Here is a 132428-nt window from a genome sequence, read left to right as displayed (position 1 = left end):
AGCTTTAGTCATTCCTTTTTGAGGTTTTAAAAAATACTTCAAATGAGACCATGTTGTGGTCTGAGTTTGCTAATGGCTCTGTGACATCTGTTTTAGTTATTCTGTCTTCATTATTTGAAAAGACTAAATCAAGGCATCCCTCCTCTCTAGTCGGTGCCTTGACAAATTGCGTTAGGAAACAGTCAGTCATTTGTCATTTCCACCGTTTCAATTTCGTCCGTCGTTCTCCCATTTTATACGGGGAAGTTGAAATCCCCCATTAGTATGGCTTCTCCTTTTTCTACACGCATTACGAATGTCATTGTAATAACAGATTATTTTGCTCAGCGTCTGAATTTGGCGGTCTATAGTATGCTCCTATTATGCTCTGAATTGTGTCCATTATTCTGACATTGATTCTGCATTGTTTTCTTTGTCCAGATTTAACACCTGGGCTTCAAGACTTTCTTATGAATAGCGCTACCCCTCCGCCTCTTCTGTCTTTCCTATACAGTGTGTACCCACTAATATTATATTCGTCTCCATCACTCTCAGACAACCAAGTTTCTGTAACACCCATCACATCGTAGTTACTTGTTAGTGCAGTAGCTTCAAGTTCTAACATTTTGTTTCTGAGACTTCTAGCATTAAGAAATACATTTAATAGTTGTCTTACCTGAGTTGTTGCCCTTGTTTTGATGTGGTCGCCTTTCAGTTTTTTTTTGTTTTCTCCCCCCCTTCCTTTCTAGTTTTAAATGTTCTGGACCTCCTCAAGGATCCTTTCTCAGAGTAGATTGGTTCCCTTTCTGTAAGTGCAGTCGTCCCACCTATATAGATAGTCCTTGTTGTAGAACGTGCTCCAATGTTCAAGAAAGGTGAAACCTTCCTGTGTGCACCACAATCTGTTTGTACCGATGTGGACGACGACTACTACCGGGTCATCTCCTGTTCGTTCTAGGAGCCTGTCCACATGCTCTTTGTGATGTGCTTGACTGAGGCTCCTGGAAGGCAGCACACTGTTGTAGTAAGGGGGTCCAAACTGCGAACTGAACTTGCTGTGTTTCTCAATATGGAGTCCCCAACAATCATGACCTCCCTTCTTTTTGCTGCCTGGCCAGCACTGTTTATAGGGTCCTGGATGTTTCTTTCATTCTCTTGATGTTGGTTTTGGTCATCTAAATGTTGAAGTGGCTCAAATTTGTTGGATGTCTGGATTTCTGGTGGTTGTGTTTGACGAAGTTTCTTTTTTTCCCTGCTTCTGCCTATCTGAACCCAGCTGTTACGGGAGATTGTGTTCCCGGTGCACTTCTTATACAAAACAAAAGCCCGGTCCAAAACATGAACAGCCACAGGCCACTTGTGAGAACCACCTTTGACAGAATACAGCTGTGCCATTTGATCCAGCATATCCACACCATACTTCATTACGTTGTAAAATGCAACAGTCTCTGGCTTTCGTTTAGCATCAGTCCTGATGGTCACTGATCTGTGTAGAAAGCTTATAAATAATAATAATAATAATAATAATTAATAATATTTGATGTGTAGAATGACTTTCATCCGTGTTTCAAGCACTCAACAGGATTATAATACGTTCTTTCACAATCACTGTGATTGTATTACATTGATTTCAATATGCGGCTAAAGAAGCTGCTCTGGTGTTTAAGGAGTAAGTGTTTACAACCTCTTTTCTGCAGCTGAAACACCGTATGAGTATTTAATTACAATATTTAGTAACACTTAAGAACGGGCATGTGCGAGAAATTCACAAACAGAAATTGCTAAAATGGTTCAAAAGACTGATTTGCGGTTCTAGCGTTAACGGATTTGGATCCTTTAGATTATCTAACCCCTTTGGTTGTATGTTACTCCATGTCTCCTGTGCTATTCGACTGTACTCTGAGTCCAGGAATACTTTTGACACTTTTGTATAGCTTATGATCCATACAGATTTCCACCTCCTTGCATGCTGTGGTGCTTGTGTGCAAGAGTCTTGAACTGGATGCGAGCGGTGATCGGGAGCCAGTGGAGTGAGTGGAGCAGTAGAGTTGCGTGGTAGAAGCAAGGCACAGAGAACAGCAGGCGAGCAGCAGAGTTCTGGATGAGCTGGAGCGGACGGGTGGCGAATGCAGGGAGGCTAGTCAGGAGGGAGTTGCAGTAGTGTAAGCGGGAGAGTACCAGGAGCTAGGTGGCGTAGTTGGTGAGGAAAGGTCGGATTCTTTTGTACATTGCTCAGGAAGAAAATCGGCAAGTGCGTGCCAGAGTGGAAATGTGCTGGGAATAAGAGGCAGGGTTCCAGGGTGATTGTGAGTCTTAGCTGAGGAGGAAGGAGAGAGTGTGGTAGATTCCAGAGGAATGGAGATAGAGATCAGAGGAGGGAAAGAAAAGGAGGGGAGGGGGGGAGAAAAAAAAACTTAACCGCAAATTCTAAAACGGCAAGTCTTAAGAGCGTACAGCGTACCAAAAAAAAACACATGTAAATCGACATCTTTTTAAACCCCCCGGCTACAAAACACAGGAGGAAAAATATCAGCCTTACCTATGGTAAGCAGACAGGGCCAAAAAACAAGGAAAGCGCAGCAGTAATTAGTACTAAATTCCAGCAAGGCAATACCAGAGACACAGAACTGCTACCAAACGATTAGATTAGAAAAATAAGCTAAATGAACATAGTATTAGTTTATTACAAAGTATCCATTGTATACAATATTCACTGTTGAAAAATAAAGGGAGTATGCATATAGTACAATATCAGCAACTAGAATATAAGATAAGACATAACCTAGCCAGGTCTTCTGCAATTCATTTAAGAATTAAGCAGGTGTTGCGCTTTTGGCAACACATGTGGCAGTCGCCACAACTGTTCCTATGTATTTTGTTTAGTTTCTCTCCTTACTCTCCCGTTCCTCCTCCGAACACCCACACCCTGAAGTGCAGAGAGCTGCAGGTTTATATGCAGGTGACAATCTCCCGATTTTTAGCAACAAATTTATCACAAATTTATCAGATAAAGTGGTGGATAATGCGGTCCACCACTTTTTTGGTGGTCCTGTCTAGGGGAAAAGATTTTTCCTACATAAGATAGGATGGGGAACAGTATAGACTTGGTTATTAATACTCTACCCGTCATTGTTAAGGATCTTGTGCTCCATCAGCCAATCTTTTTATGGACCTGGTTAATGGCCGTCGTCCAGCTCTGGGCCCCTGAGCTATTCTCGAAGATGAGGCCCAGAATCTTGATTTTGTCCTTTTTGGCAGGGTACGTGTCCGACAGTTCCCTATCTACCTGCCAATTTTTAGACACGTAGACTTCGCTCTTGGACTTATTAATCACTGCCCCGGTCGCCGTACAGTACTTCTCAAGGCTATTGCTAATCCGAGGTACCGACAATGTGTTGGTGCAAATTAGTGACACATCGTCCATATATGTTGTTTTGACCTGGACCCCATTGGATCCAGGCAGCTGGAAACCAGTTATATTGGTATCCCTACGGACTGCCTGCAGGAGGGGTTCAATGCACACGCCATATAGTAGTGGGGATAGTGAGCAACACTGTCTGACACCTGACTGGATAGATATTTTACCAGTCAGGTGTCTGTTCACCAAGACTCGGGTACTAATGTTTATATGTAAATATATTTGGCCCTCCCTTTCTTTTGCTTTCCTCTTGCCTGCTGCTATGAAATAACCCTTAGTTCTCATTTTGACCATCTCTCACCACTCTATAGGGGAGTTGAATAGGTCACACAAAGTGGTCCACTCGACAAGCCTGCTGTTATAGCCTGCAGCTATGGAGGGGTCGTAGAGTAAGGAAGTGTTTCATTTCCGAACCCTTGACCCCATCTGGGAGGCCTGAGGGACCTGCAGTGTTACCTGCAGGAGCCTATGGTCAGAGAAGAAGATGGCCTGGGTGTCTACTGCCGTCTTCGTAAGAGAGCTGGTATGCAGGACGAGATTTATGCGGGAGAAGGAGGTCCAAGATGAGCTCATCCAGGTAAAGGGAGGAACCAGGTCCTTGCCTGCATCACACAGGGAGAAATCGGATATTACGGAGGACAAAACTCTACTAGAGCGGTCGTTGCGTGGCTTGCTCCGGTCTACGTCCCTTGGAGTACAATTGAAGTCGCCTGACATGATGACGGGTACGTTCCCCAGCAGGAGTGGACGCAGCTGTGGAAAAAAATTGAACTCTTTCTCATTTTGGTTAGTGGGTGCGTAGACATTGACCAGTCTGAGGGGAGTGTTATTGTATGTCGCTTCCACGCTCAGGATTCTACCAGGTTCTACCTCCCTGCTGCTGCAGGAGGTAATAAATGGGTTTTAAAGAGGATACCTACTCCGTCGGCTCTGGCTATGTTGGAGCCCGACCAGAAGGAGTCCCCCAGGGTCCAACTCTCCTTCAGGTCCCTATAATCTGGGCTCGACGAAATGCCACACTCCTGCAGAAAGATATCTGCTTTCAAGTTAGTTAGATAGTTTAGTACGTCAAATCTTTGTGTCTCCCTGATGCTCCTGACATTAACAGACACACATGTCGGGGCCATCAGGGTAGTTAACAAGAAAAGGAGTCGCTGCGTCCACCCCATAGCGACTATGATTGGGAGGTCGGGACATTCTTCCTACTCTTAGCTCTGCGCTTGCTTAGAGGGGGCTTGCGCTTATTTGCAACTCCCATCACCCCTGAGAAGATACTCGCTGCTGCCTCGTCCAAGAAGGCACCGTCTTTGTATTCACAGTAAGTTGAGTTGTTTGGGCTATTCAACTCCCCACAAGGTACGTCTGGTGGAACCGCATTGTGTCTCCTGGGTTGGCCGGAATGCCATCCTTCAGCTGGCTCCTCAGATTTGGGTGGGAGAAGCCTCTGGACGTCCAGTTTGTGTGTGTGTCTCTCTCTCTCTCTCTCTCTCTGCGAAAAATATACAACGTAAGCAGCAAATCTGGGCAGTTGAAGGAACTATTACTTTAGTCCCTGAGGAGATGGTTGCCTCGCAAGAGGGACCCCCTCCCCAGGTGAACGGTGTCCTTCCCTGGCGGAGTAGGGGGCACTGCTTGGCACCGAGACCACGCAGGAAGAATAGTGGCTGTGACGCCTCCTCGGGGTCCGGGGCCGCCCTCTGCTCCTCCCAGATGGCGCCCCCTGCTGGGCGCCGGCTGCTCTCTTGGTCTGGATCTCGATAACGATCAAGGGCTGGGGATGAGGTCGTCTAGGTCATCGACAGTCATCAAAAGCTGTTTGGGTGGTAGGTCCCGAGCGTGGCTTTTCTGGTGGCCTAGACCTTCCGGCCGGCCAAAAGGCCTTTTCTACCCGGCGGCAAGGCCAAACAAAACAATCCAAAACAAAACTGTGAACTCTTCCTAAAAAGCAAGTGCCGTTCGGTCCCTGCTGCTGCCGCCTTGAAAGCGAGGACTCCTTGCCCCACTAAACAGCTCAGTTTCTGCTTTACTGCTGCGCTCATCCTCCTCCCATGAGCGCAGGGCCTTCTGGGTACACTGGCCTGCTGAGCAGAGCAGACTGTCCCTCATCGTCTAGTTAGGCCTGCCTGCCTGCCTTATGAAAAAAAGTGGAGGGGAATACCATCTCTCTCTCTCTCTCGACCTTTTTTGTGCACCATTCCTGGAGGTACTGCAATACCGGGTCGATGCGTGAAAAGAAAGAAATAAAAAAACTCACGCAAAAGAATTTCAATACATATCCAAAAACAATACATATAATACATATCCAATTCAATAAATACACTCAATACATAAAATATGCATAAAATCAATATTTTCAGTTCATGAAGCAATAAAAATACATATCAAGTGAATAAAAACAATACCTGTACAAAGACGTATTGCCTCCACTGCAGTTCCTTAAAATCAATTCAATTAATACAATAAAATACATTTAAATAAATTCAAATCCCGCGGCGTTCTGGTACGGGGGGGGGGGGGGGGGGGAGGGGCGGAGCCCGCAACACAAACAAAGGCAGCCAGGCTTCCCAGCGACTGCTAATCCCAAAATTCAACGCAGCAGTACCCTTCTCTGTTTCCATTTCAGCTTCCTCTCTTCTCCCCTCTTCCTCACTCGTAACGCTTTCGCTCTGACCTGTTCCAGCGTATTGATTGACTGCTTTCTCCTCAAGAAACTTGCTTCTCACAGGATCTCTATCTTTACCACAAAGATTTTGCCTGCCCACCTGGGATATCCACAGAAAAGCTTTCTGCTTCTGACAGGCTCATTTTCAGATTCTGATTCATTCATTTTCCTTTTTCCAGACCCCTGTCCTAAGTTGCTGGATGGCTGAGGACTGGAAACTCTGCCTGTCTCACAGCTATTCTTCTCATCCTCCGTTACCTTCATCTTAGGGTCAGTATGACGATCTCCTTTTTTCTGGCGAGACTCTGCTTCAGACTGGGCACCTCCTTCTCCTCTGCTTGCCCTGCTGCTGCTTGTGCATAGGACTTTTGTTGGGTTCTTTCTAAACAAGTGCTCTATGCTTCCGGACAGATTGCATGCTCTAGGCTTTCTGCAGTCCTTCATTTCATGCCCATGATCCTCCACAATTCCTACATCTTGTCTCCTTGCATTCCTCTGCTTGGTGACCAAACAGCCCACATTTCTGACAAAAGGGCGGCTGCCCAAGGTAATACAAATATCCTTTATTTACTCCTATTGAAAAAGTTCCTGGAAGATGGATTGTTTCCTGGCATACTCAGGTCTATCTCAGTACCACCATATCTCCTCTTCCCATTCCAGACACCATAGTCGTTTGTTAACTTTCCAATAGATTTTACCGAGGAGCAATATTTGTTAAATAATTCAATGTAAATTTCTGAAGCAAAAGGATTATACCTATGCATGATTGAGGGTCTTACCTCCTGCCCGAAAAGCGGTTTGATTTTCACCCCTGCTAGTATTTCCATATCCTTTTTTTTTTTTCTTTACATTTTTCACCGCAAATTGTAACAAAGCCATTCCGTGGTAAAAGTGATGTCGTAAGCCTTTTTCCAAAAATCCTGGAGACAGTACAGCTGCCCCGCCACGATTCTGAAAACTTCAGAAAGATCCTTAACAATGAATTCCAGGTTGTTGTTCTTTGCTACTTCCTCTCCAATAGTAACTCTAACTGTTCTTCTTAATCGTACCTCCTGCACTGAAATGTTGCTGGTAGTATTCTCCATCGTCTTGTTCTTTCTCTTTTAATCCAGTACTGCAGTCATGCCACAAATACTTGATCGAGCCAAGAGGCCGAGAAGCAATACCCACAATGGTTTTGCGCAAACGCCCCGTGTGCAGCTGCCCGCCAGAGCTGCCGGGGTATTTGCTTCTTGGACGGAGAGGGGGTGGAGGGGGGGAGAAAAAAAGGGTGCCAGGCTCCAATGAACATGACTGCCATTGTTGTGCTCGTTCTGCTTTTAAACCCATGTCGAGCCCCACCCCGAGGGGCAGAGCTAGCCAAAAATTGCATTGAACTCATAAATGCTCCTCTCCACGGAAATCTTTAGTAAACTACTCTTTTATTAAGATTTTACATTTTTTACATTTACACCCATTCTTTTTTCATTCATTTTACATTTCTTTAAGATGACATACATGCACTCAGACATTCATTTTGTTTTAAAAGCATTTAAAAACACCAAGACAATTGTGCTATGTACAAGGTTAAAACAGACCCAGATTAAAATCAACATGATAAAACCTGTGCTGCTTTAAAAGCAGCCAATACAGGTCAGGCTGGGCAAATGCCTTCACTGATCCTGTACGCTTTGTTTTTTTAATTTTCGTTCCCGCTCTCGTTCCTCCTCCGAACATCCAACAACCCTCTGAGCCGAGAGTGGGTTTCTAATGCAGTTAAAAGCAGAAAGGAGGAATTACATCTTTAAATCTGGAGTTGTTTTAATCAGAAAACATTGCAGCTTTAAGCGTGTATTTTTCTGATAAGATGAAACTCGGTGCAGCTGATTCAAATCCCGTGGTGTTCTGGGACACGGGAGGGGCGGAGCCCACAGCACAAACACAAACAAAGGCAGCCAGGCTTCCCAGCGATAGGGTGTGGAAGCGACATCGTGGGTGAAGTACGAGTGGACAAGTACAACGCAGTTAGAAGCAGTTGAAAGCAGGTTGACAGCCGCAGAAGCTACACTAAACTGAAAAAAAAAAGTCTTCAAGCCAGTAATCTGTGACAACTGCATGATGTGGGAAATCCGAGAAAACCCAACAGAGCTCAACCAAGTTTGTGTAAAGTGCCGCACGATCCAGGACTTGCTTCGGCAAGTAAGCCTGCTAGAAAAGGAGCTGGAGGAAAGGAGACAGCAACAGGAGCTTGAGGAGCTGACACACCCACAATTCATGGAAGTCTGCACCCCTAGCAGACTGAAAGCCACCAGGGAGATGGAAGAGATTCGAAACAGCTGGGTTCAGATAGGCAGAAGCAGGGAAAAAAAAGAAACTTCGTCAAACACAACCACCAGAAATCCAGACATCCAACAAATTTGAGCCACTTCAACATTTAGATGACCAAAACCAACATCAAGAGAATGAAAGGAACAACATCCAGGACCCTATAAACGGTGCTGGCCAAGCAGCAAAAAGGGAGGTTATGATTGTTGGGGACTCCATATTGAGAAACACAGCAAGTTCAGTTTGCAGTTTGGACCCCCTTACTACAACAGTGTGCTGCCTTCCAGGAGCCTCTGTCAAGCACATCACTGAGAACATGGACAGGCTCCTAGAACGAACAGGAGACGACCCGGTAGTAGTCGTCCACATCGGTACAAACAACATTGGAAGAGACAGACCAAGATCCCTGCAAAACAAATTCAGAGAGCTAGGAAGGAAATTAAAAGACAAGACCAAAACTGTTATTTTCTGGGATGCTGCCGGCACCTTGCAAAGGACCATATGGACAGCTGGAAATACAAAATCAAAATGCATGCCTAAAATCATGGTGCACACAGGAAGGCTTCACCTTTCTTGAACATTGGAGCACATTCTACAACAAGGACTATCTATACAGGTGGGACGGACTGCACTTGCAGAAAGGGAACCAATCTTCTCGGAGAAAGGATCCTTGAGGAGGTCCAGAAGCATTTAAAACTAGAAAGGAAGAGGGGAGAAAACAAAAAAACAGAAGGGAGACCACATCAAAACAAGGGCAACAACTCCGGTAAGACCACTATTAAATGTATTTATCTTGAATGCTAGAAGTCTTAGAAACAAAATGTTAGAACTTGAAGCTACTGCACTAACAAGTAACTACGATGTGATAGGTGTTACAGAAGCTTGGTTGTCTGAGAGTGGTGGAGACGAATGTAATATTAGTGGGTACACACTGTATAGGAAAGACAGGCAGGACAGAAGAGGCGGAGGAGTAGCGCTATACATAAGAAATAGTCTTGAAGCCCAGGTGTTAAATCAGGACAAAGAAAACAATGCAGAATCAATATGGGTCAGAATAATGGACACAAATTCAAAGGGCATAATAGGAGCATGCTATAGACCGCCAAATTCAGACGCTGAGCAAAACAATCTGTTGTACAATGACATTCGAAATGCGTGTAGAAAAGGAGAAGCCATACTAATGGGGGATTTCAACTTCCCCTGTACAAAATGGGAAAACCCGATGGGGGGCACGACGGATGAAATTGAAATGGTGGAAATGACAAATGACTGCTTCCTAACGCAATTTGTCAAGGCACTGACTAGAGGGGAGGTGTGCCTTGACTTGGTCTTTTCAAATAATGAAGACAGAATAACTAAAACAGAGGTCAGAGAGCCATTGGTAAACTCAGACCACAACATGGTCTCATTTGAAATATTTAAAACCCCAAAAAGTAATGACTAAAGCTAAGGTTTACAATTTTAGAAAAGCAAACTATGAAGGTATGAAACGGAGTAACAGAAGTAGATTGGAGTAAAATAGAGAAAACATCCACAGAAAAAGGATGGCTGTTTTTTAAAAATGTAGTACTAGAGGCACAAAACAATTACATCCCAAAAGTAGACAAATCTAAATCTAAAACAAAATGGCCAAAATGGTTTAATAGATAAATTTAAAAAAAAAAATATTCAGCGAAAAAAGGCACTTTACAGAGCGTTTAAAAGGGACCAAAAACAAAGTACACAGAAAGAGTACTTGGAACTGCAAACACAAGTCAAAAAGGAAGTTAGAAAGTGGCAAATCATAGATGAAGAAAAAAAAAAAATAGCAAATATATTAAATGATTACTTTTCACAGGTTTTTACAAAGGAGGACACGGACAACATGCCCGACATGTCGACCTGTTCCTATCCAATTTGAAATAATTTTAGCATAACAGAGGCAGAAGTGTTAAAGGGACTAGGAGCTCTTTTAAATAAACAAATCCCCTGGGCCAGATGAGATCCTCCCAATAGTACTCAAAGAAATGAAAAGTTATTTACAAACCGCTAACCAAGATTGACACAGGGGTTGTACCGACAGACTGGAAAAAAGCAAACTTAATACCGATCCACAAAAAGGGAGACAAAACCGAACCAGAACTACAGACCAATAAGCCTGACTTCTATTATATGTAAACTTATGGAAACTATATTACGATCCAAAATGGAAAATTAACTATGGTAACAATATCCTGGGAGACAGCTAGCATGGTTTTAGGAAAGGGAGATTGTGTCTAACTAATCTACCTAACTTTTTTGAAGATGCAACATTGAAAATGGATAACTGCAAAGCATATGACATGGTCCATTTAGATTTCCAGAAAGCTTTTGACAAAGTCCCGCATAAAAGATGAATTCTCAAACTGAACGCAGTAGGGATTCAAGGAAATGCATGCACATGGATTAGGGAGTGGTTAACAGTTAGAAAACAGAAAGTACTGATTAGAGGAGAAACCTCAAAATGGAGTGAGGTAACCAGTGGTGTACCACAGGGATCAGTATTAGGTCCTCTGCTATTCCTACATTAATGATTTAGATTCTGGTATAGTAAGCAAACTCGTTACATTTGCAGACGACACAAAAATAGGAGTGGCAAACACTGTTGCAGCAGCAAAGGTCATTCAAAATGATGTAGACACATGGTAAATGACATTTAATAGAGAAAAGTGTATTGCATTCGAGCAATAAAAATGTGCATTATAAATATCATATGGGAGATAATGAAATTGAAGAAGGGAACTATGAAAAAGACCTAGGAGTTTATGTTGACTCAAATGTCTTCATCTAGACAATGTGGGGAAGCTATAAACAAAAGGCCAACAAGATGCTTGGATATATTGTGAGAAGTGTTGAATTTAAATCAAGGGAAGTAATGTTAAAACTCTACAATGCATTAGTAAGACCTCACCTAGAATATTGTGTTCAGTTCTGGTCACCTCGTTACAAAAAGGATATTGCTGCTCTAGAAAGAGTGCAAAGAAGAGCAACCAGAATTATCCCGGGTTTAAAAGGCATGTCGTATGCAGACAGGCTAAAAGAATTGAATCTATTCAGTCTTGAACAAAGAAGACTACGCGGCGATCTGATTCAAACATTCAAAATCCTAAAAGGTACAGACAATGTCAACCCAGGGGACGACTTTGACCTGAAAAAAGAAACAAGGACCAGGGGTCACAAATGGAGATTAGATAAAGGGGCATTCAGAACAGAAAATAGGAGGCACTTTTTTACACAGAGAATTGAGGGTCTGGAACCAACTCCCCAGTAATGTTGTTGAAGCTGACACCCTGGGATCCTTCAAGAAGCTGCTTGATGAGATTCTGGGATTAATAAGCTACTAACAACCAAACGAGCTAGATGGGCTGAATGGCCTCCTCTCGTTTGTAAACTTTCTTATGTTCTTATTCATGGCTGGAGCCTTAATTACCTTAAGGCTCCAGCCCCATTTTCACAAGTTATAGGGAAGGGGTTTTAACCCCATACCCACCTACTACACATTACAAGACCGACTCTCTCGCCGGTCTCAAACAGCAAATAATAAAAAGACGGACGGTGCTTGACCCCCCCCCCCCCATAAACACAATAATGATTAGACTGGATGGCTTCGTCCGCCCGCCTATAAATACAATAATAATAATACAAAACATACATGTATACAAATAATACAGGGGCGGGTGTACTCCATCATAGACTGAAAAAAAGAACCATCTATAAAAAAAACTAGTGTACGTGAGGGCTGGGGAGTGCTCTCTTAAAAGGTTCAAAAGGTGACCATATCAGTACTAAACAATAAACTTAAACTATACAACTAAACTAAAAGGGACCGTACAGAACTGTGTTAGGGTTGGGGTTAGGTTTTAGCAAGGAGACAGGGAAGGAAACATCTTAAATTCCTGCCATATCTATTAATGCACTGGCAACGCATCTTTTAGTTTGTTATATTGGTCTGGGTTTTGTCAAGGCTTTGTTTTTAAAATAAATAAATAAAACTAAGATTGATTAACATTGGGTTCAGAGAATTAGTTTGAAATATATGAAGATCAAAAAATATAGAATCAGGGCTAGATTTCAGCAAATAAACTGAAAAGGGAATATCTAAAAAAAATATTAAGGGAATGAAATAATTGTCATCTGTTAGTACACTGGCAATTCATTTCTTAGTTTATTGTTTTGGTCAGTTTTTTGTCAAGGTTTTTTTTTCGGGAAGAGAGTTATATATAACCAAGATATTAATTGACATTGGCGCTATAAAATTAATTCTAAATATGTGATCAAAAATAATTAAATTAAATGAAAAACATATGGTAGGATTTGGGGTTAGGGTTAGAGTTAATGTTAGGGCCAGGGTTGGGGTTAGAGTTATGGTTAGGAATATCTGAAGGAATTCCTTTTATGTCACTTATTATTTTAAACCTTTTTTTTCCCAATTTTAAAAAATGAAAACAAAGAAATAAATTAAGTCAATCAATACCGGATCCAGAAAATTAATTCTAAATACGTGATAAAATAAAAAATAATGTAAAAAAAGAGTATATATATAATATATATATATATATATATATATATATATATATATATATATATATATTATATCTCCAAAATGAATAGTGACACAAGTGGAAGTATACAAATAGACCCTAATTAACCACTCTTCAAATTTAATCAGTTTCGATCTTTCCTTTCAACTTTTAAATTACTCCATATTTATATGTAGCATTATATATTTTAATTCAAAAAATGAAATCTATATTTAGTATCAATGTTTTAAATAGCCAAGACAGGGTTCAAACAGAGAGTTGGGAAAAATTAAACGGTGACAAAATAATAAAAAAAAAAAAATTCACACCAAAAAAAGTGTGTGTGTATATATATAATTTATACTAAATTCAAAATATCAAATATAATCAAAGTGATAAAGTGAGAAAAAAAGAAAGGGGATAAAGGAAATGTGAAGGGAATTAACTGACAGAATCCATATAATCCATCTCCTCAGGAACTCTATTTTTCATTTAAACCTACAGGGAAATGTTGAATTTTACTTATTAATCCAAATACTTTTAGTAATTTTCCTTTGTCCTATAGCCCATAGAGTATTTGTTTGTAAACCTATGCATATTAAATTAATATTTTATGTACTAAAAAATGTTGTACCACATAAGTATTGGCTTTCTTTTTCCTAATATTGTATAAGTGTTTTAATCTAATCTGAATACTATTACCCATTTCTCCTACATATATAAATTTACATTTATTGCATTGAATGGCATAGATTACATTATCTGTGTCTAGGGTTAGAAATTGATCGATTTAGTTATAGTGATATTACATTTAGGATTAGAGATTTTGTGTTTTTGAAAAATAAGGATTAGTTTTAGCTGATTTTTTTATATTTCCAATGTTAGTATGCACTAGAATATCTAAGATTTATTTCTTTTATATGCTGACACTATTTTTAAAAGTCTTCATTCTGGGATCAAATCTTGCGTTTTTTAATTACTTTTAACAATATTTACATTAATACTAGATTGTGAGAAGGTTGTAATTAAAGGGATAAGTGATGTATTATCCGGAATGCTATTATGATTAACATTTTTCAAGAAACTAGATTTAATTGTTAAAACTAGTTTAGAATATTCTTTTCCGCAATGCTGAAAATAATATTTGAGTAGCTGTTGGAAAATCTGAAATCTATGCAAATTCTATGATATCTGTTAAACTGTGATTTGATAAGACCCTTGAAAGTATATTCAGGATGGTTGCTGGTATTATAAAGAAGAGCACGTGTGTCAGTGTCGTTAAATACCTTGGTTTTTAATGTTGTTTTTTACCATCAGTTGGATCTGTAAAAAAAAAAAAAAAAAACTCTGGTATCCAGGAAATTAATGTGTAATGTATGAGTCGTGACTTTTAATTTTATAGATGGGTGACTGAGAATTAAGGGTATGCAAAGTTCTGGAAGCTACCGAGATCCTGTTCCCAAATACTTCAAATATCATACAAGTACCTAAAGAATTTCTTAGGAAAGTGTGTACAATTTAAAAAGGCTGTTTGTTCCCACTGGGCCATATATATGTTTGCATAGGCCGGGGCAAACTTTTTACCCATAGCTGTGCCTTTTAATTTGGAGGTAGATAGAATCATTAAATTGAAAGTCATTTTTGGTGAAGGAGATGTCTAAACGTTTCAAGATGTATTCATCTGGCCTAGACGAGTCTGGATACATATTAAAAAATGTTTTAACAGTTTCCAATCCTAAGGGTGTTTTGATATTTGTATATAAACTTTCTACATCAAAAGTAAAAAAGAAGGCATCTGTATTTACTGTTAGGCTTTTAATTGGTTACAAAATCATGTGTCTTTTATATAACTCATAACTCATGTTTTTGAGAGATCGGATTAGATAAAAATCTAGATATTCAGCAATGAAATATGATTCACTGCCACAATCTGAGATAATTGGTCTACCAGGAGGGATCTCGGCAGGAACAGTCCATGTAGATGATTATTTATTAATTTTTAGTAGCAAGTAAAAACAACGTGGTCTAGGAATTTGATTGCCAATTAAATATTGTTTTTGTTTGTTGGTAATTTTATTTTTATACATTTGTTGTACTGTAAGTTTGAGCTCTTCATATGTTTGAATATATAAGTTCCGGTAAACTTTTATAATTTAATTACTGTAATTGTCTATTTGCTTCAAAAAGATATTGTTCATCCAGAATTACTATTGATTAGCCTTTGTCAGCAGATTTAATCACTAGATCAATATTTTTGGTTAATTCCATTAAAGCTTGTCTTTCTAAAGGATTCAAATTGTCTTTTAGGAATATGATCTATATCCAATTGTGAGATTAACAGATTGTCGTCTTCAATTCTATAATTAAATTTATTATTTTCAGGTTCCCAATTAGATTGAGGTGTAAATGGCAATTGTTTGTCATTATTGTAATCAAAGTGATCCAACAGTTTTAGTTTTCTATGATTATTTATATATATATATATATCCCTTTTATTAGTTCATGTGAAAGACTGAGGTGTAGGAATAAATGAAGCCCTTCTCTAATAAAGAATATTGTGCTTTTGTTAAATATGTTTGAGACAGGTTAATTTTATATTGGAGTTTCGAAGGTTAATGACCGTTGATTTCTCCAGAATCACTTAAAGTCTACACCATCATTTGAAGATTTTTTTTCTGCAGTTTGTGTGGTCCAGTGGATGTGGTCTGAAAGAAATTCTGAATTAGTTAATGCTTCTAAACCATGATAATTAGTTTGAATGTATTTATTTGTCATTTTGTTGAGATGTAAGAGAAAGTGTATTGGAAAAGTTTTTTAGGGATACAAATTGTTGCATTAGGAAAGACGAGAGATGCACTTTTCATTAATTTATTTAGTTTGTTTTAGTGCAATCGATTTGCAATGTTGATCCTTTTTACCTAATGACAGAACCACTTTGAGTACCGGTTAGGATACATTTTATCAAGTACACTAGCCATATGTAAAAAAATTAGCTCCAGGGTAGATATCAATTTGAATTTCAGGATTGGTGTAAGGAGGGATTTTACTTAAATTAGAATCTCCAATAAAGATTTGGTTTAAAAGCTTTAACATGCCACACAATTTTTTCTAGATGTTTTTAAATGTCTTTCTATTCTATTATCGGGTTTGAATTGAACGCATTCAAGGGTTGTCCATGTTCAGCGTTCCTGGAATTGTTATTGGAATTTGGAGAGGATTCAGAACTTCTTTCCCCATTGTGTTCAGGTAACATCATGTGTTTGGGACTGTTCATCCTTAAGCTCTCTATTTGTTTCTGTAAGATCGAAATTGTCCTTGTGAATGACATGGGCAACCCTTGAAATAGATGTTGATGTAACTTCCGTAAGTTCCACTGGTATAGAAGATAAAATATCAATGGTATCTGTAGGAAGAGATAACAAATGAGTATTAAATTGCAATTTAGAGAATTGGTGAATCATTTATAACAGGTTACTGAAGGTATACAAGCGATTTCAGTCTGAACTGAGATTACTTTGTTGATGGGGAGTGTTTTTTGTAAGGTTTCAATACTCTGTCTAGATAACCTAGAAGTGTCATAAGGTATACTAGGTCTTGTAGGACTAGTTGTATTTACAGAAGTCTGTCTATAAACTAGAGGATGAAAATCAGTTGGTATTGAAAAGTGAGTTGAGTTGTGAAATCTCTAGATATTTGGATGTTTATTTCTGTTTGTGATTTGGGTGTATCTAAGTTTATATTTTGTAAAGTTTCAGTGCTCTGTCTAACTTAGGAGTGCCAGAAGGTATGATGGGTATTATGGGACTAGTATCTGAAATGGGTGTAATTGATAGATAAGGTAGAACCAATTGTGATGAGGGTAGAGAAGGAAAATCGGTAGTATTGAAAAGTGAGTTGGATTCTGGAATCTCTAATAGTTGAATGTTTGTTTCTATTTGTTGTCTCGGGGGGGGGGGGGGGGGGGGGAGTAAATTCTCAATTGGGTGTACCTTCGTTTGTAGGACAGATTTAAAGTGTAAGCAGTTTGTATTGAAGCATCTTTTTAAAATATTTTCTTGCCCATTGGCTGGCTTTATTAAAGGCCTCCCCACTGTTGGTCTCTTCTTGCAATTACTTCATCGTAATGCTGACTTAGTATTGATAAGTTGTTCATGACCCAATCAATTGCATTTGTTTCAATTAGTTTTCTTATTTTCTTTTGGAGGCTGGTTTAATAAAATCAGTTAATTTGCCTTTTGGAGCCTCTTGTGTAGATATAGCCGTATTAATGATATCAGTATGATGTATTGCTTGTATTCATTTATAAAAGATTTTAGCTTGTTTAGCAAAAGAAACTTTAGATATACTAAAGTTGTCTCATTTAGATGCAGCATTATTAAAAAGCTATGAAAGTTAACAACAGCAAATCAAGATTCAAATTGTCAACAATAAATCAACAGTAAACTCCCCTCAGATCCAGGTTTTTTAGATGGTTTCAGGAGTGTTCTGGTATGCAGTTTTTACATCCAGTTTATGAGGGATCCTCTCAGGTCCAGGTTTTTTAGATGGCTTTGAGTCTCTTGATATACAGCTTTTGATATACAGTTTTTATCTCCAGTTTATGAAGGATCCTCCTTTTGTTATACGTTTCCATCAAGGTGTATTCCAAAATAGTTGTTGAAAAGAAAAAAGGAGATAAACCTTTTTCCCCCCAAGCAGATTAGAACAAAATAGTTTCGAAAAATATATATCTATTTGTTTGGGGCCCCGGCCTTAACCATTTTTAAATTTGCCGTGATTTAAGTTTCAATTAAGTTATTCTTTTATTTTAATGTTTAAAAGAAACTTAAATAAATAAAATAAAAGGTCCCAACATTTTGCTCGATTTTTGGAGCTTCTTCATGGGTAAAAAAAAAAGAAACTGCATTTCCTGTCCCTTTTTAAATAGACTACTTAAATAAAATAAATTACAGCTGTTCCCTAATATATTGTTCATTGTGTTATTATTGAACATTAATTAAATATAGCTCTATAGGTCAATTTAAAAATTGTATTTAAATTCTTTTCATTTAATCTAATATTGATTTAAACATTTCAAATGGAAATTCCATTATTTAATTGTGGACTCCATCCTTTTTAAATTTACCAGATTTTTAATTGGTGCATTCAAATAAAGGAACCGTTATTCATTAAGGGGCTCATTTAGGATTAGTAAAATACTCTTTTTATTGAGAATTTTTTACAGTTCTGCAAACTCGCACATTCCACAAAACCAGTTTTTTAAATATTTGAAAAGTTCCCATTCGTTAATACAATTTAAAAGAAAAACCATATAAACCCATTCAAACTATACGTTCCAAAAAGTTAATTCAAAGCGCTGTACATTATCAATTACCCACAATCCCTCCCCTGACAAAACTTGCACAAATTTTACATTCCCAAATCCAAAATTAAAAACAACAATCTTCCCGTTAAACCAGTGATCCCTAAAAATACAAAACTCATCATAACCACATTAAAAATATCTATAAAAGCATTTTAAATATCTATAAAAGGAACATTTTCATCAAAGGGAGTATACAATGCATTATGGACCTAACATTATTCAGAGTCCACGGGGTTTAACATTTTTCCCTTCTTCCCTTTAGGCCCTTACACCCATTGCTATTTCTAGATCAAAAACTGCTTTTTTTATAAAGAATATAGCTTCCTCATTCTTTTAGTTAAATATTCTTTTTTATTGATTTTACATATTTTACATTTACACCCATTCTTTTTTAATTCATTTTACATTTCTTGTAAAGATGACATTCACGCATAGACATACATTTTGTTTTAAAAGCATTTGAAATACATTTAAAAACACCAAGACAATTGTGCTTTGCACAAGGTTAAAACAGACACAGATTAAAATCAACATGATAAAACCTGTGCTGCTTTAAAAGTGACTGGGGGGGGAAAGAACCATTTATAAAAAAGTGTTTGTGAGGGCCGGGGAGTGCTCTCAAAGTTCAAAAGGTGAACATAAAACAGAACTAAACTATAAAACTAAAATAAACTAAAGGGACAGTGTATAAAACTGTGTTAATTCTAAAATTAAGACACTTTAAAATGTAACTTTTAATAGTTTGCATTAAATCTTTTAAAGATACATAAAAACAAAATCAAATAAAACATTCAAAATAAATCAAAAACAAGAGTCCATAAAACCAGGGCACCGTTCAAAAACGGTCATGCCAGCTAAAAAGGGTGGAATGCTGGCATGACAAAATAAATAAAAGGCTTAGCGGTGCCCCGTAGTCCCGCTCCTAGGAGCTAGCGGTTCCAGTCTTTGGTGCTGTTCCATCTTCACGTCCTGGAGTCCGACGATCCTCCACTCCGCGCAGGCCTTGTCCTTCCCGAGGGTCCGGATGTCCAGAATTACAAAGTCCTTGATAAGAGTTTGTGCCCTTCTGGTCGTGGTGATGGTGTCTAGCTCCTGCTTGTGATACACAGACGTTACGGCCCTCCCACAGGATCTTGTATCGGATACAGTATTAAATATCACTTGTTTTAAAAGGCATATTTATTCGAGCTGCAGAGAAGCCAGAGTGTGGCTTTGTTGGCGGCCCAGGCCTTCCGGCAGGCCCAAAGGCCTTCTCTACCTGACGGCAAGGCCAAACAAAACAATTAAAAACAAAATCGGGAACTCTTCCCAAAACGCAAGTGCCGTTCGGTCTGCTGCTGCCACCTTGAAAGCGAGGGCTCCTTGCCCCACTAAACAGCTCAGTTTCTGCTTTACCGCTGTGCTCATCCTCCTCCTCCCATGAGTGCAAGGCCTTCTGGGTACACTGGCGTGAGCAGAGCAGGCTGTCCATCAGGCTGTACTGCAATACCGGGTCGATGTGTGGCGTGGACGGAGCAAGCCCCGGTTCCATCTCCCGCTTCCAAAAATCAATTTTAATATAGACTGGTCCCCCTATGGGGGATGTATCAGATATTAAACTGATAAGAACAGATTTTTTGTTTTTCAGTAATTATTTTCAAATACAGACAAATCCATACAATTCTCCAAACAAATACATTACAAACCATAAATTCAATTCAAAATAATACACAATGTCCTATATCACATATGCATAAAATCAATAAAATACAATAAAACAGAATAAAAATCAATTAAATACATAATACATGACCAGTCAAATACAGTTCATAAAATGTCTTAAACAATAAAATTCACTCGCTGCAGTTCCTTAATCAATTCCAACAGTACAGTAAAATACAATCAAATCAATTCAATTAATGCAATAAAATACAATCAAATCATTTAAAGTAAAATTCATTAAGAGCCTGTAAAATTACTAAAAACAAACCATGTACAATGTTATTTGCTCATCCTAAAACACCTCTACAGAAACGCTTCATCCCCTAAGTATAAGGCTCATGAACCACCATAACACTGGAGAACACCTTCCATCGATGACGGGCACGATGTACACCTTCAACAAGCCGGTCCCTGACGTAGTAATCCTGCAGCAGGTGTAGGGCAAGCCGGATGGTCTCGGCACAGGACAGCAGCTCCCCCTTGAGGATGTAACGATTCCTCCCTTTCCAGATGGCATCTATGATGCAATTTATGAAGATCCATTGAACAATCCATTCATTTTTTGGATCTCTTTCATTATGTATTTCATACATAATCGGTTCGTAATCCAGGGAGCAACAAATAAAAAGCAGGGGCGAGAGCGGACAGCCTTGTCTTACTCCACTTAAAACCTGCACTGACTCAGATAGATCACTGTTAATCAAAATCCTACTGCCAATTTCCCTATACAAAATTTGGATCCAATTAATCACATTTTTAGGAAAACCCATCTGAGCCAGTACAGCTAACATGTATTTGTGCGCAATCCTGTCGTACGCTTTCTCCAAATTCAAAATACACAATTTATTCTTCCTCTCCAGTGCAAACTGGATGGAATCTCTAATCAACATAAGATTGTCCGCTATCCTCCTCCCTGGCACTGCACACACTTGATCAGGGTGGATCACTGACCCAATGACCCCCCTGATCCTTATCATTAATCTTAGCAAGCAACTTATCTGTGCATAATTAATGGGTCTCCCAGTTTTTTAAATCATTTCTTTCCTGTTGAATAAGTGTGATGATCCCCTGCCTATATTTTAAAAAGTTTTAAAATCCCCCAAAACTTCCAATAAAACTCTGCTGGCAATCCATCATTCCCTGTTTTTTTAATTTTTATTTGCTTTAAAATCCTTCATTGCTAAATGTATCTCATCCATTGATATCTCCCCTCCCCATACCCTCCTTCTCCTCCGATAAAACCTTTTCCACGCCCCTTTTAAAATACTTTCATCAATTTCATTATACAATTCCTCATAAATTTAGCAACTTTACACATTTCTTGTTTTTATTCTTTTAAAACACCAGCCTTATCTTTTAAACCATAAATTATTTTATTGTTCTCCACCACCTTTTAAAAAAAAAAAAAAAAAAAAAGAACTGGGAACACTTCATTTTTTTCAATGTGCACCACTCTACTCAAATAACCGACTTAGTTTTTATTTCAAATATCTCATTTTCTGTTTGACGGCTTTGATGTCATCATTGAAATCAAATCCGTCCCTTTAAAAAGGTTTACAACTTCTGAAGCCTGCACTGTAACCCTGCATACCTCTTCCTTTCTTTTAAAAACCTTTTTCCTAGCTGCTACTATAAAAAATTCCCTAGTCTTTGCTTCCACCGCCTCCCACCATTCAGACACAGACTCGCACATCTCTGAATGATTGCCACCCTTCATAACTCTCTCAACCTCTCACACACTTTCTCATCTTCAAGCAGTTTCACATTCAACTTCCATACACCCCTTCCAACAGTCACAGGCACTCCACAATCAAACTTGGCACACAATAAAACATGATCTGAATAGAACACTGGCTCTAAAATGAATTGACTACATTTAAAATCTTTTGATAAAAACATAATCAATTCGTGACATCCTATTCCCCTCTGTATTAAACCACGTATGCCCACTTTCACCCGGGTGCAAACTCTTTAAAAGCATCAGTCAAATTTAATATCTTTGACAATACTTTGCAATAAATGTGTTTTATCTAATTTCACCTCTGCTCACATCCCCCTTATCCTGTGTTGATAAAATCGTATTGATCTCCTCCCAACACCAAGGACTTGGTTGACAGCAGAGCAATCCCGATCCTCTCAAACAACTCAAACCTTTCATTTTTGTCCAGCGAGGCATATACATTTATCAAGTTTCTCTTTATTACCATATCCAATTTAAACCAGCATTGCTCTGCCGTCAACCAAAACATTCATTCCCTTAAAAACAATATTTTTGTTGTTTTTAAAAAGAATACCCACACCACCATTCTCATTGTCATTCGTACCCGACCAAAACGATTTTCCATACACCCATTTCTTTTCTAGTTTCAGATATTCTTTATTAAAAGGGATGCCGCACTCTTGTAAAAAAAATGATGTCCGCATTCACACTCTCTAAGCTTTTAAAAATGGAGGTACACCTAACAGGATTACAAATGCTTCTTACATTAATGGACGCTACTGTTAAAAACATTGTCAATAAAAAGATTGTACACCTTTAAAAACCCTCCATTTAAAATTCCTTTTGAATGTTTTCACGTTGCCCTTTCCCCTTCATTTTTGTCACCTCTTAAATTATTTTCTGCCCCTTCCACTAAACTCCTTCCTTCACACACAAAAGATGGTGGCACATAACTATCCCCACTTTCAGAGCTTAGAGACATGCTCTGCTCCACCACCTCCGGGTCAATCGGGTAATTACACACATCCACTCTTTTTGCTTTTATTTTTACTCTTTTTTTTTTGGAGACTCCTCCATTTTCCTTTTTTCTTTCTTTTGTAACCTCTACAAAATCCATTCCACTCGACTCCTCACTAATTTCAGAAAAACCTCTCAACACAGGCACTTCCTCCCCTTCTGATGAGGCAGAAACCTCAATGTCTGCACTCCAATCCACTTTCTTTTTCCATCACACCACCAGGGGTCACTATCCCATCCTCCCTTTCTCCTTACATTGGGAAGACAGATGCCCCTGCTTCCCACAGTTCCTGCACCAAACCTCTTTACAGGTCTCAGCCAAGTGCCCCAATTTCCCACAGTTTAGGCTGTCCCTGATAGTGAACATAACCCCGGTCCCCACTGAAAAAAACACCAATCCAAAGCACTTCCATCCTGACACCAGATCTGCAATTGAAAAACAAATTACTTCCAAACACGCCAACCTCCAACACGCCTACCTCCTACGCTCCTTCCCAACATTCCAATCCCTCCCAAACTCGAAAGATTTATTTGAGATAAAGAAGCCAGAGCGTGGCTTTGCTGGCGACCCAGCCCTTCCAGCCAGCCCAAAGTTCGATGCGTGGAGTAGACGGAGCAAGCCCCGCTTCCAATAATCAATTTAATATAGACGGTCCCCCTATGGGGGACATATCAAATATTAACCCTTTGCGGTCCTATGTCGGACCTGGTCAGACATTGCAATTATTCCTATCCGGTTCAATGTCGGACCCTGTCCGACATCAAAAAAACGCAAAAAAACGGGTTTCTACTCGTTTTTTCACCGGAAAATGGCAGAGTTGGAGCGACAGGAGCAGAGACTAGTCGAAAAAAAAAAAAAAAGGGCGTATCTCATGAATAGTAGTCATACTTGCCACTGGCATCAGATAGGGGCGGTCATAAGGAAACAAGCTGGCTGTTACTGAATCAGCGCACAGAGAATATCACGGACATTTGCAGAGCTTTTTTGAGATGCTATAGTAATACAATAATGACTTGGATCGCATTATTGAGGAGTTTGGTGATAAAACGAGTGATCAGGAGATGATTGATCGGTATGTACGACTTATTATTATTGTTATTGTTGTTATTATTATTATTAATTTCTTAGCATAGGTGAAAGCTATAGCGAACAAAAGGGTGGGGCGGGGCTGGAGATGCCTAGTGAGCGCTTTGTTGATATGCAGGGCCCTTTAAACCCGTTTGACTGTGGGGGGGAAAAAAACACTTAAACTGCACGTCTAAAATTAACTGTGCGTGTGAAAATAAATTGGACCTGACACGCACTTAATAAATGGACTGCAAAGGGTTAAACTGATAACAGATTTTTTTTTTTTTATTTTTTTTTTTTAGGAAATTACAGAAAAGTCATAAACCATACAGAAATAAACTTTCAAACAATACAAATTATACCTTTTATCATACATTTCCTATCATAATTACATTAACACAATACATACATCACAGTAACTTGGTACAATAATCAAATAAAGATTTCCATTTCTCTTTACATTTCTTTCCCCATTATCTGTAAATCAATTTTAATTTTTGTTTCTTTATTTTTCCCCAACAGGAGAAATTCAGCTTCTTTTACATCAGAAATATATTTTATCTTTTTAACACATATATTCCTTGTGTCCCATAAAATCAGTTTTGTCCACAAAACCAGAAGCCATGCAATTTTAAATACCTCCTTTGGAAAAATCAATCAATTCACATCCATATATCACCATATCATAGTTCAAATTATAATTTGGGGCAACCATTCTAATCCATTAATCTGTAAATTTGCTGGGGAGTTGTGGGCCTGCACATTCCCACAGTAAATGTCTGATAGTCTCATCCTTCCCACACCCTCTTGGACACTTAGGAGTTCTTGAACAGTTATGTCTATAGAGGGTCTCCCTCACTGGAAGTCTATTAAGAGCACATTTCCAGTTCAAATCTTTTAGATTATTATCCAAATCCTTGTATTGTATTCTCTTCCAATTAACATCTACAAATACATTTTCAGGTTTCACTTCTCTTTTACACATTAACATACTGTACATCTGCCTATGCTTGAACAAAATCTCCTTGGTTTTGTATTGTTTATTCATTTTCAGGAACAGCACAGCAAATACGTAATGCCAGGGCAATTCCTCCGCTTTTGGAAGCAGATTATCAAATCGGGACCAGATCCCTCAAGGCAAAGGCCAAGAAAAAACATTTATGCTCCACAGAGTTAAACATTTTACACATGTGACACAAACAGAACATCCCATTTTAATGGAATGCATGGCACCCCCCTCCCTCCAGCATCCACCCGCATATACATTAGCTCCCTTTTCACACTCATATTTCCCTCCCCACAGGAAAGAAAACACCTTGTTGTTTTTAGTTTCCCTCTTTTGGTACTGGAAACACGTATGCCAGGTAAATCAATGTAGGCAGAATATCTGCTTTTAAAACTAGCACTTTACCAGACAAAGATAATCTTCGTGGTCGCCACATTTAATTTTTTCTTTAACTTTTCCAATTTGATCTCCCAATTTCTTTTTGCACAATCATTCTTAAATACACTCCCAATATCTTGATGCCATCCTCACATAAATGTATCCCACCTCTTGCATCTTTTCTGTTTGCCCAACTCCCATAGTACATGATCGAGGACTTGGTTACATTAATCTTTGACCCCGTGCCTTTGCTATATATGTTCATCAGTTGTAATACTCTATCTACAGACCCATCAACTGTTAGACAGATTGTAGTATCATCTGCGTATTGGGCTATCTTTAAGAACTGACCCCAGCTACCAGGTAAGTGCACTCCATGAATTCTATTATCACTTCTAATTCATCTCTGCAAAAGGTTCAATAAATAAAACATATAATAATGGGGACATGGGGCAACCCTGTCTCACACCCCCTCCCTGTATCACTGGCTCAGTCATATACCCGTTAACATTTACCAAGCTATACACATCATTATACAATATATAAATCCACCTGATAAAGCCAGGCCCAAAATTCATCTTCTGTAAAACCAGAAAAAGAAAAGCTTGGCTAACAGTCAAAAGTCTTCTCCTGGTCTATATTGATCATACGTGAAGACCGATCTCTCTCTCTTTAACCCAAGTGATGGCGTCTCTTATTAATTGAAGATTTAAGCTACTCGTACGCTCTCTGACCCCACAAGTTTGATCCTCAGGTACCACACATGACATAACTACTTTCAATCTATTGACCATTACTTTACTTAATTTTATTATCAACCGTAAGCAAAGTAATTGGTCTCCAATTTAAGTGCCTCTTTTTCCCCTTTTTTAAAGATCAAATTTATGATTCCCTTTTTCATACTGTTAGATACACTCCCTGTTTCCAAAATGTCATTGTATACCTCCATTAAATCATTTCCAATAATACTCCAGAAGGTTACATAGAATTCCTTAGGAATGCCATCACACCCCAGGGTTTTAGCACCACTCGGGGGAATCCAAGGCCTCCTCCACCTCTTTCTTACTCAGATCTTTCTCCAGCTGATCTCTCTCTACATTATTTAGCTTCCTTTTCTTATTAAGTAATAAGATGTTACTTTTATCTATTACCTTTATCTATTGAATCCAATACCTCCAGACTCCTCTCCATATCCTGGCAGAAGATGTCCTTTACCTACAGATTAAAAACACAGAACAGCATCTCCCCGACCAAATCTTTTCCTGGTCCATTTCTTTTCCACACTCTTTAACTGGAATCTTCGGGTGTTCTTCCCACTCAAGTTCTCCTTACTCTGCATCACAGCGTCATTGTCAAAACAGTCCATCTCTTTCTCACCACCAAACCACAGATCTGAGCCAAGAGGCCAAGAAGCGATGCACACAATGGTTTTGCCCAAATGCCCCGGGTGCGGCCGTCCCCGCCGTGCGGGGGTACTTGCTTCTTGGACTGAGGGGAAACATGGAAAAAAAGGTGCCAGGCTCCGATGAACACGACCGCCGTTGTTGTGCTCGTTCTGCTTTTAAAGGGGGCAGAGCTAGCCAATTGCATTGAACCCGTAAATGCTCCGGTCCACGGAAATCTTTAGTAAAGTACTCTTATTGAGATTTTACATACATTTTACATTATACCCATTCTTTTTCATTAATTTACATTTCTTTTAAAGATGACATACATGCATGCATACAGCCATACATTTTGTTTTAAAAGCATTTAAAATACATTTAAAAACACCACCAAGACAATTGGGCTTTCTACAAGTTTAAAACGGACACAGATTAAAATCAACATGATAAAACCTGTGCTGCTTTAAAAAAAAAAAAGAACCATCTTTAAAAAAAAAAAAAAAGAAAAACAGTGCTTGTGAGGGCCGGGGAGTGCTCTTAAAGTTCAAAAGGTGTACATAAAACAGAACATTAAACTATAAAACTAAAAGGGACAGGGGCAAAGGGACAGTGTAAAACCTGTGTTAAAATTCTAAAATTGTAGAATTAACAGAACTTAATGTGACTTTTAATAGTTTACATTAAAAATCTTAATACGTCAAAACAAGACAAAACCAAATAAAACATTCAAAATAAATCAAAAACAAAAGTCCATAAAACTGAAACAAAAAGACTACATAAAACCAGGGCACCGTTCAAAAACGGTCATGCCAGCTAAAAAGGGCGGAATGCTGGCATGACAAAATAAATAAAAGGCTTAGCGGTGCCCCGTAGTCCCGCTCCTAGGAGCTAGCGGTTCCAGTTTTTTCCTTTATTCCATCTTCACGTCCTGAAGTCCGGCGATCCTCCACTCCGCGCAGGCCTTGTCCTTCCCGAGGGTCCGGATGTCCAGAATTACAAAGTCCTTGATAAGAGTTTGTGCCCTTCTGGTCGTGGTGATAGTGTCTAGCTCCTGCTTGTGATAGACACAGACGTTAGGGCCCTCCCACAGGATCTGCTTGACAACATTGATGACACGCCAAACGCACTTAGCTGTGCTGGTAGCGATTCCTCCCGCAGGCCCATAGAGCACAGTCTCAGCGGTCATCTTGGCCGTGTCAGCAAACCTGTTTAGGAAGACAGAGACAGAGAGCCGGACACTGCCAGCCACATCACACTCCCAGAAGATATGGGCTGGTGTTTCTCTCTTGCGGCACTTTGCATAGGGGCATGTTTCTACTTGGGCTAGTCCCCTCCTGAACATGAACGCTCGAGTGGGGAGTGAACTGTGGACGGTGTTCCATGCTATATCCTTCTGGACATTACTGAGGCAGCTGTGAGACACATTCTCCCTGATTTTTTGGCTTTGGGTGAGGGAGAAAGTAGCTACTTTTTCAATTTCCTGGGAACCGGCAAGATATTTAGTTACAAACTTGTATTCCCAGGAGGCCAATTTTGCTTTATCTAAGCCCAATTTATATATAGTGTCCCTTAAGGTTCTATAATACAATGGGGGGTCCCAGGAGTACGGCACGGTGTTATCAATAGTGCAGAGGCCCAAGGCCCTGAGACAGGTGGCAAAATAGAAACGATTCATGTAACATACCTTCCTGTCCAGGGCCTGGATGTTCTTGATAGTTTGCGTGAGCCCCTGCACTCGGGTGAGCTGCACAACGTCCGGGACCCCCTTGCCTCCCTTCTTGTCGGCTTTACTCAAGGTGGCTCGCTTTACCCTCTCCATCTTGCTGCCCCAGATAAAGCGGTGGATAATGCGGTCCACCACTTTTTTGGTGGTCCTGTCTGGGGGAAAGATTTTTCCTACATAAGAGAGGATGGGGAACAGTATAGACTTGGTTATTAATACTCTTTAGTAAAAGGCGAAAGATATATTCGAACTGAAGAGAAGCCAGAGTGTGGTTTTACTGGTAGCCCAGCCCTTCCGGCCGGCCCAAAGGCCTTCTCCTCTACCCGGCGGCAAGGCCAAACAAAACAAAACAAAACAGGGAACTCTTCCCAAAACGCAAGTGCCGTTCGGTCCCGGCAAAGGGGCGCTTTGCTGCTGCTGCCGCCTTGAAAGCGAGGGCTCCTTGCCGCCCCACTAAACAGCTCCGTTTCTGCTTTACCGCTGCGCTCGTCCTCCTCCTCCCACGAGCGCAAGGCCTTCTGGGTACACTGGCCTGCTGCGTGAGCAGAGCAGACTGTCCATCACTTAGGCAGGCCTGCCTGCCTGCCTTATTTGGAACAAACAAAAAACAAAAAACAAAACAAAAAAAAACAAAAAACACAACAAAATGAGCGGGAAAAAATACAACCCAGAAAAAGGGAGAGGGAGAGGCTGGCTCTCGCTCTCTCTCGCTCTCTCTCTCTCTCTTTTTTGACCTTTCTTGTGCACCGTTCCCGGAGGTACTGCAATACCGGGTCGATGCGTGGAGTGGACGGAGCAAGCCCCGGTTCCATCTCCTGCTTCCAAAAATCAATTTAATATAGACGGGTCCCCCTATGGGGGACGTATCAGATTTTAAACTGATAAGAACAGATTTGATTTTTAATATAAATTTTATTCAGTGGTTTACATTACATTTATCATCACCAATCCCCATGTTTCTTTACATTTCTTTTCCCCATGCACAAACCCATACATTTTAATCATACCTTTAATTTGTGCCACAAATGCATAATACATGTCTTTAACTGTCAAAACATCCTTGATCTTCCTGATTTGTTTACATCTTGTATTCCATACACATTCTTTCCCCATACTAACTATGGTCCACACCACCTCATATTCTCTGTTTCAATTCATTCAAACCTCCCCCATACAAAATACAATCAGATGACAAGACATTGTCCCCAATGACTCCTTTCATAATCCCCATCCTCACCCGCCTCCAGAACTTAGTTACAACCCGGCAGCTCCATAACGCGTGTCCCACCGTTTCTCCCACCCCACATTTCCTTGGACACAATGAATCCCTCGCACACCCATGTCCTATATAAATTATCTTTTACAGGTAGCCTATTCACTGCCGCCAACCAATTTAAATCCTTTGTCGAGTTATCCAAATACTTTGGTTGTAACTGTTTCCAATTGATTTCACTATTTACCTGTACCCCTGCCTGTTTTATTTATCATTTTATCTCTAAGACATGTGTACATCCCCTTATGATTTAACACCACTTCCTTTTTCAGGATTTCTGGATGTGCTTTTAAAAACAGAGCAGCTCTTTCATAATGCCACGGCCTCTTATCTGCCTTGGGTACAACATTCCTGATGTTTACCATAGACCTTAACACAAAGGAAAACCAAAACTTTACAAAAAAACAAGCTTTATGATCTTTTTCTTCAATAATCATTTTGCAAATATTATGGACGTACAAGACCTCTAACTTTTAATGGGATACATGGAACATCTCTGCCCCCTTGTGGTACTGGCATATACATCTGTTCTCTTTTTACTGACTCATACCGACCCCCCCATATAAAAGAGAACACCAACTTTGTCAGTAATAATTTAGTTTGTCGGCATAGGAAAAATGTAGGCCATATAATTCAAACCTGGCAGTAGATCTGCTTTAATAACTACCACCTTCCCCGTTATAGTTAATCTCCTGGCCCTCCATATATCCAATTGTGTTTTGACTCTCTCAATTTTCCCCACCCAGTTTCTTTTAGCACATTCTTCTTTGTAAAAATTGAGACCCAAAATTTTCATCCCATCTTTGCACCAGGTGAAACCATGTCTTACATCATTCCTATCAGCCCACCTTCCACAGTACATTATCGAAGACTTCCCCATATTGATCTTTGATCCTGTCGCACGACTAAACCCCTGCAACAGTTCCACTATCCTGTCCAGTCCTTTATCTGTTGACAGAAACAACGTCATGTCATCTGCATACTGGGTGACTTTAACTGTATCCCCCGCCCCTCCTGGTATATGGACCCCTTTAATGTCTTTATCCTTTCTGACTAGTTCCGCCAAAGGTTCGATAAAAATTACATAGAGCAAAGGAGACAGAGGGCACCCCTGGCCTCACCCCCCCAGACTGTTTAACTGGTTCAGAGAAAAATCCATTTATATTTACACAACTAAACACCTCTCTGTACAATATCTGTATCCACTTTAAGAAAACTGGCCCAAAATTAAATTTCTTCAATACATTCAACAGAAATGCATGATTCACTCTGTCGAATGCTTTCTCCTGGTCTAAATTTAATAAGCACAGCGGCAAGTCTCGTTCTTTTACCCAACTGAGAATGTCTCTTATTAGAATTAAATTTAGACAACTAGACCTTCCCTTCACTCCACATGTCTGGTCTATATTCACTATTGATGGCATTACTCCTTTTAGCCTATTTGTTAATATTTTACTTAATATTTTCTAGTCCACTGAAAGCAATGTTATTGGCCTCCAGTTCTCTAGCTCAGTTTTGTCCCCTTTCTTGAATATAAGGCTTATTACCCCTTTCCTCATTGACTCAGGCATTATTCCCCCTTTAAAAATCTCCCTATACACCTCCACCAAATCCTTCTTTATCAAACCCCAAAAACACAAAAAGAATTCTTTGGGTAACCCATCACACCCTGGTGTTTTATTTCCTTTCATTGAATCTAGTGCTACTTTTGCCTCAGCCTCCGTTACCTCCCCCTCCAATTGATCCTGCTCTTCACTAGTTAATTTGTTCTCAATATTGTTTAGCACCACTTCTACCTCCTGTTGAGACACTTCCCTTTCTGCAAAGAGATCCCGATAAAACCGTCTGGCATGCATTAACATTTCCTCCTTCCCGCCAACCACCCCTTTTTCTGTTTTAAGCCCAATTACTACACTTTGTTTGTTTTTGCTTTACTGATTGAAAAAAAAACTTGGTTACTTTTTCATCATTTTCTTTCTCATTTATTTTAGCCAGAAAAGCAAACTCCTGGGCTTTCTGCTCAAAATAATCCCCCAGTGCTCCTTTTAACCTCTTAACCTCTCCCCAATCTATCTCTTCCCCATTATTCATTTTAGAGAGCAGTCCTTGTAGTTTATAATTGTAACCTCTTATTTTATCTCTTTCCCTCCTCCTCTGCCACCTACAATATTCCTGACAAAACATAGTAACTTTCTTTTTTACATCTTCCCACCACCCCACCAGAGAGTCATAGCCCCTTTTTAAATTCTGCCACCCTTTATACATTCCCTGGAACCTAGCCTGAAATTCCTCCTCCTCCAGAACTCATGTTAAGTTTCCAGAACCCCGTCCCTCTCTCTGGTACTTCCACCTTTATGCTGACTACCGCCATTTCGTGGTCTGAGCCCCAACATGGACAAATTTTAAAATCTTGGATTTTAACCCCCACTGGTAGAAAAAAATAATCAATCCTTGATTGATCCCCTCTTGAGTTCCTCCACGTAAATCCCCCATCCTGTTTATTAATTTTTCTATAAGTGTCATAAAAAGAAAAATCTGTACACATTTTTTTTACCCACATAGCCGAAAAATCCCTAGCACCTTGATCCCCCCTCTCCAATTTATCTAAGGACACATTAAAGTCTCCACCCATCACCACCACCCTACTAGTATTTAAAAGCGAGGGCAAACACTTAAAAAAACTCCAGTCTAGCCCCCCTCTTACTAGGTGCATACACATTTATACAACGAAACCTCGCCCCCCTCCAATTTACATCCACACATAACACTCTGCCAGGATTGACAGAGCATGAGCTTTCAATGACAAAACCTCTTCCCTTAAATAGTATCCCCACCCCATCAGCGTGTACATGCCCAATGCTCCAACATGAAGGTCCTTCTTTCCACTCTTTTGAGAATGTTTTTATATCTCCAATATCCTTTAAGTGGCATTCTTGGAGGAATGCTACACCAAAGTTCACAGTCCCCAATGAAAACAAAAAGGCTTTTCTTTTCCCAGCATCCCTCAAACCCCTTGCATTAATTGTCAGTACTTTTAACTCCATTAGGTAGTTTTAAAGCAGAGATTCTCTCACTCACCCGTCTCCTCACATTGTTCTTTGTTACCCTCTGCTCTCAGCAACATTCCTGTTGTGTGAGCGAATGTCTTGACCCCTCCGGGACTCAGATATCCTTCCTCCCTAGATGTGCTAGCATCGCACTCCGAGCAGTCTTCTCCTTCTTGCAGCTCCTTCATACTGCTTACCAATGGATCAAATCTATTGTGTGTGCTTATTGTTGTGACCACTCCTTTTAACCCTTTCTTCTCCTTGGGCTCTTCCTCTTTTTCCTCACCCGAAGCCTTTCTCTTTTTCCTTGCTTCCATCCATTCCATCCCTTCCGAATTCTCGATGGCCTCCTCCATCTCATGCTCATCCTCGCCCCACCCCTTTACTGAAGAAGGCTCAGCCAAAGACTCTCCCTCACTATCAGTGATATCTGAAACGTCCAATCCCATCAGTTTTACGTACTCCTCTTTTGATACTTCCTTTAAGCTCTTACTTGGGCCTTCCCCACTCTCCTGGTCTTGCATGCTTGTCTCATTTTCCTCTGCCCCCTTCTCTACTGTCTCTGGCTGCTCCTCTGCTTCCTGCTCTTCTGTTGGCGGTGGTCCAGCCACTGTTGCCTCTGCATAAGTTCTTCTTTGCTTGGGGCAAGATCGATACATATGCCCAGGATCTCCACACAAGTTGCAGCTCTTAGTTTGCGTGCAGTCTTTGGCTGTATGGCTGCTTCCATTACAATTACTGCAATGGTCCTCCACACAGTCCGCCATAACATGGCCAAACTGGCCACATTTTCTACAATACCGTGGCTGTCCTGGGTAAAAGAGAGAGCCCTTATTAGGCCCAATTGAGAAGTTGCCTGGGGGGTGTCTGACCCCTCCTATTCCTTCCGGATCTTTTTTAAAAGTCACCGTATATTTCCTTTTTCCATTCCAGATGTTATATTCATTTTTTATTTTCTCACCATTTTGTACCTGGTCACAGTAGCGCAACAGAAAGATCCTTATTTAGTTCTCTTGCACAAAGGGGTTGAACATGAGCACTGTTAACGTTCTCACCTCTCTGGTGTACAGCATCTCCATTTTAATTCCAAAAAAGCAAGGAAGGTTTCTCTTCTTTTTGTAAATTTCCCATATCTGGTAGCAGAGTGCTTCCGAAGCCAAGGTGATGTCGTACGTCCTGGTCTTTAAAAATTCTTGAAGACAAAATATCTGCTGTGGATATATGCCCAGCTCTCCCATCAAGATCTTCTCCACAAGAAATTTCAGGTCCACTGTGCTCGTTCTGCTTTTAAACCCATGTCGAGCCCCACCCCGAGGGGCAGGGCTAGCCAAAAATTGCATTGAACTCATAAATGCTCCTCTCCACGGAAATCTTTAGTAAAATACTCTTTTATTGAGATTTTACATTTTTTTTTTTTTTTTTTACATTTACACCCATTCGTTTTTTCATTCATTTTACATTTCTTTTAAAGATGACATTCATGCATACAGACATACATTTTGTTTTAAAAGCATTTAAAACACATTTAAAAACACCAAGACAATTGTGCTTTGTACATGGTTAAAACAGACACAGATTAAAATCAACATGAAAAAAACCTGTGCTGTTTTAAAAGTGACTGGAAAAAAAGAACCATCTATAAAAAACCAGTGCTTGTGAGGGCCGGGGAGTGCTCTCTAAAAAGGTTCAAAAGTGAACATAAAACTAGATCTAAAACAGGGACAGGGGAAAAGGGACAGTGTATAAAACAGTGAGTTAAAATTCTAAAATTTTAAAAAACTTAAAATGTAACTTTTAATAGTTTACATTAAAAATCTTAAAGATACATAAAACAAAACAAAACAAAATCAAATAAAACATTCAACGTAGATCAAATAAAAGTCCGTAAAACTGAAACAAAAAGACTACATAAAACCAGGGCACCGTTGAAAAAACGGTCATGCCAGCTAAAAAGGGCGGAATGCTGGCATGACAAAATAAATAAAAGGCTTAGCGGTGCCCCGTAGTCCCGCTCCTAGGAGCTAGCGGTTCCAGTTTTTTCCCTTATTCCATCTTCACGTCCTGAAGTCCGGCGATCCTCCACTCCGCGCAGGCCTTGTCCTTCCCGAGGGTCCGGATGTCCAGAATTACAAAGTCCTTGATAAGAGTTTGTGCCCTTCTGGTCGTGGTGATAGTGTCTAGCTCCTGCTTGTGATAGACACAGACGTTACGGCCTTCCCACAGGATCTGCTTGACAACATTGATGACACGCCAAACGCACTTAGCTGTGCTGGTAGTGATTCCTCCCGCAGGCCCATAGAGCACAGTCTCAGCGGTCATCTTGGCCGTGTCAGCAAACCTGTTTAGGAAGACAGAGACAGAGAGCCAGACACTGCCAGCCACATCACACTCCCAGAAGATATGGGCTGGTGTTTCTCTCTTGCGGCACTTTGCATAGGGGCATGTTTCTACTTGGGCTAGTCCCCTCCTGAACATGAACGCTCGAGTGGGGAGTGCACTGTGGACGGTGTTCCATGCTATATCCTTCTGGACATTACTGAGGCAGCTGTGAGACACATTCTCCCAGATTTTTTGGCTTTGGGTGAGGGAGAAAGTAGCTACTTTTTCAATTTCCTGGGAACCGGCAAGATATTTAGTTACAGCCTTGTATTCCCAGGAGGCCAATTTTGCTTTATCTAAGCCCAATTTATATATAGTGTCCCTTAAGGTTCTATAATACAATGGGGGGTCCCAGGAGTACGGCACGGTGTTATCAATAGTGCAGAGGCCCAAGGCCCTGAGACAGGTGGCAAAATAGAAACGATTCATGTAACATACCTTCCTGTCCAGGGCCTGGATGTTCTTGATAGTTTGCGTGAGCCCCTGCACTCGGGTGAGCTGCACAACGTCCGGGACCCCCTTACCTCCCTTCTTGTCGGCTTTACTCAGGGTGGCTCGCTTTACCCTCTCCATCTTGCTGCCCCAGATAAAGCGGTGGATAATGCGGTCCACCACTTTTTTGGTGGTCCTGTCTGGGGGAAAGATTTTTCCTACATAAGAGAGGATGGGGAACAGTATAGACTTGGTTATTAATACTCTACCCGTCATTGTTAAGGATCTTGTGCTCCATCCGCCAATCTTTTTACGGACCTGGTTAATGGCCGCCGTCCAGCTCTGGGCCCCCGAGCTATTGTTCTCGAAAATGAGGCCCAGAATCTTGATTTTGTCCTTTTTGACAGGGTACATGTCCGACAGTTCCCTATCTACCTGCCAATTTTTAGACACGTAGACTTCGCTCTTGGACTTATTAATCACTGCCCCGGTCGCCGTGCAGTACTTCTCCAGGATATTACTAATCCGAGGTACCGACGATGTGTTGGTGCAAATGAGTGACACATCGTCCATATATGCTGTTGTTTTGACCTGGACCCCGTTGGATCCAGGCAGCTGGAAACCAGTTATATTGGTATCCCTACGAATTGCCTGCAGGAGGGGTTCAATGCACACGACATATAGCAGTGGGGATAGTGGGCAACCCTGTCTGACCCCTGACTGGATAGATATTTTACCAGTCAGGTGCCTGTTCACCAAGACTCGGGTACTAATGTTTGTATATATGGTTTTAACCCACTCCCTAAGTCCAGGAGCGAATTTCATCTGGTCCATCACTTTGTACATATATTCATGGCTTACCCTATCGAACGCCTTCTCCTGGTCAAGGTTGAACAGGCAGAGGGGATGGTTCCGTTCTCTAGAATAAGCCAGAATGTCCCTTGTTAACATTAAAATATCCGTGATGGACCTCCCTGGGACGCCACAAGCCTGGTCAGGGCCAATGACCAAAGGGAGGTGTACTTGTAGCCGGAGCATCAGAGCTTTGGCTAGTATCTTGTAATCCACGCAAAGGAGGCTGATTGGGCGCCAATTCCGTAGATCTTTAACTTCCCCTTTCTTATGAAGGAGAGTAATTACACTCTCCCGCATAGAAGGGCCCAACCGCTTCTCCCTGTAGACCGCTCTGTAGACCTCCGCTAAATGGACTTTTAGCGTGTCCCAAAAAAGATGGTAATACTCACCCGGGATGCCATCTGGACCTGGCGTCTTACCGGTGTTCATGGTCTTAACCGCCTGGGTGAGCTCCTCCAGCGTGAGTTCTGGGTCCTTCTCCTCCTCCTCGTCGTCCCGCACTGAGTCAGGCTCCAACTGGCTCAGGAACCACTCTATCAGGGTGTCATCTGTAGCTTTGATGTTATACAGGTCCCTATAGAAGTTCTCTACCACTTTTTTCACTCCCTCACTATCCTCTACTATCCTCCCCCTGCTGTCGAGCATGGAGGACATCAAGTGCCGCTTCTCCCTCGTTTTCTGGAAGAAGAAGCGAGTACACTTTTCGTCTTCCTCCATTTTTTGCACTTTTGCATTGTGCATGACCTTTCGTTGTTCCTCCCTACAAAGCACTGAAAGATCTAGCTTGGTCTGGGCTATCTCGTCGCTTACAGGGAACCCCCGAAGCTGAAGCAGGCTCAGACGCTGGAGGGCAGCATTCAGGTATTTATATTTGGCCCTCCTTTCTTTTGCTTTCCTCTTGCCTGCTGCTATGAAATAACCCTTAGTTCTCATTTTGACCATCTCCCACCACTCTATAGGGGAGTTGAATAGGTCACGCAAAGTGGTCCACTCAACAAGCCTGCTCTTATAGGCTGCAGCTATGGAGGGGTCATCGAGTAAGGAGGTGTTTAATTTCCAGACCCCTGACCCCATCTGGGAGGTCTGAGGGACCTGCAATGTTACCTGCAGGAGCCTATGGTCAGAGAAGAAGACGGCCTGGGTGTCTACTGCCGTCTTCGTAAGGGAGCTGGTATGCAGGACGAGATCTATACGGGAGAAGGAGGTCCCAGATGAGCTCACCCAGGTAAAGGGAGGCACCAGGTCCTTACCTGCATCACACAGGGAAAAATCAGATATTACGGAGGACAAAACTCTACTAGAGCGGTCGTTGCGTGGCCTGCTCCGGTCTACGTCCCTCAGAGCACAATTGAAGTCACCTGACACGATGACGGGTACGTTCCCCAGCAGGAGTGGACGCAGCTGTGGAAAAAATTGAACTCTTTCGTTTTGGTTAGTGGGTGCGTAGACATTGACCAGTCTGAGGGGAGTGTTGTTGTATGTCACATCCACGCTCAGAATTCTACCAGGTTCTACCTCCCTGCTGCTGCGGGAGGTAATAAATGGGTTTTTAAACAGGATACCTACTCCGTCGGCTCTGGCTATGTTGGAGCCCGACCAGAAGGAGTCCCCCAGGGTCCAACTCTCCTTCAGGTCCCTATAATCAGGGCTCGACGAAATACCACACTCCTGCAGAAAGATGAGATCTGCTTTCAAGTTAGCTAGATAGTTTAGTACATCAAATCTTTTTTGTGTCTCCCTGATGCTCCTGACATTAACAGACACACATATCAGGGCCATCAGGGTAGCTAACAAGAAAAGGAGTCGCTGCGTCCACCCCATAGCGACTATGATTGGGAGGTCGGGACACTCTTCCTACTCTTAGCTCTACGCTTGCTTCGAGGGGGCTTGGGCTTATTTGCAACTCCCATCACCCCTGAGAAGGTACTCACTGCTGCCTCGTCCAAGAAGGCACCGTCTTTATATGCACAGTACTTGGAGTTGTTGGGGCTATTCAACTCCCCACAAGGTAAGTCTGGTGGAACTTGCTCAGGGCCCCTCGGAACGTGTGGGTCAGCTTTGTCCTGGGGGGGGGTTATGACAGACAGCATTCTTTGGCTGTTACCGTCTGTTGAATTGGAGCTGTTAGCAGACTTCTGGCTTACCGCGTCCAGGGGTATTCCCATGTCCTCCAGTGCTGTATCTAGGAGGACCTCTAGGGGGCCCCTGGTTTTGCCCATACAAGGGAGGGGGTCAAGGATGCTTTGAAGGGAGGCCCTTCGCTTGAAGAGGGTCATTGCTACCGAGGTACTGCTGGTCAGGGAAGGTGTTGACCCCGACCTCTCCCTCGGTGCATTAGTGAACACCTCTTCTGCGAGGTGTGCTAGGGTTTGTGCCAACGACTGGGAAGGCTGGCTGGGGATGCCCTGGCTGGCTGCTACCTGCCCACTAGGCGGCAGTGTAGCCGTCCCACTCGCCTCCGTCTCTGCCTGCGAGGGCAAGACTGGGGACTTTGTGTGGACATTAGCTGGTTTTGGAACTATGGGGGGCACCTGCAACTTGCTGTCTTTGATCCTGATCTTCTTTCTTTTCCCCCCCTCGTCTCTACCCTTTCTTTTCCCCACCCTCTGCTGGTTCTTCACTCCCTTCCCCTCCTTCTCACTCTCACTTTCACTGTCGCTTTCGCTTTCCTCCCCCACGGACTCAATCCTTATGGCGTCATAACGAGAGCCGAGGGGGAGTGCTGGCGCTGAGAGGGCCCTACTCAGGGGGGGGCTGCTGCTGGGTCCGGGCTCCCTCCCTGCCTCGTGTTCTGCATCAGAGGAGCTACTGGAGGAGCTAGTGGAGTAGCTGTTGTACTCTCTCTCTGGGCTGGGGGAAGGGGTCCTCGTAAAACGGGACATGTCTCGGGGGCGGGGGGGTGAGGGGGGTGCTGGTGATGATGGTGGTGCTGGAGTCTGGGTCTTGGATACTGTTGGTGGTGATGTGGACTGATCTTTGTTACTTGCTCCCTCTTCCTGCTCAGGCCTAGGCTTGTTGGTATTTGCCTTGCTGGCTCTGGCCATGTTGGCATAGGAAGAGGGGCAGTCCTTAAACAGGTGCCCCTTCTTTCCACACAAATTGCACTGCCTCTCTTCTCTGCAGTGGCTGGTCTCGTGGGGGGCGCCGCAGTTCCTGCACTTGACTACAGTACATGCGGCCGCCAGATGTCCTAATTCCCCACATTTCCTGCAGAGTTTTGGCATCCCATTATAGAATACCAGCCCTCTGTTGGGCCCTAACACTATGGAGTTTGGAATGTGGCGGACGCCTCCAATGCCCGATGGATCAACATTAAGGCGTACCAGCCACTTTCTGGCTCCTGTCCAAACCCCATCTTCATCTGTAATTTTCCTCCCTTCTGATGACACCCTCCCATAGCGGTTAAGCCATGTTGTAATATCATAGTCGCTAACAGCCTCATTGAAAAATTGGACAGTAACAACTTTCATTTCTCTGTCTGTCAGTGCATCCACACAAAATTCTTTGTATGGAGCGAGATATTTATTCTCCCCCCAAAAGGACCACATTTCTTGTAACTTTTGGGGGTTCCTAAAACTGACCTCAAACACTTCCTTAAGCCCTGGCAATTTCACCAAACAATTCAAGTCAGAAGGGGAAAAACCCATACCCCTCTGAAGAATGGTCCGGCTGAACTCCAGTCTCGTCAGTCCTGGTTCCGTTTCCTCTTGCTGGGTCCTTGTGAAGCGCACCGCATTGTGCCTCCTAGTCTCCTGGGTTGGCCGGAACGCCATCCTTCAGCTGGCTCCTCCGATTGGGGTGGGAGAAGCCTCTGGACGTCCGGGTTGTCTCTCTCTACGGAAAAGAAACAACGTAAGCAGCAAATCTGGGCAGTTGAAGGAACTATTACTTTAGTCCCTGAGGAGATGGTCGCCTCGCAAGAGGGACCCCCTCCCCAGGTGAACGGTGTCCTTCCCTGGCGGAGTAGGGGGCGCTGCTTGGCACCGAGACCACGTAGGAAGAATCGTGGCTGTGACGCCTCCTCGGGGTCCGGGGCCGCCCTCTGCTCCTCCCAGATGGCGCCCTCTGCTGGGCGCCTGCTGCTCTCTCGGTCTGGATCTCGATTACAATCAAGGGCTGGGGATGAGGTCGTCTAGGTCATCAAAGGGTCCTCAAAGGTCGTCTGGATGGTAGGTCCTCCTTCTCTCTAACTCCAGGAACGTCTGGAAAAGCCTGAAAAAGAAAAAAACTGGAACCGCCTGAAAAAGAAAAAACTGCTCTCAACAGTCAACAAAATCTTGAAAGACCCTCGGCCTGGATTGGGCAAGCCAAAACCAGACTGAGCATTAGTCTTCCAAAAAGTTGCCGAGCTGAAGAAAGCCAGTCAAAAATAAAAAAAAAATTCTGTTCCTCCTCACCCGAACAAACCTCTCACAGACCCTCGGAGGGAGCGGGCAATGCCACTACCCTCTAAGCCTTAGTCTTAGAAAGATTTATTCGAACTGAAGAGAAGCCAGAGTGTGGTTTTACTGGTAGCCCAGCCCTTCCGGCCGGCCCAAAGGCCTTCTCCTCTACCCGGCGGCAAGGCCAAACAAAACAAAACAAAACAGGGAACTCTTCCCAAAACGCAAGTGCCGTTCGGTCCCGGCAAAGGGGCGCTTTGCTGCTGCTGCCGCCTTGAAAGCGAGGGCTCCTTGCCGCCCCACTAAACAGCTCTGTTTCTGCTTTACCGCTGCGCTCGTCCTCCTCCTCCCACGAGCGCAAGGCCTTCTGGGTACACTGGCCTGCTGCGTGAGCAGAGCAGACTGTCCATCACTTAGGCAGGCCTGTCTGCCTGCCTGCCTGCCTTATTTGGAACAAACAAACAAAAAACAAAAAAAAAACAACAAAAAGAGCGGGAAAAAATACAACCCAGAAAAAGGGAGAGGGAGAGGCTGGTTCTCTCTCTCTCTCTCTCTCTCTCTCTCTCACTCTTTTTTGACCTTTCTTGTGCACCGTTCCCGGAAGTACTGCAATACCGGGTCGATGCGTGGAGTGGATGGAGCAAGCCCCGGTTCCATCTCCTGCTTCCAAAAATCAATTTAATATAGACGGGTCCCCCTATGGGGGACGTATCAGATATTAAACTGATAAGAACAGATTTTTTTTTTTTTTTTGAAAAATTTTATTCAATCAATAAAATTCAAAATAACATCAATCCATACTTGGTTACAACAGAACAATCACATCACACGTAAATTATTTTCAAGAATTACAAATCAATTAAATTTTTCCATTTCTTTTGCTGCATGAAAACCCCATCTATCCACCTCTAGCTGTCTTTTTATCTTAAATCTTATACCCCTAATTAAACTGTCAGGGCACATGCTGTTTTTATTTTTCACTAAAACTGTTTCTGTTTCCCCAAATTTCAAATTTAATTAAACTGATCAAAAACCATAATAAAAAACACATCTTCTTTGGATACTTCCCTACCCCAAGCCCATACATAACAATATCATAATTACATACAAAGCTCGGCACCAGTAAATTAAACAAAACACCCGCCCTCTCCCACACTTTTTCTGAAAGAACATTCCCATACCATGTGTTTCTGCGTTTCTTCAGTCATACAGCTGCTTCTTGGACAAAAAGGGTTCCTGGTTAGGGAATGCCTGTGCAGAACCTCTCTTACTGGGACCCTCCTATGTGCACACAACCAATTAAAATCACACAGTTTATTATCCAAGCCCTTAGGTTGGATCTGTACCCAGGCTTTCTGAGGTGCCACTGAAAAGAAACTATCATAAAAACCTGAAAGAGACTGACCATAAAGCATCCTATGCGACAGACAGGGATCTTTCTCCTTACAGGCTGGGTTAGCCTTTTGACCATACCACAACATGCTCATACCAGGCGGGCCTGGTCTCTGCCTTAGGAACACTGTTTGATATGGGGATCAAATGACGCATAGGAAAAGACAACCAGAATTTTACAAAAAACTGAAATTTGTGGGAAACATCACCCACCAAAGCAGTACACAAATTTGTAAAAAAAAGACTAACTAAAGTCTAACTTCAAAGGTATGTGCGGTACATCTCTACCTCCCTCGTTTATAGGCCTGTACATTATGTCCCTTCGGATATATTCATACTTGCCTCCCCACAAAAACTGAAACACCATCCTCGTAACTCCCCTTCTCATCCTGCGAGGCAAAGGAAATATATAAGCTAAATACACCAGCACAGGCAGAACTAAGGCTTTTATTACCAGCACTTTACCTTTTAAAAGTAAGCTTCCTGCTTTTCCAAAGCGCTAGCTGCCTCCCCACCTTCTCTAGCCTCTCCTCCCAGTTCTTGACTTCTGTGCCAGTGCGATAAAAAGTGACCCCAAGTATTTTAATCCCCTCTATACATAACTTGAGATTAAATTTTACATCTTCCCTGTTGCGCCATGTTCCAAAATACATAAGAGAAGTTTTGCTTACATTTAAACAGGACCCTGATGCTAACCCAAACCGCTTAACTAACTCAAGAGCATGCTCTAAACTGTAATCAGACTCCAAAAATAGAGTGGAATCATCAGCATACTGTGAAATTTTTAGTACCGCCCCCTTACTACCTGGTATCACCACACCCCCCACCCTCTTGTCTCTCCGCAGAGCCGCCGCAAAGGGCTCCACGAACAAAACATAAAGAAGAGGGGAGAGAGGACAACCCTGCCTTACTCCTGATTCCTGCCTAACTTCCCTCCCCAAATGCCCGTTCACATTTACCCTACTAAAAACTCCACTGTACATAATACCCAACCATCGCATAAAATGTTCCTGTGAGGCGTGTGAGTAATAATGGAATTTCCAGACAGTTCTTTACGTGTAAAAATTTCTTTATTAATATTTACATGGAAAAAAAAACAAACAAAAGAAGGATGTGAGGGAGGGAGTGCTGGAGAAACAAAACTAAAGGATCGGAACAACGTGAGTAAAGCTTCCGACCGTGAAAATAAAAACGACAAGAACCCGGCACTGCTTCTCTCCCTCCAGCCTTTCCTCCGCCTACACTTGGTGGGACCAACCCCGGACACAGTAGCACGTTCCCTTTAGTATGCAAAGCCCCGCCCCGGTAGTCAGTGGAACACCAATTCCAACTGACAGGTGTCCTTGAACCTCACGTGACTCCAGTGGCTGGAATTTACATACTCGTACTTCCGCCCCTCACCAAGGTGCCGCCCCTCATAAAGATGACTTTCGTCATGGTCACGAGATCTTGGTAAGGGAAGTCCCGAGTTGGTTTGATACCTTCTACTGTCGGGAGGCTGAATTACAGACCGAAACCCCTTTGACTCATCACAGTTCCCCAAACCCAAATGTTTTCAATACCTTAAACATAAATCCATGATGTACCCTGTCGAACGCCTTTTCTTGGTCTAGACTGACTAGCATAAGAGGCAACCCCCTATCCTCCACCCAACCGATAACATCACGGATCAGCTGTAGATTCCACTGGGCAGACCTACCCGGGATCCCACAAGTCTGATCCATGTGCACAATATGGGGCATAGCTCGTCCAAGTCTACTAGTAAGCACTTTTGCTATTAATTTATAATCAGTATTCAACAGGGTGATGGGCCTCCAGTTACGAAGGTCACACTTCTCTCCTTTTTTACATAAGAGTAATAATACCTTCCTTCTAGACCTCCCTAACTTGCCTTGTTTAAAAATAGCCCGTGCCACCTCTAAAACATCCTTTCCCAATACATTCCAAAAAGCCAAATAAAAATCTTTCCCCAGCCCATCTGAGCCAGGCACTTTCCTGCTCTTCATCCCCTTCAGGGCTGCTGTCAGCTCTTCCAACTCAATTGGCTGCTCTATCTCCTCCACTACTTCCTCCGGCACCCTGGAATGTAAATGAGCCAAAAAGAGGCTCCCCTCCCCCTCGCTCACATCCCGGACCGAAAAGAGATCCTCATAAAAAGAGCTGGCACAATCCAGCACCTCATTCGGCTCTGAAATCTCTCTACCATGCTTGTCCAACAAGCAAGTGATTACCTGCCTTCCTTGCCTATCTCTGATCTACCTAAAGAAAGAATACGTGCAAGCCTCAGTGTTGAAAAACACTTCCCCTTGCCTGCGAAACCAAAAACTGTGTGGCCTTCAAAGTAAAGATTTCTTTTAACTGATTTTTTACTTCTCTGTAGTAGTCCCGGTTTACATTGTGTCCCCTATTGCCTATTACGTGCAACCCCTCTAAAATCCTCTGCAATCTAGGTCTAGTGGATAAAGAAAAGGGCTTGTAACCAGAAGGTCCCTGGTTCAAATCCCACCTCAGCCACTGACTCATTGTGTGACCCTGAGCAAGTTACTTAACCTCCTTGTGCTCCGTCTTTCGGGTGAGACGTAATTGTAAGTGACTCTGCACCTGATGTGTAGTTCACACACCCTAGCCTCTGTAAGTCGCCTTGGATAAAGGCGTCTGCTAAATACACTTATTATTATTATTATTATTATTATTATTATTATTATTATTATTATTATTATTATTATTATTATTATCTAAAGATCTCTTTCCTTCCCTCCCTTGCCTTTACCTTACAATACCCTTGAGAAAACACCCTCATCCTCCTCTTCACCTCCTCCCACCATTCTACTACTGAACTAAAATATGGTTTTAGCCCCACCCAAAACTGATAATGCCCCAAGAACATCTCTTTAAACTCTTTCTCCTCTAATACCTTATTATTAAATTTCCAGAATCTTTTCCCAAACAAAGGAAATTTAATTAAAACAGTCAGAGAAATTAAATCATGGTCCGAAAACCACATAGGAAAAATAGACCCAGACTGTAACTTAAGAGTCTTGCTTACAAAAAAATAATCTATCCTGCTACTGGACCCTCTGGAATTCCTCCAGGTGGCCCCCCTCACTTTCAATTTTGAAAAAGAATCAACTAAATCAAAAGTAACCAAGAGAGACTTTAGATTAAAACTAAAATCTGTGTCCTGAACTGCATCTACATTAATATTAAAATCCCCACCCAACACAACAACCCTATTTGTAACTAATAAATCCCCCAACCCAGCAAATAGTTCTCCCCTTTCTGACCCAAGAGGACTTGCATAAATATTAATAAATCTAAATTGTACCCCCCCACAATCAGCATCCACCATTAAGACCCTCCCTGGTACTGGTGAAAAGTATTTCACACTTTTATATCTTGACCCTTAAACAGAATCCCAACCCCAGATGAATGGACCCCTCCCACACTCCACCTAGACACACCAGCCAGCCATCCCGCACTAAAAGCGTCCGCATCCCTCTCATCCCTAAGGTGGACCTCTTGAAAAAAACAAACAGAAAAAACCAAATGTTGAAATGAAGCAAAAACAGCTGTCCTCTTCACTTTATCTCTTAACCCCCTAACATTCACCGACATTAGGTTAAGAGCAGACATTTCTTAAAAAAAAAAAAAAAAAAAAAAGAAAAAGAAAAAACAGAACATATTAACACAGTTGAATTCAAGGTCCCTTCTTTTTTCCTCCTTGAGCAGGCGCAAGCCCCCCTTCTCCTTCCACTGGACAGTCCTGACCAGGGCTGCTTTGCTCTTCACTGATATGTCCTTTACTAAGGGCAAGGCATTCCGCCTTAATTATTTCCAGACTATCTCCAATGTCTGAGCTGTCCGTAACACATTCACCCCAGTCCTTTTTAGTCTTTTCCTCCGGCCGTTCCTCCAATGCCTCCCCCTCCTCCCTGGCTGACAAAGCGTCATAAGTATTAGTAGAAAGTGGGATTCCCCCTACCTTTTTTCCAGTAGTTCTAGGCTGAGCCTCTGATGGTTCCTAGGGGCTTTTTCTTTTGCCCTTCACTTTTTTCCAGTGCTCCTGGTTCCCTGGAATAGATCCACTGCAGCTCACCGCGGATGCTGAGGTTTCCTGGCTGGATCCGGCTTCTGCCTCCTGCTCAGCTTCCATTTCCTGTGTGGTTGCCAGGACAGACTGCGACTGGTCTTTCTCCGCATCCTGGCCCGCCGGTTCTTCCTCTGTCGACTCCTCTTCCCGAACAGCATCTGCATAAGTTGTTTGCCTCATAGGACACTGTTTAAACAAATGTTCCTCTGAGTTGCAGATGCTGCATTTTTTTGCCACTGAACAGTCGACAGATAACATCCTCACAAGAGGCAGCTAGGTGCCCAAATCTACCACACATCTGGCAATACTGAGGCTGCCCGCTGTAGAACAGGTAACCTCTGTTCGGCCCGATGGAAAAGTTGGCCGGTGGGTGCTTAAAAGCATCATAACCTTCTTTTATCAGGTTTTAAGTTCACACGGAATTGTCTCTTGCCTGTCCAGATCCCATTCTTATCTCTGATTAGTACTCTACCAGAAACAGAATAACAATATTGGGATAAAAAGAGTTCAATATCATAATCACTGACATGGGGATTAAACATGTGAACAGTCATTATTCGATGGTCTTGATGCCACAAAGACTCCATAGTGTAAAAAGACAAAGGTTCCACTGCTGACTTTTCTTCAGAGATTTTTAAAGGTTTCAAACACCCACTTTGTCTCAAATGTTACATCCAGAAATTTCTGATTGTTGTTTACCTGCAGACAGAAAATCTGAACAGGCAAAAGTCTCAGCTGCTCCATAAGTACCTTCTCCACGAACTGGTCCCGATCCAAGAATTCTTCTTTATTCTCCTTCCATTTAAAACACACAGTGTTCTATAGTCCAGCCCCATGGTCCGACCTGGTTGAAGATTTCGCCGCCATCTTCCTATCACCTTCTCCAGAGATCGAGCTGCGGTCAAGCCACACACTGTATCTGAGCCAAAAGGCAGAGAAGCGATGCCCACAATGGTTTTGACCAAACGCCACAGGTGCGGCCGCCCGCCGGAGCTGCCGGGGTACTCGCTTCTTGGACTGAGGGGAAAAATGGGAAAGAAAAAAAAAGGTGCTAGGCTCCAATTATAAACACGGCCGCCGCTGCTGTGCTCGTTCTGCTTTTAAACCCATGTCGAGCCCCACCCCGAGGGGCAGGGCTAGCCAAAAATTGCATTGAACTCATAAATGCTCCTCTCCACGGAAATCTTTAGTAAAATACTCTTATTGAGATTTTACCATTTTTTTTTCCATTTACACCCATTCATTTAATTCATTTTACATTTCTTTTAAAGATGACATTCATGCATACAAACATACATTTTGTTTTAAAAGCATTTAAAATACATTTAAAAACACCAAGACAATCGTGCTTTGTACATGGTTAAAACAGACACAGATTAAAATCAACATGAAAAAAATCTGTGCTGCTTTAAAAGTGACTGGGGGAAAAAAGAACCATCTATAAAAAACCAGTCCTTGTGAGGGCCGGGGAGTGCTCTCTAAAAAAGTTCAAAAGTGAACATAAAACAGAACAATAAAACTATAGAACTAAAACAGGGACAGGGGAAAAGGGACAGTGTATAAAACGGAGTTAAAATTCTAAAATTTTAAAACACTTAAAATGTAACTTTTAATAGTTAACATTAAAAGTCTTTTAGATACATAAACAAAACAAAACCAAAATCAAATAAACCATTCAAAATAAATCAAATAAAAATCCATAAAACTGAAACAAAAAGACTACATAAAACCAGGGCACCGTTCAAAAATGGTCATGCCAGCTAAAAAGGGCGGAATGCTGGCATGACAAAATAAATAAAAGGCTTAGCGGTGCCCCGTAGTCCCGCTCCTAGGAGCTAGCGGTTCCAGTTTTTTCCTTTATTCCATCTTCACGTCCTGAAGTCCGGCGATCCTCCACTCCGTGCAGGCCTTGTCCTTCCCGAGGGTCCGGATGTCCAGAATTACAAAGTCCTTGATAAGAGTTTGCCCTTCTGGTCGTGGTGATAGTGTCTAGCTCCTGCTTGTGATAGACACAGACGTTACGGCCCTCCCACAGGATCTGCTTGACAACATTGATGACACGCCAAACGCACTTAGCTGTGCTGGTAGCGATTCCTCCCGCAGGCCCATAGAGTACAGTCTCAGCGGTCATCTTGCCGTGTCAGCAAACCTGTTTAGGAAGACAGAGACAGAGAGCCAGACCCTGCCAGCCACATCACACTCCCAGAAGATATGGGCTGGTGTTTCTCTCTTGCGGCACTTTGCATAGGGGCATGTTTCTACTTGGGCTAGTCCCCTCCTGAACATGAACGCTCGAGTGGGGAGTGAACTGTGGACGGTGTTCCATGCTATATCCTTCTGGACATTACTGAGGCAGTTGTGAGACACCATTCTCCCAGATTTTTTGGCTTTGGGTGAGGGAGAAAGTAGCTACTTTTTCAATTTCCTGGGAACCGGCAAGATGTTTTGTTACAGCCTTGTATTCCCAGGAGGCCAATTTTGCTTTATCTAAGCCCAATTTATATATAGTGTCCCTTAAGGTTCTATAATACAATGGGGGGTCCCAGGAGTACGGCACGGTGTTATCAATAGTGCAGAGGCCCAAGGCCCTGAGACAGGTGGCAAAATAGAAACGATTCATGTAAGAACATAAGAAAGTTTACAAACGAGAGGAGGCCATTCAGCCCATCTTGCTCGTTTGGTTGTTAGTAGCTTATCGATCCCAGAATCTCATCAAGCAGCTTCTTGAAGGATCCCAGGGTGTCAGCTTCAACAACATTACTGGGGAGTTGGTTCCAGACCCTCACAATTCTCTGTGTAAAAAAGTGCCTCCTATTTTCTGTTCTGAATGCCCCTTTATCTAATCTCCATTTATGACCCCTGGTCCTTTTTTCTTTTTTCAAGTCAAAGAAGTCCCCCGGGTTGACATTCTCTATACCTTTTAGGATTTTGAATGTTTGAATCAGATCGCCGCGTAGTCTTCTTTGTTCAAGACTGAATAGATTCAATTCTTTTAGCCTGTCTGCATACGACATGCCTTTTAAACCCGGGATAATTCTGGTTGCTCTTCTTTGCACTCTTTCTAGAGCAGCAATATCCTTTTTGTAACGAGGTGACCAGAACTGAACACAATATTCTAGGTGAGGTCTTACTAATGCATTGTAGAGTTTTAACATTACTTCCCTTGATTTAAATTCAACACTTCTCACAATATATCCGAGCATCTTGTTAGCCTTTTTTATAGCTTCCCCACATTGTCTAGATGAAGACATTTCTGAGTCAACATAAACTCCTAGGTCTTTTTCATAGTTCCCTTCTTCAATTTCACTATCTCCCATATGATATTTATAATGCACATTTTTATTGCCCGCATGCAATACTTTACACTTTTCTCTATTAAATTTCATTTGCCATGTGTCTGCCCAATCTTGAATGCTGTCTAGATCATTTTGAATGACCTTTGCTGCTTCAACAGTGTCTGCCACTCCTCCTATTTTTGTGTCGTCTGCAAATTTAACGAGTTTGCTTACTATATCAGAGTCTAAATCATTAATGTAGATTAGGAATAGCAGAGGACCTAATACTGATCCCTGTGGTACACCACTGGTTACCTCACTCCATTTAGAGGTTTCTCCTCTAATCAGTACTTTCTGTTTACTACATGTTAACCACTCCCTAATCCATGTGCATGCATTTCCTTGAATCCCTACTGCGTTCAGTTTGAGAATTAATCTTTTATGCGGGACTTTGTCAAAAGCTTTCTGGAAATCTAAATAAACCATGTCGTATGCTTTGCAGTTATCCATTTTCAATGTTGCATCCTCAAAAAAGTCAAGTAGGTTAGTTAGACATGATCTCCCTTTCCTAAAACCATGCTAAAACAACAAAACATACCTTCCTGTCCAGGGCCTGAATGTTCTTGATAGTTTGCGTGAGCCCCTGCACTCGGGTGAGCTGCACAACGTCCTGGGACCCCCTTACCTCCCTTCTTGTCGGCTTTACTCAAGGTGGCTCGCTTTACCCTCTCCATCTTGCTGCCCCAGATAGAGCGGTGGATAATGTGGTCCACCACTTTTTTGGTGGTCCTGTCTGGGGGGAAAGATTTTTCCTACATGAGAGGATGGGGAACAGTATAGACTTGGTTATTAATACTCTACCCATCATTGTTAAGGATCTTGTGCTCCATCCGCCAATCTTTTTACGGACCTGGTTAATGGCCGCCGTCCAGCTCTGGGCCCCCGAGCTATTGTTCTCGAAAATGAGGCCCAGAATCTTGATTTTGTCCTTTTTGACAGGGTACATGTCCGACAGTTCCCTATCTACCTGCCAATTTTTAGACACGTAGACTTCGCTCTTGGACTTATTAATCACTGCCCCGGTCGCCGTGCAGTACTTCTCAAGGATATTACTAATCCGAGGTACCGACGATGTGTTGGTGCAAATGAGTGACACATCGTCCATATATGCTGTTGTTTTGACCTGGACCCCGTTGGATCCAGGCAGCTGGAAACCAGTTATATTGGTATCCCTACGAATTGCCTGCAGGAGGGGTTCAATGCACACGACATATAGCAGTGGGGATAGTGGGCAACCCTGTCTGACCCCTGACTGGATAGATATTTTACCAGTCAGGTGTCTGTTCACCAAGACTCGGGTACTAATGTTTGTATAGATAATTTTAACCCACTCCCTAAGTCCAGGAGCGAATTTCATCTGGTCCATCACTTTGTACATATATTCATGGCTTACCCTATCGAACGCCTTCTCCTGGTCAAGGTTGAACAGGCAGAGGGGATGGTTCCGTTCTCTAGAATAAGCAAGAATGTCCCTTGTTAACATTAAAATATCGGTGATGGACCTCCCTGGGACACCACAAGCCTGGTCGGGGCCAATGACCAAAGGGAGGTGTACTTGTAGCCGGAGCATCAGAGCTTTGGCTAGTATCTTGTAATCCACGCAAAGGAGGCTGATTGGGCGCCAATTCCGTAGATCTTTAACTTCCCCTTTCTTATGAAGGAGAGTAATTACACTCTCCCGCATAGAAGGGCCCAACCGCTTCTCCCTGTAGACCGCTCTGTAGACCTCCGCTAAATGGACTTTTAGCGTGTCCCAAAAAAGATGGTAATACTCACCCGGGATGCCATCTGGACCTGGCGTCTTTCCGGTGTTCATGGTCTTAACTGCCTGGGTGAGCTCCTCCAGCGTGAGTTCTGGGTCTTTCTCCTCCTCCTCCTCCTCCTCCTCGTCCCGTACCGAGTCAGGCTCCAACTGGCTCAGGAACCACTCTATCAGGGTGTCATCTGTAGCTTTGATGTTATATAGGTCCCTATAGAAGTTCTCTACCACTTTTTTCACTCCCTCACTATCCTCTACTATCCTCCCACTGCTGTTGAGCATGGAGGACATCAAGTGCCTCGTTTTCTGGAAGAAGCGAGTACACTTTTCGTCTTCCTCCATTTTTTGCACTTTTGCTTTGTGCATGACCTTTTGTTGTTCCTCCCTACAAAGCACTGAAAGATCTAGCTTGGTCTGGGCTATCTCGTCGCTTACAGGGAACCCCCGAAGCTGAAGCAGGCTCAGACGCTGGAGGGCAGCATTCAGGTGTTTATATTTGGCCCTCCTTTCTTTTGCTTTCCTCTTGCCTGCTGCTATGAAATAACCCTTAGTTCTCATTTTGACCATCTCCCACCACTCTATAGGGGAGTTGAATAGGTCACGCAAAGTGGTCCACTCAACAAGCCTGCTCTTATAGGCTGCAGCTACGGAGGGGTCGTCGAGTAAGGAGGTGTTTGATTTCCAGACCCCTGACCCCATCTGGGAGGTCTGAGGGACCTGCAATGTTACCTGCAGGAACCTATGGTCAGAAAAGAAGACGGCCTGGGTGTCTACTGCCGTCTTCGTAAGGGAGCTGGTATGCAGGACGAGATCTATACGGGAGAAGGAGGTCCCAGATGAGCTCACCCAGGTAAAGGGAGGCACCAGGTCCTTACCTGCATCACACAGGGAGAAATCAGATATTACGGAGGACAAAACTCTACTAGAGCGGTCGTTGCGTGGCCTGCTCCGGTCTACGTCCCTTAGAGCACAATTGAAGTCACCTGACACGATGACGGGTACGTTCCCCAGCAGGAGTGGACGCAGCTGTGGAAAAAATTGAACTCTTTCGTTTTGGTTAGTGGGTGCGTAGACATTGACCAGTCTGAGGGGAGTGTTGTTGTATGTCACATCCACGCTCAGAATTCTTCCAGGTTCTACCTCCCTGCTGCTGCGGGAGGTAATAAATGGGTTTTTAAACAGGATACCTACTCCGTCGGCTCTGGCTATGTTGGAGCCCGACCAGAAGGAGTCCCCCAGGGTCCAACTCTCCTTCAGGTCCCTATAATCAGGGCTCAACGAAATACCACACTCCTGCAGAAAGATGATATCTGCTTTCAAGTTAGTTAGATAGTTTAGTACATCAAATCTTTTTTGTGTTGCTCCTGATGCTCCTGACATTTAACAGACACACATATCGGGGTAGCTAACAAAAAAAGGAGACGCTGCGTCCACCCCATAGCGACTATGATTGGGAGGTCGGGAAACTCTTCCTACTCTTAGCTCTACGCTTGCTTCGAGGGGGCTTGGGCTTATTTGCAACTCCCATCACCCCTGAGAAGGTACTCACTGCTGCCTCGTCCAAGAAGGCACCATCTTTGTATGCACAGTACGTGGAGTTGTTTGGGCTATTCAACTCCCCACAAGGTAAGTCTGGTGGAACTTGCTCAGGGCCCCTCGGAACGTGTGGGTCAGCTTTGTCCTGGGGGGGGGGGCGGGGTTTATGACAGACAGCCTTCTTTGGCTGTTACCGTCTGTTGAATTGGAGCTGTTAGCCGACTTCTGGCTTACCGCGTCCAGGGGTATTCCCATGTCCTCCAGTGCTGTATCTAGGAGGACCTCTAGGGGGCCCCTGGTTTTGCCCATACAAGGGAGGGGGTCAAGGATGCTTTGAAGGGAGGCCCTTCGCTTGAAGAGGGTCATTGCTACCGAGGTACTGCTGGTCAGGGAAGGTGTTGACCCCGACCTCTCCCTCGGTGCATTAGTGAACACCTCTTCTGCGAGGTGTGCTAGGGTTTGTGTTAATGACTGGGAAGGCTGGCTGGGGATGCCCTGGCTGGCTGCTACCTGCCCACTAGGCGGCAGTGTAGCCGTCCCACTCGCCTCCGTCTCTGCCTGCGAGGGCAAGACTGGGGACTTTGTGTGGACATTAGCTGGTTTTGGATCTATGGGGGCCACCTGCAACTTGCTGTCTTTGATCTTTATCTTCTTTCTTCCCCCCCCCCCCTCGTCTCTACCCTTTCTTTTCCCCACCCTCGGCTGGTTCTTCACTCCCTTCCCCTCCTTCTCACTCTCATTTTCACTGTCGCTTTCGCTTTCCTCCCCCACGGACTCAATCCTTATGGTGTCATAACGAGAGCCGAAGGGGAGTGCTGGCGCTGAGAGGGCCCTACTCAGGAGTGGGGGCGCTGCTGGGTCCGGGCTCCCTCCCTGCTTCGTGTTCTGTATCAGAGGAGCTACTGGAGGAGCTAGTGGAGTAGCTGTTGAACTCTCTCTCTGGGCTGGGGGAAGGGGTCTTTGTAAAACGGGACATGTCTCGGGTGAGGGGGGTGCTGGTGATGATGATGGTGGTGATGTGGACTGATCTTTGTTACTTGCTCCCTCTTCCTGCTCAGGCTTGCTCTGGCCATGTTGGCATAGGAAGAGGGGCAGTCCTTAAACAGGTGCCCCTTCTTTCCACACAAATTGCACTGCCTCTCTTCTCTGCAGTGGCTGGTCTCGTGCGGGGCGCAGCAGTTCCTGCACTTGACTACAGTACATGCGGCCGCCAGGTGTCCTAATTTCCCCACATTTCCTGCAGAGTTTTGGCATCCCATTATAGAATACCAGCCCTCTGTTGGGCCCTAACACTATGGAGTTTGGAATGTGGCGAACGCCTCCAATGCCCGATGGATCAACATTGAGGCGTACCAGCCACTTTCTGGCTCCTGTCCAAACCCCATCTTCGTCAGTAATTTTCCTCCCTTCTGATGACACCCTCCCATAGCGGTTAAGCCATGTTGTAATGTCATAGTCGCTAACAGCCTCATTGAAAAATTGGACAGTAACAACTTTCATTTCTCTGTCTGTCAGTGCATCCACACAAAATTCTTTGTATGGAGCGAGATATTTATTCTCCCCCCCAAAAGGACCACATTTCTTGTAACTTTTGGGGGTTCCTAAAACTGACCTCAAACACTTCCTTAAGCCCTGGCAATTTCACCAAACAATTCACGTCAGAAGGGGAAAAACCCATACCCCTCTGAAGAATGGTCCGGCTGAACTCCAGTCTCGTCAGTCCTGGTTCCGTTTCCTCTTGCTGGGTCCTTGTGAAGCGCACCGCATTGTGCCTCCTGGTCTCCTGGGTTGGCCGGAACGCCATCCTTCAGCTGGCTCTTCCGATTGGGGTGGGAGAAGCCTCTGGACGTCCGGGTTGTCTCTCTCTGCGGAAAAGAGACAACGTAAGCAGCAAATCTGGGCAGTTGAAGGAACTATTACTTTAGTCCCTGAGGAGATGGTCGCCTCGCAAGAGGGACCCCCTCCCCTGGTGAACGGTGTCCTTTCCTGGCGGAGTAGGGGGCGCTGCTTGGCACCGAGACCACGCAGGAAGTATCGTGGCTGTGACGCCTCCTCGGGGTCCGGGGCCGCCCTCTGCTCCTCCCAGATGGCGCCCTCTGCTGGGCGCCGGCTGCTCTCTCGGTCTGGATCTCGATCACGATCAAGGGCTGGGGATGAGGTCGTCTAGGTCATCAAAGGGTCCTCAAAGGTCGTCTGGATGGTAGGTCCTCCTTCTCTCGAACTCCAGGCACGTCTGCAAAAGCCGGAACCGCCTGAAAAAGGAAAACTGCTCTCAACAGTCAACAAAATCTTGAAAGACCCTCGGCCTGGATTGGGCAAGCCAAAACCAGACTGAGCATTAGTCTTCCAAAACGTTGCCGAGCTGAAGAAAAGCCAGTCAAAAATAAAAAAAAGTCTGTTCCTCTTCCCTCGAACAAACCTCTCACAGACCCTCAGAGGGAGCGGGCAATGCCACTACCCTCTAAGCCTTAGTCCTTAGAAAGATTTATTCGAACTGAAGAGAAGCCAGAGTGTGGCTTTACTGGCAGCCCAGCCCTTCCGGCCGGCCCAAAGGCCTTCTCCTCTACCCGGCGGCAAGGCCAAACAAAACAAAACAGGGAACTCTTCCCAAAACGCAAGTTCCGTTCGGTCCCGGCAAAGGGGCGATTTGCTGCTGCTGCCGCCTTGAAAGCGAGGGCTCCTTGCCCCACTAAACAGCTCCGTTTCTGCTTTACCGCTGCGCTCGTCCTCCTCCTCCCACGAGCGCAAGGCCTTCTGGGTACACTGGCCTGCTGCGTGAGCAGAGCAGACTGTCCATCACTTAGGCAGACCTGCCTGCCTTATTTGGAACAAACAAAAAAAAAACCAACAAAAAGAGCGGGAAAAAATACAACCCAGAAAAAGGGAGAGGCTGGCACTCCTCTCTCTCTCTCTCTCTCACTCTTTTTTGACCTTTCTTGTGCACCGTTCCCGGAGGTACTGCAATACCGGGTCGATGCGTGGAGTGGACGGAGCAAGCCCCGGTTCCATCTCCTGCTTCCAAAAATCAATTTAATATAGACGGGTCCCCCTATGGGGGACGTATCAGATATTAAACTGATAAGAACAGATTTTTTTTTAATAATGTAAAAAAAATACACACAACTCACAAAACACACTTAAACATCACACATTAAAATTAAAAAAAAAAAAAACTATAACCACAAAAGAACCACACTTGTATACAACAAAATCATGAACAGAACCAACACATTACAATTCTTATACAATAAAAACACATTACATATCACATTACATATTCCCCTATATATATATGCACCAGAAACATAATCCCACATATAATCCCATCCATAAAACCTTTCTACAGGATAACATGTGCCCCTAACAATATGCCTATCCTACTTCTAATAAACAAGCAGCAAGATCTCATCCCACGCCAGTAGCCCACAGATCTCCACGTCTCCATTCCTCAAGCCTCCATCTTCTCTTCATCTCTTGTCAGCCAAGTCGCAAAGCGTCTTTTAGGACATAGCTCTCCATCTGACTTAGTCCCATTTCAAGAATAGCCTGGGCAGGCAGGCTCATGCCCTTCACCACCAAACAGTTCCTTGCCTTCCAAATTGCATCACACAGACAGCGTATTAGGACCCACAGCATGCCCCACTGCACTTTGCTCAGTTTCTCTTGGTCTTTCTTCGGGCTCCCATACAGCACACGCTGCCTATGTATTGGCAGCTGTCCCCGGAACAAATCCAGGACGGAGCCTGCCTCACTCCACACCTTCTGCGCATCCAGACATTCCCAGAGGACGTGACCGAACGTTTCTTCCTCTCCACACTTCTCTCTCGGGCATCTGGGTGACCTCCCCAGATTACGTGCATGCATCACCGCTCGAACTGGCAGTACATCGTGGGCTACCAACCAAGACAGATCTCTATGCTCGTTCATCAGGGCAGGATAGCTCGCGTTCTGCCACACTTCTGGCGTCTCGTCTAATACAAGGCCATGAACCGGACACATATCCCCATTATCCTGCAGAAAATTAAACAGATTTACCATTAGCCACTATTTCTGCCCTACATCCTTCCAGCTCCCGGGACACCACAAATCTCGCATAATGATAGAGCAGATCAAAGGCTGTTGGCACAGACAAAGGCACGGACATCAACTTTAACTTCCTCAAATAGGAACTAATATAGAATCTCAGAAAGCAGGCCCCTTTTGACACACCATTCAGACACATAGCAAAATGCAATGCACAAAACTTTGACATTAAAAACGTCTGGACATCTGGCAACCCTTTCCCCCCCTTTAATTTATCCTTCCTCACCACACTCCTCCTCACTCTCTCCCATTTCCCCTGCCAAAAAAAACTAAACACAGCTCTGTTTAGCAGCGTCACCACATTCGTAGATGGTGGGAACACGACCGCCACATACAACAGTGGCAATATTACCCCCTTTACCACCATCACCCTCCCCTCCATCGTAAGCCCCCTCAACCTCCAAAACCCTAGCTTTTTATTGACCCTACTTCCCACCTCCTCCCAGTTCTTACCCCCTGAGCCATTAGCATCAAATTTCACCCCCAGAATCTTAATGCAGTCTTGCTTAACTTTTAATTTTATACTACCCCTCCCGTCCCACTTCCCATAGAACATTGCCTCTGATTTCTCCTGGTTCAGTTTAGACCCAGACGCACGACAAAAAACATCCGCTTTCTCCAATGTCCTCTGAATGGACAACTCATCCCGACAGAGGACATTGACATCATCCATATACAAGACACATTTAACCTCCTGCCCCCCACTCCCAGGAATAGTTAACCCTTTATACACTGGGTCCCTTCTCAAAGCTTGTGCCAGCGGCTCCATACAACAGATAAACAGGAGCGGAGATAACGGACAGCCCTGACGGACGCCACATTCCACACTAACTGGATTTGACAGACACCCATTTACCAATACCCTGCTATACACACCCTTTATATAACAGGCCCACCCAGTCTAAAAACCTCTTTGCAAACCCCATTTTTCACAGAACACAAAACATGAACTGATGCGAGACCCGATCATACGCCTTTTCAAGATCTAAATTTAGTACACATAATCGAATTCCTCTGTCTCTCGCGTAACAGATGACGTCTCTCATCAATACCAGGCTGTCCGTGATATTCCTACCTGGAACGGCACAAGTTTGATCCGGGTGGATAACATCCCCCAACACATCCCTCATACGTCGAGCCAACAATTTACTGAACAATTTAAAATCCTGGTTCAACAATGTAATTGGCCGCCAATTTTTCAGCTCAGCCTTATCCCCCTTTTTAAAAATCAATGTAATAATGCCCTCTCTAAATGAGGGTGGAAACTCCCCTCCCTCCTCCCCACACTCCTGAAACAAGGCCAACAGATCTGGTGCTACCAACTCCCAATTCTTTAAATAGAACTCCACAGGGAGTTCATCCCCCCCCCCGGTGTCTTGCCCAGCCTCACCCCCCCAGACCACCTCATCTAACTCTTCCCTCATAAAATCTTTGTCCAACTGCCCTCCATCCCCCACCTCCCGCTTCAAATGTCCTAACACCTCCTCCATAACCCCCATTTCAATTTCTTTCCTTACATAAAGGCCCCCATAAAACTCCTCCACCACCCTCAACAGCCCCTCCGTAGTCTTAACTAAAGCTCCATCCCTCCCTGTCATAGTCTATAAATTTCCTCCCATCCAGCACCTTTTTAAAAAAATACCGACTACACTTTTCATTTTCCTCTAAATGCTTCTCTCTGCTTTTAAATAAGAGCCCCTTCACCCTCCTTTCTACCACCCCCTTCAGTCTCTTTTTCACTCCCTGATCTCTTCACTAAAGTCCAGCCCTGCATTATACAGTTTAGTTAAACTCTCCAGCTCCTTGAACAAAACCTTCTCCTGCCTTCTCTCCCTCTCTGCCTTCCTCCTCCCCGCCCAAATAAAGAAATGTTTCGTTTTCTCCTTCACCAGATCCCACCACTCTGCCTGGGACCCACAAAGGTCCTTCAAGGGCTGCCACTGACCATACTGCTCTCTAAACACCTCACACACCCAATCATCCTCCAACAACTCGCAATTTAACTTCCACACACCCCTCCCTACATCCACACAACCTGTAAGGTCAAAAGCAGCTTTCAGCGCACAGTGGTCAGAGAAAAACATTGGCACCAGCACACACGCCTTGCACGCCACCCTCTGTGAGACAAACACAAAATCAATCCTGGATGCCTGGGTCCTATCCCCTTTCACCCAAGTGAACCCTCTTTCCCCCACATTGTTCACTTTAAAACAGTCCACTAGTCGAAAGTCCTCCACTATTTCTTTTAGCACTTTACTAGATTTATCCAATTTGAACCCCTTCTTTATCTCTCGCCTATCCTCCACTGTTAACCCACAGTTAAAATCCCCTGCTACAATAAGCGGCCTGCTCCTCACTAATTTAACCCTTAAATCTTCAAATAAACTAGCCCTCCCCTCCACCTCTGGCGGAGCATACACATTAATTAAGCTAAAACTTTTCCCAAAATATTCCGCCTCCACCTCCAGCACCCTACCTTTTTCAATCACTCTATGATCTTTAATCATAACCCCCTTATTTTTAATCAAAATTGCTACCCCATCTGATTTATTATCATTTGACCCGGACCACACAGATGGCCCATAACCCCACCTCCCCTCATAAGTACTATAGTCCTCCAACCCAGGGATACCACACTCTTGCAAACACAATATATCACTTTGTATCCCACTCAAATATGACAACACCATCGTACACCTATCACGACTTTTAATACTCCTAACATTTATAGTAACCACACTCAGTGCCATTGCAAAACAAGCTAACAGCCATACACATACAGAATCCTTCATCATGATATATTTAAAAGGGGCTCCTGCCGGACCCTCCTCTTGCTGTTTTCTGTTTTTATTCCTCCACTCCCTCATAATATCCTCAACGGAAGGTAGGTTTTCTAAAACCCCTGCATAAGATCTTCATTCTCTGCAGTCCCTCCTGACATGGCTTGCATCTCCACAATTGACATTTTTTTGAATTTTTGCACTCATAGGAAAAATGCCCTTTCTCTCCACAATTTAAAACATCTCATCTCGTCACAGTTCTGCTCACTGTGCCCATACTTTTGGCATTTCCTACAAAACTGGGGTTGACCTGAATATAGGATGTAACCATTAACCCCCTCCACCCTACACTTTACAGGAGGATGTAAAAAGCCCTGATGTCCATTCGGATCTTCCCTCAGGAGCACACTATATTGTCTCTGCCCATTCCACACACCCAAACCATCTCTCCTATATCTTGGCCCAGAAAGAATATCTACATATTTCCTCAGAAACCAATTAACACTTTCATCAGACACATTCATGTCAAACAAGTTAATTGTTGGAACTCTAAAATGTGTTTCTTTCTCTAGACTGCACCTTAAATTGCTTCAAAGGTTCCACATTTTCTTTTTCCTTACAGGCCTTTAATAGAGATTTAAAACTCAGCTCACCCATCATGGCGACATCAAAGAATTTTTCCTTCCCGTTCAAGAATCTCCTCCAAATTGATGCTCAGCAACTCCATAATGATGGTGCGTATAAATTCTTCTGTTTCTGGCATTCCTTCATCTTCCTTTCCACTCCAATCAAATCTTGCGGTGTTCTTCACTCCAGCCATGTTGTCTGTCCTCTATCCCTAGCTCGGAACTCTCAAAAATCTAGAGCTGCGGTCAAGCCACTTGCTTTAGATCTGCGCCAAGAGGCCGAGAAGCGATGCCCACAATGGTTTTGACTAAACGCCCCGGGTGTGGCCGCCCGCCGGAGCTGCTGAGGTACTTGCTTCTTGGACTGAGGGGAAAAACGGGGAAAAAGAAAAAAAAGGTGACAGGCTCCAATTATTAACACGGCCGCCGCTGCTGTGCTCGTTCTGCTTTTAAACCCATGTTGAGCCCCACCCCGAGGGGCAGGGCTAGCCAAAAATTGCATTGAACTCATAAATGCTCCTCTCCACGGAAATCTTTAGTAAAATACTCTTTTATTGAGATTTTACCATTTTTTTACATTTACACCCATTCGTTTTTTCATTCATTATACATTTCTTTTAAAGATGACATTCATGCATACAGACATACATTTTGTTTTAAAAGCATTTAAAATACATTTAAAAACACCAAGACAATCGTGCTTTGTACATGGTTAAAACAGACACAGATTAACCCTTTGCAGTCCATTTATTAAGTGCGCGTCAGGCGCGTCAGGTCCAATTTATTTTCACACGCGCAGTTAATTTTAGACGCGCTGTTTAAAATGTATATTTTTCCACAGTCAAACAGGTTTAAATGGCCCTGCATATCAACAAAGCACTCACTAGGCTTCTCCAGCCCCGCCACACCCTTTCTTTCGCCATCGCTTTCATCTATGTAAGAAATAAATAATAAAAATAATAGTCGTACATACCGATCAATCATCTCCGGATCACTCGTTTTATCACCAAACTCCTCAATATTGCGATCAAAGTCATTATTTTATTACTATAACATCTGAAAAAAGCTCTGCAAATGTCCATGATCGTCTCTGTGCGCTGACGCACTCAGCCAGCTTGTTTACTATGACCGCCCCGTTATCTGATACCAGGGCCATATATGACTATTCATGTGATACGCCTTTTTTTTTTTTTTTTTTTTCTCGACTTGTTTCGGCTCCTGTCGCTCCCACTCGGCAATTGAATGGTTTTCTCGGCTTTTTCCGGAGAAAAAATGACTAGAAACCCGTTTTTTGCGTTGCTATAATGATGTCGGACCCAGTCCGACAAAGGACCTGAGAGGAATAATTGCAATGTCGGACCCAGTCCGACAATGGACCGCAAAGGGTTACAACAAGAAAAAAAACTGTGCTGCTTTAAAAGTGACTGGGGGAAAAAAGAACCATCTATAAAAAAACAGTGCTTGTGAGGGCCGGGGAGTGCTCTCTAAAAAAGTTCAAAAGTGAACATAAAACAGAACAATAAAACTATAGAACTAAAACAGGAACAGGGGAAAAGGGACAGTGTATAAAACAATGAGTTAAAATTCTAAAATTTTAAAACACTTAAAATGTAACTTTTAATAGTTAACATTAAAAATCTTTTAGATACATTAAACAAAACAAAATCAAATAAACCAACCATTCAAAATAAATCAAATAAAAATCCATAAAACTGAAACAAAAAGACTACATAAAACCAGGGCACCCTTCAAAAACGGTCATGCCAGTTAAAAAGGGCGGAATGCTGGCATGACAAAATAAATAAAAGGCTTAGCGGTGCCCCGTAGTCCCGCTCCTAGGAGCTAGCGGTTCCAGTTTTTTCCTTCATTCCAGCTTCACGTCCTGAAGTCCGGCGATCCTCCACTCCGCGTAGGCCTTGTCCTTCCCGAGGGTCCGGATGTCCAGAATTACAAAGTCCTTGATAAGAGTTTGTGCCCTTCTGGTCGTGGTGATAGTGTCTAGCTCCTGCTTGTGATAGACACAGACGTTACGGCCCTCCCACAGGATCTGCTTGACAACATTGATGACACGCCAAACGCACTTAGCTGCGGTCATCTTGGCCGTGTCAGCAAACCTGTTTAGGAAGACAGAGACAGAGAGCCAGACACTGCCAGCCACATCACACTCCCAGAAGATATGGGCTGGTGTTTCTCTCTTGCGGCACTTTGCATAGGGGCATGTTTCTACTTGGGCTAGTCCCCTCCTGAACATGAACGCTCGAGTGGGGAGTGCACTGTGGACGGTGTTCCATGCTATATCCTTCTGGACATTACTGAGGCAGCTGTGAGACACATTCTCCCAGATTTTTTGGCTTTGGGTGAGGGAGAAAGCAGCTACTTTTTCAATTTCCTGGGAACCGGCAAGATATTTAGTTACAGCCTTGTATTCCCAGGAGGCCAATTTTGCTTTATCTAAGCCCAATTTTATATATAGTGTCCCTTAAGGTTCTATAATACAATGGGGAGAAACGATTCATGTAACATACCTTCCTGTCCAGGGCCTGCATGTTCTGGATAGTTTGCGTGAGCCCCTGCACTCGGGTGAGCTGCACAACGTCCGGGACCCCCTTACCTCCCTTCTTGTCGGCTTTACTCAAGGTGGCTCGCGTTACCCTCTCCATCTTGCTGCCCCAGATAAAAGCGGTGGATAATGCGGTCCACCACTTTTTTGGTGGTCCTGTCTGGGGGAAAGATTTTTCCTACATAAGAGAGGATGGGGAACAGTATAGACTTGGTTATTAATACTCTACCCGTCATTGTTAAGGATCTTGTGCTCCATCCGCCAATCTTTTTACGGACCTGGTTAATGGCCGCCGTCCAGCTCTGGGCCCCCGAGCTATTGTTCTCGAAAATGAGGCCCAGAATCTTGATTTTGTCCTTTTTGACAGGGTACATGTCCGACAGTTCCCTATCTACCTGCCAATTTTTAGACACGTAGACTTCGCTCTTGGACTTATTAATCACTGCCCCGGTCGCCGTGCAGTACTTCTCAAGGATATTACTAATCCGAGGTACCGACGATGTGTTGGTGCAAATGAGTGACACATCGTCCATATATGCTGTTGTTTTGACCTGGACCCCATTGGATCCAGGCAGCTGGAAACCAGTTATATTGGTATCCCTACGAATTGCCTGCAGGAGGGGTTCAATGCACACGACATATAGCAGTGGGGATAGTGGGCAACCCTGTCTGACCCCTGACTGGATAGATATTTTACCAGTCAGGTGCCTGTTCACCAAGACTCGGGTACTAATGTTTGTATATATGGTTTTAACCCACTCCCTAAGTCCAGGAGCGAATTTCATCTGGTCCATCACTTTGTACATGTATTCATGGCTTACCCTATCGAACGCCTTCTCCTGGTCAAGGTTGAACAGGCAGAGGGGATGGTTCCGTTCTCTAGAATAAGCCAGAATGTCCCTTGTTAACATTAAAATATCGGTGATGGACCACCCTGGGACACCACAAGCCTGGTCGGGGCCAATGACCAAAGGGAGGTGTACTTGTAGCCGGAGCATCAGAGCTTTGGCTAGTATCTTGTAATCCAGGCAAAGGAGGCTAATTGGGCGCCAATTTCCGTAGATCTTTAACTTCCCCTTTCTTATGAAGTAGCGTAATTACACTCTCCCGCATAGAAGGGCCCAACCGCTTCTCCCTGTAGACCGCTCTGTAGACCTCCGCTAAATGGACTTTTAGCGTGTCCCAAAAAAGATGGTAATACTCACCCGGGATGCCATCTGGACCTGGCGTCTTTCCGGTGTTCATGGTCTTAACCGCCTGGGTGAGCTCCTCCAGCGTGAGTTCTGGGTCTTTCTCCTCCTCCTCCTCCTCGTCCCGCACTGAGTCAGGCTCCAACTGGCTCAGGAACCACTCTATCAGGGTGTCATCTGTAGCTTTGATGTTATATAGGTCCCTATAGAAGTTCTCTACCACTTTTTTCACTCCCTCACTATCCTCCCACTGCTGTCGAGCATGGAGGACATAAAGTGCCGCTTCTCCCTCGTTTTCTGGAAGAAGCGGGTACACTTTTCGTCTTCCTCCATTTTTTGCACTTTTGCTTTGTGCATGACCTTTCGTTGTTCCTCCCTACAAAGCACTGAAAGATCTAGCTTGGTCTGGGCTATCTCGTCGCTTACAGGGAACCCCCGAAGCTGAAGCAGGCTCAGACGCTGGAGGGCAGCATTCAGGTGTTTATATTTGGCCCTCCTTTCTTTTGCTTTCCTCTTGCCTGCTGCTATGAAATAACCCTTAGTTCTCATTTTGACCATCTCCCACCACTCTATAGGGGAGTTGAATAGGTCACGAAAAGTGGTCCACTCAACAAGCCTGCTCTTATAGGCTGCAGCTACGGAGGGGTCATCGAGTAAGGAGGTGTTTGATTTCCAGACCCCTGACCCCATCTGGGAGGTCTGAGGGACCTGCAATGTTACCTGCAGGAGCCTATAGTCAGAGAAGAAGACGGCCTGGGTGTCTACTGCCGTCTTCGTAAGGGAGCTGGTATGCAGGACGAGATCTATACAGGAGAAGGAGGTCCCAGATGAGCTCACCCAGGTAAAGGGAGGCACCAGGTCCTTACCTGCATCACACAGGGAGAAATCGGATATTACGGAGGACAAAACTCTACTAGAGCGGTCATTGCGTAAAAGTAAAAGGCAAAAAATTTATTCGAACTGAAGAGAAGCCAGAGTGTGGCTTTACTGGCAGCCCAGCCTTTCCGGCCATCCCAACGGCCTTCTCCTCTACCCGGCGGCAAGGCCAAACAAAACAGGGAACTCTTCCCAAAACGCAAGTGACATTCGGTCCCGGCAAAGGGGCGCTTTGCTGCTGCCGCCTTGAAAGCGAGGGCTCCTTGCCCCACTAAACAGCTCCGTTTCTGCTTTACCGCTGCGCTCGTCCTCCTCCTCCCACGAGCGCAAGGCCTTCTGGGTACATTGGCCTGCTGGCTCCTGCGCGCTCTCTCTCTCTCGTGCACCGTTCCCGGAGGTACTGCAATACCGGGTCGATGCGTGGAGTGGACGGAGCAAGCCCTGGTTCCATCTCCTGCTTCCAAAAATCAATTTAATATAGACAGGTCCCCTTATGGGGGATTGTGGCAGGATGACAGAGGTTTGAGGCTCAGAGACAGTGGAAGGGACAAAATAATGATCTTTATTCAACAAAAAATAATCAAATAAACAGGCACAAGGGCCAACAAAAAGGTTCAAACAAAATACAGAAATGTAGGCTGGGCATTAGCCTTCACTACAGTTTCTTTCTCCAAAACTAAACAGCACAGCACACCAACAAACAACCTCAACCAAAAACTCCTCTCCCACAAAGGGTTTCACCTGCCCTTTTTAGTCTGTGGCTGGAGCCCAATTAACTAATAATTAACAATTAAACACTTAAGGCTCCAGCCGCATTCTCACATGTATTTTACAGGGAGGAATTTAACCCCCTCCCTGCCAATCCAAAACAAAACAAGAATCACAAAAACCATAATAAAAATAGTAAAAATACAACAATAACAAAACACAAATTTATAGGGGCGAGCTAGCACCCCATCACAGGGACGTTTCAGATATTAAACTGATAAGAACAGATTTTTTTTTATTTTTTTTTTATTTTATTCTTTTTCCCATTAACACTGTTTCATACAAATCTTAGTCTTCCCCAAATTCCTTCACAGAAGTCATCCCCAAACATATATTTATCCATTTTGATAGCATTTAACTTCCATAAAAACAGAAAATAGGCGTCTGCTGGCACTGTTGTATCTTTTTTCTTTTTAATACATACATTTCTTTTCCCACACAGTACCAACTTCCCCAAACTAATAATAAGCCACACACCTCTAAACTGTTTCTTTGGCAGTTTTAAGACCTCCTTCCCATACACAATGTTCTTTCCATTCAAAACAATCTTGGCACAAACCATGTTGATAAGATTTGCACACTTCCCCCGAAATGCTTTTGCAAAACTGCACTCCCAGAATACATGCATCGCTGTTTCCTCTTTTGCACCTGGGACACTCTGGATTCTCCGCGCAGTTGTGTCTATACAACCTCTCCTTTACAGACGACCTATTTAGAGCACACAGCCATCCCAGATCCTTACACTCATTATCCAGCCATTTTGGCTGTATCCCCTCCCAATTAATTTTTCATATCGGCCTCATATCTCTGCTCCCACTTTTCTCTTATTTCATACATTTTCCTGTGGTCTAATAAGACCTCTCTTTCCATTTTCTTTATGTGCATTTTCAGAAACGTTATGGCCTGTGTGTAGTACTTAGGCTTTACCTCTGCATTCGGTACCCTGTTATCCCAGGGTATCATCCCCCTCTCAGAGTGAATCCGAACCACAACCTGACAAAAAAAAGGATTTATGCTGTATACCTTTCAACAAAGTTTTACACATCTGATTTGAGAAAAAGGCAATCCAATTTCACAGACAAGCATGGGATGTCTCTCCCGCCCTTCTATACCTTCCCATACATCAGCTCTCTCTTTACACTTTCGTAAGTGCCACCCCCATATAAAGGAGAATACCATCCTTGTCACAATAATTTTGCTCCTGGCATTGATTGGGAACACCAGCGCCAGGTAGATTAAAGTTGGTAATATGTCTGCTTTTATTGCCATGATCTTCCCACTGATTAACCTTCTGCTTTTCCACATGTTTAGTTTTACTTTTACTTTTTCAATCTTCCCTTCCCAATTTTCCTTTATCCCGTCCTTTTGAAAAAAGTACACCCCTAATATTTTTAACCCTTCATTGCAGATGGTTATGCCCCCTTTCCTCTCTGTTCTCCCTTCCCATGCACCGCAGTACATCATAGACGACTTCTCCAAGTTGATTTTTGACCCTACTGCTTCTCTGTAAGTTTTTAACAATACGATCACTCTGTCTATTGCCCGGTCAGAGCATAGAAACAGTGTGGTGTCGTCTGCGTACTGGGCAATTTTAACCTTTTCCCCGTTACTCCCTGGGATATGCACCCCGTCTATGCCTTTATCGTTCCTTAACAAATTTGCCAATGGTTCAGCAAACAGCACGTATAGTAGTGGCGACATCGGGCACCCCTGTCTCACCCCACCTTCCTGAAATACTTGTTTGCTGAAAAACCCGTTGATTTGCACCCTGCTATATGCTTTGTTATACATGGTTCTAATCCAATTGACAAAAATCGAACCACAATTCATTCTTTCTAGAACTGAGAACAAGAAGTCGTGACTGACCCTGTCGAACGCTTTCTCCTGATCAACGTTCAACAAGCACAAAGGTAAGCCTCTATCTTTCGCCCAACTAATAACATCCCTGGTTAACTGTAGGTTATATATTGTGGACCTATTCATGACCCCACATGTCTGGTCTTCGTTAACTAAGCTAGACATTACCACTTTCAATCTGTTTGTTAAATGTAGACAATACAATTTTAGGGAAAACCCTAACAAAGTGATAGGCCTCCAGTTCTTTAACAGCTCCTTTTCTCCCTTCTTATATATTAAGGTTACTACGCCTGACCTCATGGAGTCCGGCATCACCCCGTCGGCCAAGATCTCTTTCTATACCTCCAATAGGTCATCTCCCAACAGTCCCCAAAAACAACAATAAAATTCTTTAGGTAACCCATCACACCCAGGAGTTTTATCAGCTTTCAGTGATTTCAGTGCATCTTCTATTTCCTTTTTGGATATCATTTTTTCTAAATTTACTCTTTCTTCATTATTCAGTTTTTTGCTTACGTTATTTAACAATTCCTCTGCTCTTATATGATCCATTTCTCTTTTTTTTTAAACAACGCTTGATAAAACTCTTGAGTGTACGATATTATTTAGTCTTTTTTTAGTAACTTCCCCCTCCCTGTTTCTAATTCTGAAATTGCTGATTTTTTTTGATACTTTGAAAGAAAAACCTGGAACATTTTTCATCTTGTTCTTTTTCTGTTATTTTTGCCAAAAATTGTAAAGTTCTTAACCTTTGTTTCAATGTTATGTTCTATTTTCTTTTGGATGTTCTTGTATTCCTCCCGACAAACCTGTTTACCCTCATTTATTCTAGAATGTATAGACTCGAATTCATCTTGCAGGTCTTTCTCAAGATGCCTCTCTTCCTTCTTTTTCCTTTTGCTATACATTTGACAGAAGTATCTTATTTTGATTTTTACCGCCTCCCACCACTCAGCTGTAGTTTTAAATGCCCATTTCATATCCTTCCATGCAGTATAAAATGTCGTGAACTCGGCTCAACTCTACACACTCCAACTCCTTCACGTTAAGTTTCCAAAATCCCCTTCTTATCTCTACTCCTTTAATTTCACAAGAAGCCCCGATTTGTGTCGTGATCTGAAAACCAGTTTGGATATATGGAGAAACTCAAGCTTTTGATAGTTTTAGATACAAATAAATCTAATCTTTTGCTCGCTCCTCCATGTATGTCCTGTACCTTTTTTTATTATGTCTCCTATATATGTCTGCCAAATCATAATCACTCAAAACATTTTTTAAATATTGTGCAGAGATTCGCCCTCTAAATAATTCTCCCTCTAAATAAGTGTTGAAATCCCCACCCATTATCACTATGTTGTTTGTGCACAATATATTAGGTAAGTGCTTAAAGAAGTCTAACCTTTCCCCTTTTAATGTAGGTGCGTAAACATTTGCTAGGCGAAGCTTATTGTTAAATCTGCCATCTACATATATAAGCCTCCCAGGTATAATGATTCTGGTCTCCTCAATAACAAAACCAGTGTTTTTAAGTATTATCCCCACCCCGTCCGAATGCACGTTACCTATGCTCCATACTGACGCCCCTGCCTTCCAGTCCTTACTGAACTTTCTAATGTCCTCCGTGTTCTTTAAATGACATTCCTGAAGAAAGCAAACTTGGAAGTCCAATGCTATTAGGGAGAAAAACAGAGATGTCCTCTTACCAGTGTCTCTCAATCCCCTAGCATTAACTGAGAAGACATTAAAGTTCATTTCCTTTTATTTTATGTTCCGTCTCCTTTCCCCTTGGTCGGGAACATCATAGTTGTCTTCAAATTGTCCATCATAGTGTCAGTCAGATACTCCGGTTGGGATTCCATGCTGCCCTCGCTGTCATCCTCTGATGGTGTAACCGGCGGTGCTAATGGGGACATCCCTGTTAAGGACAGCTCGGGACTCTGGACTCCTTCATCTCCCATCTCCTCGTTCTCCAAAGCGTCGAACTTGTTGGATGTCTCGATCACTTGTACTTTGTTATCATTGTCCAGCCCCTCATTGGTTATTTTCCTTTTTGCAGTTTTCTTTCCCTCTGCTATTTTCCAGTCCATCTCTTTATCCCCTTCTGTTTCACCCCACTGTACTCTGCCTTCCACCGGGGTATCTGGTATCTCTGTCCCCAGAGAGGATTCCTCTATTGTCATTTTTTCCGGTTGAGTCCCGACATGTGTAGCTAACTTTTTGTTTGTTTCCCCAGTTGCTGAGGTTCCTGCAACCGGATGCCCAGCGGTGCGAGACTCATCAGCTGGAGCCTCTCTCGAAGTAGCCACCGGAAAAGCTGTCGGGAGGGTCCCACATAAGGTATCTCCAGCCACAGCACACTCCTCTACATCCACAGGTGCATGGTCTCTCAAAACCTCATCCAAAACCACCTCAATGTCACGAAGTGACTCTGCATAGGTTTTATGTCTGCCTGGGCAGTCCTTGAATATGTGTTCAGTCGAATCACACAAATTACAATTGTTGCAATCTCTTGCCAGATGACCCGCCTCCAGACAGATTCTGCAGAATGTGTTCGGACACATTGCCGCAATGTGACCCTCCTCTCCGCATCTTCTACACGTTTTAGGCTGTCCATAAAAGTATAAATACCCCTTTACTCCAGTGATGTAGAAGGAAGCTGGGGGATATTCAATTCCCCCCGTCCTTGTTCTAAACCGGACAGCGTATTTTCTATTCCCATTCCACATCCCATCATAACCTATTTCTTTTGTTCCAACACCAAGTACGTCGTAGTATTTACTTAAGAAGGATTGAATGTCTTGCTCTTTCACATATGGATTTTGCATGCAGACAGTTACAGTCCTTACCCTGCTTGCGAACAGAGGCTCCACGTTGAAGTTGGCAATCGGTGCTTCGTCCTTGTGTTCCAAACACTTATTCCAGGCATCTTGACACAAGTAATCCCCCATGAAAGTTGTTTCGAAAGTGTTCCGTAGAGGAGAATCTCTGTAGCAAAAGATTTGTTCTGCAGTCATTCCAAGAAAATCAAAGATCACTTCTTTCGCAAAGCTGCTTCTTCCCATGCTGAACTGCACTCTGTCCTTTTCTTTCCCGACAAACCGAATCGTATTCAACAGTCGCGCTGAAGGGGCCGATGTAAATTCTCCTGTAGCCATCACCTTCTCTTTCTCCCTGTCGACCAAGCTGCGGGCATGCCACACACCTGACGTAAGCCAAGAGGCCGAGAAGCGATGCCCACAATGGTTTTGACCAAACACTCCGGGCGCAGCCGCCCGCCGGAGCTGCCGGGGTACTTGCTTCTTGGACTGAGGGGAAAAATGGGAAAAAGAAAAAAAAAGGTGCCAGGCTCTAATTATTAACACGGCCGCCGCTGCTGTGCTCGTTCTGCTTTTAAACCCATATCGAGCCCCACCCTGAGGGGCAGGGCTAGCCAAAAATTGCATTGAACTCATAAATGCTCCTCTCCACGGAAATCTTTAGTAAAAGGCCAAAGATTTATTCGAACTGAAGAGAAGCCAGAGTGTGGCTTTACTGGCAGCCCAGCCCTTCTGGCCGGCCCAAAGGCCTTCTCTACCCGGCGGCAAGGCCAAACAAAACAAAACAGGGAACTCTTCCCAAAACGCAAGTGCCGTTCGGTCCCGGCAAAGGGGCGCTTTGCTGCTGCCGCCTTGAAAGCGAGGGCTCCTTGCCCCACTAAACAGCTCTGATTCTGCTTTACCGCTGCGCTCCTCCTCCTCCTCCTCCCATGAGCGCAAGGCCTTTTGGGTACACTGGCCTGCTGCGTGAGCAGAGCAGGCTGTCCATCAGTTAGGCAGACCTGCCTGCCTGCCTGCCTTATTTGAAACAAACAAAAAAAACAAAAGAAAAAGAGCAGGAAAAATATCTCTCTCTCTCTCTCTCTCTCTCCTTGCAGAGAGGTGGAACGCCGGTGTGGTAGGACCGGGTAATTGTAAAACTTTATTTATTTATTTTGTTTTGATAGTTACTTAGTTGTTCTTTTTGGGTGTTTTGTTTGTTTGTAGGTTAGTGGTGTGTGTTTGGAGATCCCGTAATGGGGTCTCATTCAGGAGGGCTGGGGGCTCTCACCCGCTGACACAGGGTCCATTGCCTGCCTGACCCCGGGGTTTCGGTGGAGGAGTGTCTGCTGGCAGTAGGAGAGGTGGTGGGGTTTGAGAATATTATGTCGGCGTCAAGGATGAATAAAGCGCGTCATGTCGTTTAGAAGGCAGGCGATCCTAATCAAGTCATTAATGTAGCCTGGAATTTTAATGTGGAAGGGATGAATTGGGTGGTGTTTGTCAGTTCTGAAATGATGAGGTGTTTTTACTGTGGAGAACAGGGACACCAGAGAAAAGCCTGCCTGAGAAAGGAGGCTAGAGCAGAAACAGGACAGGATCAGGGTGATGCTGGCGGGGAGGAAGTCAGGGGTGTTGGGGGTGAGCGGGAGGAAGAGTTGGCTCCTGCACCGCAGCCGCAGAGCGAGCCCGTGTTGACCGAGGAGGCAGCGATCCAGAAGGAAACCAGAGCAGAACCACCAACACCACCACCACCAACTGTCACTGACGGGTTCGGAGGATAATACAGCTACTACTGAGAATGGTGAAGAACCATTCAAGGTAGTAGCTAAAAAGAAACTATTTCAACAGAAGGCTGCAGAGCTGCCGGATGGCAGAGCTCAGCCAGTGCAGAACTCTGAACCCGTGCAGACAGGGAGACTGCGGGCTCCAGACGGGGCATCAGTCCCTCCCAATGCGGAGGAAGAGAACACAGTGGAGGGTGAGCCGGGCGCTGTGCAAGATTCTCCGCTGGCTGAATCTCAGCCGCCTGAAACAGTGACGGCTGAGGCAGAGACCGGTGTCGGAGTCGGAGGGAGCTGCGGAGGAGCGGATTCTCGGGGGCGAGCGAGAGGACAGAGCAGAAGAGATGGAGGGGGAGCACTCTGACTCCTCGCTTATCTCAGACATCCCTGACAGCCAACCCTTCAGTAAGAAAAAGTTATACACGCTTGAGCAGGTAAATGATTTTATGACAGAAACAAAAGGGAAAAGGGGAGTAGAAATAGAGTTTATTCCCAGATTTAAGGTTATTTCTCCACTCCGCTCACATTATTACAAGGAAAGCAACAATAGAAGAATTTGATCAGCCAAAACATTATAGATTAAAAAACATTGTTTAGAAAATTAAGAAAGATCTTAACAGTGGTTCAAAATCTCTTGTTTAAAAATGGCTGTGTTTTATGAAACTTCTTTTATTACTTGTTTTAGTTTGTTAGTTTTTTTAGCTATGATGGAAAGGTGCGTTTTTGTATCTTTTAATCTAAACGGCTGCAGACAGTCTTTTAAGAGGGCGCAGCTAGTTGAGTTTTTAGAGCAGAAGCAGGAGGGGGTGATGTTTCTGCAGGAAACGCACTCGGATCAGGAGAATGAGGAGGCGTGGCGAGTGGAGTGGAAGGGGCTGTGCGTGATGAGTCATGGCGCTAGTACTAGTGCAGGAGTAGCCGTGCTTTTTAAACCCAGCCTAGGGGCAGTTTTATTAGATATGGATGAAATCAAGAAAGGGAGGATTTTAAAAGTAAGAGCTAGGCTGGACAGTACAGTGTATGTTTTTATTAATATTTATGCCCCCAATAGAGGGGGGAACGAATTTTATTTTTTTTAAAATTAAAGCAAGCTCTTTTTAATATTAATAACAACGATGTGGTGGTACTAGGAGGAGATTTTAATTGTACTGTTAATTTTAATATTGATAGAAATAATGATGAACCACACCCTCAGTCCTCCAGAGAGTTGGCTGCATTGTTAGAGTCCAGTGACCTAGTTGACATATGGAGATGCCTGCGCCCCAGTTCAAGACAATACACCTGGTCTCAGTATCACACAAACTGTGTATATAGAGCAAGACTAGACCGGTTTTATACTTCTAAAAATTATTTAAATAAATTTATCAAAGCAAGAATCATCCCCATTAGTCTCTCTGACCACCACTGTCTATTAATTACAGTAATAATTCAATCAGAACCCCACAGAACATCTTACTGGCATTTCAATGTTAAATTATTACAAGATGTAAAATTCAAGCAACAATTCAAACTTTTTTGGATAATCTGGAAAAAAGAAAAAGCACAGTATAAAGATTTAAGACAGTGGTGGGACATTGGCAAAATGCAAATTAAATGTTTTTGTCAACAATATACTATAAATGCAACCAGGTCACTGAACAAAGCCGTGAGAGAGCTGGAGTCAAAAATCCTCCTCCTAGAGGAAAGTTTAAATTCAGAATTTAAAGAACAGACCCTGGAGAACCTAAAAGAGCAGAAACTTGTGCTGGGGAGCTTGCTGAAGGAAAGAGTGAAGGGGGTGATTGTGCGTTCCAGATTCATGGAGTTGAGAGACATGGATGCCCCCACCAGTTTTTTATTCAACCTGGAAAGGAAGAGAGCGGACAGTAGACAGCTGTGCTGTATCAGGACTCCTGGTGGGAAAGAACTGCACACCCGGGAGGAAATCAGCAGAGAGGCGGTGCGTTTTTACAAGGAACTTTATAATAAAGAACTGTGCAACCTAGAGGACACTGAGCGCCTGCTCCAGGGGTTACCCAGCCTCAGTGAGGAGGAGCAGATTCAGCTGGACGCACCGCTGACCCACCAGGAGATGACTGCCGCTGTCAAGCAGCTCTCCAGCGGAAAGGTTCCTGGGATCGATGGACTGCCAGCAGAATTTTATAATATTTTTTGGGGATATAATGGGGGAGGATTTGCTCCAGGTTCTGAGAGAGAGCCTCAGCCACAAGGAACTGCCTCTTAGCTGCCGTAGGGCAGTGGTTACACTGCTGCCCAAGAGAGACCTTTGCCAGCTTAAGAATTGGAGACCTGTGTCACTTTTATGTTCTGATTTAAAGATTTTATCCAAAACAATTGCTAATAGATTAAAAACAGTTATTGGAACTGTGGTACATATTGTATACCGGGTCGCTCTATTTTTGATAACTTATTTTTTATTAGATTTTTTAACTGTAAGTGATATTTGTGATTTGAATGTATTAATGGTCTCCCTGGATCAAGAGAAGGCTTTCGATAGAGTCGACCACACCTAGCTACCACAGTACATCATGGCAGATTTACTCAAGTTGACCTTAGACCCACTAGCTTTACTATATAAATCAATTAACTGAATGCTTCTCTCTATCTCCGTCAGATGTTAAAAACAAAGTCGTATCATCAGCATATTGTGTGATTTTGATTCTCTATCCTCTACTTCCTGGAATCTGTACTCCATCTATGAATTTGTCATTTCTTAAACACTCTGCAAAAGGCTCCATAAATATGACATATAACAAGGGTGACAATGGGCACCCCTGTCTCACTCCACCCTACTGCTTCACTTTTCTACTCAAATGCCCATTAACCTTCACCCTACTAAACACCTTGTTATATAATATTTTCACCCAACTCGAAAAAATGCTACCAAAATTCATCCTCCCCATAATCTGAAACAAAAAATCGTGACTCACCCTATCAAAAGCCTTTTCCTGATCTATACTAAATATACACAAAGGTAAACGTCTATCCTCCACCCAACTCATCACGTCCCTAATTAAATTTAAATTCATCCCACTGTGTCTCCCTGTTACCCCACACGTTTGATCCTCATTAATAATTATTGGCATTACCTTCTTTAACCTATTAGTAATTACCTTACTCAAAATTTTATTATCTACACAAATCAAAGTAACTGGTCTCCAATTTTTTAATAAATTCTTTTCTCCCTTTTTAAATAATAAACTTATTATCCCTGTTTTCATTGAGTTTGTCATAACTCCCCCCATTACATCCCAAAAACAGTCATAAAACTCTTTGGGAATACCGTCACACCCAGGTGACTTCCCATTATTTAAAGACTTTAGTGCTGTTTGCACCTCTTCTCCTGTTATTTCCTTTTCTAAATTATTTTCTCCACATCACTTAATTTCCTATTTATATTATTTAGAAATACCTCTCCCACCCCCTTATCAATATCCCTCTTCTTGAATAACTCCAAATAAAATTTCTGAACATAATCTAATAAATCCTCCTTCCCACTCACAGGTCCATTTTCAGTAATCAGCTCTGTTATTCGAGATTTACTCCTTTTTTCTTTTATGCATTGAAAAAAATATTGACATTCTCGTCTTTCTCTTTCTTTTCCACATTTGCCAAAAAAATCATATTTTTAACCTTTTTATTCATAATATATTTCATATCTTTTTTCACCCTTTCATATTCTCCCATATTTACTGGAACCCCTTCATTCAATTTTGTATGCATTTTTTCTAATCTATTTTGTAATTTATTCATTTCATGTCTCTTTTTTCCTTTCTTTTTTCCCAAATTCTTTGCAAAAATAACTAATTTCTTTCTTTACATGCTCCCACCATTCCCTTAAATTAACAAACCCACATCTCATTTCTTTCAAAAGATTATACTTCAAAACCCATTCGCTTTTAAATTCAGGATTTTCTAAATACAAAGTATTCATTTTCCAGAACCCTTTCCCAATACCAGGTCCTGTTAGCTTCACTGATACAATAATCATGTCGTGATCAGTAAGCCATACCGGTAAAATTTCAAGTTTACCAATATCTAATCCCTTACTTACAAAAAAATAATCGAATCTTTTGCTCACCCCTCTTGCGTTTCTCCACGTGTGGCCCTTATTTTTCTTGTTAAACTCTCTAAAACTATCCACCAACGTGTAATCACCCACCACCTTCTTTAAATAAACCGCAGAAAAATCTTTAATTATAATATTATTGTCTAACAAATCATCCATGTTAATATTAAAATCCCCTCCCAAAATGATTATTCTATTAGTGACTAACAAATCAAATATTTTTTAAACACCTCTAATCTATTACTTTTTATTGTTGGTGCATATATATTAAGAAAACAAAATATTATGTCATTCCATAATGCATCAACACAAAGCAATCTCCCCGGAACTATACTCATTTTACTTTCAATAATGTAATCTCCACCTTTAAATAATAAACCTACCCCATCTGCGTGAACATTCCCAATGCTCCATATGGATTTTCCCCCATCCCATTGAGATTCAAAACGTTTGCAGTCCTCAGTGTCTTTCAGATGGCACTCTTGGAGAAAAGCCACCTCAAAATCCATTTTTGAAAGAGAATAAAACAAAGTCTTCCTTTTATCAGACTCTCTTATTCCTCTTGCATTTAAAGAAACAAATTTGTAAGCCTTCATTAAAAAGGTTAAACAAATCTCATTTTTTCTTCTTTCTCTTTCTGTTCATCGTTTGGGTTTTTCACGAACCCTGTTGTCCCTTTAAAACCTTCCACATCTTTCTTTCCCAGATATTCTCCTGATGTGTCTTCCGTCCCTGACCTCTCTTCCTCCGCAGATGAAGAAAACTCCGGCAGATCCCTGCACTCCACGTCCAAAGACACATCGGAGATAGCAGGCGAGTCTGGTTAGTACAACGCATTATAGTCGTTAGTGCTTTCAATCGAGCTCGTTTCACCACCTTCATCTAATTTTCTTTTCCCAACACCTTTTGCAATACTCCATCTTCCCTCCTTCTCATCTTCCGCCTCCATTTTCTCTTCCCATGACGCTGATGTTCCTGGCACAATAGTGTCTGGAATTATTGTTCCGTCTTGTGTTCCATCGCGGTCTTCTTTCTCCATTCTCCGGCCTCCTCCACTTCTCCACTGACCACATTACACCCCTCAAGAAGTGCAGAATCACTTGGTGTTCCCATCCCTTCCGCTTTATCCTCTTGAACAGCAGGAGGTACTAACGCTCTTAACTCTTTTATTACTGTGGTAACTACATCTTCACACTCTTGTGCCGCTCTTGCATAGGTCTTCTTTTCATATGGACAATTTCTGAACAAATGATCTGTTGCTCCACATTTATTGCATGTCTTAGGTTTGGGACAAATGTCCCATTTCATTGCAGTTTAAGCATTTCATTCTCGTACAGGTACTCTCTGGATGTCCAAATTTCTTGACATCTTCTGCAAAACCAGGGTTGTCCAGAGTATAGAATATATCCTTTTACTCCTATTTTGAAATAGGCTGGTGGGTGAAAAAGCCCTTGGAATCCTTCTTCGTCCTCTTTCAGAAGCACATGATACTGCCTCTGCCCATTCCAAATTCCAAATCTATCTCTTCGATATGTTGCTGGTGATATAATTTTAACATATCTACTGAGGAAAAGTTCCACTTGTACACTTGACATATTCATATCAAACATATTAATTGTCAGCAACCTGTGATTTTTCTTTTCGCTCTTGACTCAACTTTATAATTTGACAAGGGATTGTTCTCCTTCTCTTCTTTACATTTATCCAAAAGCATTTTAAAAGAAAGCTCACCCTTCATCGCCACATCGAAGAATTTCTTTTCTGTTTCTTTGGATGCCAAGGATATCTTCAGGCTTGATCTTCAGTAAACGAAAAATAACCATTTCAATGAATTTCTCTCTCCGGCATCTCTTCTTCAATCGGACCATTCCACTCAAATCTTGCTGTCCTCTTCACCTCGTTGGTTGCAGCCATCTTCACCCGCTCCTTCGGTACACCGCCCTTCTCATCCAGTCGACCCTCAAATACAGCGGTCAAGCCACCAATATCCGAGCATTAGCCATGAGGCCGAGAAGCGATGCCCACAATGGTTTTGACCAAATGCCCCGGGCGCAGCCGCCGCCGGAGCTGCCGGGGTACTTGCTTCTTGGACTGAGGGGAAAAATGGGAAAAAGAGAGAAAAAAAAGGTGCCAGGCTCCAATTATTAACACGGCCGCCGCTGCTGTGCTCATTCTGCTTTTAAACCCATGTCGAGCCCCACCCGAGGGGCAGGGCTAGCCAAAAATTGCATTGAACTCATAAATGCTCCTCTCCACGGAAGTCTTTAGTAAAATACTCTTTTATTGAGATTTTACCATTTTTTTCCATTTACACCCATTCATTTCATTCATTTTACATTTCTTTTAAAGATGACATTCATGCATACAGACATACATTTTGTTTTAAAAGCATTTAAAATACATTTAAAAACACCAAGACAATCGTGCTTTGTACATGGTTAAAACAGACACAGATTAAAATCAACAAGGAAAAAAACCTGTGCTGCTTTAAAAGTGACTGGGGGAAAAAAAGAACCATCTATAAAAAAACAGTGCTTGTGAGGGCCGGGGAGTGCTCTCTAAAAAGGTTCAAAAGTGAACATGAAACAGAACAATAAAACTATAGAACTAAAACAGGGATAGGGGAAAAGGGACAGTGTATAAAACAACGAGTTAAAATTCTAAAATTTTAAAACACTTAAAATGTAACTTTTAATAGTTAACATTAAAAATCTTTGATACATAAACAAAACAAAATCAAATAAAACATTCAAAATAAATCAAATAAAAATCCATAAAACTGAAACAAAAAGACTACATAAAACCAGGGCACCGTTCAAAAACGGTCATGCCAGCTAAAAAGGGCGGAATGCTGGCATGACAAAATAAATAAAAGGCTTAGCGGTGCCCCGTAGTCCCGCTCCTAGGAGCTAGCGGTTCCAGTTTTTTCCTTCATTCCATCTTCACGTCCTGAAGTCCGGCGATCCTCCACTCCGCGCAGGCCTTGTCCTTCCCGAGGGTCCGGATGTCCAGAATTACAAAGTCCTTGATAAGAGTTTGTGCCCTTCTGGTCGTGGTGATAGTGTCTAGCTGCTGCTTGTGGTAGACACAGACGTTACGGCCCTCCCACAGGATCTGCTTGACAACATTGATGACACGCCAAACGCACTTAGCTGCGGTCATCTTGGCCGTGTCAGCAAACCTGTTTAGGAAGACAGAGACAGAGAGCCAGACACTGCCAGCCACATCACACTCCCAGAAGATATGGGCTGGTGTTTCTCTCTTGCGGCACTTTGCATAGGGGCATGTTTCTACTTGGGCTAGTCCCCTCCTGAACATGAACGCTCGAGTGGGGAGTGAACTGTGGACGGTGTTCCATGCTATATCCTTCTGGACATTACTGAGGCAAATGAGTGGACATTACTGAGTGCAAATGAGTGACACATCGTTCATATGTGCTGTTGTTCTGACCTGGACCCCGTTGGATCCAGGCAGCTGGAAACCAATTATATTGGTATCCCTACGAATTGCCTGCAGGAGGTGTTCAATGCACACGACATATAGCAGTGGGGATAGTGGTCAACCCTGTCTGACCCCTGACTGGATAGATATTTTACCAGTCAGGTGTCTGTTCACCAAGACTCGGGTACTAATGTTTGTATAGATAGTTTTAACCCACTCCCTAAGTCCAGGAGCGAATTTCATCTGGTCCATCACTTTGTACATATATTCATGGCTTACCCTATCAAACGCCTTCTCCTGGTCAAGGTTGAACAGGCAGAGGGGATGGTTCCGTTCTCTAGAATAAGCCAGAATGTCCCTTGTTAACATTAAAATATCGGTGATGGACCTCTCTGGGACACCACAAGCCTGGTCGGGGCCAATGACCAAAGGGAGGTGTACTTGTAGCCGGAGCATCAGAGCTTTGGCTAGTATCTTGTAATCCACGCTTCTCCCTGTAGACCGCTCTGTAGACCTCTGCTAAATGGACTTTTAGCGTGTCCCAAAAAAGATGGTAATACTCACCCGGGATGCCATCTGGACCTGGCGTCTTACCGGTGTTCATTGTCTTAGCCGCCTGGGTGAGCTCCTCCAGCGTGAGTTCTGGGTCCTTCTCCTCGTCCTGCACTGAGTCAGGCTCCAACTGGCTCAGGAACCACTCTATCAGGGTGTCATCTGTAGCTTTGATGTTATATAGGTCCCTATAGAAGTTCTCTGCCACTTTTTTCACTCCCTCACTATCCTCTACTATCCTCCCACTGCTGTTGAGCATGGAGGACATCAAGTGCCACTTCTCCCTCGTTTTCTGGAAGAAGCGGGTACACTTTTCGTCTTCCTCCATTTTTTGCATTGTGCATGACCTTTCGTTCTTCCTCCCTACAAAGCACTGAACGATCTAGCTTGGTCTGGGCTATCTCGTCGCTTACAGGGAACCCCCGAAGCTGAAGCAGGCTCAGACGCTGGAGGGCAGCATTCAGGTGTTTATATTTGGCCCTCCTTTCTTTTGCTTTCCTCTTGCCTGCTGCTATGAAATAACCCTTAGTTCTCATTTTGACCATCTCCCACCACTCTATAGGGGAGTTGAATAGGTCACGCAAAGTGGTCCACTCAACAAGCCTGCTCTTATAGGCTGCAGCTATGGAGGGGTCGTCGAGTAAGGAGGTGTTTAATTTCCAGACCCCTGACCCCATCTGGGAGGTCTGAGGGACCTGCAATGTTACCTGCAGGAGCCTATTGTCAGAGAAGAAGACGGCCTGGGTGTCTACTGCCGTCTTCTTAAGGGAGCTGGTATGCAGGACGAGATCTATACGGGAGAAGGAGGTCCCAGATGAGCTCACCCAGGTAAAGAGAGGCACCAGGTCCTTACCTGCATCACACAGGGAGAAATCAGATATTACGGAGGACAAAACTCTACTAGAGCGGTCGTTGCGTGGCCTGCTCCGGTCTACGTCCCTTAGAGCACAATTGAAGTCACCTGACACGATGACGGGTACGTTCCCCAGCAGGAGTGGACGCAGCTGTGGAAAAAATTGAACTCTTTCGTTTTGGTTAGTGGGTGCGTAGACATTGACTAGTCTGTGGGGAGTGTTGTTGTATGTCACATCCACGCTCAGAATTCTACCAGGTTCTACCTCCCTGCTGCTGCGGGAGGTAATAAATGGGTTTTTAAACAGGATACCTACTCCATCGGCTCTGGCTATGTTGGAGCCCGACCAGAAGGAGTCCCCCAGGGTCCCTATAATCAGGGCTCGACGAAATACCACACTCCTGCAGAAAGATGATATCTGCTTTCAAGTTAGTTAGATAGTTTTAGTACATCAAATCTTTTTTGTGTCTCCCCGATGCTCCTGACATTAACAGACACACATATCAGGGCCATCAGGGTAGCTAACAAGAAAAGGAGTCGCTGCGTCCACCCCATAGCGACTATGATTGGGAGGTCGGGACACTCTTCCTACTCTTAGCTCTACGCTTGCTTCGAGGGGGCTTGGGCTTATTTGCAACTCCCATCTCCCCTGAGAAGGTACTCACTGCTGCTTCGTCCAAGAAGGCACCGTCTTTGTATGCACAGTACGTGGAGTTGTTTGGGCTATTCAACTCCCCACAAGGTAAGTCTGGTGGAACTTGCTCAGGGCCCCTCATAACGTGTGGGTCAGCTTTGTCCTGGGGGGGGTTATGACAGACAGCCTTCTTTGGCTGTTACCGTCTGTTGAATTGGAGCTGTTAGCAGACTTCTGGCTTACCGCGTCCAGGGGTATTCCCATGTCCTCCAGTGCTGTATCTAGGAGGACCTCTAGGAGGCCCCTGGGTTTGCCCATACAAGGGAGGGGGTCAAGGATGCTTTGAAGGGAGGCCCTTCGCTTGAAGAGGGTCATTGCTACCGAGGCACTGCTGGTCAGGGAAGGTGTTGACCCCGACCTCTCCCTCGGTGCATTAGTGAACACCTCTTCTGCGAGGTGTGCTAGGGTTTGTGTTAATAGGCGGCAGTGTAGCCATCCCACTCGCCTCCGTCTCTGCCTGCGAGGGCAAGACTGGGGACTTTGTGTGGACATTAGCTGGTTTTGGATCTATGGGGGCCACCTGCAACTTGCTGTCTTTGATCTTTATCTTCTTTCTTTTCCCCCCCTCGTCTCTACCCTTTCTTTTCCCCACCCTCGGCTGGTTCTTCACTCCCTTCCCCTCCTTCTCACTCTCACTGTCGCTTTCGCTTTCCTCCCCCACGGACTCAATCCTTATGGCGTCATAACGAGAGCCGAAGGGGAGTGCTGGCGCTGAGAGGGCCCTACTCAGGAGTGGGGGCGCTGCTGGGTCCGGGCTCCCTCCCTTCCTCATGTTCTGTATCAGAGGAGCTGCTGGAGGAGCTAGTGGAGTAGCTGTTGTACTCTCTCTCTGGGCTGGGGGAAGGGGTCCTCGTAAAACGGGACATGTCTCGGGGGCGGGGGGGTGAGGGGGGTGCTGGTGATGGTGGTGCTGGAGTCTGGGTTTTGGGTGCTGTTGGTGGTGATGTGGACTGATCTTTGTTACTTGCTCCCTCTTCCTGCTCAGGCCTAGGCTTGTTGGTATTTGCCTTGCTGGCTCTGGCCATGTTGGCACATAGGAAGAGGGGCGGTCCTTAAACAGGTGCCCCTTCTTTCCACACAAATTGCACTGCCTCTCTTCTCTGCAGTGGCTGGTCTCGTGGGGGGCGCCGCAGTTCCTGCACTTGACTACAGTACATGCGGCCGCCAGGTGTCCTAATTCCCCACATTTCCTGCAGAGTTTTGGCATCCCATTATAGAATACCAGCCCTCTGTTGGGCCCTAACACTATGGAGTTTGGAATGTGGCGGACGCCTCCAGTGCCCGATGGATCAACATTGAGGCGTACCAGCCACTTTCTGGCTCCTGTCCAAACCCCATCTTCGTCACTAATTTTCCTCCCTTCTGATGACACCCTCCCATAGCGGTTAAGCCATGTTGTAATGTCATAGTCGCTAACAGCCTCATTGAAAAATTGGACAGTAACAACTTTAATTTCTCTGTCTGTCAGTGCATCCACACAAAATTCTTTGTATGGAGCGAGATATTTATTCTCCCCCCAAAAGGACCACATTTCTTGTAATTTTTGGGGGTTCCTAAAACTGACCTCAAACACTTCCTTAAGCCCTGGCAATTTCACCAAACAATTCAAGTCAGAAGGGGAAAAGCCCATACCCCTCTGAAGAATGGTCCGGCTGAACTCCAGTCTCGTCAGTCCTGGTTCCGTTTCCTCTTGCTGGTTTCATGTGAAGCGCACCGCATTGTGCCTCCTGGTCTCCTGGGTTGGCCGGAACGCCATCCTTCAGCTGGCTCCTCCGATTGGGGTGGGAGAAGCCTCTGGACGTCCGGGTTGTCTCTCTCTGCGGAAAAGAGACAACGTAAGCAGCAAATCTGGGCAGTTGAAGGAACTATTACTTTAGTCCCTGAGGAGATGGTTGCCTCGCAAGAGGGACCCCCTCCCCAGGTGAACGGTGTCCTTTCCTGGCAGAGTAGGGGACGCTGCTTGGCACCGAGACCACGCAGGAAGAATCGTAGCTGTGACGCCTCCTCGGGGTCCGGGGCCGCCTTCTGCTCCTCCCAGATGGCACCCTCTGCTGGGCGCCGGCTGCTCTCTCTGTCTGGATCTCGATCACGATCAAGGGCTGGGGATGAGGTCGTCTAGGTCATCAAAGGGTCCTCAAAGGTCGTCTGGATGGTAGGTCCTCCTTCTCTCGAACTCCAGGCACGTCTGCAAAAGCCGGAACCGCCTGAAAGAAAAAAACTGGAACCGCCTGAAAAAGAAAAACTGCTCTCAACAGTCAACAAAATCTTGAAAGACCCTTGGCCTGGATTGGGCAAGCCAAAACCAGACTGAGCATTAGTCTTCCAAAAAGTTGCCGAGCTGAAGAAAAGCCAGTCAAAAATAAAAAAAAAATGTCTGTTCCTCTTCCCTCGAACAAACCTCTCACAGACCCTCGGAGGGAGCGGGCAATGCCACTACCCTCCTAAGCCTTAGTCCTTAGAAAGATTTATTCGAACTGAAGAGAAGCCAGAGTGTGGCTTTACTGGCAGCCCAGCCCTTCCGGCTGGCCCAAAGGCCTTCTCCTCTACCCGGCGGCAAGGCCAAACAAAACAGGGAACTCTTCCCAAAACGCAAGTGCCGTTCGGTCCCGGCAAAGGGGCGCTTTGCTGCTGCTGCCTTGAAAGCGAGGGCTCCTTGCCCCACTAAACAGCTGTGTTTCTGCTTTACCGCTGCGCTCCTCCTCCCACGAGCGCAAGGCCTTCTGGGTACACTGGCCTGCTGCGTGAGTAGAGCAGGCTGTCCATCAGTTAGGCAGACCTGCCTGCCTGCCTGCCTGCCTGCCTGCCTGCCTTATTTGGAACAAACAAAAAAAAACCACAACAAAAAGAGCGGGAAAAAATACAACCCAGAAAAAGGGAGGGGGAGAGACTGGCTCTCTCTCTCGACCTTTCTTGTGCACCGTTCCCGGAGGTACTGCAATACCGGGTCGATGCGTGGAGTGGACGGAGCAAGCCCCGGTTCCATCTCCTGCTTCCAAAAATCAATTTAATATAGACGGGTCCCCCTATGGGGGACGTATCAGATATTAAAGTGATAAGAACAGATTTTTTTTTTTTTATTATTAGAAAAATTCCACAAATTTATTATACAAACAATTTTCCAAATATATAGTCACATACATCAATAATTACAATGTAAACAAACCCTTCCACCTTTCTCTTGTTGAATTATACCCCCATTTCAACTCTACCCCTTATGTCACTACACACTCTTTCAATTATTACCTCCGCTTTTATGTCTGTTATTTTTAATCAGTTTATTTCTACTTTCCCATAATTCAAACTTAATTAAACTGAGAATTAACCATAACAGCCATTGTTGTTTTGTTTTTGTGGCACTCTTTACAAACCCTTTCAATATTACATCGTATGACAGCTTCGTTCCTGGTACCTCCTTGTCTATGATCACTCTGGTTTTATTCCATACTGTTGCTGCAAATGGACATTCCCAAAACACATGTTCCTGTGTTTCTTCCACAAAACATGTTCCCCTAGGACAAAAAGCATTTCTGGTCAGTTTATGTCTGAATAACACCTCCCTTACAGCCATCCTTTTATGAAGCATCATCCAATTTAAATCTTTTAGGTTATTATCTAGCCCCTTTGGCTGAATATTTCCCCAAGTCTCAGGGGCCACTGAACTGTATTCGTTATTATAAAATACTTTCACAGATTCTTTATACAGTTCTTTATGCTCTGTGCAGATCTCTACCTCTTTACAGACTGGATTCTGCTTCAGCCACTTCACCGCATGTTGATAATGTCCAGGTAATTGCTCCGCTCTTGGTCCCATGTTATTTATTTTAACAAAATGTCTCATTGTAAATGAAAACCACAATCTAACAAAACTGAAAATTATGTTTAAATTCGCCTTGCAAAGCTTTACATAAATTTGCCACAAATAAAACAATCTAATTTCACAGGAATGTGAGGAACATCCCTCCCTCCTTTCTCCACAGCCTTATACATCTCCCCTCTCTTGATGTACTCATATTTCCCTCCCCACGTAAACTCAAAAATCATACGAATAACACTTCTCCTATATCTTGGAGGCAACGGATACACATACGCTAGGTACAACAGAGAAGGTAACACATCTGTTTTTAGAACCAACACCTTCCCCATATAGGTCAGTTTCCTTGCTTTCCACATATTTAACTTTTTATTCATTTTAACAATTTTGTCTGCCCAATTCTTTAAATCACTACCCCTTTGATAGAAATTAACCCCTAATATTTTAATCCCATCTGAAACTATGTTCAATCCCAAACGTGTTTGCTTCCTGTTTTCCCAAGCTCCCAAGAACATGACATTTGTTTTACTCAAGTTTAACTTTGAACCCGATGCTAAAGAAAACAAGTCCATTAACTGAAATGCTCTCCTTATATCATTATCAGACTCTAAATATAAACTTGTGTCATCTGCATACTGTGCAATTTTTAATTCCACACCCCCACTCCCTGGAATAATTAACCCCTTTACCCCCTTATCTGCTCTCAGTGCTGCAGCGTAAGGTTCCATGAACAATACATAAAGTAAGGGGGATAGCGGACACCCCTGTCTCGCCCCCGACCTTTGTTTAATTAGCTTCCCCAAGTGCCCATTCACATTGACTCTACTCACTACATCTTTATACATTATTCCTAACCATTTGATTAAATGACACCCAAAACCTAACCTCTCCAAAATTCTAAATAAAAACTGGTGGTTGACCCTATCAAATGCCTTTTCTTGATCAAGGCTCACTAAAATTAATGGAATATTCCTGTCCTGTACCCACCAAATTACATCTCTAGTCAATTGCAAATTCCATTGCGCTGATCTTCCCACTACCCCACATGTCTGGTCTTTATGTACAATGAAACCCATCACCCCCCTTAACCTATTAGTTACTGTCTTTGCTAAAATTTTATAATCCACATTTAATAAGGTCACAGGCCTCCAGTTTTTCAAATCCTTAATGTCCCCCTTTTTATATAATAAAGAAATAATCCCTTCCTTCATTGATTTTGACAATTCTCCTCTGTCAAACACTTCCTTTATTACCTCTTTAAACACTGGACCAATAATGTCCCAGAAAGCCCAATAAAACTCCCTTGGCAGTCCATCTGACCCCGGCACTTTATTGTTTTTCATCTCATTTACAGCTGCTGTTAACTCGCTCAACTCAATAACCTTCTCCAATTCAATTTTACTCTCTTCTGGCACTCTAGATCCCAAATTATTTAAAAATGTATCTCCTGCTTTATCATCTATTTTCCTTTCTGAAAACAACTCCTCATAAAAATAACTTCCCTTCCATCTTTATCTCTTAATCATTCTTTTCTTTTGTTTCTCCCTCATAGGCTTGAAAAACTGATGACAACATTTTTCATTAGTCTCATAAAAGACTAGTTGGCTTCTAAACATGAATTTAGCAGCACTGTTACTATAAATCTTCTTTAACCTCTCCTTACAAAAACTATACTGCTCCCAATCCATATTCCCCATTATTATCCTTCACCCGCATCTCCTCCAACCTCTTTTGTAAACCCAATATATATCTTTTCTTTCCTCAAATGCTTTTGATTTACAATATCCCTGCGCAAACACCTTAACTTTTCGCTTCACATCCTCCCACCAATCAATCCAGGATTTGTAATAAGGTTTCAATTCCACCCACTCATTAAAATATAAAATAAATTGTTCCCTAAACTTTCTCTTCTAAAATTTTGCAATTCAATTTCCAATACCCGACACCAAATACTGTCCCGTCTAATATTACCCCTAAAGAAATCATATCATGATCTGAAAACCAAACAGGCAAAACAGAAAAATGTTCTAAAGTCAAATCATTGGTCACAAAGAAATAATCTATTCTACTCTTTGCACCCCTAGAATTTCTCCAGGTAAATCCTGGCTTTCCTTTATTTAACTTTTTAAAAGAATCTATTAAATTAAAATTAGACAAAATCAACCGTAAATCCTTGCAACTAAAATCTTCTGATTGAACTGCATCTAAACAGACATTAAAGTCTCCCCCCACTATTACATGCCTATTTGTCATTAATACATCCCCCAAACCCAAAAATAATTCTTTTCGCTCTTTCCTTGTTGGAGGAGCATATACATTAATTAATCTTAACTTTTGTTCCCTCCCATCCACGTCCGCTACTAGTACCCTCCCTGGCACCATAGAAAAAGAATCCTTCACTTCTAACCCTCTATCCTTAAACAAAATCCCCACCCCTGATGAGTGCACACCCCCCACACTCCATCTCGATTCCCCCTGATTCCAATTCCCTTGAAAACCCCTTTATGTCCCTGTGACAGGAATGGACGAATGGACGTCAGACCAGAAGGCGGCACAACAAAAACAAAAGGTACGGTGCAGTGGCGCGGGCGCCGTTTTATTTAAAGCAAACAAAAATAAAATAAATATTCAAACAAAAATAAACACTGTGCTCACCGAGCAAAACAAAAACAAATCACGAACACTAAATTAACAATCAATAATAAATAAACCATACAGGTCAGGCTGGGCAGTCGCTGTCACTGTTCCTGTATGTTATAATTGAATTTAGTTTCGTTTTCACCCGATCGCTCCGCTCTCGCTCTCGCCGCTCCTACAACACCCACCTCGAGCTAGAGAGCTGCAGGCTTTTTATAACAGGTGACCATCTCCCAATTAGCAACAAATTAAATCACCTAATTCGGGAGATGGCCACCTTCTGCACGAGTTTTAATTATGTTGTGGATGGGGCTACCCATCCACACTAAACAAAACAATCGGCTACACCGTCAAAATACAAACAATAAAACATACGGCGCTCGCCGACATAAATACAATAAATAAAAATAATACAAAATAAATACACTGCACAGGGGTGGAGGGGGAGACCCCGATCTAAAAATAAACAAAACAATGTACAGGGCTGCTCGCCCTGTTACAGTCCCCTTCATCTTTTAAATGTACTTCTTGCAAAAAACAAACTGAAAACTTAATATACTTGAAAGAATTTAACACAGATGCTCTTTTCTGATTATTCCTCAAGCCCCTAACATTAACTGAAATTAAATTAATTGAAGCCATTTATAATTTATATTATTAAAAATAAACCCTTTATTTAAGCTTGGCTTGTAGGTCCTACTCCTTCCTCTTGTATTGCAGGTAAAATAGGTAAAGCCAATGTAGTCTCATTAAATTGTTGAGCATTGTCCAGAAATTACTCAACATTAAAATCACTGCTTTGTAATCCTAAATCCGACCGACATGGGCTCGCTGGTGACAACAAAAAGCTTCTCAGTTCAGAACCTAACTCAGTCCCACTCTCTGTTGGTTTACTCCTCAGTTCTGTATCTGAATCTGGCAGATTCTGTAAGCCATCAAACCTGTTTCCATGCTCTATCCCCTCCCCTTCCTTTGCTTTCTTCCCTTTTGCTGGCTTTTGTTCAGCTGCCTTACTCTCATTCCCAGAATTTTTTTTTCCTTTTCCCACTTTTCTTGTCCACATCCATCCAGCCCTCCTCCTTGCTTGTTTCTTGGTTCAGCTCCACCTTTTCCTCTAGTATTTCCGTACTCGCCTCAATCTCCTCCCGCTCAGCCTCTTGAACAGTTTGCCGAGCTTCCTCTTGGCCAGGCACTCTGCTTAACTCTGACTGAACCCCACTGCCACTTGAAATCACCTTATCCACAGCCACATTTTCCTCCTGTGCTTCGCTTACATCAGCGGGACCACCCCTTGGCTCTCCCCCATCTTGCTGCTCATTTTCTGGTTCCTTTTCTCGGTCCTCTCTAATCACCTCTGCAAAGGACCTTTTCTTCTGTGGGCATTGTCTAAAGAGATGCTCATCAGATCCACAAATATTACATTTTTTAACAAACGGACAGTCCTTTGTTTCATGGCCCAACTCCTCGCAGTTCCTACAACGAACTTGATTGCAATGCATTTCCGTGTGACCAAAGGACATGCATTTTCGGCAGTATAGCGGTTGGCCAGAATAAAACAAGTAGCCTCTGTTGGGCCCAATAGAAAAGTTTGCCGGAGGGTGCCTATACCCATCGAAACCCTTGGCGTCTTGCCTTAATAACGCTTTGAATTGTCTCTTGCCATTCCAGATTCCCAATAGATCTCTCTGATAAACTGCACTCACTAGTACATCGCAGTATTTCCCCAGAAAAGCTTCAATATCCCAGTCAGATGCATAAGGATTAAACATGTGGACTGTTATAACTCTGAAATTGCGATTCCATAATGATTCAGCAGCATCATCCTTCACAGGAGCTCTCATTGAGTACACTTTGTATCTATCCCAAAATGTCATAAAAAGATCTTTAGAGTCAAAAGTAACATCTACGAACCTTGCCGCTGAATTCATCTGGATACAAAAGAAATCCATAGCTTCGAATCCAAGGCTCGCCATCAAAATCTTCTCCACAAATTCAATTCTTCCTGGGAAATCCACTCCCATATCTCCTCTCCATCTCAACCGAACTGTGTTCCGTAGTCCAGCCCTTGAAGCCGACCGATTAGCAGATGTCTTGTCCATCCTCTCCTCCTCGTATCACTCTCTCGTATCACTCTCTGCGGTCATGCCACATGAAAACAATCTTAGCCAAAAGGCCGAGAAGCGATGCCCACAATGGTTTTGACCAAACGCCGGAGCTGCCGGGGTACTTGCTTCTTGGACTGAGGGGAAAAATGGGAAAAAGAAAAAAAAAAAAAGAAAGAAAAAATGGTGCCAGGCTCTAATTATTAACACGGCCACCGCTGCTGTGCTCGTTCTGCTTTTAAACCCATGTCGAGCCCCACCCCGAGGGGCAGAGCTAGCCAAAAATTGCATTGAACTCATAAATACTCCTCTCCACGGAAATCTTTAGTAAAATACTCTTTTTATTGAGATTTTACAATTTTTTTCCATTTACACCCATTCATTTCATTCATTTTACATTTCTTTTAAAGATGACATTCATGCATACAGACATACATTTTGTTTTAAAAGCATTTAAAATACATTTAAAAACACCAAGACAATCGTGCTTTGTACATGGTTAAAACAGACACAGATTAAAATCAACATGAAAAAAACCTGTGCTGCTTTAAAAAGTGACTGGGGAAAAAAAGAACCATCTATAAAAAAAACAGTGCTTGTGAGGGCCGGGGAGTGCTCTCTAAAAAAGTTCAAAAGTGAACATAAAACAGAACAATAAAACTATAGAACTAAAACAGGGACAGGGGAAAAGGGACAGTGTATAAAACAATGAGTTAAAATTCTAAAATTAAAACACTTAAAATGTAACTTTTAATAGTTAACATTAAAAATCTTTTAGATACATAAACAAAACAAAACAAAATCAAATAAACCATTCAAAATAAATCAAATAAAAATCCATAAAACAAACAAAAAGACTACATAAAACCAGGGCACCGTTCAAAAACGGTCATGCCAGCTAAAAAGGGCGGAATGCTGGCATGACAAAATAAATAAAAGGCTTAGCGGTGCCCTGTAGTCCCGCTCCTAGGAGCTAGCGGTTCCAGTTTTTTCCTTCATTCCATCTTCACGTCCTGAAGTCCGGTGATCCTCCACTCCGCGCAGGCCTTGTCCTTCCCGAGGGTCCGGATGTCCAGAATTACAAAGTCCTTGATAAGAGTTTGTGCCCTTCTGGTCGTGGTGATAGTGTCTAGCTCCTGCTTGTGATAGACACAGACGTTACGGCCCTCCCACAGGATCTGCTTGACAACATTGATGACACGCCAAACGCACTTAGCTGTGCTGGTTGCGATTCCTCCCGCAGGCCCATAGAGCACAGTCTCGGCGGTCATCTTGGCCGTGTCAGCAAACCTGTTTAGGAAGACAGAGACAGAGAGCCAGACCCTGCCAGCCACATCACACTCCCAGAAGATATGGGCTGGTGTTTCTCTCTTGCGGCACTTTGCATAGGGGCATGTTTCTACTTGGGCTAGTCCCCCTCCTGAACATGAACGCTCGAGTGGGGAGTGAACTGTGGACGGTGTTCCATGCTATATCCTTCTGGACATTACTGAGGCAGCTGTGAGACACCATTCTCCCAGATTTTTTGGTTTTGGGTGAGGAAGAAAGCAGCTACTTTTTCAATTTCCTGGGAACCGGCAAGATATTTAGTTACAACCTTGTATTCCCAGGAGGCCAATTTGGCTTCATCTAAGCCCAATTTATATATAGTGTCCCTTAAGGTTCTATAATACAATGGGGGGTCCCAGGAGTACGGCACGGTGTTATCAATAGTGCAGAGGCCCAAGGCCCTGAGACAGGTGGCAAAATACAAACGATTCATGTAACATACCTTCCTGTCCAGGGCCTGAATGTTCTTGATAGTTTGCGTGAGCCCCTGCACTCGGGTGAGCTGCACAACGTCCGGGACCCCCTTACCTCCCTTCTTGTCGGCTTTACTCAAGGTGGCTCGCTTTACCCTCTCCATCTTGCTGCCCCAGATAAAGCGGTGGATAATGCGGTCCACCACTTTTTTGGTGGTCCTGTCTGGGGGAAAGATGTTTCCTACATAAGAGAGAATGGGGAACAGTATAGACTTGGTTATTAATACTCTACCCGTCATTGTTAAGGATCTTGTGCTCCATCCGCCAATCTTTTTACGGACCTGGTTAATGGCCGCCGTCCAGCTCTGGGCCCCCGAGCTATTGTTCTCAAAAATGAGGCCCAGAATCTTGATTTTGTCCTTTTTGACAGGGTACATGTCCGACAGTTCCCTATCTACCTGCCAATTTTTAGACACGTAGACTTCGCTCTTGGACTTATTAATCACTGCCCCGGTCGCCGTGCAGTACTTCTCAAGGATATTACTAATCCGAGGTACCGACAATGTGTTGGTGCAAATGAGTGACACATCGTCCATATATGCTGTTGTTTTGACCTGGACCCCGTTGGATCCAGGCAGCTGGAAACCAGTTATATTGGTATCCCTACGAATTGCCTGCAGGAGGGGTTCAATGCACACGACATATAGCAGTGGGGATAGTGGGCAACCCTGTCTGACCCCTGACTGGATAGATATTTTACCAGTCAGGTGCCTGTTCACCAAGACTCGGGTACTAATGTTTGTATAGATAGTTTTAACCCACTCCCTAAGTCCAGGAGCGAATTTCATCTGGTCCATCACTTTGTACATATATTCATGGCTTACCCTATCGAACGCCTTCTCCTGGTCAAGGTTGAACAGGCAGAGGGGATGGTTCCGTTCTCTAGAATAAGCCAGAATGTCCCTTGTTAACATTAAAATATTGGTGATGGACCACCCTGGGACACCACAAGCCTGGTCGGGGCCAATGACCAAAGGGAGGTGTACTTGTAACCGGAGCATCAGAGCTTTGGCTAGTATCTTGTAGTCCACGCAAAGGAGGCTGATTGGGCGCCAGTTCCGTAGATCTTTAACTTCCCCTTTCTTATGAAGTAGCGTAATTACACTCTCCCGCATAGAAGGGCCCAACCGCTTCTCCCTGTAGACCGCTCTGTAGACCTCTGCTAAATGGACTTTTAGCGTGTCCCAAAAAAGATGGTAATACTCACCCGGGATGCCATCTGGACCTGGCGTCTTACCGGTGTTCATGGTCTTAACCGCCTGGGTGAGCTCCTCCAGCGTGAGTTCTTGGTCTTTCTCCTCCTCCTCCTCCTCCTCCTCCTCGTCCCGTACTGAGTCAGGCTCCAAATGGCTCAGGAACCACACTATCAGGGTGTCATCTGTAGCTTTGATGTTATATAGGTCCCTATAGAAGTTCTCTACCACTTTTTTCACTCCCTCACTATCCTCTACTATCCTCCCCCTGCTGTCGAGCATGGAGGACATCAAGTGCCGCTTCTCCCTCGTTTTCTGGAAGAAGAAGCGGGTACACTTTTCGTCTTCCTCCATTTTTTGCACTTTTGCATTGTGCATGACCTTTCGTTGTTCCTCCCTACAAAGTACTGAAAGATCTAGCTTGGTCTGGGCTATCTCGTCGCTTACAGGGAACCCCCGAAGCTGAAGCAGGCTCAGACGCTGGAGGGCAGAATTCAGGTGTTTATATTTGGCCCTCCTTTCTTTTGCTTTCCTCTTGCCTGCTGCTATGAAATAACCCTTAGTTCTCATTTTGACCATCTCCCACCACTCTATAGGGGAGTTGAATAGGTCACGCAAAGTGGTCCACTCGACAAGCCTGCTCTTATAGGCTGCAGCTACGGAGGGGTCGTCGAGTAAGGAGGTGTTTAATTTCCAGACCCCTGACCCCATCTGGGAGGTCTGAGGGACCTGCAATGTTACCTGAAGGAGCCTATGGTCAGAGAAGAAGACGGCCTGGGTGTCTACTGCCGTCTTCGTAAGGGAGCTGGTATGCAGGACGAGATCTATACGGGAGAAGGAGGTCCCAGATGAGCTCACCCAGGTAAAGGGAGGCACCAGGTCCTTACCTGCATCACACAGGGAGAAATCAGATATTACGGAGGACAAAACTCTACTAGAGCGGTCGTTGCGTGGCCTGCTCCGGTCTACGTCCCTTAGAGCACAATTGAAGTCACCTGACACGATGACGGGTACTTTCCCCAGCAGGAGTGGACGCAGCTGTGGAAAAAATTGAACTCTTTTTCGTTTTGGTTAGTGGGTGCGTAGACAGTGACCAGTCTGAGGGGAGTGTTGTTGTATGTCACATCCACGCTCAGAATTCTACCAGGTTCTACCTCCCTGCTGCTGCGGGAGGTAATAAATGGGTTTTTAAACAGGATACCTACTCCGTCGGCTCTGGCTATGTTGGAGCCCGACCAGAAGGAGTCCCCCAGGGTCCCTATAATCAGGGCTCGACGAAATACCACACTCCTGCAGAAAGATGATATGTGCTTTCAAGTTAGTTAGATAGTTTTAGTACATCAAATCTTTTTTGTGTCTCCCCGATGCTCCTGACATTAACAGACACACATATCAGGGTAGCTAACAAGAAAAGGAGTCGCTGCGTCCACCCCATAGTGACTATGATTGGGAGGTCGGGACACTCTTCCTACTCTTAGCTCTACGCTTGCTTCGAGGGGGCTTGGGCTTATTTGCAACTCCCATCTCCCCTGAGAAGGTACTCACTGCTGCATCGTCCAAGAAGGCACCGTCTTTGTATGCACAGTACGTCGAGGAGTTTGGGCTATTCAACTCCCCACAAGGTAAGTCTGGTGGAACTTGCTCAGGGCCTCTCGGAACGTGTGGGTCCGCAGTAGAGATTCAAGGAAATGCATGCACATGGATTAGGGAGTGGTTAACATGTAGAAAACAGAAAGTACTGATTAGAGGATAAACTTCGAAATGGAGTGAGGTAACCAGTGGTGTACCACAGGGATCAGTATTAGGTCCTCTGCTATTCCTAATCTACATTAATGATTTAGACTCTGATATAGTAAGCAAACTCGATAAATTTGCAGATGACACAAAAATAGGAGGAGTGGCAGACACTGTTGAAGCAGCAAAGGTCATTCAAAATGATCTAGACCGCATTCAAAATTGGGCAGACACATGGCAAATGAAATTTAACAGAGAAAAGTGTAAAGTATTGCATGCGGGCAATAAAAACGTTCATTATAAATATCATATGGGAGAGTGAAATTGAAGAAGGGAACTATGAAAAAGACCTAGGAGTTTATGTTGACTCAGAAATGTCTTCATCTAGACAATGTGGGGAAGCTATAAAAAAGGCTAACAAGATGCTTGGATATATTGTGAGAAGTGTTGAATTTAAATCAAGGGAAGTAATGTTAAAACTCTACAATGCATTAGTAAGACCTCACCTAGAATATTGTGTTCAGTTCTGGTCACCTCGTTACAAAAAGGATATTGCTGCTCTAGAAAGAGTGCAAAGAAGAGCAACCAGAATTATCCCGGGTTTAAAAGGCATGTCGTATGCAGACAGGCTAAAAGAATTGAATCTATTCGGTCTTGAACAAAGAAGACTACGCGGCGATCTGATTCAAACATTCAAAATCCTAAAAGGTATAGACAATGTCAACCCGGGGGACTTCTTTGACTTGAAAAAAGAAAAAAGGACCAGGGGTCATAAATGGAGATTAGGTAAAGGGGCATTCAGAACAGAAAATAGGAGGCACTTTTTTACACAGAGAATTGTGAGGGTCTGGAACCAACTCCCCAGTAATGTTGTTGAAGCTGACACCCTGGGATCCTTCAAGAAGCTGCTTGATGAGATTCTGGGATCAATAAGCTACTAACAACCAAACGAGCAAGATGGGCTGAATGGCCTCCTCTCGTTTGTAAACTTTCTTATGTTCTTATGTTCTTAATGACTGGGAAGGCTGGCTGGGGATGCCCTGGCTGGCTGCTACCTGCCCACTAGGTGGCAGTGTAGCCATCCCACTCGCCTCAGTCTCTGCCTGCGATGGCAAGACTGGGGACTTTGTGTGGACATTAGCTGGTTTTGGATCTATGGGGGCCACCTGCAACTTGCTGTCTTTTGATCTTTATCTTCTTTCTTTTCCCCCCCTCGTCTCTACCCTTTCTTTTCCCCACCCTCGGCTGGTTCTTCACTCCCTTCCCCTCCTTCTCACTCTCACTTTCGCTTTCCTCCCCCACGGACTCAATCCTTATGGCGTCATAACGAGAGCCGAGGGGGAGTGCTGGCACTGAGAGGGCCCTACTCGGGGGGGGGGGGGGGCGCGCTGCTGGGTCCGGGCTCCCTCCCTGCCTCATGTTCTGTATCAGAGGAGCTGCTGGAGGAGCTAGTGGAGTAGCTGTTGTACTCTCTCTCTGGGCTGGGGGAAGGGGTCCTCGTAAAACGGGACATGTCTCGGGGGCGGGGGGGGTGAGGGGGGTGCTGGTGATGGTGGTGCTGGAGTCTGGGTTTTGGGTGCTGTTGGTGGTGATGTGGACTGATCTTTGTTACTTGCTCCCTCTTCCTGCTCAGGCCTAGGCTTGTTGGTATTTGCCTTGCTTGCTCTGGCCATGTTGGCATAGGAAGAGGGGCAGTCCTTAAACAGGTGCCCCTTCTTTCCACACAAATTGCACTGCCTCTCTTCTCTGCAGTGGCTGGTCTCGTGGGGGGCGCCGCAGTTCCTGCACTTGACTACAGTACATGCGGCCGCCAGGTGTCCTAATTCCCCACATTTCCTGCAGAGTTTTGGCATCCCATTATAGAATACCAGCCCTCTGTTGGGCCCTAACACTATGGAGTTTGGAATGTGGCGGACGCCTCCAGTGCCCGATGGATCAACATTGAGGCGTACCAGCCACTTTCTGGCTCCTGTCCAAACCCCATCTTCGTCACTAATTTTCCTCCCTTCTGATGACACCCTTCCATAGCGGTTAAGCCATGTTGTAATGTCATAGTCGCTAACAGCCTCATTGAAAAATTGGACAGTAACAACTTTCATTTCTCTGTCTGTCAGTGCATCCACAAAAAATTCTTTGTATGGAGCGAGATATTTATTCTCCCCCCAAAAGGACCACATTTCTTGTAATTTTTGGGGGTTCCTAAAACTGACCTCAAACACTTCCTTAAGCCCTGGCAATTTCACCAAACAATTCAAGTCAGAAGGGGAAAAACCCATACCCCTCTGAAGAATGGTCCGGCTGAACTCCAGTCTCGTCAGTCCTGGTTCCGTTTCCTCTTGCTGGTTTCTTGTGAAGCGCACCGCATTGTGCCTCCTGGTCTCCTGGGTTGGCCGGAACGCCATCCTTCAGCTGGCTCCTCCGATTGGGGTGGGAGAAGCCTCTGGACGTCCGGGTTGTCTCTCTCTGCGGAAAAGAGACAACGTAAGCAGCAAATCTGGGCAGTTTAAAGAACTATTACTTTAGTCCCTGAGGAGATGGTCGCCTCGCAAGAGGGACCCCCTCCCCAGGTGAACGGTGTCCTTCCCTGGCGGAGTAGGGGGTGCTGCTTGGCACCGAATCCACGCAGGAAGAATCGTGGCTGTGACGCCTCCTCGGGGTCCGGGGCCGCCCTCTGCTCCTCCCAGATGGCGCCCTCTGCTGGGCGCCGGCTGCTCTCTCTGTCTGGATCTCGATCACGATCAAGGGCTGGGGATGAGGTCGTCTAGGTCATCAAAGGGTCTTCAAAGGTCGTCTGGATGATAGGTCCTCCTCCTCTCGAACTCCAGGAACGTCTGGAAAAGCCGGAACCGCCTGAAAGAAAAACTGCTCTCAACAGTCAACAAAATCTTGAAAGACCCTTGGCCTGGATTGGGCAAGCCAAAACCAAACTGAGCATTAGTCTTCCAAAAAGTTGCCGAGCTGAATAAAAGCCAGTCAAAAATAAAAAAAAAGTCTGTTCCTCTTCCCTCGAACAAACCTCTCACAGACCCTCGGAGGGAGCGGGCAATGCCACTACCCTCCTAAGCCTTAGTCCTTAGAAAGATTTATTTGAACTGAAGAGAAGCCAGAGTGTGGCTTTACTGGCAGCCCAGCCCTTCCGGCTGGCCCAAAACAGGGAACTCTTCCCAAAACGCAAGTGCCATTCGGTCCCGGCAAAGGGGCGCTTTGCTGCTGCTGCCTTGAAAGCGAGGGCTCCTTGCCCCACTAAACAGCTCCGTTTCTGCTTTACCGCTGCGCTCCTCCTCCCACGAGCGCAAGGCCTTCTGGGTACACTGGCCTGCTGCGTGAGTAGAGCAGGCTGTCCATCAGTTAGGCAGACCTGCCTGCCTGCCTGCCTGCCTGCCTTATTTGGAACAAACAAAAAAAAAGAAACAAAAAAAAACCACAACAAAAAGAGCGGGAAAAAATACAACCCAGAAAAAGGGAGAGGCTGGCTCTCTCTCTCTCTCTCTCTCTCGACCTCTCGACCTCTCTCGACCTTTCTTGTGCACCGTTCCCGGAGGTACTGCAATACCGGGTCGATGCGTGGAGTGGACGGAGCAAGCCCCGGTTCCATCTCCTGCTTCCAAAAATCAATTTAATATAGACGGGTCCCCCTATGGGGGACGTATCAGATATTAAACTGATAAGAACAGATTTTTTTTTGTTTTTATTTATTTTCCTTGGACAAAAATCATAAACATATAATCAAAAAAACTTAATACAATACACAGAAAAAAACAATATCATATTACAGCCAAGTCATAAAAACTTTCCAATAAAAACAAAGTCTGAAAGGACAATCAGTTTAAAACAACTTCCATTTGCACAAGACAGTGTATGCATCAAAAAACAACCCGCTTCACCCCCTATCATAAGACCATGAACCGGCACGAGTCCAAGTGGCAGGCAAACCCCAACAGGTGCTCCATCTCTCCCGGGCGATCTCTTCTCCTTCCCGCAGCGCATCCTGTATCTGGTACTCTCTGAGCCTGTGACAAGCCAAGATCTTCACCTCCCCCGAGGTCAGCACCTTTCCTTTAAAAACGAAAAGATTTCTCGCCTTCCACATGGCTTCTTTAAAACAGTTCAGTAAAACCCACAAGCATGTCCATTTTTCTTTCACTACAAAACCAGGCTTAACCCCGTGCAGCACCATGGCTTTTAAAATGTTTCTGTTGTTTAGAAACCCGCTCAGGATGTCTTCGGCCTCCCGCCAAACTTTTTTGGCTTGTCCACATTCCCAGAACAGATGCGCTGCCGTTTCTTCTGCCCCACAATCCTTAAAAGGACATCTAGGGGACTTCCCGAGGTTCCTGCGATACACAGTAGCCCTTACTGGGAGGATCTCGTGTACCGTCTGCCATGCCAAGTCCTTGTGCCGGTTCATGAGTCTCGGGTGAGCTACTTCCAGCCAAATCCCCTCCACAACCTGTGGGTTAAAAAATGAGACATTACACATTTTTTCGCTGTCTTGCACAAATTTCCGCACTTTACGGGGGTCCTGCCACACCTCTATCTAAAACAAAAAGTTTCTCTTTCTTTAAAAACAGTTTAATTTTATTATACAAAAAAGGAGCTTCCCATGATGTCGGCACAGTTAAAACAGGATAAAACATTTTAAAAACTCTTAGAATCGATCCTAAAAAATATTTTACAAAATGTGCAGTTTTGCTTGACCCATAGAGACACAACCTCACATGGACAATTACAAAATGTAAAAGCAAGATCTTCGTGAGGTCAGGAACCCCCTTTCCTCCATTTTTTGCTGCCTTGTATACCACCTCCCTCTTTAACATCTCATTCTTCCTCCCCCAGAAGAAGCGCATCATACTGCGTGTCACGGCACACAGGACATTCCTGGTTGGAGGGAACACTGCAGACAGGTAAATCAAGACAGGTAAAATAACAGATTTTAAAATTAAACACTTGCCTTCAAAAGTGAGTTCTCTGAGGCTCCACAGCCCCAGCTTTTGTGCAACCTTGGCAGTGACGTTGTCCCAATTCTGCACTCCAGACCCATGTTTATAGAATTTTACCCCTAAAATTTGAATAAAATCATTCTTTAAACACAACCCTATGCTGGGAACTCTGGCCCACTTCCCATACATCATACACTCGCTTTTTCCCATGTTGACCTTGGATCCTGATGCCTTGCAGAACCCCTCGACCATTCCCACCGTTTTCTCCATTGAGAACTCATCCCGGCAGATAATCGACATGTCATCCATGTACAAAATACATTTCACTTGTTCTCCCCCACTCCCAGGTACAAACAGTCCACAGGTCTGCTTATTCGCCTTAATGGCAATGGCTAAAGGTTCGATACAACATATAAACAGCAAAGGAGACAGTGGACAGCCTTGGCGCACTCCGCTTCGGATTTTAACTGGTTTAGACGTGCTCCCATTTACCAAAGTAACACTTTGGATGTCTTCATACAAGACCTTAATCCAATTAACGAACCCGATTGGAAACCCCATTTTCAGCAGTACACCAAACATGTACTTGTGCGCTATTCTATCATATGCCTTCTCTAAATCCAAATTCAGGATACTAAACGGGAGCTCCCTCTCCCTGGCATAACAGATGGTCTCTCACGAGTATCAAGCTGTCCATTATCCTCCTACCTGGGACTGCACATACCTGGTCCTGATGGATGACTGTGTCGATCACCTGCCCCATCCTTCCAGTCTGGATCTTCGCCAGCAACTTATAGTCTGTGTTGAGGAGGCTGATCGGACGCCAGTTCTTCAAATCTTCCCGGTCTCCCTTCTTATAAAGCAAAGTGATGACGCTCCTCTTAAAAGAAGTGGCCATTTCCCCAGCATTAGAACTTTCTATAAAAACACTCAACAAATCATATTTTAAAACATTCCAAAAACACTTATAATATTCAGTGGGTAAGCCATCCTCCCCAGGCGTTTTCCCCATTTTGCTTGCTTTCAAAGCTTTATCCAGCTCTTCCAGAGAAAAGCCCTTTTCCAACCCCACCTTCTGTTCATTACTTAAAAATACATTAATGCCTTCAATCATTTCTTTACAATTACTCTCCACCACCCTCTTTTCATTATACAAATTCTCATAAAAACTTTCCGCCACCTCACACATGCCTTTATTTCCATTCCTCACCACAGCATCCTCCCCTTTTAACCCCTCCATCACCTGCTTTCTGTCAAATACTTTCTTATAAAAGAACCTTGAACAGGTCTCTTCTCTCAATCCTCTATCTTGCTTTGCAGCATCACTGTCTCACTTTTTTTATACATGAAATGTTTTATTTTCTCCTTCACCCCCTTTATCTCTTCAGAGACTTCAAATCCTGCCCTCTCCTGCAAAAACAATCTCTGAAGCTTCTTTTCCAGCCATTTACATTTCTTTTGCTTTGCGTACTTTATCCCTGCCTTCATTTATAAAAAACAATTTGGTTCTCCTTTTAACAAAATCCCACCACTCACTCTTTTTTTCAAACAAAACCTGTAGAGACCTCCACCCTTTATACTTCTCTACATATTTCTCTCATTTTACTATCCTCTAATAATTTAACATTTAATTTCCACACTCCTTTCCCCTTTACACTCACCCCTCCCAGATACAATGTTGCCCTCACCATCACATGATCAGAGAAGAACATAGGCTCCAGTTTACAATCTTGACATTTCACCCCCTCAGAAACAAAGATCATATCGATCCTGGACTTACTTGTCCCCTGAGAGGTGCTCCAGGTAAAGCCCCCCTCAGGATGTATCATTTTATAACAATCTATCAACTTAAAATCTTTAATTATTTTGTTCAATAACACAGATGTTTCATCTAATTTAAAATTTTCCTTCCCATCCTTCTTGTCACCCCCACTCCTCACACAATTCCAGTGACCTCCCATCACTACCGGCATGGATGAACTAAGCTCCATCCTTACCAGTCCCAACAATTCAAGCCTCTGGTGTTTCTCCACAGGCGCATACACATTCACCAGCTTAATCTCTTGCTTATTACATACCACTCTCACCATAACAACCCTTCCATCCTGCAACACACTTTTCTCTTTAATTATACACTTATTATTTTTAAACAATATTGCCACTCCCGCATTCTTATTTTCATCTGTCCCCGACCACACTGATTCACCTTTCACCCACATGCTTTCCAACTCTCTATATTCTTTCTTAAACCCAATCCCACACTCTTGTAAAAAGAACACATCTGCATCAATACCTTCTAGATACTCTAAAACAGCCTTGCACCTGACCTTGCTCACCACACTCCTCACATTCACCGTTGCTATTATCAGCGCCATCGAGATCAGCAAAATGTGTAAAGACATATTCATAAAATTTTAGATGGTTCTATCCCCATGTTATCTGAGAGCCGCTGCACATTATCATCATCCAAAAAGGAAGTGCCCCCATAGTCTATTCCCCTCCCGCCATAAGACCTGTCACTCACTACCGAGGAGTTGGAGCCAGGAGAAACCGGGGTCTCCTGCCCAGCTTGCTTACTGTCCACCTTTTTTTCCTTTTTCCCCACTTTCATACCACTTTTCACCTCTTCCCCTTTCTCCAATTTCCTTTTCCCTGAAGCTTTCTCCTGCTCCATTTTCTGCTCATCTATGTCCCCTCCCTCCTCTTCCTGCACCTCCTCCTCCTCCTCCATCTCCTCTTCACTAGACTCCCCTCCTGTTCTACCCTCTACACCCCCCCTCCATGTCTCTTTTGAGGCATCTGCCAAGTGCCCATTACCCCACATTTTCGACATAATTTGGGTTGCCTGAAATAATGTATACAGACGTGCTCAAATTTGTTGGTACCCTTACAGCTCATTAAAATAATGCTTCATTCCTCCTGAAAAGTGATGAAATTAAAAGCTATTTTATCATGTATATTTGCATGCCTTTGGTATGTCATAGAATAAAGCAAAGAAGCTGTGAAAAGAGATGAATTATTGCTTATTCTACAAAGATATTCTAAAATGGCCTGGACACATTTGTTGGTACCCCTTAGAAAAGATAATAAATAATTGGATTATAGTGATATTTCAAACTAATTAGTTTCTTTAATTAGTATCACACATGTCTCCAATCTTGTAATCAGTCATTCAGCCTATTTAAATGGAGAAAAGTAGTCACTGTGCTGTTTGGTATCATTGTGTGCACCACACTGAACATGGACCAGAGAAAGCAAAGGAGAGAGTTATCTGAGGAGATCAGAAAGAAAATAATAGACAAGCATGGTAAAGGTAAAGGCTACAAGACCATCTCCAAGCAGCTTGATGTTCCTGTGACAACAGTTGCAAATATTATTAAGAAGTTTAAGGTCCATGGAACTGTAGCCAACCTCCCTGGGCGCGGCTGCAAGAGGAAAATCGACCCCAGATTGAACAGAAGGATAGTGCGAATGGTAGAAAAAGAACCAAGGATAACTGCCAAAGAGATACAAGCTGAACTCCAAGGTGAAGGTACAGCAGTTTCTGATCGCACCATCCGTCGCTTTTTGAGCGAAAGTGGGCTCCATGGATGAAGACCCAGGAGGACTCCACTTTTGAAAGAAAAACATAAAAAAGCCAGACTGGAATTTGCTAAAATGCATATTGACAAGCCACAATCCTTCTGGGAGAATGTCCTTTGGACAGATGAGTCAAAACTGGAGCTTTTTGGCAAGTCACATCAGCTCTATGTTCACAGACGAAAAAATGAAGCTTTCAAAAGAAAAGAACACCATACCTACAGTGAAACATGGAGGAGGCTCGGTTATGTTTTGGGGCTGCTTTGCTGCGCCTGGCACAGGGTGCCTTGAATCTGTGCAGGGCACAATGAAATCTCAAGACTATCCAGGCATTCTGGAGCGAAACGTACTGCCCAGTGTCAGAAAGCTCTGTCTCAGTCGCAGGTCATGGGTCCTCCAACAGGATAATGACACAAAACACACAGCTAAAAGCACCCAAGAATGGATAAGAACAAAACATTGGACTATTCTGAAGTGGCCTTCTATGAGTCCTGATCTGAATCCTATCGAACATCTATGGAAAGAGCTGAAACTTGCAGTCTGGAGAAGGCACCCATCAAACCTGAGATAGCTGGAGCAGTTTGCTCAGGAAGAGTGGGCCAAACTACCTGTTAACAGGTGCAGAAGTCTCATTGAGAGCTACAGAAAACATTTGATTGCAGCGATTGCCTCTAAAGGTTGTGCAACAAAATATTAGGTTAGCGGTCCCATCATTTTTGTCCATGCCATTTTCATTTGTTTTATTATTTACAACATTATGTTGAATAAAAAATCAAAAGCAAAGTCTGATTTCTATTAAATATGGAATAAACAATGGTGGATGCCAATTACTTTTGTCAGTTTCAAGTTATTTCAGAGAAAATTGTGCATTCTTCGTTTTTTGTGGAGGGGTACCAACAAATTTGAGCACGTCTGTATATCCCCTATCCAGCCCCAGTACTATTTCAGAGGGAATAGCTCTGAATCCCTCATACCCATTCGGATCTGGCCACAGACTTACACACACTCTCCAAGCACCATTCCATACCTCATCACTATCCTTCACTTTCTCTGCACCCCCATACACTGTACAATACTTTCTTAGCCACACACACACATCCTCTCCCTCCACAGCCTCTGACCCCATCCTCACAATCACCACCCTTCTCGCAACATCAGTCAAGGTTGTCACTTGGAACCTTTTCAAAAGTTGGTCATTATCCCCAAATTGAACAAACAGTGACATTTCTGCAAATCACTCACAGCCCTAAAACTGACATCCCAGGTGTTTCCCCTCCCCACAGTGATAATACAATTGAGCTGCTCTGGCTTAAACCCCAGTTTCTTCTGCAACACAACCCTAGAAAACTCAAGCCTGTTAAACGCTAGCTCATCTCCCTCTCCTCCCTCTTTTTCAAAGAAATCCTTATGCAATTAAAATGATGTGCCGCAAACATTGGGGACGCCATTTTAATTATAAACACTAACTCACACAAAAAATTAAGTTTTTTTTTTTTTGTTGGTTTTTTTTAAATTTAGCCAAGGCCAAATTTAAAGCAAAAATAGAAAAATAAACAGCAGATAAGGTGCCCTCAAAGGGTCCCCCTTACCTGCTCCACAACCTGGCTCCTGGTCTTCCACCTGCCCTGCTCCTCTCCTACCCAGACCACAGCTACCAGCAACCAATGTTGCTCCCGTTTACCTTACCGATACCGATACCTTACCGATCGCTTCCAAATCAAACTGTGGTCAAGCCACACACTTGATCTGAGCCAAGAGGCCAAGAAGCGATGCCCACAGTGGTTTTGACCAAACGCCCCAGGCGCGGCCGCCCGCCGGAGCTGCCGGGGTACTTGCTTCTTGGACTGAGGGGAAAAATGGGAAAAAGAAAAAGAAAAAAAAGGTGCCAGGCTCTAATTATTAACACGGCCGCCGCTGCTGTGCTCGTTCTGCTTTTAAACCCATGTCGAGCCCCACCCCGAGGGGCAGGGCTAGCCAAAAATTGCATTGAACTCATAAATGCTCCTCTCCACAGAAATCTTTAGTAAAATACTCTTTTATTGAGATTTTACATTTTTTTACATTTACACCCATTTTTTCATTCATTATACATTTCTTTTAAAGATGACATTCATGCATACAGACATACATTTTGTTTTAAAAGCATTTAAAATACATTTAAAAACACCAAGATAATCGTGCTTTGTACATGGTTGAAACAGACACAGATTAAAATCAACATGAAAAAAACCTGTGCTGCTTTAAAAGTGACTGGAAATAAAGAACCATCTATAAAAAAACAGTGCTTGTGAGGGCCGGGGAGTGCTCTCTAAAAAGGTTCAAAAGTGAACATAAAACTATAGAACTAAAACAGGGACAGGGGAATAGGGACAGTGTATAAAACTGTGAGTTAAAATTCTAAAATTTTAAAACACTTAATGTAACTTAATAGTTAACATTAAAAATCTTTTAGATACATAAACAAAACAAAATCAAATAAACCATTCAAAATAAATCAAATAAAAATCCATAAAACTGAAACAAAAAGACTACATAAAACCAGGGCACCGTTCAAAAACGGTCATGCCAGCTAAAAAGGGCGGAATGCTGGCATGACAAAATAAATAAAAGGCTTAGCGGTGCCCCGTAGTCCCGCTCCTAGGAGCTAGCGGTTCCAGTTTTTTCCTTCATTCCATCTTCACGTCCTGAAGTCCGGCGATCCTCCACTCCGCGCAGGCCTTGTCCTTCCCGAGGGTCCGGATGTCCAGAATTACAAAGTCCTTAAGAGTTTGTGCCCTTCTGGTCGTGGTGATAGTGTCTAGCTCCTGCTTGTGGTAGACACAGATGTTACGGCCCTCCCACAGGATCTGCTTGACAACATTGATGACACGCCAAACGCACTTAGCTGTGCTGGTAGCGATTCCTCCCGCAGGCCCATAGAGCACAGTCTCAGCGGTCATCTTGGCCGTGTCAGCAAACCTGTTTAGGAAGACAGAGACAGAGAGCCAGACACTGCCAGCCACATCACACTCCCAGAAGATATGGGCTGGTGTTTCTCTCTTGCGGCACTTTGAATAGGGGCATGTTTCTACTTGGGCTAGTCCCCTCCTGAACATGAATGCTCGAGTGGGGAGTGAACTGTGGACGGTGTTCCATGCTATATCCTTCTGGACATTACTGAGGCAGCTGTGAGACACATTCTCCCAGATTTTTTGGCTTTGGGTGAGGGAGAAAGTAGCTACTTTTTCAATTTCCTGGGAACCGGAAAGATATTTAGTTACAAACTTGTATTCCCAGGAGGCCAATTTTGCTTTATCTAAGCCCAATTTATATATAGTGTCCCTTAAGGTTCTATAATACAATGGGGGGTCCCAGGAGTACGGCACGGTGTTATCAATAGTGCAGAGGCCCAAGGCCCTGAGACAGGTGGCAAAATAGAAATGATTCATGCAACATACCTTCCTGTCCCCAGATAAAGCGGTGGATAATGCGGTCCACCACTTTTTTGGTGGTCCTGTCTGGGGGAAAGATTTTTCCTACATAAGAGCGGACGGGGAACAGTATAGACTTGGTTATTAATACTCTACCCGTCATTGTTAAGGATCTTGTGCTCCATCCGCCAATCTTTTTACAGACCTGGTTAATGGCCGCCGTCCAGCTCTGGGCCCCCGAGCTATTGTTCTAGAAAATGAGGCCCAGAATCTTGATTTTGTCCTTTTTGATAGGGTAGATGTCCGACAGTTCCCTATCTACCTGCCAATTTTTAGACACGTAGACTTTGCTCTTGGACTTATTAATCGCTGCCCCGGTCGCCGTGCAGTACTTCAAGGATATTACTAATCCGAGGTACCGACGATGTGTTGGTGCAAATGAGTGACACATCGTCCATATATGCTGTTGTTTTGACCTGGACCCCGTTGGATCCAGGCAGCTGGAAACCAGTTATATTGGTATCCCTACGAATTGCCTGCAGGAGGGGTTCAATGCACACAACATATAGCAGTGGGGATAGTGGGCAACCCTGTCTGACCCCTGACTGGATAGATATTTTACCAGTCAGGTGTCTGTTCACCAAGACTCGGGTACTAATGTTTGTATAGATAGGTTTAACCCACTCCCTAAGTCCAGGAGCAAATTTCATCTGGTCCATCACTTTGTACATGTATTCATGGCTTACCCTATCAAACGCCTTCTCCTGGTCAAGGTTGAACAGGCAGAAGGGATGGTTCCGTTCTCTAGAATAAGCCAGAATGTCTCTTGTTAACATTAAAATATCGGTGATGGACCTCCCTGGGACACCACAAGCCTGGTCGGGGCCAATGACCAAAGGGAGGTGTACTTGTAGCCGGAGCATCAGAGCTTTGGCTAGTATCTTGTAATCCAGGCAAAGGAGGCTGATTGGGCGCCAATTCCGTAGATCTTTAACTTCCCCTTTCTTATGAAGTAGAGTAATTACACTCTCCTGCATAGAAGGGCCCAACCGCTTCTCCCTGTAGACCGCTCTGTAGACCTCCGCTAAATTGACTTTTAGCGTGTCCCAAAAAAGATGGTAATACTCACCCGGGATGCCATCTGGACCTGGCGTCTTACCGGTGTTCATGGTCTTAACCGCCTGGGTGAGCTCCTCCAGCGTGAGTTCTGGGTCTTTCTCCTCCTCCTCCTCCTCCTCCTCCTCCTCCTCCTCCTCGTCCCGCACTGGAGTCAGGCTCCAACTGGCTCAGGAACCACTCTATCAGGGTGTCATCTGTAGCTTTGATGTTATATAGGTCCCTATAGAAGTTCTCTACCACTTTTTTCACTCCCTCACTATCCTCTACTATCCTCCCACTGCTGTCGAGCATGGAGGACATCAAGTGCCGCTTCTCCCTCGTTTTCTGGAAGAAGCAGCAGGTACACTTTTCGTCTTCCTCCATTTTTTGCACTTTTGCATTGTGCATGACCTTTCGTTGTTCCTCCCTACAAAGCACTGAAAGATCTAGCTTGGTCTGGGCTATCTCGTCGCTTACAGGGAACCCCCGAAGCTGAAGCAGGCTCAGACGCTGGAGGGCAGCATTCAGGTGTTTTATATTTGGCCCTCCTTTCTTTTGCTTTCCTCTTGCCTGCTGCTATGAAATAACCCTTAGTTCTCATTTTGACCATCTCCCACCACTCTATAGGGGAGTTGAATAGGTCACGCAAAGTGGTCCACTCAACAAGCCTGCTCTTATAGGCTGCAGCTATGGAGGGGTCGTCGAGTAAGGAGGTGTTTAATTTCCAGACCCCTGACCCCATCTGGGAGGTCTGAGGGACCTGCAATGTTACCTGCAGGAGCCTATGGTCAGAGAAGAAGACGGCCTGGGTGTCCTACTGCCATCTTCGTAAGGGAGCTGGTATGCAGGACGAGATCTATAGGGGAGAAGGAGGTCCCAGATGAGCTCACCCAGGTAAAGGGAGGCACCAGGTCCTTACCTGCATCACACAGGGAGAAATCAGATATTACGGAGGACAAAACTCTACTAGAGCGGTCGTCGCGTGGCCTGCTCCGGTCTACGTCCCTTAGAGCACAATTGAAGTCACCTGACACGATGACGGGTACGTTCCCCAGCAGGAGTGGACGCAGCTGTGGAAAAAATTGAACTCTTTCGTTTTGGTTAGTGGGTGCGTAGACATTGACCAGTCTGAGGGGAGTGTTGTTGTATGTCACATCCACGCTCAGAATTCTACCAGGTTCTACCTCCCTGCTGCTGCGGGAGGTAATAAATGGGTTTTTAAACAGGATACCTACTCCGTCGGCTCTGGCTATGTTGGAGCCCGACCAGAAGGAGTCCCCCAGGGTCCAACTCTCCTTCAGGTCCTTAGATAGTTTAGTACATCAAATCTTTTTTGTGTCTCCCTGATGCTCCTGACATTAACAGACACACACATCAGGGCCATCAGGGTAGCTAACAAGAAAAGGAGTCGCTGCGTCCACCCCATAGCGACTATGATTGGGAGGTCGGGACACTCTTCCTACTATTAGCTCTACGCTTGCTTCAAGGGGGCTTGGGCTTATTTGCAACTCCCATCACCCCTGAGAAGGTACTCACTGCTGCCTCGTCCAAGAAGGCACCGTCTTTGTATGCACAGTACGTGGAGTTGTTTGGGCTATTCAACTCCCCACAAGGTAAGTCTGGTGAAACTTGCTCAGGGCCCCTCTGAACGTGTGGGTCAGCTTTGTCCTGGGGGGGGGGGGGGGGGTTATGACAGACAGCCTTCTTTGGCTGTTACCGTCTGTTGAATTGGAGCTGTTAGCAGACTTCTGGCTTACCGCGTCCAGGGGTATTCCCATGTCCTCCAGTGCTGTATCTAGGAGGACCTCTAGGGGGCCCCTGGTTTTGCCCATACAAGGGAGGGGGTCAAGGATGCTTTGAAGGGAGGCCCTTCGCTTGAAGAGGGTCATTGCTACCGAGGTACTGCTGGTCAGGGAAGGTGTTGACCCCGACCTCTCCCTCGGTGCATTAGTGAACACCTCTTCTGCGAGGTGTGCTAGGGTTTGTGTTAATGACTGGGAAGGCTGGCTGGGGATGCCCTGGCTGGCTGCTACCTGCCCACTAGGCGGCAGTGTAGCCGTCCCACTCGCCTCCGTCTCTGCCTGCGAGGGCAAGACTGGGGACTTTGTGTGGACATTAGCTGGTTTTGGATCTATGGGGGCCACCTGCAACTTGCTGTCTTTGATCTTGATCTTCTTTCTTTTCCCCCCCTCTTCTCTACCCTTTCTTTTCCCCACCCTCGGCTGGTTCTTCACTCCCTTCCCCTCCTTCTCACTCTCACTTTCGCTTTCCTCCCCCACGGACTCAATCCTTATGGCGTCATAACGAGAGCCGAGGGGGAGTGCTGGCACTGAGAGGGCCCTACTCGGGAGGGGGGGGGGCGCGCTGCTGGGTCCGGGCTCCCTCCCTGCCTCATGTTCTGTATCAGAGGAGCTGCTGGAGGAGCTAGTGGAGTAGCTGTTGTACTCTCTCTCTGGGCTGGGGGAAGGGGTCCTCGTAAAACGGGACATGTCTCGGGGGCGGGGGGGTGAGGGGGGTGCTGGTGATGATGGTGGTGCTGGAGTCTGGGTTTTGGATGCTGTTGGTGGTGATGTGGACTGATCTTTGTTACTTGCTCCCTCTTCCTGCTCAGGCCTAGGCTTGTTGGTATTTGCCTTGCTGGCTCTGGCCATGTTGGCATAGGAAGAGGGGCAGTCCTTGAACAGGTGCCCCTTCTTTCCACACAAATTGCACTGCCTCTCTTCTCTGCAGTGGCTGGTCTCGTGGGGGGCGCCGCAGTTCCTGCACTTGACTACAGTACATGCGGCCGCCAGGTGTCCTAATTCCCCACATTTCCTGCAGAGTTTTGGCATCCCATTATAGAATACCAGCCCTCTGTTGGGCCCTAACACTATGGAGTTTGGAATGTGGCGGACGCCTCCAATGCCCGATGGATCAACATTGAGGCGTACCAGCCACTTTCTGGCTCCTGTCCAAACCCCATCTTCGTCAGTAATTTTCCTCCCTTCTGATGACACCCTCCCATAGCGGTTAAGCCATGTTGTAATGTCGTAGTCGCTAACAGCCTCATTGAAAAATTGGACAGTAACAACTTTCATTTCTCTGTCTGTCAGTGCATCCACACAAAATTCTTTGTATGGAGCGAGATATTTATTCTCCCCCCAAAAGGACCACATTTCTTGTAACTTTTGGGGGTTCCTAAAACTGACCTCAAACACTTCCTTAAGCCCTGGCAATTTCACCAAACAATTCAAGTCAGAAGGGGAAAAACCCATACCCCTCTGAAGAATGGTCCGGCTGAACTCCAGTCTGGTCAGTCCTGGTTCCGTTTCCTCTTGCTGGTTTCTTGTGAAGCGCACCGCATTGTGCCTCCTGGTCTCCTGGGTTGGCCGGAACGCCATCCTTCAGCTGGCTCTTCCGATTGGGGTGGGAGAAGCCTCTGGACGTCCGGGTTGTCTCTCTCTACGGAAAAGAGACAACGTAAGCAGCAAATCTGGGCAGTTGAAGGAACTATTACTTTAGTCCCTGAGGAGATGGTCGCCTCGCAAGAGGGACCCCCTCCCCAGGTGAACGGTGTCCTTCCCTGGCGGAGTAGGGGGCGCTGCTTGGCACCGAGACCACATAGGAAGAATCGTGGCTGTGACGCCTCCTCGGGGTCCGGGGCCGCCCTCTGCTCCTCCCAGATGGCGCCCTCTGCTGGGTGCCGGCTGCTCTCTCTGTCAGGATCTTGATTACAATCAAGGGCTGGGGATGAGGTCGTCTAGGTCATCAAAGGGTCCTCAAAGGTCGTTTGGATGGTAGGTCCTCCTTCTCTCGAACTCCAGGAACGTCTGGAAAAGCCGGAACCGCCTGAAAGAAAAAAACTGGAACCGCCTGAAAAAGAAAAACTGCTCTCAACAGTCAACAAAATCTTGAAAGACCCTCGGCTTGGATTGGGCAAGCCAAAACCAGACTGAGCATTAGTCTTCCAAAAAGTTGCCGAGCTGAAGAAAGCCAGTCAAAAATAAAAAAAATTCTGTCTCTCCTCACCCGAACAAACCTCTCACAGACCCTCGGAGGGAGCGGGCAATGCCACTACCCTCTAAGCCTTAGCCACTCCGCTCATCCTCCTCCTCCCACAAGCGCAAGGCCTTCTGGGTACACTGGCCTGCTGCGTGAGCACAGCAGGCTGTCCATCAGTTAGGTAAACCTGCCTGCCTGCCTTATTTGGAACAAACCAAACAAACAAACAAACAAAAAAACAACAAAAAGAGCGGGAAAAATACAACCCAGAGAAAGGGAGAGGGAGAGGCTGGTGGAAGTTCCCCGGCAGCTCCGGCGGGCGGCCGCACCCGGGGCGTTTGGTCAAAACCATTGTGGGCATCGCTTTTCGGCCTCTTGGCTCAGATCCAGTGTATCGCTTGACCGCAGCTCGATTTGGAAGCGATAGGTAAGGTAAGGTAAGGTAAGGTAAGGTAAGGTAAGGTACGGTAAAAGGTACGGTAAACTGTGGCAATATTGGTTGCTGGTAGCTGAGGTGGTGGACGAAGGAGGGAAGACCAGGAGCCAGTATTGCTTAGCAGGTAAGGGGGACCCTTTGAGGGCACCTTATCTGCTTTCTAGTTAAGTATTTTCTTTTTTGCCTTTTTGGGTGTTTTTTTTTCAATATTTCTATTGCTTCTTAATTTATTGGAATGGCGGGTCCAAGGGTTGGGGGACGCCGTTTAAATTGTGTTAGGTTCTCTATAAATGAGTCGAAGCAGGGGGAGGAGAAGTTGTTTTTGAATAGGCTTGAGTTTTCCAGAGGGGTTGTACAGAAGGTGTTGGGGTTTAGGCCTATTGATTTAAACTGTATTATTACGACAGGGAAAGGAGGCCAATGGGATGTAAGTTTTATGTCTGAAGCAGGTATGATGGAGTGTGTGAGCAGGTTTCATAACTTAAGGGGACATGATCTGATTAAGAAGTTGAGTTTGGAGAAACTGACAAAATGCACGAAGGGTTGTGATTGTGAGAATGGGCTCAGAGATGGTGAAGGGACAGAATGTGTGCACTTGGTTGAGGAGGTATTGCCATGTGAAGGGCGAGGCTATAAAAGTGAGGGATGATGATGGGGTGTGGACTGGGGCATGGAGGGTGGTGTGTGAGCTGTGGAGAGGCTTAGGGACATATGATGGGTTTCTGCACATACCTTCTGACATTGCACTTGGTGCTGACAGGGGGTATGTGCATTACTTCAGCCAGCCTAAGGTGTGTCGGAAGTGTGGAGGTGTGGGGCACTTAGCAGTGGTGTGTAAGAGAGTGGTGTGTAATGTGTGTAAAGAGGAGGGGCACATGGCTAGGGAATGTGAAGTTCAGAGGAAGTGTAATCTGTGTGGGAGTGAGACACACTTTTTCATGAATTGTCCTAGATCCTTTGCCAATAGGGCTAAGGTATGAGGAGAGGGAAGAGAGTGAGGAGGAGGAGGAGGAGGAGGGGGAGGGGAGGCAGAAAGGGGGAAGTGAGCAGCAGGAGGAGGGGGAGAGAGGGAGGAGAATAGAGGGGGGTGAGGGAGGAGGGGAGGGAGGGGGAGGCACAGGGGGAGGGGGGAAGTGAGCAGCAGGGATCTGTTCTGGAGGAAGATTTGATGGTGTCACCATCAGAGGAGGAGAGTGAGGACCCAGGGGAGGGGTCCAGTGGAAGGAGCAGGGAGGAGGTGTATAGGGGGAGTGGGGTGGTAAGCTCTGTAGAGGAGGATGGAGGGGGCGGTATTCCGTGTGCAAAGCGGGAACGGGATGGGGCTAGTGTCGAGGGAACAGGACGGGAGGAGGAGGAGGAGGAGGAGGAGGAGGAGGATGGTAACTCAGAGGAAGAGGATATGGATCAGGAGAGGACTTCAGGGAAAAGGAAGTTACATAGTGAGGAGGGGGATGGGTTTGTGAGGGTGGAGGGGAGGAAGAAGGGGAAGAAGAAAAAAAAGCAGGGAAGTGGGGGAGTAGGACAGGAGTTTTTTTCGTCCCCCAGTTCCGTCGTTTCCTCTAGGAGTGACTATAGAGGAGATGGTGGTGCGGAGAAGAATGGGGGAGAGCCGTTCCTGGATCTGGAGGGGGTCATAGTGTTTTCCTCGGGTGAGGTAAGTATGAGGGAAGAATTTGTGGTAACTGGCCAGGAGGGGGTGGGGGAGGAGCCCCTTTTAAAGATATCCTGATGAAGGATTCTGTATGTGTATGGCTGTTAGCTTGTTTTGCAATGGCACGGAGTGTGGTTACTAAAAATGTTAGGAGTATTAAAAGTCGTGATAGGTGTACGATGGTGTTGTCATATTTGAGTGGGATACAGTGTGATATATTGTGTTTGCAAGAGTGTGGTATCCCTGGGTTGGAGGACTATAGTACTTATGAGGGGAGGTGGGGTTATGGGCCATCTGTGTGGTCCGGGTCAAATGATAATAAATCAGATGGGGTAGCAATTCTGATTAAAAATAAGGGGGTTATGATTAAAGATCATAGAGTGATTGAAAAAGGTAGGGTGCTGGAGGTGGAGGCGGAATATTTTGGGAAAAGTTTTAGCTTAATTAATGTGTATGCTCCGCCAGAGGTGGAGGGGAGGGCTAGTTTATTTGAAGATTTAAGGGTTAAATTAGTGAGGAGCAGGCCGGTTATTGTAGCAGGGGATTTTAATTGTGGGTTAACAATGGAGGATAGGAGAGATATAAAGAAGGGGTTCAAATTGGATAAATCTAGTAAAGTGCTAAAAGAAATAGTGGAGGACTTTCGACTAGTGGACTGTTTTAAAGTGAACAATGTGGGGGAAAGAGGGTTCACTTGGGTGAAAGGGGATGGGACCCAGGCGTCCAGGATTGATTTTGTGTTTGTCTCACAGGAGGGTGGAGTGCGAGGAGTGTGTGCTGGTGCCAATGTTTTTCTCTGACCACTGTGCGCTGAAAGCTGCTTTTGACCTTTACAGGTTGTGTGGATGTAGGGAGGGGTGTGTGGAAGTTAAATTGTGAGTTGTTAGAGGATGATTGGGTGTGTGAGGTGTTTAGAGAGCGGTATGGTCAGTGGCTGTCCTTGAAGGACCTTTGTGGGTCCCAGGCAGAGTGGTGGGATCTGGTGAAGGAGAAAACGAAACATTTCTTTATTTGGGCGGGGAGGAGGAAGGCAGAGAGGGAGAGAAGGCAGGAGAAGGTTTTGTTCAAGGAGCTGGAGAGTTTAACTGAACTGTACAATGCAGGGCTGGACTTTAGTGAAGAGATCAGGGAGTGAAAAAGAGACTGAAGGGGGTGGTAGAAAGGAGGGTGAAGGGGCTCTTATTTAAAAGCAGAGAGAAGCATTTAGAGGAAAATGAAAAGTGTAGTCGGTATTTTTTTAAAAAGGTGCTGGATGGGAGGAAATTTATAGACTCTATGAAAGGGAGGGATGGGGCTTTAGTTAAGACTACAGAGGGGCTGTTGAGGGTGGTGGAGGAGTTTTATGGGGGCCTTTATGTAAGGAAAGAAATTGAAATGGGGGTTATGGAGGAGGTGTTAGGACATTTGGAGCGGGAGGTGGGGGATGGAGGGCAGTTGGACAAAGAGTTTACGAGGGAAGAGTTAGATGAGGTGGTCAGGGGGGTGAGACTGGGCAAGACACCAGGGGGGGGGGATGGACTCCCTGTGGAGTTCTATTTAAAGTTTTGGGAGTTGGTGGCACCAGATCTGTTGGCCTTGTTTCGGGAGTGTGGGGAGGAGGGAGGGGAGTTTCCACCCTCATTTAGAGAGGGCATTATTACATTGATTTTTAAAAAGGGGGATAAGGCTGAGCTGAAAAATTGGCGGCCAATTACATTGTTGAACCAGGATTTTAAATTGTTCAGTAAATTGTTGGCTCGACGTATGAGGGATGTGTTGGGGGATGTTATCCACCCGGATCAAACTTGTGCCGTTCCAGGTAGGAAGATCACGGACAGCCTGGTATTGATGAGAGATGTCATCTGTTACGCGAGAGACAGAGGAATTCGATTATGTGTACTAAATTTAGATCTTGAAAAGGCGTATGATCGGGTCTCGTATCAGTTCATGTTTGGTGTTCTGTGAAAAATGGGGTTTGCTAAGAGGTTTTTAGACTGGGTGGGCCTGTTATATAAGGGTGTGTATAGCAGGGTATTGGTAAATGGGTGTCTGTCAAATCCAGTTAGTGTGGAATGTGGCGTCCGTCAGGGCTGTCCGTTATCTCCGCTCCTGTTTATCTGTTGTATGGAGCCGCTGGCACAAGCTTTGAGAAGGGACCCAGTGTATAAAGGGTTAACTATTCCTGGGAGTGGGGGGCAGGAGGTTAAATGTGTCTTGTATATGGATGATGTCAATGTCCTCTGTCGGGATGAGTTGTCCATTCAGAGGACATTGGAGAAAGCGGATGTTTTTTGTCGTGCGTCTGGGTCTAAACTGAACCAGGAGAAATCAGAGGCAATGTTCTATGGGAAGTGGGACGGGAGGGGTAGTATAAAATTAAAAGTTAAGGAAGACTGCTTTAAGATTCTGGGGGTGAAATTTGATGCTAATGGCTCAGGGGGCAAGAACTGGGAGGAGGTGGGAAGTAGGGTCAATAAAAAGCTAGGGTTTTGGAGGCTGAGGAGGCTTACGATGGAGGGGAGGGTGATGGTGGTAAAGGGGGTAATATTGCCACTGTTGTATGTGGCGGTCGTGTTCCCACCATCTACGAATGTGGTGACGCTGCTAAACAGAGCTGTGTTTCGTTTTTTTTGGCAGGGGAAATGGGAGAGAGTGAGGAGGAGTGTGGTGAGGAAGGATAAATTAAAGGGGGGGAAAGGGTTGCCAGATGTCCAGACGTTTTTAATGTCAAAGTTTTGTGCATTGCATTTTGCTATGTGTCTGAATGGTGTGTCAAAAGGGCCTGCTTTGTGAGATTCTATATTAGTTCCTATTTGAGGAAGTTAAAGTTGATGTCCGTGCCTTTGTCTGTGCCAACAGCCTTTGATCTGCCCTATCATTATGCGTTATTTAAGAGATTTGTGGTGTCCCAGGGGCTGGAAGGATGTAAGGCTGAAATAGTGGCTAATGGTAAATCTGTTTAATTTTCTGCAGGATAATGGGGATATGTGTCCGGTTCATGGCCTTGTATTAGACGAGACGCCAGAAGTGTGGCAGAACGCGAGCCATCCTGCCCTTATGAACGAGCATCGAGATCTGTCTTGGTTGGTAGCCCACGATGTATTGCCAGTTCGAGCGGTGATGCATGCACGTAATCTGGGGAGGTCACCCAGATGCCCGAGAGAGAAGTGTGGAGAGGAAGAAACGTTTGGTCACGTTCTCTGGGAATGTCTGGAGGCGCAGAAGGTGTGGAGTGAGGCAGGCTCCGTCCTGGATTTGTTCCGGGGACAGCTGCCCATACATAGGCAGCGTGTGCTGTATGGGAGCCCGAAGAAAGATCAAGAGAAACTGAGCAAAGTGCAGTGGGGCATTGTGACGAAGTGCCCGCCCCTGTGTGTATTTTCTGTGTTATATGTTGTATGTTGGGTGTGTTAAATGTTGGTGTATAGTCATTGGTACACGGGATATAAACGGGTCTGTGTAACACGAGTGTTTAAAATGTATATTTGTATTTAGGCACGAGGATGGCACAGCACTTCACGTTCAAGTAAAATGTAATATGTGAGCACGGGGAATTGCACTTTATTGATTCACGTGCAGTTGTACCGCGACTCCAGTTGAATGATTGATTAGCAGTCGAGTCTCAGTACAACTGCATAAATAGATGCACGTTTCATTCAGTCGGGGTTGGGTGTTCGAGAGTGGAGAACGGGAGAGAGAGGAAGGAAAAATAACAATTGCTACAGCGTGCTGGAAGTGCCAGCACGGTACTTGTTTAACGTTCGTCCACTTGTTTTGTGTGTTAGTTAGTTTTGTTTACCTGTTTATTTTGGCTCCAGTGCCGTGTCCTGTTTTGTGTTCAACCCTTTTATTTTCTGTTTGGTTTCTTCACCAAAACCCCAAGTCTCCGTTGTTTATTTCCTGGCTCTGGTCTGACACCACCCACTCCAGCCGTCTTTGTGACAGGCATGCTGTGGGTCCTAATACGCTGTCTGTGTGATGCAATTTGGAAGGCAAGGAACTGTTTGGTGCCTGCCCAGGCTGTTCTTGAAATGGGACTAAGTCAGATGGAGAACTACAGATGTGCTCAAATTTGTTGGTACCCTTACAGCTCATTGAAATAATGCTTCATCCTCCTGAAAAGTGATGAAATTAAAAGCTATTTTATCATGTATACTTGCATGCCTTTGGTATGTCATAGAATAAAGCAAAGAAGCTGTGAAAAGAGATGAATTATTGCATATTCTACAAAGATATTCTAAAATGGCCTGGAAACATTTGTTGGTACCCCTTAGAAAAGATAATAAATAATTGGATTATAGTGATATTTCAAACTAATTAGTTTCTTTAATTATTATCACACATGTCTCCAATCTTGTAATCAGTCATTCAACCTATTTAAATGGAGAAAAGTAGTCACTGTGCTGTTTGATATCATTGTGTGCACCACACTGAACATGGGCCAGAGAAAGCAAAGGAGAGAGTTGTCTGAGGAGATCAGAAAGAAAATAATAGACAAGCATGGTAAAGGTAAAGGCTACAAGACCATCTCCAAGCAGCTTGATGTTCCTGTGACAGTTACAAATATTATTAAGAAGTTTAAGGTCCATGGAACTGTAGCCAACCTCCCTGGGCGCAGCCGCAAGAGGAAAATCGACCCCAGATTGAACAGAAGGATAGTGCAAATGGTAGAAAAAGAACAAAGGATAAATGCCAAAGACATACAAGCTGATTTCCAAGGTGAAGGTACGTCAGTTTCTGATCACACCATCCGCCGCTTTTTGAACGAAAGTGGGCTCCATGGAAAAAGACCCAGGAGGACTCTACTTTTGAAAGAAAAACATAAAGCCAGACTGGAATTTGCTAAAATGCATATTGACAAGCCACAATCCTTCTGGGAGAATGTCCTTTGGACAGATGAGTCAAAACTGGAGCTTTTTGGCAAGTCACATCAGCTCTATGTTCACAGACGAAAAAATGAAGCTTTCAAAGAAAAGAACACCATACCTACAGTGAAACATGGAGGAGGCTCGGTTATGTTTTGGGACTGCTTTGCTGCGCCTGGCACAGGGTGCCTTGAATCTGTGCAGGGCACAATGAAATCTCAAGACTATCCAGGCATTCTGGAGCGAAACGTACTGCTCAGTGTCAGAAAGCTCTGTCTCAGCCGCAGGTCATGGGTCCTCCAACAGGAAAATGACCCAAAACACACAGCTAAAAGCATCCAAGAATGGATAAGAACAAAACATTGGACTATTCTGAAGTGGCCTTCTATGAGTCCTGATCTGAATCCTATCGAACATCTATGGAAAGAGCTGAAACTTGCAGTCTGGAGAAGGCACCCATCAAACCTGAGACAGCTGGAGCAGTTTGCTCAGGAAGAGTGGGCCAGACTACCTGTTAACAGGTCCAGAAGTCTCATTGAGAGCTACAAAAAACGTTTGATTGCAGTGATTGCCTCTAAAGGTTGTGCAACAAAATATTAGGTTAGCGGTCCCATCATTTTTGACCATGCCATTTTCATTTGTTTTATTATTTACAATATTATGTTGAATAAAAAATCAAAAGCAAAGTCTGATTTCTATTAAATATGGAATAAACAATGGTGGATGCAAATTACTTTTGTCAGTTTCAAGTTATTTCAGAGAAAATTGTGCATTCTTCATTTTTTGTGGAGGGGTACCAACAAATTTGAGCACGTCTGTATGTCCTAAAGGACGCTTTGCGACTTGGCCGACAAGAGGCGAAGAGAAGATGGAGGCTTGAGGAATGGAGACGTTGAGATCTGTGGGCTACTGGCGTGGGATGAGATCTTGCTGCTTGTTTATTAGAAGTAGGATAGGCATATTGTTAGGGGCACATGTTATCCTGTAGAAAGGTTTTAGGAATGGAATTGTATGCGTGATTGTTTTGTATTTGTTGCATATATGGGAGAGATGTAATGCGATATGTAATGTGTTTTTTTTTGTATAAGTGAATTGTAATGTGTTGGTTCTGTTCATGATTTTGTTGTATATAAGTGTTTCTTTTGTGGTTATATTTATTTTTGTATTGTAATGTGTGATGTTTAAGTGTGTTTTGTGAGTTATGTTTGTATGTGTTTTTTTTTTACATTAATAATAATAATAATAAAAAAAAAAAAATCTGTTCTTATCAGTTTAATATCTGATACGTCCCCCATAGGGGGACCCGTCTATATTAAATTGATTTTCGGAAGCAGGAGAAGGATCCGGGGCTTGCTCCGTCCACTCCACGCATCGACCCGGTATTGCAGTACCTCCGGGAACGGTGCACAAGAAAGGTCAAAAAAGAGTGAGAGAGAGAAAAAGAGAGAGCCAGCCTCTCCCTTTTTCTGGGTTGTATTTTTTCCCGCTCTTTTTGTTGTTTTTATTGTTTGTTTGTTTTTTGTTTGTTCCAAATAAGGCAGGCAGGCAGGTCTGCCTAACTGATGGACAGCCTGCTCTGCTCACGCAGCAGGCCAGTGTACCCAGAAGGCCTTGCGCTCGTGGGAGGAGGAGGACGAGCGCAGCGGTAAAGCAGAAACGGAGCTGTTTAGTGGGGCAAGGAGCCCTCGCTTTCAATTCGGCAGCAGCAAAGCGCCCCTTTGCCGGGACCGAACGGCACTTGCGTTTTGGGAAGAGTTCCCCGTTTTGTTTTGTTTTGTTTGGCCTTGCCGCCGGGTAGAGGAGAAGGCCTTTGGGCCGGCCGGAAGGGCTGGTCTGCCAGGAACGCCACACTCTGGCTTCTCTTCAGTTCGAATAAATCTTTCTAAGGACTAAGGCTTAAAGGGTAGTGGCATTGCCCGCTCCCTCCGAGGGTCTGTGAGAGGTTTGTTCGAGGGAAGAGAAACAGACTTTTCTTTTATTTTTGACTGGCTTTTCTTCAGCTCGGCAACTTTTTGGAAGACTAATGCTCAGTCTGGTTTTGGCTTGCCCAATACAGGCCAAGGGTCTTTCAAGATTTTGTTGACTGTTGAGAGCAGTTTTTCTTTCAGGCGGTTCCGGCTTTTCCAGACGTTCCTGGAGTTCGAGAGGAGGAGGACCTACCATCCAGACGACCTTTGAGGACCCTTTGATGACCTAGACGACCTCATCCCCAGCCCTTGATCGTGATCGAGATCCAGACCGAGAGAGCAGCCATAAGGATCGAGTCCGTGGGGGAGGAAAGCGAAAGCGACAGTGAAAGTGAGAGTGAGAAGGAGGAGAAGGGAGTGAAGAACCAGCTGAGGGTGGGGAAAAGAAAGGGTAGAGACGAGGGGGGGAAAAGAAAGAAGATAAAGGTGGCCCCCATAGATCCAAAACCAGCTAATGTCCACACAAAGTCCCCAGTCTTGCCCTCGCAGGCAGAGACGGAGGCAAGTGGGACGGCTACACTGCCGCCTAGTGGGGAGTTAGCAGCCAGCCAGCCTTCCCAGTCATTAACACAAACCCTAGCACACCTCGCAGAAGAGGTGTTCACTAATGCACCGAGGGAGAGGTCGGGGTCAACACCTTCCCTGACCCGCAGTGCCACGGTAGCAATGACCCTCTTCAAGCGAAGGGCCTCCCTTCAAAGCATCCTTGACCCCCTCCCTTGTATGGGCAAAACCAGGGGCCCCCTAGAGGTCCTCCTAGATACAGCACTGGAGGACATGGGAATACCCCTGGACGCGGTAAGCCAGAAGTCGGCTAACAGCTCCAATTCAACAGACGGTAACAGCCAAAGAAGGCTGTCTGTCATAACCCCCCCCCCCCCCAGGACAAAGCTGACCCACACGTTCAGAGGGGCCCTGAGCAAGTTTCACCAGACTTACCTTGTGGGGAGTTGAATAGCCCAAACAACTCCACGTACTGTGCATACAAAGACGGTGCCTTCTTGGACGAGGCAGCAGTGAGTACCTTCTCAGGGGTGATGGGAGTTGCAAATAAGCCCAAGCCCCCTCGAAGCAAGCGTAGAGCTAATAGTAGGAAGAGTGTCCCGACCTCCCAATCATAGTCGCTATGGGGTGGACGCAGCGACTCCTTTTCTTGTTAGCTACCCTGATGGCCCTGATGTGTGTGTCTGTTAATGTCAGGAGCATCAGGGAGACACAAAAAAGATTTGATGTACTAAACTATCTAACTAACTTGAAAGCAGATATCATCTTTCTGCAGGAGTGTGGTATTTCGTCGAGCCCCGATTTATAGGGACCTGAAGGAGAGTTGGACCCTGGGGGACTCCTTCTGGTCGGGCTCCAACATAGCCAGAGCCGACGGAGTAGGTACCCTGTTTAAAAACCCATTTATTACCTCCCGCAGCAGCAGGGAGGTAGAACCTGGTAGAATTCTGAGCGTGGATGTGACATACAACAACACTCCCCTCAGACTGGTCAATGTCTACGCACCCACTAACCAAAACGAAAGAGTTCAATTTTTTCCACAGCTGCGTCCACTCCTGCTGGGGAACGTACCCGTCATCGTGTCAGGTGACTTCAATTGTGCTCTAAGGGACGTAGACCGGAGCAGGCCACGCGACGACCGCTCTAGTAGAGTTTTGTCCTCCGTAATATCTGATTTCTCCCTGTGTGATGCAGGTAAGGACCTGGTGCCTCCCTTTACCTGGGTGAGCTCATCTGGGACCTCCTTCTCCCCTATAGATCTCGTCCTGCATACCAGCTCCCTTACGAAGATGGCAGTAGGACACCCAGGCCGTCTTCTTCTCTGACCATAGGCTCCTGCAGGTAACATTGCAGGTCCCTCAGACCTCCCAGATGGGGTCAGGGGTCTGGAAATTAAACACCTCCTTACTCGACGACCCCTCCATAGCTGCAGCCTATAAGAGCAGGCTTGTTGAGTGGACCACTTTGCGTGACCTATTCAACTCCCCTATAGAGTGGTGGGAGATGGTCAAAATGAGAACTAAGGGTTATTTCATAGCAGCAGGCAAGAGGAAAGCAAAAGAAAGGAGGGCCAAATATAAAACACCTGAATGCTGCCCTCCAGCGTCTGAGCCTGCTTCAGCTTCGGGGGTTCCCTGTAAGCGACGAGATAGCCCAGACCAAGCTAGATCTTTCAGTGCTTTGTAGGGAGGAACAACGAAAGGTCATGCACAATGCAAAAGTGCAAAAAATGGAGGAAGACGAAAAGTGTACCTGCTGCTTCTTCCAGAAAACGAGGGAGAAGCGGCACTTGATGTCCTCCATGCTCGACAGCAGTGGGAGGATAGTAGAGGATAGTGAGGGAGTGAAAAAAGTGGTAGAGAACTTCTATAGGGACCTATATAACATCAAAGCTACAGATGACACCCTGATAGAGTGGTTCCTGAGCCAGTTGGAGCCTGACTCCAGTGCGGGACGAGGAGGAGGAGGAGGAGGAGGAGGAGGAGGAGGAGGAGAAAGACCCAGAACTCACGCTGGAGGAGCTCACCCAGGCGGTTAAGACCATGAACACCGGTAAGACGCCAGGTCCAGATGGCATCCCGGGTGAGTATTACCATCTTTTTTGGGACACGCTAAAAGTCAATTTAGCGGAGGTCTACAGAGCGGTCTACAGGGAGAAGCGGTTGGGCCCTTCTATGCAGGAGAGTGTAATTACTCTACTTCATAAGAAAGGGGAAGTTAAAGATCTACGGAATTGGCGCCCAATCAGCCTCCTTTGCCTGGATTACAAGATACTAGCCAAAGCTCTGATGCTCCGGCTACAAGTACACCTCCCTTTGGTCATTGGCCCCGACCAGGCTTGTGGTGTCCCAGGGAGGTCCATCACCGATATTTTAATGTTAACAAGAGACATTCTGGCTTATTCTAGAGAACGGAACCATCCCTTCTGCCTGTTCAACCTTGACCAGGAGAAGGCGTTTGATAGGGTAAGCCATGAATACATGTACAAAGTGATGGACCAGATGAAATTTGCTCCTGGACTTAGGGAGTGGGTTAAACCTATCTATACAAACATTAGTACCCGAGTCTTGGTGAACAGACACCTGACTGGTAAAATATCTATCCAGTCAGGGGTCAGACAGGGTTGCCCACTATCCCCACTGCTATATGTTGTGTGCATTGAACCCCTCCTGCAGGCAATTCGTAGGGATACCAATATAACTGGTTTCCAGCTGCCTGGATCCAACGGGGTCCAGGTCAAAACAACAGCATATATGGACGATGTGTCACTCATTTGCACCAACACATCGTCGGTACCTCGGATTAGTAATATCCTTGAAGTACTGCACGGCGACCGGGGCAGCGATTAATAAGTCCAAGAGCAAAGTCTACGTGTCTAAAAATTGGCAGGTAGATAGGGAACTGTCGGACATCTACCCTATCAAAAAGGACAAAATCAAGATTCTGGGCCTCATTTTCTAGAACAATAGCTCGGGGGCCCAGAGCTGGACGGCGGCCATTAACCAGGTCTGTAAAAAGATTGGCGGATGGAGCACAAGATCCTTAACAATGACGGGTAGAGTATTAATAACCAAGTCTATACTGTTCCCCGTCCGCTCTTATGTAGGAAAAATCTTTCCCCCAGACAGGACCACCAAAAAAGTGGTGGACCGCATTATCCACCGCTTTATCTGGGGACAGGAAGGTATGTTGCATGAATCATTTCTATTTTGCCACCTGTCTCAGGGCCTTGGGCCTCTGCACTATTGATAACACCGTGCCGTACTCCTGGGACCCCCCATTGTATTATAGAACCTTAAGGGACACTATATATAAATTGGGCTTAGATAAAGCAAAATTGGCCTCCTGGGAATACAAGTTTGTAACTAAATATCTTTCCGGTTCCCAGGAAATTGAAAAAGTAGCTACTTTCTCCCTCACCCAAAGCCAAAAAATCTGGGAGAATGTGTCTCACAGCTGCCTCAGTAATGTCCAGAAGGATATAGCATGGAACACCGTCCACAGTTCACTCCCCACTCGAGCATTCATGTTCAGGAGGGGACTAGCCCAAGTAGAAACATGCCCCTATTCAAAGTGCCGCAAGAGAGAAACACCAGCCCATATCTTCTGGGAGTGTGATGTGGCTGGCAGTGTCTGGCTCTCTGTCTCTGTCTTCCTAAACAGGTTTGCTGACACGGCCAAGATGACCGCTGAGACTGTGCTCTATGGGCCTGCGGGAGGAATCGCTACCAGCACAGCTAAGTGCGTTTGGCGTGTCATCAATGTTGTCAAGCAGATCCTGTGGGAGGGCCGTAACATCTGTGTCTACCACAAGCAGGAGCTAGACACTATCACCACGACCAGAAGGGCACAAACTCTTAAGGACTTTGTAATTCTGGACATCCGGACCCTCGGGAAGGACAAGGCCTGCGCGGAGTGGAGGATCGCCGGACTTCAGGACGTGAAGATGGAATGAAGGAAAAAACTGGAACCGCTAGCTCCTAGGAGCGGGACTACGGGGCACCGCTAAGCCTTTTATTTATTTTGTCATGCCAGCATTCCGCCCTTTTTAGCTGGCATGACCGTTTTTGAACGGTGCCCTGGTTTTATGTAGTCTTTTTGTTTCAGTTTTATGGATTTTTATTTGATTTATTTTGAATGGTTTATTTGATTTTGTTTTGTTTATGTATCTAAAAGATTTTTAATGTTAACTATTAAGTTACATTAAGTGTTTTAAAATTTTAGAATTTTAACTCACAGTTTTATACACTGTCCCTATTCCCCTGTCCCTGTTTTAGTTCTATAGTTTTATGTTCACTTTTGAACCTTTTTAGAGAGCACTCCCCGGCCCTCACAAGCACTGTTTTTTTATAGATGGTTCTTTATTTCCAGTCACTTTTAAAGCAGCACAGGTTTTTTTCATGTTGATTTTAATCTGTGTCTGTTTCAACCATGTACAAAGCACGATTATCTTGGTGTTTTTAAATGTATTTTAAATGCTTTTAAAACAAAATGTATGTCTGTATGCATGAATGTCATCTTTAAAAGAAATGTATAATGAATGAAAAAATGGGTGTAAATGTAAAAAAATGTAAAATCTCAATAAAAGAGTATTTTACTAAAGATTTCTGTGGAGAGGAGCATTTATGAGTTCAATGCAATTTTTGGCTAGCCCTGCCCCTCGGGGTGGGGCTCGACATGGGTTTAAAAGCAGAACGAGCACAGCAGCGGCGGCCGTGTTAATAATTAGAGCCTGGCACCTTTTTTTTCTTTTTCTTTTTCCCATTTTTCCCCTCAGTCCAAGAAGCAAGTACCCCGGCAGCTCCGGCGGGCGGCCGCGCCTGGGGCGTTTGGTCAAAACCACTGTGGGCATCGCTTCTTGGCCTCTTGGCTCAGATCAAGTGTGTGGCTTGACCACAGTTTGATTTGGAAGCGATCGGTAAGGTATCGGTATCGGTAAGGTAAACGGGAGCAACATTGGTTGCTGGTAGCTGTGGTCTGGGTAGGAGAGGAGCAGGGCAGGTGGAAGACCAGGAGCCAGGTTGTGGAGCAGGTAAGGGGGACCCTTTGAGGGCACCTTATCTGCTGTTTATTTTTCTATTTTTGCTTTAAATTTGGCCTTGGCTAAATTTAAAAAAAACCAACAAAAAAAAAAAAACTTAATTTTTTGTGTGAGTTAGTGTTTATAATTAAAATGGCGTCCCCAATGTTTGCGGCACATCATTTTAATTGCATAAGGATTTCTTTGAAAAAGAGGGAGGAGAGGGAGATGAGCTAGCGTTTAACAGGCTTGAGTTTTCTAGGGTTGTGTTGCAGAAGAAACTGGGGTTTAAGCCAGAGCAGCTCAATTGTATTATCACTGTGGGGAGGGGAAACACCTGGGATGTCAGTTTTAGGGCTGTGAGTGATTTGCAGAAATGTCACTGTTTGTTCAATTTGGGGATAATGACCAACTTTTGAAAAGGTTCCAAGTGACAACCTTGACTGATGTTGCGAGAAGGGTGGTGATTGTGAGGATGGGGTCAGAGGCTGTGGAGGGAGAGGATGTGTGTGTGTGGCTAAGAAAGTATTGTACAGTGTATGGGGGTGCAGAGAAAGTGAAGGATAGTGATGAGGTATGGAATGGTGCTTGGAGAGTGTGTGTAAGTCTGTGGCCAGATCCGAATGGGTATGAGGGATTCAGAGCTATTCCCTCTGAAATAGTACTGGGGCTGGATAGGGGATATACAGACGTGCTCAAATTTGTTGGTACCCCTCCACAAAAAACGAAGAATGCACAATTTTCTCTGAAATAACTTGAAACTGACAAAAGTAATTGGCATCCACCATTGTTTATTCCATATTTAATAGAAATCAGACTTTGCTTTTGATTTTTTATTCAACATAATGTTGTAAATAATAAAACAAATGAAAATGGCATGGACAAAAATGATGGGACCGCTAACCTAATATTTTGTTGCACAACCTTTAGAGGCAATCGCTGCAATCAAATGTTTTCTGTAGCTCTCAATGAGACTTCTGCACCTGTTAACAGGTAGTTTGGCCCACTCTTCCTGAGCAAACTGCTCCAGCTATCTCAGGTTTGATGGGTGCCTTCTCCAGACTGCAAGTTTCAGCTCTTTCCATAGATGTTCGATAGGATTCAGATCAGGACTCATAGAAGGCCACTTCAGAATAGTCCAATGTTTTGTTCTTATCCATTCTTGGGTGCTTTTAGCTGTGTGTTTTGTGTCATTATCCTGTTGGAGGACCCATGACCTGCGACTGAGACAGAGCTTTCTGACACTGGGCAGTACGTTTCGCTCCAGAATGCCTGGATAGTCTTGAGATTTCATTGTGCCCTGCACAGATTCAAGGCACCCTGTGCCAGGCGCAGCAAAGCAGCCCCAAAACATAACCGAGCCTCCTCCATGTTTCACTGTAGGTATGGTGTTCTTTTCTTTTGAAAGCTTCATTTTTTCGTCTGTGAACATAGAGCTGATGTGACTTGCCAAAAAGCTCCAGTTTTGACTCATCTGTCCAAAGGACATTCTCCCAGAAGGATTGTGGCTTGTCAATATGCATTTTAGCAAATTCCAGTCTGGCTTTTTTATGTTTTTCTTTCAAAAGTGGAGTCCTCCTGGGTCTTCATCCATGGAGCCCACTTTCGCTCAAAAAGCGACGGATGGTGCGATCAGAAACTGCTGTACCTTCACCTTGGAGTTCAGCTTGTATCTCTTTGGCAGTTATCCTTGGTTCTTTTTCTACCATTCGCACTATCCTTCTGTTCAATCTGGGGTCGATTTTCCTCTTGCAGCCGCGCCCAGGGAGGTTGGCTACAGTTCCATGGACCTTAAACTTCTTAATAATATTTGCAACTGTTGTCACAGGAACATCAAGCTGCTTGGAGATGGTCTTGTAGCCTTTACCTTTACCATGCTTGTCTATTATTTTCTTTCTGATCTCCTCAGATAACTCTCTCCTTTGCTTTCTCTGGTCCATGTTCAGTGTGGTGCACACAATGATACCAAACAGCACAGTGACTACTTTTCTCCATTTAAATAGGCTGAATGACTGATTACAAGATTGGAGACATGTGTGATACTAATTAAAGAAACTAATTAGTTTGAAATATCACTATAATCCAATTATTTATTATCTTTTCTAAGGGGTACCAACAAATGTGTCCAGGCCATTTTAGAATATCTTTGTAGAATAAGCAATAATTCATCTCTTTTCACAGCTTCTTTGCTTTATTCTATGACATACCAAAGGCATGCAAATATACATGATAAAATAGCTTTTAATTTCATCACTTTTCAGGAGGAATGAAGCATTATTTTAATGAGCTGTAAGGGTACCAACAAATTTGAGCACGTCTGTATACATTATTTCAGGCAACCCAAATTATGTCGAAAATGTGGGGTAATGGGCACTTGGCAGATGCCTCAAAAGAGACATGGAGGGGGGGTGTAGAGGGTAGAACAGGAGGGGAGTCTAGTGAAGAGGAGATGGAGGAGGAGGAGGAGGTGCAGGAAGAGGAGGGAGGGGACATAGATGAGCAGAAAATGGAGCAGGAGAAAGCTTCAGGGAAAAGGAAATTGGAGAAAGGGGAAGAGGTGAAAAGTGGTATGAAAGTGGGGAAAAAGGAAAAAAAGGTGGACAGTAAGCAAGCTGGGCAGGAGACCCCGGTTTCTCCTGGCTCCAACTCCTCGGTAGTGAGTGACAGGTCTTATGGCGGGAGGGGAATAGACTATGGGGGCACTTCCTTTTTGGATGATGATAATGTGCAGCGGCTCTCAGATAACATGGGGATAGAACCATCTAAAATTTTATGAATATGTCTTTACACATTTTGCTGATCTCGATGGCGCTGATAATAGCAACGGTGAATGTGAGGAGTGTGGTGAGCAAGGTCAGGTGCAAGGCTGTTTTAGAGTATCTAGAAGGTATTGATGCAGATGTGTTCTTTTTACAAGAGTGTGGGATTGGGTTTAAGAAAGAATATAGAGAGTTGGAAAGCATGTGGGTGAAAGGTGAATCAGTGTGGTCGGGGACAGATGAAAATAAGAATGCGGGAGTGGCAATATTGTTTAAAAATAATAAGTGTATAATTAAAGAGAAAAGTGTGTTGCAGGATGGAAGGGTTGTTATGGTGAGAGTGGTATGTAATAAGCAAGAGATTAAGCTGGTGAATGTGTATGCGCCTGTGGAGAAACACCAGAGGCTTGAATTGTTGGGACTGGTAAGGATGGAGCTTAGTTCATCCATGCCGGTAGTGATGGGAGGTCACTGGAATTGTGTGAGGAGTGGGGGTGACAAGAAGGATGGGAAGGAAAATTTTAAATTAGATGAAACATCTGTGTTATTGAACAAAATAATTAAAGATTTTAAGTTGATAGATTGTTATAAAATGATACATCCTGAGGGGGGCTTTACCTGGAGCACCTCTCAGGGGACAAGTAAGTCCAGGATCGATATGATCTTTGTTTCTGAGGGGGTGAAATGTCAAGATTGTAAACTGGAGCCTATGTTCTTCTCTGATCATGTGATGGTGAGGGCAACATTGTATCTGGGAGGGGTGAGTGTAAAGGGGAAAGGAGTGTGGAAATTAAATGTTAAATTATTAGAGGATAGTAAAATGAGAGAAATATGTAGAGAAGTATAAAGGGTGGAGGTCTCTACAGGTTTTGTTTGAAAAAAAGAGTGAGTGGTGGGATTTTGTTAAAAAGAGAACCAAATTGTTTTTTATAAATGAAGGCAGGGATAAAGTACGCAAAGCAAAAGAAATGTAAATGGCTGGAAAAGAAGCTTCAGAGATTGTTTTTGCAGGAGAGGGCAGGATTTGAAGTCTCTGAAGAGATAAAGGGGGTGAAGGAGAAAATAAAACATTTCATGTATAAAAAAAGTGAGACAGTGATGCTGCAAAGCAAGATAGAGGATTGAGAGAAGAGACCTGTTCAAGGTTCTTTTATAAGAAAGTATTTGACAGAAAGCAGGTGATGGAGGGGTTAAAAGGGGAGGATGCTGTGGTGAGGAATGGAAATAAAGGCATGTGTGAGGTGGCGGAAAGTTTTTATGAGAATTTGTATAATGAAAAGAGGGTGGTGGAGAGTAATTGTAAAGAAATGATTGAAGGCATTAATGTATTTTTAAGTAATGAACAGAAGGTGGGGTTGGAAAAGGGCTTTTCTCTGGAAGAGCTGGATAAAGCTTTGAAAGCAAGCAAAATGGGGAAAACGCCTGGGGAGGATGGCTTACCCACTGAATATTATAAGTGTTTTTGGAATGTTTTAAAATATGATTTGTTGAGTGTTTTTATAGAAAGTTCTAATGCTGGGGAAATGGCCACTTCTTTTAAGAGGAGCGTCATCACTTTGCTTTATAAGAAGGGAGACCGGGAAGATTTGAAGAACTGGCGTCCGATCAGCCTCCTCAACACAGACTATAAGTTGCTGGCGAAGATCCAGACTGGAAGGATGGGGCAGGTGATCGACACAGTCATCCATCAGGACCAGGTATGTGCAGTCCCAGGTAGGAGGATAATGGACAGCTTGATACTCGTGAGAGACCATCTGTTATGCCAGGGAGAGGGAGCTCCCGTTTAGTATCCTGAATTTGGATTTAGAGAAGGCATATGATAGAATAGCGCACAAGTACATGTTTGGTGTACTGCTGAAAATGGGGTTTCCAATCGGGTTCGTTAATTGGATTAAGGTCTTGTATGAAGACATCCAAAGTGTTACTTTGGTAAATGGGAGCACGTCTAAACCAGTTAAAATCCGAAGCGGAGTGCGCCAAGGCTGTCCACTGTCTCCTTTGCTGTTTATATGTTGTATCGAACCTTTAGCCATTGCCATTAAGGCGAATAAGCAGACCTGTGGACTGTTTGTACCTGGGAGTGGGGGAGAACAAGTGAAATGTATTTTGTACATGGATGACATGTCGATTATCTGCCGGGATGAGTTCTCAATGGAGAAAACGGTGGGAATGGTCGAGGGGTTCTGCAAGGCATCAGGATCCAAGGTCAACATGGGAAAAAGCGAGTGTATGATGTATGGGAAGTGGGCCAGAGTTCCCAGCATAGGGTTGTGTTTAAAGAATGATTTTATTCAAATTTTAGGGGTAAAATTCTATAAACATGGGTCTGGAGTGCAGAATTGGGACAACGTCACTGCCAAGGTTGCACAAAAGCTGGGGCTGTGGAGCCTCAGAGAACTCACTTTTGAAGGCAAGTGTTTAATTTTAAAATCTGTTATTTTACCTGTCTTGATTTACCTGTCTGCAGTGTTCCCTCCAACCAGGAATGTCCTGTGTGCCGTGACACGCAGTATGATGCGCTTCTTCTGGGGGAGGAAGAATGAGATGTTAAAGAGGGAGGTGGTATACAAGGCAGCAAAAAATGGAGGAAAGGGGGTTCCTGACCTCACGAAGATCTTGCTTTTACATTTTGTAATTGTCCATGTGAGGTTGTGTCTCTATGGGTCAAGCAAAACTGCACATTTTGTAAAATATTTTTTAGGATCGATTCTAAGAGTTTTTAAAATGTTTTATCCTGTTTTAACTGTGCCGACATCATGGGAAGCTCCTTTTTTGTATAATAAAATTAAACTGTTTTTAAAGAAAGAGAAACTTTTTGTTTTAGATAGAGGTGTGGCAGGACCCCCGTAAAGTGCGGAAATTTGTGCAAGACAGCGAAAAAATGTGTAATGTCTCATTTTTTAACCCACAGGTTGTGGAGGGGATTTGGCTGGAAGTAGCTCACCCGAGACTCATGAACCGGCACAAGGACTTGGCATGGCAGACGGTACACGAGATCCTCCCAGTAAGGGCTACTGTGTATCGCAGGAACCTCGGGAAGTCCCCTAGATGTCCTTTTAAGGATTGTGGGGCAGAAGAAACGGCAGCGCATCTGTTCTGGGAATGTGGACAAGCCAAAAAAGTTTGGCGGGAGGCCGAAGACATCCTGAGCGGGTTTCTAAACAACAGAAACATTTTAAAAGCCATGGTGCTGCACGGGGTTAAGCCTGGTTTTGTAGTGAAAGAAAAATGGACATGCTTGTGGGTTTTACTGAACTGTTTTAAAGAAGCCATGTGGAAGGCGAGAA

The 132428-nt window shown here is 44.3% G+C and overlaps 1 long non-coding RNA gene, 7 other non-coding genes and 2 pseudogenes across 8 annotated transcripts; 2 read left to right on the top strand and 8 right to left on the bottom strand.

Moving 5' to 3' along the window:
* Positions 1 to 19726: 19726 nt before the first annotated feature.
* On the bottom strand, positions 19727 to 19922 carry LOC117418683 (U2 spliceosomal RNA). Its single transcript, XR_004546863.1, has one exon. It is a non-coding gene; the product is annotated as a U2 spliceosomal RNA (small nuclear RNA).
* A 9079-nt stretch (positions 19923 to 29001) lies between these two features.
* On the bottom strand, positions 29002 to 29181 carry LOC131697091 (U2 spliceosomal RNA; annotated as a pseudogene).
* Positions 29182 to 41214: 12033 nt separating this feature from the next.
* On the bottom strand, positions 41215 to 41396 carry LOC131697094 (U2 spliceosomal RNA). Its single transcript, XR_009306975.1, has one exon. It is a non-coding gene; the product is annotated as a U2 spliceosomal RNA (small nuclear RNA).
* A 14282-nt stretch (positions 41397 to 55678) lies between these two features.
* LOC117418659 (U2 spliceosomal RNA) lies at positions 55679 to 55860 on the bottom strand. The gene has a single exon (XR_004546847.1). It is a non-coding gene; the product is annotated as a U2 spliceosomal RNA (small nuclear RNA).
* Positions 55861 to 65235: 9375 nt separating this feature from the next.
* LOC117418688 (U2 spliceosomal RNA) lies at positions 65236 to 65362 on the bottom strand (annotated as a pseudogene).
* A 2111-nt stretch (positions 65363 to 67473) lies between these two features.
* On the top strand, positions 67474 to 76941 carry LOC131740155 (uncharacterized). Its single transcript, XR_009330786.1, has 3 exons — positions 67474 to 67538; positions 69719 to 69822; positions 76840 to 76941. It is a non-coding gene; the product is annotated as an uncharacterized LOC131740155 (long non-coding RNA).
* Positions 70894 to 71009, bottom strand: LOC117418634 (U5 spliceosomal RNA). The gene has a single exon (XR_004546825.3). It is a non-coding gene; the product is annotated as a U5 spliceosomal RNA (small nuclear RNA).
* Positions 76942 to 84580: 7639 nt separating the features above from the next.
* On the bottom strand, positions 84581 to 84776 carry LOC131697130 (U2 spliceosomal RNA). The gene has a single exon (XR_009306988.1). It is a non-coding gene; the product is annotated as a U2 spliceosomal RNA (small nuclear RNA).
* A 13695-nt stretch (positions 84777 to 98471) lies between these two features.
* On the bottom strand, positions 98472 to 98668 carry LOC131697098 (U2 spliceosomal RNA). Its single transcript, XR_009306977.1, has one exon. It is a non-coding gene; the product is annotated as a U2 spliceosomal RNA (small nuclear RNA).
* A 21437-nt stretch (positions 98669 to 120105) lies between these two features.
* Positions 120106 to 120304, top strand: LOC131697134 (U2 spliceosomal RNA). The gene has a single exon (XR_009306989.1). It is a non-coding gene; the product is annotated as a U2 spliceosomal RNA (small nuclear RNA).
* The last annotated feature ends 12124 nt before the right edge of the window (positions 120305 to 132428 follow it).

Source organism: Acipenser ruthenus, chromosome 13 (genome assembly GCF_902713425.1).
Source record: "Acipenser ruthenus chromosome 13, fAciRut3.2 maternal haplotype, whole genome shotgun sequence".
Taxonomy (NCBI): domain Eukaryota; kingdom Metazoa; phylum Chordata; class Actinopteri; order Acipenseriformes; family Acipenseridae; genus Acipenser; species Acipenser ruthenus.
Note: the sequence above shows the minus strand (reverse complement) of the source record. Positions and strands in the feature narration are given on the sequence as shown.